The sequence below is a fragment of the Vombatus ursinus genome, unplaced genomic scaffold (genome assembly GCF_900497805.2).
Source record: "Vombatus ursinus unplaced genomic scaffold, bare-nosed wombat genome assembly UNPS02014802.1, whole genome shotgun sequence".
NCBI classification, from domain to species: Eukaryota; Metazoa; Chordata; class Mammalia; order Diprotodontia; family Vombatidae; genus Vombatus; species Vombatus ursinus.
Genome location: NW_020954580.1, coordinates 25107719 through 25222898, shown reverse-complemented (window position 1 = coordinate 25222898; position 115180 = coordinate 25107719). Strand labels below are relative to the sequence as shown.

The following is a 115180-nucleotide window of genomic DNA, read 5'->3' as shown; positions in this document are numbered from 1 at the left end:
CTCCAAGCAAAAAGATTTACCAAAATAGTATAGTAAGAACAGTACTACAAAACATTAAACGTCACTCTCCCCATAAACCTGGAGTGTCTTCTACCACAAATACCTATAGTATCCCATGCAAAATGGGCCACAGACACAGAAAAAAGTTAGTGAGAGACACATGAAGGGAAAATGTGGCCAAGACAACTCACACTTCTAGTACTGCCACTTTCTAATATCTTTTCTCTTTTTGGAGTTACCTGCACAGCTTGTATCTAGATTGCCAGGGCTAGTCCTGTGGACTTTGGAGTACGCAATGCACATATTCCTGACCTGACTGTGTCTTCATACCTCTCTGTCTCTCTCTGCCAGGCTACACTGCATAAAGGACTCACTGTGACGTTTTCTGGATTTCCTTATCAGGATTTGGTCTGGTGCATTTTCTTGATCTGTCTGGAGCAGTTTGTGAATGGCTTCCTATCATTCCACCATTTGGGCTCTGCTTTGAGAAAAACAAAAAAAGGTACACAGCACCTGTCTGCTTTGAGAAAATGAGACTAACTCATCCAAGTTTGGTCTGTAGCAGCAATGCTTTTAACTTTTGGTCTCAAGTCCTCTTTACACTCTTAAAAATTATTGAGGACCCTAAAGAACTTTTGTTTAAGTATCTATATATACTATATTAGAAATTAAAATGTCTTAATATTATTATGAAAATAGCATTGACCTCATGGATCCCCCAGAAGTATAGGTCAGACAAACTAATGGGAATGAGATAGAACTTCAGAGTTTCTTCAATTTGCATTTTTCTAATTATTAATGATTTTGAGCATTTTTTCAGATGGCGCTTGATAGCTTAATTTCTTCCTCTGAAAATTGCTTTGGCATATCCTTTGACCATTTATTAGTTGAAGAATAGCTCTTATAAATTTGAATTAGTTCTTTCTATGTCTTGGAAATGAGACTTTTATCAGATAAACTTGCGGCAAATGCCTTTTTTTAACCTGTTTACTATTCCCTGTCTAATCTTCTACATTAGTTTTCTTTGAATAAAAATATTTTAATTTTATATAATAAAAATTATCCATTTTATCTTCTGTGATACTTTCTATCCTTGTTTGGTCATCAACTATTTTCCTATCCATAGATAAGAAGGTTAATTTCTTCCTTGTTCCTCTAATTTGTCTATGACATGACCTTTTATATTGAGGTGATGCGTACGTTTGAAGCTTCTCTTGGTATACAATGTGAAGTGCTAGTCTAAATCTAATTTACGCAAGGGAACTGTCTAGCTTTCCCAGCAGTTTTTGTGAAAAGGGGACTTTGGGCAGGGCTACTAAGATAGTTGACTTCTGCATGTTGTGAATCTAATCTGTTCCATTTATTTGCCAGTTTTTTAGCTAGTATCAGATCATTCTGATGATTACTACTTATAGTATAGTTTGTGATCTACTGCTACTGATGTGGCTGACTTCTGCCCAACAAAAATGTGAGCCTTGCCTAAATCTAAATCTGCCTAGTAACAGGGGGTTCCATCTGTTGACAAGAAAACCTTATTATTTTCTGTATACTTGACTAACCCCCATGGTTTGTAACCATGTCCTTGAATGCTGCAACTTAAGTTCTCTGTTTTGTGACCACATCCCTGAGCTGTTTGGGATTTAAATCCTGATAAGGAAATCCAGAACAGACACATCTTTGACTCCTTTCCTGCCTCCCCTTACACACCTGCTTCCCCATTCCTGACGTCCTTCTTTGTGGTTAACTGCCCACATAGGAGCATATCCCCCATCAATAGTTGAGTGCCCAAAACTTGGGTAGAAAAGTAAGCCCCTGTCTTATGTTGCTAGTGCTCCTAAGGACTAGCCTACCACTTTTGTGACAATAACGCTCTCTTGACTTAGGAGAACCTCTGCCCCCTGAATTCTTTCTGGATAACCCAACTCTGAACATCTTCTGCCTTGCCACTACTATGCCTCTTTCTTTCCCCTTTTTTTATTATATTCTTATCCTTTCTTCTGAAGAAATGAAGAAATTTTCTTATTTTTCTAGCTCTAAAAAGTAATCCTTTGTTATGACATTGAGTAAGTAAGTTAATTTTGGTAGTATTTTCATTTTATTATCTAGGCCTAGCCATGAACAATTGATATTTCTTCAATTACGTAGGTCTGTCTTTATTTCCATAAAGAGTATTTTGTAGTTCTGTGCATATAGTTTCTGTGTGTATCTTTGTTGGTAGACTCCAAAGTATTTTGTATATTTGATAGTTATTTTAAATTTAATTTCTTTTTTTATCTCTTCCTATGGAGTTCTATTGGTAATATACAGAAATGCTGATGATTTATGGGATTTCAATTTATAACCTACAAATTTGCTGAAGTTATTCATTGTTTCAATTAATTTTTAATTGATAACTATGGTTTTTTTAAGTAAACCAACATATCATCTGAAGAAAGTTTATAATTTTTCTTGTCTTTTAATATAAGTAGAATGACTAGCACTTTATCAAATAGGAGTGATGATAATGGACATTCTTTATCTCTGATCTTATTGGAAAGGCCTCTCATTTATCCTGTTACATATAACTCAGTATCTTTGTCTTGGAAAGATACTTATCATGGTAAGAAAAAAAATTCATTTATTCCTGTGCTTTTTAGTGTTTTTTTTTTAAATATAAGAAATGGATGTCATATTTTCTCAAAAGCTTTTTTATACATCTAGAAAAAATCACGATTTTAAAATTGTTATTAATATGGTATCTTATTTCAATACTTCTGTTGATATAGAACCAACCCTGCATTATTGATATAAATACAACTTGGTCAAAGTGTAAAATCTTTTTGATATGTTGTATAGTCTCTTTGCCTATATTTTATTTCAATTTTTTGTGGCATTCATTAAAAATATTGGTCTTTAGTTTCCTTTCTCCATCTTGACTTTTTCTGGTTTAGGTGTTCAAAACATCTTTGTATCATAAGAATAATTTAGTAAATTCCATCTGTTCCTGTTTTTGTAAGCAGTTTATACAATATTGGAACCAATTTTCTTTGAAAGTTTGATAGGATTCACTTATAAATCCATTTGGTTCTGGGGTTTGTTTGTTTTTTTGCTTTGGGAGTTTATTTATGGATTATTCTGTTTCTTTGTCTTTGATTGGGTTATTTAAATTCTCTGTTTCTAGTTCTGTTAATATGGAAATTTATATTTTTGTCAATATTCATTTATTTCACATAAGTTGTTGATTTTGTTGGCATTTGTTGTTCAGTCATTTTTAATCGTGTTTGACTCCTCATGACTCCATTTGGGGTTTTCTTGGTAGAGATATTGGAATGGTTTTCCATTTCCTTCTCTAGCTCATTTTACAGATGAGGAAACAAAGGGAAACAGGGTGAAGTGACTTTCCCAGGGTCACATAGTTTATGTTTCAGGCCAGATTTGAATTCAGGAAGATCAATTGGGCTTTCTATCCACTGCACCACATAGCTGGCATATCATTGGGCAAAATGGTTTCTAACAATTTGTTTTATTTCTACTCTTCTTTCTTGGTGAAGTTGTCTTTTTCATTCTGGATGCTAATAATTTAGTTTTCCTCTTTTTAAAAAAATCAAATTAGATAATGGCTTATTTTATTTTAATAACTTCATTTTGTTTATTAATTCAGTGGTTTTTTTGCTTTCACTTTTATTAATATCTTTGTTTTGTGTTTAATTTAGGTGTTTTAATTTATTGGTTTTCTGGTTTATTTAGTTGCATGCTAGATTCATGGATCTGTTCTTTCTCTCTTTTGTTGATGAAAGAGTTTAGAGTTATAAATTTTCCAAATTCTTGTGTGTGTGTGTGTGTGTGTGTGTGTCTTTTCTACACTCTTTGACTCATTCACATGAAAGTGAGGTTCAGGTAATACCTGTCTCCCCCAACTTGTTTGCATATTCTTATTTGCATATTCTTCTACTTGAGCATCCAAATTATGTAAGATAGGAAATTTTTCTCCCATTTCTTCTCTAGTGTATTTCTTTTCCCCTACATTTTCTTTTTTCTTTTAAGATAATAAAAATTTAACAAAACAACTCCCTAGACATTTATCTTATTTAATTTCCATTGTAACCTTTGATGACATTTAGTTTTGAGATGACATGTTCCTTTGACCTATATAATCTATTCCAATTACTCAAGCTTATTTATCTTTTTATGTTCCTCTTGACCTATATGTTTGCACTTCAAACACAGTACACAGTATTTCTATGGCTTTTCATTAACAGTGCTTGGAAGTTTTCTATTTCTTTAAAGATCTATTTTTCCCCTTCTAAGATTATATTCAGTTTTTCTAAGTAAGTTATTTTTGGTTTTAAGCCTATTTTTTTTGTCTTTTTTTTTTCCTTTTGAAAAAATCATCCCAAGTTCTTCTCTCTTTTACTTGATAGGAACCAAATCTTGTGTGATCCCAACTGTGGATCCTCTGTATTTGAATTCTGTCTTTCTGGCTACTTTCAGCAATTTTTCCTTGGCCTGGAAGCTTTAGATTTTGGCTATGATATTCCTCAGGGTTTTCATCTGGATGTTCTTTTCAAGAGCTCTTTGACAAATTATTTCTGTTTTTATAAGATTGGAGCATTTTTTCCCCTGATTTCTCAAAATGTGGTATCCAGGCACCTCTAACACACATAAGAGATAAGATTTTTTCCTTTACCAAAAAAAAGCAGGAAGCCACCTTCAAAGATGCTGTACCATCACACCTGTCTCATTGTTATCATTTCCTTTGACAAATATTGTTTCTCCTTTTTCTTTGACTTATTCATTCTTTAAGATTATATTAGTCTCCACTTAAATTTAGATCCTTTCTTCAAATTTTCCTTATTGATTAACAATTTTATTTCATTCTAGTCATTATTGGATGTGCTTAACATTTCATTCAGGTGTGGAAAAAATTTCAATTCCAATTTGTTGATTTTTTTAGAGGCAGCTAAGTTGTACAGTGGATTAAGTGCTGGACTTGGAATCAAAAAGACCCCTTTCTAATCCATTCCGCTTACTACATTTCATGGGCAAATTTATTCCAATTGACATTCACAGTTATGATTCTTAAATTTGTTTCTACCTCATTCATATCTTATTTTAGTGGTTACTTTTTGTTTTTGCCTCCTTTCTCTTTACAAAGAAAAAGATTGTACAATAAAGGAACTGATATCAACACTAAGAGTCTGTGATTGAAAGAGATGTCACTCCTCTTCTTGCCTTCTTTTTGCCTATCCTAGTCCCAGATCACAACATTCTTCTTTACCTCTTTTAACACTTTATGTGTAATCAGTCCTGCATAGTTGATATTTGTTTTGTTGTGCCTATTCCCTCCCAACTCTGCCTCTTTTTAAATCCTGCGCACACACACACACACACACACACACATACACACACAGACTGACTCTTCTCTCTCTGGTCTTACTTTCCTACTTTATTGTTTTTCAGCATTTTTTTTGTCCATCCTTCTTTTGCCTGGCTGAGATGAATAAAGTTTTTGAGATGCTGGCTTTCCTTATACCACCTACTCCTCCATGCTTGTATATCTTCCTCTTCAGTTGTGTGCCACAATTATGAAGAACTATTAAACTTTTCATTCCTCTTTTCTATTATAATGCATTCATGCCCCATATTCCCTTTTTTCTTTTTTTCTTTTTTTAAACATTTTTATTTAAAGTTTTGAGTTCCAAGTCTATCCTTCTTTCTTTCTTTCTTTTTTTTTTAGTTTTTAGGCAATTGGGGTTAAGTGACTTGACCAGGGTCACACAGCTAATAAGTGTTAAGTGTTTGGTCTGAGGCCAGATTTGAACTCAGGTCCTCCTGACTTCAGGGCCGGTGCTCTATCCACTGCGCCACCTAGCTGCCCCCCTTTTTTCTATTAAGAACAAAACAAAATCACCCCATATTCAGACATTGAGTTTGTCTTTCTTTGCTCCTATTTTGACCCTTGAAGAAAGTTACATTCTGAAGGGACAACAGTCACTTCTCCCCAATTAGGATATAAGCACTTGATTATCATTTAGTCCTTTCAAATTGCTTGAATTTATTTTGCCTTTCTAGGGTTCTCTCATCTCCTGAATTTACATTTCAAAAATTCTACCTAGCTCTGTTTTTTTCACCATGAATGCTTTGCTGTCATCTACTCTACTGAAGATCCATTTTTCTCCCTGTAGCATTAGGTTCCTCTTTGTAAAATGTTATTCTTCACTCTAAGTCTTTTTCTCTTGCCTTTTGGTTTACTTTATTCCAAAATTTCCTTTCATTTATACTAACTGTTGCATAATCTTATGTGATCCTGACTGTTTTTCCTCGGTGTCTGATATCTTCCTGGCTTCTTACAGTATTTTTTTATATGAAAATTCTGGGGTTTGACAATCAAAATTCTGAGAGTTAAATTTAAGGTTTACCTCAAGCAGGGACCTATTGGTTCACTTTGTCCTTAAGTTCTAATAGTTTTGGGCAGTTAAAAAAAATTTAATACAAAATTTTATTGATGTCTTTTGTTTTCATACCATTTACATTTTCTACTATATCCCTCTTCTTGCCTCTTCCAGAAGGCCACACCTCATAATAAAGAATAAAAAATGGAATAAAGAAAAACAAGTCCTACAAAATGAAACAACATATCAAAAAAGTCAGATGTTATTTGTAGCGTTCCACACCCAGGGTCGCTCATCTCTACAAAGAAGCAAGGATCCTATCTCTTCTTTGAGGTCAAAGTTGGTCATTATACTTTTGTAGCATTCAATTTTAATTGTTTTGTTGTTGGTGTTACTGCTGTTATTCTATCCATTTACATTGTTGTAGTCATTGCTGATACTTTACTCTGCATCAGTTCATGTAAGTCTTTCTGTACTTCTTTATGTTAACCATGCTCATTCTTTTATGTTTTCTTGAAATATGGTGTCCAGGTTTTTTCATTTACTATTAACGGAGTCCAGTGATTCCTAAATCATCTTTCTTCATCCTATTGTCTAGGTGACATGTTTCTAACAGGAGATACCTCATATGATCTTCCAACTTTTCAGTCTTTTGATTTAATTTTAATGTTTCTTCTTGTATCATTGAATTTTCAAGTTCTGTTTCTTCTATAAGGACTATTTGGGTAAGATTTACCATTTTCTGTTCTAAGATGTTTATTCTCCTTCCAGATCTCTTTTTATTTTTTATCTCTTGTTTGAACTCATTCTTCATTTCTTCCTACCACTCTTGGAGTCTTTATGGCCAATCTATTCCTTTTTTTTTTCTTCTGGGGTTCCGTTATTGATTATTGCAAAATTATTATCTTATGTTGGGATTTTATCTTGGGATTCTCTTAAACCATAGTATTTCTTTCTTTTTCTCCTTTTCCTTTCTTTCTTTTTTCTTTTTCTTTTTCTTTTCTTTTCTTTTTTTTTTTTTTTTTTTGCTTTTTGGTGGGGCAATCAGGCTTAAGTGACTTGCCCAGAGTCACACAGATAGTAAGTGTCTGTAAGTGCAATAGTAAATGTCTGAGGCTAGATTTGAACTCAGGTCCTTCTGACTCCAAGGCCAGAACTCTGTTCACTGCACCACTTAGTTGCCCCACAGCCACAGTATTTCTTTACTTTATTAGTTTTCTTCTCTTTGCTCATGTGTTTAAACTACACATTAGGTATTTTGGTAAAAGTCTTCATCTTTGCCAAGAATCTCTTGGCTCATCAATTGAGGAAGTTATTATCATTCCAGGTACTTGGAATATGAGTGGAGGGCAGAAAGAAAATGCACTTTTCTCTCAGTCTTTTGCCTGGAGTATAGCAACTGGCAATTCTGATTAATATCTTCTTGGTCCTATTTCCTCTAGTAGTATTGGTCTGGGACATCAAAGAATAGATTGTGGTCTTAGCTAGGGTGGTTGAGTGTGGGATCACAATTTCTATGCTCTGTCCCCTCCTGTAATCTGAAAATGAACATGGAAATGACATCAGGCAAAAATGAAGATACACCTTAGATCTCACCGTCACCTCAAATTGTGTGCCACCTTCATGACCTTGAATTCTGATATTTCTCTTGTTATTTTTTAATCTCATAGATATCCTTGTCTTTCTAGCCCTTTCCCCTTTTTATTTTTCTAGGATAATTTGTTTCATTACTTGTGCTTTCCTTGGAAGCCTTATTTATTAACCTTTCTTACATTTTTGTTGTCTGGGGTGTTTGCAAAGTAAATAATCTGCTCATGTCTTTTTATTTCTTGTAAGAATGCTTCAAATGTCTTGAAATACATTTCAAATTCACATTTAGTGGAAGTTTATCTTTTTTCATTGATGATTAGCCTCATGTTTGCAGGGTATATTGCCTTAGGTTGCATTTTGAGCTCCTTTCTTGTGGGTTCAGAATAGTCTTGTGTTATTCAAATTTCCTATCCTTTTTATTTGAAGGTCTTTCTCCTGGTATTATTTGTTACTAGAATTGTTAACTTTAACCTCTATGTGTCAGAGTTTGCAGCATATAGGTTTTATTATTATTATTTTTGGTGGAGGCACTGTAAATTTTTTTGATTGTCATTTTATTTTCTGTATTCAGAAGTTTAGTGCAGTTTTATTGTATTATTTCTTGTATTATGGTGTTCAGGTTTGTTTGTTTTTTTAACTTATCCTGTTCTGGAAGAACCATGATCCTTAAGTTGTCTCTACACATCCTGTATTTGAGAGCAATATATTTTTCTTATAAAAAGAACATACATTCTTTTCTTTTTTTTTAAACTATTATTATTATTTCTTTAAGGCAACTGGGGTTAAGTGACTTACCCAGGGTCACACAGCTAGTAAGTGTCAAGTATTTTGTCTGAGGCTGGATTTGAATTCAGATCCTCCTGACTTCAGGGCCAGTGCTCTATCCACTGCGCCACCTAGCTGCCCCAGAGAACATATATTCTTAAACCATTGTTGCTTTTTGCATCTTTTCTTCTGGATTTTCTTTTACTTCTTTATATATGTATTCCAAATCAGTTTATTCTCCTTCATTTTTCTGAGAGATTCACAGCCATGGATTCAAAATTTTCTACTCTGTCAATTAAATTCTGCTTTCACAATTCTTATTACTCTCTTGAACCATTCAGGAACATCCTGTTATGGTTTCCTGCTCCCTTGGAAATCCCCAGGGTCCTCTATATCATCAAGTATTGGTTTAATTTCCTAAGTCTGACAATATCATTCAGAGATATTTCATCTCATGTAGATGTCCTAGTAGACATTTTCCCCTCCTGTTTTAATAACTTCCCTGTTGATTTTTCTGCTTGTGCTTAAGCATTTTAACTAAATTATCTTCCTCCTGAAATCTTTGGCATCTTGGTCTCTTTTCCTTATATACTCCTATTACTGATTTCTTATTCCTTCCCCTTTGATGGTGGTTTCCCCAGGGCTGGACCTTGAAGCTGTCTCAGCCTCTCACATTATGAAATTCATTTTTTGCCAGCCTCAGTGCAAGATTATGAACCTGGATAACGTGGTGAGGGTGACTGTATCCTCAATAGGAACAGTGTATTATAATGAGGAGTGGGTGGATAGAGACCACACACAGTCTTTTTTGTCATGCAACTGTCCCTTCTTCACTGCTGCTGAAAGCTATGACTCCTCCTCACCCTGGGAAGGCCAGCTAGGACCCTGATCTGAGTATGGGCAAGACAATAGAGTCTTGCTTCAGTATTAGCAAAGATACCCCTGTAATCTCCTTCTGACTAGTTGTTTAACCCCATTACTGTCTGTAGGGTGAGAGTTCAGGAAGCAGCTGCTGCCACTGCTGATTCAGTCGCCTGAGGCCTGCTCCAGCTTTGCAGGGGCCAAATCTGCAATGACCTGGCCTACACTGGATTGTGCCCCTCTCTCACCCTGGTGCAATAGACCTTTCCTGCCGACCTTCTAAGTTGTCTTGGGCTGGAAATTTGTTTCACTCCATCTTTTTGTGGGTTCTGCTGCTCTAGAATTTGTTCAGAGTCATTTTTTAAAGGGATTTGAAGGGATTTGGGGAAGAGTGCAGGTGAATGATTTGGAAGAGCCAAAGATGAATAAATCCAAGGTTATGAACTTGGATAACGTGAGGGTGACTGTATCCTCAATAGGAACAGGGAATTTTCATGAGGGGTGTGTAGATGAGGACTGTTAAGTCCTCTTTTGGAAATCTGAGATACTGACTGGCTATCCAAATAGAGACAATCAGCAGAAAATTGACATAGGACTGAATTTTCTTGAGAAAGACTAGGGCTAGTGGAGGAGCCAAGATGGCAGAGTGTTCAATTGTGTTCATTCTTCCTCTACATTTCTCACAGCCATTACCTACTCTTCATTCACACAGCTACAAGCCTAGTTCCAGACTTTATCACCTCTCACCTGGATTATAATAGTCTACTAATTTGCCTCCTTGCTTTCAATCTCTATCAGAAACCTATACATAGTACAATAGGAGCTAGCAGATAAAAAGCAAAGTTAAAAAAAAACTTTATTGAGGAGAAATACTCAAAATATGAGGGTCAGGGAGTATTGAAACATGTCAGTTTCAATCTCCATCCTTCCTCAACCCATTCTTCACACATTGCAAAAATAATCTTCGTAAAGACCAGGTCTGACCTGCTTAAAAACCTTAAAATTTTTTACTGTCTGTCGGTTAAAATCCCTCAGCCCCTTGTCTGCTTGAAGAAGTTGAATTCTACTGTGTCTGGGTCCATTCTCAGAATCCAGCTTATTTCACTTTTCTCCCCTTCATGCAGTCTATGTTCTAGACAAACTAGACTACCTTCTGTCATCCACTTCTGTGTCTCTGCACATTGTCCCTCAGGTCTGAAATTGACTGTCTTAACTTTTGTCAAAGCTCGACTTAGGTGCCACCACCTTTGGGAAGTTGTCTTAATGTGTTGTTTCAATAAGTTTTGAGATTTCAGGGTGCTATGCAAGGAGAGGGGCAGCAATTTCTCTTTACCTCTTATGTTGTCAGGATGACGAGCCCAAGGTGCATGTGGACCAGGGAAGGCCACAAGTCACAGTCCTGGTGTTGGGGAGAAGGGGGAATGGGTGCTACTGTTGGGTCATGGAACTTCTGTTCCCAGCCTGGGCATTCTACATTCCCTAAGCCATACCTTGGGAAGAAGGGGCAGCTTGCCAAGACCATTTATTCCAGTCCTGGTCATCAGCTAATGCTTTGGTAGAAAACTGGTATGGATGGTAAGTAGAGTACCAGAAACCTATACATAGTACAATAGGAGCTAGCAGATAAAAAGCAAAGTAAAAAAAAAACTTTATTGAGGAGAAATACTCAAAATATGAGGGTCAGGGATTATTGAAACATGTCAGTTCTGCTGGAGGGCTTGGAGAAAGGGGATACCAAACTAAAAGTCTGATGAGTTTTTATAGGATTCTAACTGGGTCCAGCAAGACTAACATTGTGGGGAGGGAATGGGGACCCTAGTCATGACTCGGGGGCAGTTGCTGATTCATGCCAGAGAATTGGTGGGTGGTTGATATTCAAACTTGATGTCAGCAGGAAAAGGAATTTTTGGCTGTTATCACATGACTTACTTTGGCTGAGCTGACCCAAGGGATCTGGGTTCCCCCAGCTTCTTTATTTAGAAGGATGGTGAGGCTACTGAGATCCTTACAAAAGTTTTCCCTGACTTCTGCCTTCTCTAGCAAGTTAATGCTCATTCCCTTCTCAAATAATTTTTAAAATGTATACATATATTATTTGTAACCTCACTAGATTATAAACTCCTTGGGAACAAGAATAGTTTTGTTTTTCTTTGTATCCCAAGTATTTAGCAAAGTGTCTTTCATATAGTATACTTAATAAATATTGAATCCAAAAATGCCTCAAGATAGTTCTTAAAATCTATGTCTTTGGGGCAGCTAGGTGGCACAGTGGATAGAACTCTGGCCTTGGAGTCAGAAGGACCTGAGTTCAAATCCAGTCTCAGACACATGACACTAGTTGTGTGACCCTGGGCAAGTCACTTAACCCCCATTGCCTCACACACAAAAAAAATCTTTGTTTTTGCATGTCTAAATTTGTGTTATTCCTTTTCTATCCTTCTGTACCTCTTCCTCCTCATTTAAAAATATCATTTACAAACTGGAGGCAATATAGACTAATTACACAAAGTGTATTTTAATGTTATAGTTGTTGAATGTAATTTTTTTTTATTCTTAATTTAAGAGAGATAAGTGATCAAAGAACATGGGCAGTTTTCAAAAATATAAGCCATTAGCAACCACATGAAAAAAATGCTCTAAGTCACCAATAGGCTAAATGCAATATTGATGTATTACTTCACACCCATCAAATTACAAAGAAAGAAATTTAAAATGTTTCAGAATCTGAGAAAAAATGGCACAATACCCTGTTACTATGCAGTAGATAAGCACCAGCCCTGGAATCAGGAGGACCTGAGTTCAAATCTGCCCTCAGACACTTACTAGCTGTATGACCCTGGGCAAGTCACTTAACCCTGATTGCCTAAAAAAAAAAAATTCCTTGAAAATATTAATTCAAACTCTTCTGGAAAACTATTTGGAATTATATTGGAAAAATTACTGAACATTTCATATCCTTTGATCTAGTCATCCCAATGCTGGTTATATACTCCAAGGAAGTCATTGAAAGAAAGGTCCTACATGTACTAAATAAACTGTTCACAGAACTTTTGGTAAGAAACATTACCAAACCTTACCAAACCTTACCAGAAACCTTACCAAACCTTACCAGAAACCACAGAACTCTTGTCCCTGCCCCCCCCCCAAAAAAACAACCAATCCAAACTTGGAAACAAATTCTGTGTCCATTAACTGGGTGAATTACTGAACAAAGTATAGCATACAAATACAGTGGAATATTATTGTGCTACAAGGAGTGAACATAAAGGATTCAGAGAAATATAGGAAGACTTGTTTGAGCTGATGCAAAGGGTAGAAAGTGGGAAACAGAGCCACAAGTCATCATATAATGACTACAATGAAGGTATCCTTAAAAAACATTAAAATTCAAGTTGAATACAAGGGACAATGTTGGTTCCAAAGGACTGTTATAGGAAGACATGTAAAAGTGACATAGAGGAAAGCAAAGGGAACATGTCATATACAATAACTTCAATAATGTACATTAAAACAGTACTAAGGGGCAGCTGAACTCAGATTGACTATTAGCAATCTGAGTTCTAGAGAATATATAAGACATAGCCTTCCTCACAGTTAAAAAGTAGAGGATTATCAATATGGAATGTAGCAGAGTGTTTAGACTATGGCTGCTTTGTCATTTGGTTTAGTGGTATGTGTGTGTGAGACATATTAGAAAATGAACATGCATCAATTTTTAAAATAGGGTGGTGGGAGGGAAGGGAAGGACTGATGTTACAGCATCCTTCTCCATCCTTTTTATTAATAGTGGACTAGAGCAGAATGTTAAGTGTACTTAGTTGCAATTTGCATGCTAGAGTGATTTTGCATAACTTTTTTTTAAAAGACAAAATACTATAAGAAAATTACTAAAATAAAATATAAAATATTGGAATATTATATAAAAATAAAATATATAAATAGTAAAATACCATCTAGCTTAAGAAATAGTGGGTGTAGACAATTGTTTTATACATTTCTCTCTGGGAAGAAAAAAAATCACTCATTTTTACTGTGTACCTAAGCAAAAGGTTTTCTGCCATTGATACAAAACTATGCAAAGACTATATATAGTGGGTGCAATGGACACGATTGAAGTTTAATCTCATCCCCTCTTCCATCATCTCAAATACCTTTGCCATCATCCCCCCCCCTTTTCCTTTGTTCAAGTCTCTGATAATGAAGTGGCCTTTCTAATGAAGGGAAACCCCTCCATTTTGATCCCATTCTTTCATACCTATTTCCATCAAAAGCACCACCATCTTTCCAGGCTTTGAGGCTTTGACATTATCCTGGAAGCCTCTCTGACGTGAACTGTCAAACTTTGAGCCTCAACTTCCACGACATCTCTGATATCTGACCCTTTTTCTCCACTCACAGCTGTCACTTTAGTTCAGGCTTTCATTACCTTTACTAAATTATTTCAAGTCTCCTATTTCGTCTCACGTCTCAGATCTCACCATTCTAGTCCATCCTATACAGTGCAGCCAAAGTCATTTTCCTTAAGTGTAGTTCTGTGATTCCTCTACTTAATAGGTGGCTTCCTATTGTCTCTAGCCTAGAACGTAATAAACTTGTTTCTTTTTTGAAGAGTTCACAACCTGCCTCCAACCCCCTATCTTTCCACTTTTCACTGATTACTCCTTCCCCCTCTGAAATACAGCCAAACTGGCGTTTTCTCTGTTCCTCACATGGGCTCTGCTTCCTAACTCGTCCCATTACGGAGCACTCCTCTCGATTCCTCCATCATGCCCCACAGAAACATCTTCATCCTAAATCACTTCAGCCCTGGAACCCTCTGCTCCTGAGTGGCTCCTTTCAAATGCAAAGTGAAGGGCTCCTTCTAGAATTTCCATTTAAAGAGGGTGCCCAAGCAAAGTACCTACTACCTCCCTTACTTTCCCCTTTCAGTTTCCTTTTATGTATTGTCTTCCCTATCAGAACGTAAGCCTCTAGAAGGGAGAGACTCTCATATTTTTAGCACTTAGCCCAGTGCTGGGGACATAAGCACTTAATGCTTGTTGACTGTCTCACTGTCCAGTCTCTTTCCAAACCAATCCATCTTATATTAGACTGCCATTTTTTGAAAATGTAGGTTTAATCATCTCATGACCTCACTAATTAGCTCCAGTGGCTCTTTTACCTATTTCTTTGAGGGTGAGAACTATTTTTGCTTTTCTTTGTATACCTGGTGCATGGCACAGTGCCTGACACATCCTAAGTCCTTTAATGCTTATTAACCCAGCGTAATACATTCTCCCTAAGCCTGGCCTTGCTAAGCATAGCACAGCAGAAGCACATTTTCTGCCTGGTATTTCTTGATTGCCACACCACTGGGGTCCTCCCTCCAAAAATTACCTTGTAGTTATAAATGTACACATCCTTCAATATGTTGACTCATTTTCTATTTTCAAGTGTGCCAAGTCTTGAAAAAAACCTTTGATCCTCTACTATCCCCTCAAGCTACTGCCCTATTATTTCTCCTTCCTTTCTCAGCCAAACTTCTATAAAAGGGTCTACAGGCATTGCTTCAACTTCTCTCCTTCCACTCACATTTCAACCCGTTGCCATATGGCTTCTGACCCCCATCTCTCAACTTAAACTGTTTTCAACAAAGTCGTTAAAGTGATTTTCCTTAAATGAAGGTCTGACCACTCATGCTCCTCCTACTCAGTCAACTCCAGGAACTTCCTATTGCCTCTAGGATTAAATATAAACTACTTGGTTTTTAAAACTTTACAATCTGGCTCCAACTTACCTTTCCATCCTCATCATACATCATTTCCCTTTTGGACACTACATGGTCTAGTCAAACTGGTCTTCCTCACATGCACTTCATTTTCTCTTATTACCTTTGCATTGGCCTGCATTTCCCCAGTTCTGGAATTCTCTTTTCCCACTTCACTTCACTTTTTCAACATTGTGTTGTGAGCTGTCTGAGCAAGATGTTTATTAATACGATGTGAATCCATTAAAAAAGGGATCTCTGACATGCCTCCATTTGTGTCAAAAGACTATGAGTGAGGGCAGGCAGGGCTTTTTAAACCTAGGTGTGTCTTCCTTCTGACTGGCCAGACAGTACATCATTTGGACCTCTCCTGGCACAGGCAAAGTAATCCCAATTGATAGACATTTTAATAAAGAGGTAGGTTAATAGTTGTCAGCTTCTCCCTATTACTTATGGTGGGGGGCAGGGGGCAGTTGGACAGGACTAATCCTGCAGTGAAAAGATTAGCTGATTTCACCCCTCTCTAATACTTAAGGAATGCTAGTTGCTTTGCGACCCAGCTGCCTCTAACAATCTTGACTAGAAAACTACCACAATCAGGATCTCCCTCTTATAGACCAGGTCACCCCCAACTTTGATGAAGGACAAGCAAGGACAAAGGACATGTCTCCTGTGGAGAGCTGAGCTCAAGCTGGCTTGTTTATAGGAAAAACAGAAGCAAGGGTCCCACTTGGGAAAGGCCTAGTCCAAGCTGGTTAATGAGCAGATGCCTTACACGCTGAAGGTCATCACATTACTTGTTTATGCCCTTCAGAAACTGCCTGTCCTTCAAAAGTAGGGTCTGACAAAGATAAGGATAGATCACAGAATAGTATTATTAAATAACATAGCATATTAATTTTCTTCAGTGCAAGCACTACTTTCTACACAAAGCCTTTCCTGATCTGCCCAACAGCTACAGTCCTACATTCCCTAAATTTACCTGTATTTATTCAGTATATACTCATATATGTATATCTCCCCAATAAAACAGAAGCTTCTTTGAGAACAGGGGCTGTTTCACTTTTCTCTTTATGTCACCCATCTGGTACATAACAGACATTTGTTGATTGAAGTAAAGAGGCTACAGTGGAGGGATTAAGACAAAGTTCTAGAGTATATACATAAATAACAGTGAAATTAAGAAAACTTGAAGGAGACACAGTGAAGGATCAAAATGTTGCTGTAATAAGTAAAGTCAACGACACTGAAATTTATATAATATCTGAAGAAAAGCATATTTAGAGTCCCTTTATATTTTGGAAAAGACAATCCACATACATAAATATGGTTTATTTAGAAAAAAAAGGTACACAGCTATCCAGAAACACAATATTTATTTAACATTTTTAGATATTCTTTTCTGCTTGGCAGACTGATAATGAATTTTTTTACATCTTTATTTACAATGACTTAAAATATTTTTTCATCTCTGGCAGATATTTACAAGGTCAACAGTAAATATATTTCACATTTCAACAACAGTCAATAGCATTAACCAGTATCAGTAAGACAGTTATTAAAATAATGGCTTACATGCACATGATCTTCAATGGGTGTGTCACCCTCAGCTCTAAAAGAATGAAGATTTTTACTGGTCCTAGGTTAAAGGACACCACACAGTACAGATCTCATTTTTTATATACTTATCTTGTTTAAACTTTCACCAGCAATAAATCTTAAATACTTGGGCAGCCTAGTGCAACCACCAATTTAATGCTGGTGAAAAATAAGGGTTGTTTTACATGGTCCACATCTTTTCATCTAATAAACATATTCTCAGCAAGGATTTATTTACTGCTTCCTTTTCTATTATGACAGCAAAGACTATACAATGCCAAAGTCATAAAAGTCCTTCAGAAACCTTAGCCCAGAAGAGCCAAACTAGCATGAGAAACAAGTATGAAAATAATCTTTTAACCATTAAAGATTGTATCTCTTAGCTAGTCAAACTGAATGTAAATCCAGTATAATTTCAAGGATAAGAATCAAAAAGATTCATCGTAAAGTATATGAATTTATTACAAATGTTAAAAAGACCACATTGGGGGCATACCTCTCAGTATATTTTTCTTAATAAAACTTAAAAAAAAAATACCCTCCTACTGTTTAGAAAACAAATCTATTTATAAATTTCAAAATGGTCTGGTTAAACTAACCAAAACATTAATCATTTTTCTAATCTTTTTGTTAAGGGAAAACAGTATGCAGAAGTGATTGAGTAGAGCATCTTATTTTTTTAATCACATTTCTTATTTTTAATAAAACAAGTTAAAATGGCCTATTTAGGAGTAATATTCCCAATAAACTTACATTACACATAAATACTCTAATAGTTCTTAACCCAAAATAACTGCAAAGAAAAAAAACATCCTGAGTAATTACTCATACAGATTATAGGTGAAGAAATTACCCCATTTTACCAATTACATTTCCCACATGCCGCAAGCAAATCTAGCAGAAATGTCTGAGTGTGCTAATTCAAAGAGGTCCATTTCTGTAACTTTTCTTTGTGGCATGTCACATGTTGTAAGGTGTTTTTTGGTCCAGATCTGATAGTGACGAGGCATGGAAACCTCATTGGAGGATGATGATGAACTATCATCCCTGGGGCATTGAGAAGCTAAGCTAAGTGATGCGCCTAGGGTTACACTGTTCCCCAGCTCTCAGGTCCATCTACTCTACCTCTCAGTCTGAGGATGACTTACTGATTTTTAAGTTGTTTTATTCAATACTGGCATATTGTAGGATCTTTAATCTCCTACATAAATTGGTGAAAAGACATAGAAACATGTCACACTACATGTGCTATGAGAAAGTCTTCATTAAGCAATAACATGAACTTAAATGTATTTAGTATCTTTTGTTGAAAATGGCTTTTCCTTATGATTTTCTTATGAAAAATATTTCTAATTCTTTATGTATTTAATGTACACAATTATACTTTCTGTTTTATATATTTTGTTATCTTAAAATTAATAGAAATTGCCATTAGAATAATGACAAAATTCAACTTATTTCAAGTAAAGAAAAAGAATGGAAACTAATAAGAATTCTACCCAGACTCCCAAGTGTAGTATATCTACAGATAATCTATATTGCAAAGAATCTATTCTGTTTCATTTTTTCCAGATTAAAAAAAAGGGTACAAATCCCAGATAATTTAAAAATCATATTTGGTCTGTAAATTTCTTTGGTAAAATAATGAAATCAGGGAAGACAAAGAATTTATTATTCTAGATATCACAGGCAACGTTGAACTAAAAACCTACAAACACTGCAACCCAGACTTAAATCCATTTTTTAGTAGAGAATGAAGTAGCCAATTAAGTTTCTTTTGGAAAAATGATTAAAGAGGGTCTCCTAAACTGAAACTCCTGATTAAAAAATAAACTAAATTTGAGGCAATCTCACTGCTATTATCCACACTACATTATTTCTATATATTGTTCTTTTATAAAAGTCATATTCAACATCATAGCAGTGTATCTTCAAGAATTCATTTACATCATAACTGTAAACTGTATCAATACATTTTTCAAATTCAGAAGCAAAAAAAAAAATTACATTTTCAACTACCAATGATTTCATACAGAATCAGCTTTTCAAGCTGCCACAATGTTAGTTTTGTGATTTATTTCCAAAATAACTAAGGAACAGTACTGTGGAAGCTAGGATATTTCTAAAATAAAAATGCTAAACATACCAAATATCATGTGGTCTGGTTTAAAATGAATACTCCCAAATACAGCGGGCAGTGGAAAGGTGACAACCTCTTTAATTCTAGTGGCCTGGGATGATCATTTATCTGTTACTCATTTCTTTGAACTACATGTAAATCTATCATTAATATGACAATTTTGGCAAAGGTAACTGCACCAACTTGAATAACTACTTAAGATTTCATTAGTATCATTAACTCAATTTTACTGTCCTGTAATCTGACAAATTCTAGGGACAGTTTAAGTAAGAGTACTTTCTATTTGTTCTCCAAAATAATTCTTTCTAAGGAACATATATCTTTAAAGCAAACCACAAATTAATTATTACAAATGCACTGTCAAATGAATTTTTAATACTCTGAAACAGTAAAACAATCAGCTATCTTGAAAGATGGAAAAAAAATCTGTATATAGACTGCTTAACATGACCTTAAAATAAAAAGGCTCTAAAACCTTTATGGAATTTCCTGATTCATTCATTAGCTCTGACTTACAAAATATACTTCTTCCCCTCCAACAAAATTCAGAAACAGAATACTGATCTTCAAATACACAAAGCAACATACACATTATGATATCTGGGGACAGAAATGGGATGATCCTATTTGCCACTGTCAGCAGTGGGCTACTATCCTTTTATATTAAAATTTTTTCTATTTACAAATGAACACGGAGAGAATTAGCTGAAGGAACTGGACTGTTAAACATACTCAAAGTACACATACAAACTTCACATGGTGGGGAAAGGAAAACACTACTTCAATCAATCTAATATTCATAAAAATAGTGCAAATTAAACATCTTAGAAAAATTTTCATTCTCCTTTTTCTAATGTCATCAAGCAGATGATTAATTTTAAAGCTAACAAGTAGAATTTGAGGATTCAGATTGGAAATGTTAAGCTTATGCATCTGAAACTACTGCAGCTACAAGACATTTAATAAGTTACTGACTTTTCATGTTATAATATTTACTATTGCATTAAGGAAGCAGAAGCTTTACAATAAACATAACTTTTCATTCACGTCAGGAAATTTAACCTGTATTAATAGTGTATTATTATGTATAATCTCTTAAACATAAAAAAAGGACTGGAACAGAAAGTTCAGTACTTTAGTTCTTATTTGCAATATTCAATTGGACATGTAATTAATTTGCCATTTTGGTACTTCTGTAAAATTTGAATAACAAAAATACTGATTAAGTCATTTCAGTGGGAGTTACTTTATCTTTAAATAAAGCCTCAGAAAAATTATCTAAAATGGAAGCATTTCAGTAAAATGTGGTAGAAATTATGACATGATGCCTTAAAACTACCTTATGTGTACAAAGATACCTACATTTTCAGCACTTATGTGTACGTAGTATTCAACCACATGTGGAAAAATGATTTGATCTACATTTTGCTTGCATATATCTTTTCCTTTAAATGTTGTACCACATAATAGCGTAAAGGAGCTGAAGGGATCAGGGTGCTTGATGCTGTATACCACATGTACTGTAAAAGGATGGGAAGTGCCTAGTATAGTAGGAAGAAGCGGCCTAAGAGACAGGAGACCTAGGTTTAGTCCTAGCTTACATCAGCTGTGTGACATTAGGCAAACCACTATGTCTCTGAACTTAAGCTTCCCCAACTATAAAGGGACAGAGAGGGTTGCACTTGACTAGATGATCTTCAAGGTCTTTTGAGCTCTAAAATTCCATGATTCTACAATACACATGTACAGTGGAGTAAGTTAAGTAAAAACAAAAGCTTCAAGTTAAAATCTCCCCGCCACCAACAAAGAGCTTCTTAACAAAAATTTTTATAATTTACCCCTAAAAGGCAGCTTTTTATTGTATACTTTATTTTGCTTCTCATCAAGTTCCTTTTTAGTGTCATAAAGCTGTTTTTAACATGGCCTTAGAATAAATTGCTCTAACTCTATACATATTTCATTTCCCTTCAGGCACTTTGCCAAATCTTGATCTAACATGGACAACATCAATGAAAATCTACTTTATTATAGAAAACTGGCATTTCATTCCTTAATAGCTTTACCATAGATTGGCTCAATTCAGATTTTAGTGACACATTTAAGGGTAGGTTTCTTGTAGTGATCTGTAAGACACTTTACGGAAATTGTGAATAGCTTGTCTAGAATGAATTTATTATACAATAAAAATGCATGAATAGAGATTTCCAAATGCTTATAGATCGACAATTGTATATACAAAAAGGCACTACTTCAAGAAAAAAAGTGCCAACAAATAATCCAAATGATCATCCAAAAACCTGTACTAGAAGTCATAAGGCATTTTCCTGAACAGACAATTCAACGATAATGCCACTTTATAAAAAAAAAAATTTGCTGTTAACAACTGGAATGCCTAGTTTCAATTCAATGAAATGTTTCAAAAGTAGAGTCAAATTGTAGTAAATAAAAGGACATAATGAAAACAACTGTTCTTCAAGAGTATGACTTTCCAATGGGTATAATAACTATGCATGTGTACACTTGAGTGTACATAGATAGATGTATATCCCCAAAGTATTCATAATTTTTTTCAAAACCATATATATATTACATATATATGTATATATATTATATATCTTGGATTTTGAGCAAGAAAAAAAGGGGCTTTGGAGTTTTGTACTATTTATCATTTTACACTCCTGTTTATACTTGGTAATTTTGTGCTCGAAGGTACTCAATAAATGCTTGTGGAATTACTGAATTTTACAAAAGACAAACCTTTTGCTCTCTTAAGAAACTAAATGTCTCTGCAGAAGTCACTCACCACTTCCAGTAATTTACAAGTGCTCCCCCCTCCTTTCACACATGAAATTTTAATACGATCAAAATTCTGCCTTCTCATTTATTTCGGATGTTTTTCACTTCTCTATATTTCTCTGGTATTTTTATGGACAATTTTTTTAAAAGTTATGACTAACTAAAATATGAGATATTTATTTATATCTGTACATACACATATTATATATATACATCTACGTATGTACATATACAGATGTGTATATATAAAATCTCTGTATTACCGCTGGGCTTTGGCAATGGTATAACTGTTTTTGGTTCTAACTTGCCAATCTGAATATGAACTGAAAACATTACAGAATCATTATCTTGAAATAAGAATCCAATTGTTCAAGTAACTATTTAAAAGAAAATCCTTTTCCATCAAAATTAAAGGATTCTTTTTATAAAAAAATGGAAGAACTAGGAGCCCTTCCTGGTGCTTATATTTATCAAATTCCAATATAATTTCAATTTCTAGAATTATTCTTACAGCTTTTTTAAATTTTAAGAGAAAAATCTATTTTCAACAAATTCCTCAAAACATTTTTTCCACAGTATCAATGAAAAGTGCCTAAAAAAAATTGAGCAACATTAGCTCTGATCTGTTTTATAGGAAGATAACTTATATAATTCCAAGACAGTAGTGTGTGTGTGTGTGTGTGTGTGTGTGTGTGTGTGTGTGTGTGTGTTTATTTTCTAAAGGCAGCATACTCCCTTCTATTTTAATTATCAGAGCCAAAAGACTCAGGGAGGCTATGTAATCTCTAAAATGATTCTTCAATAAAATGAGAACCGATATTCAGAATGATACATTTTTGTAGCCTCTTATACAATTTCCAAAAGTTAGTCATACATACATTTACCATCTAGCTCATTGACATGATTCCAAAATTTTCTCAAGGATGAGGAAACCACTTTCAAATCAATGTTAAAACATATTCACAAACTGCAGTAGACTGATGAAAAGGCAGTACGGTCCTTTTAGCAGAAAACATTTCATTATTTCAATATCCCCTGGTGGGAAATTGTTTTATAAAAATGTGTCACACTGAAGCTTCAGTGATTCCCCCAAGCAAATTTTCTGTTCCTGATGTACCTCCATGAAATATATAATCTGTCAGGACTGTATATTTCTTAATCCAAAATATCTGACTGAATTTAGGCACACCTGGAAAGCAGCTGAGAGGGCTTCACTAATAATCTGGTATCACTGAATATGACTTGAGAAATTCCTCTGTTTACTTGAAGATGCACTTGTTTGAAATCAGTTAACAACTTATAAATAAGAACAATTCATCATGTCTAGGAAACAGGATACCCTATCTGGATTCTTGGACTTGTTTATTGTTTCAAACTTTAACCTACTGACAGAATAACCCTATATGTCCTGGTGGGAAAGAGGGAAGACATTATGTTAAATATGGCTAGAAAGCCATTAAAAGTGCATTACCAGCTACACATAAACTTAGAGCCTTCTCTGCAATGGAGAAGACCAAAACTTGGTTTGAATGTTTCAGTGACTAAATGTTTAACTTTTCAGAGTAAAAGAGCTGGGGAAAAGAGCTACCCTCATTTTAATGAAAAAAGTGCAGCAGCCTGGCAGGAGCAGGGCTGATCTCTTTCCTCCGATCTCCTTTTCCCATACTTATTTAAAAAGAAACAAAGAAAAGAAAAACAAAGAAACAAAAGATTGCACAAACTCAGAGAAGTTCAAAGTCATAGCAGAATCTCTGAGGCACTCCTGGTTTTGAGAAAAAAAAACAAAACAAAACAAAACATATGATCCAGTAGTTTTCATAGTTCTGTACATTGAGAGAACCCGTTTCTATTTCTTAACAAAGCCAAAGAATCATTTCATAGGGATCACATACACCATTTCCTCCATTGTCTCTGCAGTCTCACAGTGTTGAAATGGGACCGATCAGCCTACGATGGATTGCACATCACCCAAGGAGAAAGAAAGGCATGAAAAAGGCATACATTTTATACTGCTTCACAAACACATTTGGGGTGGGGTGGGGGGCGAAGAGAGGAAGAATAGGAAGGGAAAGAAAATCTTATTGCTGTTTCAGTACAAAATACAGTATGATGATACCTAAACCAAATAAAATCTGATTACAATGGTCAGTAGTTTCAGACTGTGGGATGAAGTTTCTTCTTGCACAATGAAAGATAAGCAGAAAGAGAAAGAAGCGGAACTTTCAAAACTACACCTGTGATATCAGCTGCATATTGAAGCTTGGGGAGCGAGACTGCTTAGTTAGGGGGGCTCCCGGGCTGAGGAGATCTTTACCTTCCCCAGTTTGACCTAGCCGGTCTTCCTGTAGACTGATAGTTGAAAATCGATTGGCATTGCTACCTGCTAAATTAGTAACTCCTTCAATGCCAACCCCAATGCTTGTACTGGCTTGACTGCCATTCACATAGTCAAATGATTTACTTGAGGAAGCACTGGCTGTCCGGATCAAACTCAAGTTATTAGCTTTTGGCACCACCTGGCCAGCAGGTAGGCTCAGGTGTTTCTTCATCGGTGTCAACTCAATGGAATCTACACTAAGGTCAGGTGGTTGGTGTATGTACTGCTTACGAGCTACTGACTCTCGAGGGCTCTCGCTGGATTTAGTGGCAGAAGCTGTTTCTTTATCCTTGGCTGAACGCCCACTTGCTACTTTCCTTAAGCTTCCCCTCTGAGAGGAGGATGATGGTTTGGTCCCAACTGGCTGACTGCTGAGGGAGGCCCCTGATGAAAATCCTTCATCTGCATCATTCAGGTTCATAGACTCCTCTCCATTTACACCCTCAGCACCTAAAAAACAAATCAGAGAGACTGAGCACAAGCCAAGTTAAATGCAGTAGCAGTTATGATTAGCATCACAACAGACTTCATCTGTTGGGAAGTTCTAAGTTTGTTGTACACTGATAATGACCTTGTCAAACAATACTCCTGATAAATATCCTACTCCACATTGATTTCCAATAGGCTAGTATCCTGTTGTTCTGAATTACTCTAGTGCATGGATATTTCATTAATATCCTTTTGAAGATATGTCAACTGCCTCTTATTAAAAATAAAGTCAAGAACTGGATACCACAAGTCAATTTAGGCTTCATACAACTTTCTTGTAGTAGAAATTGTTGACACAATACAATTCAGCACATAAACCTTCAGTTTAAGATAACCTTGCCTTTAGCCATTACCTAATGAAAAGTCAGTAGTCTTAAGATTTTTTGCATTGTTTTGCAAAAAGCTCAAACATAATGAAAACCTTTCTGAAACTGTTGTATCTGAAATTGCTAGTATATCTGCCACCTGAAAAAGATCCAATTCTACTAAATTACAAGGAAGCTTTTTTCACTTACTGTTTCATTTTTTTTTTTTATAGTGAGGCAGTCGGGGTTAAGTGACTTGCCCAAGGTCACACAGCTAGTACGTATCAAGTGTTTGGTCTGAGGCCGGATTTGAACTCAGGCCCTCCTGACTTCAGGGCTGGTGCTCTATCCACTGCACCACCTAGCTGCCCCTTATTGTTTCAATTTTAAATGCTTCTTCTATGTAAAATGTTATACATAGTCTATAATCCAAGAGTACATAGAAGTAGCGACAGAGGTGAACCTTTAACATAAGGGCTAGCTAGCCTTTTACTTACAAACAGAAAATTTCACAATCCTCTCAATTAGTTTTACTTCTTAGGACAGCTCCTAAAACTCTCCATAGCTATATACTATTCAATTAATGAATCCAGTAGCAAGTTTCTGTGCTCTCTTACATGAGAACCTAAACATCAATACACATGAAAAAGAAAAATCTTGAACTTTAAGTCATGAAGCAAAAAGTATGTTTCATATTTTTAGAAGCGATTTTATTAACATGACTGTTCCATCAACTTTCATCCCAGAATTGACACTCAATCTACGGAATCCCTCTTTCTGGGACTGAAAAGGTAACAGAGAAAGAAGAATTTCAGACAACTCAATTCCTTTTTTAGAAGTATAATCACTATTCTTGTAAAAGTCATTACACCAAAGACAAATCCCTAAAAGGCTCTTTCTAAAAGCTAGGGTATTACTATATATGAGCCTCTTTTTTTTTTTTTTTTAAAGTGCTGAATGTTTTGCTATTTCATTAAGAAGTTATTTTTGATACATTTCCCCATACCCCAAGAAAATTTAACCTGAACCTTTGAAAAGCAAATATCTTTATATTTACAAAACAGTATTAGCCAAGATGATTTTATACAAAGGGTTATGTGAAACATATTATGATAGATGATTAAAGTCTTTTCTTTAATACATTGCCTAAAAAAAAAAAAGCTGAAAACAAAAGAAATGCCTGATTTTTCAAAGGTGCTGGGAAAAATTTAATAATCAAGCTACTCTTAAAAACAGAAACACCTTGTTTTATCTGGCAACTAACTTTTCTTTGGTCATCATGCAAAGCCTTCTATATGAGAGTGAATTTGGAAAAATAGCTGCAGCTACTTCCTCTCTCAACCTCTTTCTTCAAAAGGATAGCACATAATGTGCACTAGAATAAGAATGCCAAACTCTATAAATACACATTACATCATATTATAAATACTTAAAATCTTTTAAGAAAAAAGCAAAATGTCCATAGAAAATACTTTTAAGTGCTGAGTAAACATGTTTTAGCAATATAAAGAGTGACAAGGGAACAAAATAACATTAGAAGTATCCACTTAATCAAGAGAGGAAACTAAGACACTTGGAGCTTGCTTTGGATTATTGCTACATGCAGATTAGATGCTCAAGCAGGTCAGCAATATTAAAGCTTAAGATGGTAGAAAGGTAGTGCATGCAAAAAGGAATCAATGGATCTCAAATACCCAGAAATGTTGTTTCAGTGTAGTGAAGCAGTACTGCAGAAGACTTTCAGATTCACTCAAGGTATTAACTCTTGCTTTACTGATGATTTTAAGAATTCCTTCAAAAGTTACAGATAGTATCTTCAGATTGCCAAGTAAAATTCTTAAATTTGACCTACCTGTCACCCTCTCTCTCTCCTTTTCAACATATAATCAATACAATTCAAATATTTAAAATACAATTTCAGTGTCATGCCCAAAAAGTTTCCCCAAAGAGCACTGAATAAAGAAGCAAAGGATGTGGGTGGGTCTGTGTTTTTTCTCCCTTCCTTAAGTTATAAGATACTAACAACATAGAGCAGGGCAAAGAATCTAAAAAAAGGAATACTGATGACTGATTATATTGCATTTCCTTCTCTTACTTATGTATGCCTCTATTTTTTATTTTAAACCTACTATATATTTAAGGACTTAGCATCCTTTTCCTAGCTACATCCAAAAAAATTTAATTATTAACAATTATAGGAAATACTAAATTAGCTATGTAATACTTCTGGTCCTTTTTCAGGATGTCTTGACTTTTGCTTAATTAAAGAAAAGCTTCAATTTCCTAATCCCAAACTTTCTACATTAATACCTTTCTAATTGGCAAGGCAGTAAAACTCACTATAAAAATGGCAATTTGTAGAGAAAGCCAAATAGGCTCACCAAACCCTCCTTTTATTCAAGAGTGGTAAAAAGCAGGTTTTTGTCCCCTTTAAGCAATTAGTATATTTGATATTTATTTGTAGGCTCATTTTCTCTTGTTTATGCAAGATAAAGCTGGCTCCAGGGAATCATGTCAAATTATGTAAAACTTCTAGAATGGGAAGGCTGCATCTTTCACAACCATTTAATTTGGGTCTAGAAAAGTAGCAACAATGTCTCCAGATCTTTCAGGTCATGCACATGCAACACTGAGAAAAAAGAAGGCCAATTTGGCCAAATGGCTAGGGAGTTAAAAGTAGTTTCAGATTCTTACTGAGCATGCTCAAATTTCTGATGCACCAAGGAGCAGGAGTCCTCCTAAAATATACTGGAAATTAACTGACCTTTACAACTTAAATGACATATTCTAAAGGCAATGTGCTTTGGTACATCAATGAATCAAGGCAATTTTCAAAGTAGCAACACATTAAACTGGAAAGGAACTCTTGGGTTTATTTGCACTCTTCTTCCAGGGAACAATTCCTGGGAGACAACAATATATACAGAATAGCTAGTAAATACTTTCCTATTAGTAAGAAGTTGAGTGATCTGTAACAGTGAAAATACCACAGGAACATTCTCAGAGTGAAGGTACAACTACATTAAATAAAAGTTGCTACTAGTACAGTAACTCCCAAGAATACATTTTCACTTCACTGTTAGAAGTTACATACAAGCAATTAACAAGAGAAGCTGGAAATCCCATTTCATTGCATACATGATTGGTCAGTTCCAATATAGCTCATGATCCAAACTAACTTAGCATAACAAAATCATCTACAGACACTAAAATAAGCACTGCACTCTGCTTCAGAAGTGGAGACTGAACAGGAAGAGGAAAACTGGTAGTTAAAGTAGTTAGAAACACAGCAACTTGATCTATTCAAATGTTATAAAGTGAATCAACACCAATAAAGATCTACAATTAGGCTGAGGTAAATTTGTTCTTGGCATCATTGAAAGGAGACAAGTCAGACAAACAACTCCACCTCGGCTCTCCTTTCCAATCAAAGATGATACATTTGTATTTTATAGCAGTCTTCACAAGTTCTTTAAGTATCAATGCCTGAAGCTTTGGAACCTAAACAAGTTTAAACTGGCAAGCAGGGCTCGTGTTCATTGGATGCATTTTCCCTTAATGGTAAAGTAGACATGCTCAGTAATGAAAACATCCCAAGCCTTTGCAGGCCTCTTGAAGACAGCTGCTTGCCTTGTTATTAGCCATGCCAAGCTGTTCTTTAACCACACAGGGATGCAAACTCCAGGCCAGCACACATGATAACAAAAGGTTGTACCTGACCTGGTGCTAGGCATTAAAGGGAAGTGTGTGTGTTGCAAGGAGAAGCTAATACACCCTGGGATAGTGGAAACACACACTATGGAAAGATGTTCTGCTTGGGGATAGGGAGCCAGGATCCTTCTCCAGGAACTGCCTCACTGACTTCTGCCTCCTCATCTCTGTCCTACCCTCTGTTGTGGCTGCTGCCAAGGTGGGCTCCGGCGAGCCATGCTCAGGGGTCCTGCGCATCAGCACCTCCCCCTCTTGCACACGTTTGATCCCTAGGTCTGTGGAGCCGTGTTGGATCGGGGAGCCAGGAATACTCGAGTCAGCCTCGTTTGAGAAGTCAAAGCCATCTGGGATTCAACATATAAAATTTTAGTGCTTTTGTGCTCTTCTATAGCTTTCTGAGCATTTTGACCCAGGCAGATAAAGGAAGTTTCTGTGGATATGGCATCAAAAAAAACAAAAAATACTAACCATATGCAATTACATATGTGTGTACAATGCACATACATATGCAAGAAGGCAGATGAAAAATGTGTGAGCTGGCAAATGAACAAGACAGAGAAGTGAAAAAAGATCATTAAAATGGCAATAATATGCTCCTACAACAAGGCCGAGACAGCTTGATTATACAGGTACTATGTCCATGAGACACTGCTGCAATCAATACTTAAAAATATACAAGAAGCTCACAGTAAAATCAAAGATAACAATCTAAAACAGAATCAATCCTTCTGGGGAAATTGCTTGGGTTATATTTTTGTTTCAACCAGTTACAGAATTTTGCTTTGTGTTGTGTTGTGTTGTTTTTTAATTAAAATGCTCACACATGCACAAACTGAAATTTCTCAATGACAATAAGCATATTTAATGAAAACCTCTCCCCTACTTTGTTGTTACTGAGTATTTTAATAACCAAAGATGAAAGTTTTAATACCTTGCCTTTCTGTACACGAATTATTTTACATTTCATCTTATTTGAAATATTTTCTGAAGAACATCATTCATAAGGAAAATCTAAAGAAAACTATTAAAAGAGCAATGGACATTTTAAATCATATTTCTATCACTAAAAGTATCTATCCAAACTTTTTTTGGATTAATTGTACAATATATGTTAACACCATATAGTAGTAATATGAATTTTATTAATAATAGAGCAACAATCTATTCACAATAATGGAATTACTGACTGCCTGCTACCCTCACCTTCTCGCCTCCATCTATGACGACGAATTGAAGCAGTTGTGATTGCAGTCCGAGAAATCCTTGGCACTGTGGGTGTGACCTCTACTTTAAGTACTTTCTGACCTTCCTGTGAAGAATCAGGGGCATCAAATGGCAATGAATTCTTCATGGCATTAGCAACCTATAACAAGAGTAGAATGATAAATAAATTCAAAAGCACTGAATCTATTATTATACTAATCCTTATATGACACGTCACAATTGTCAAGAAGTAGAATGTCAAATTGTAAAACGATCAAGATCTACTATTAATACAAAGCCTGGCAAAACTGACATGACTAGGACCAATAAAGCACACATTTTCATTCCCAAATTTCAGGGATTGATCTTTTTTGTTTGTTTTCTCCTCATTCCTATAATAGAAATAAAAACAAGTGAAACTGAGAATTAAGCCTAAGTCTGACAATAAGATCTCTGAACAAGCACTGGCTACACTGCTCATGTGGGTACTCTAAAACATTTTGCCTGACAGGCTGTTGGAGGTTGAGACAACATCGGTCCTGTCACTCTCTCAAAGCTTACCTTCACAGCCAATGCTCAGGAGTAAGGGGTAAAGTTAGTTCTATTAATGAGTAGTCTTCACAATAGCTTAAAAATTCTGACTGCCATTCCAACATACTAAAAATATCCAAACATCCTAATAGAGGCTGTGGTTAAGTGAACAAGTTTCAAAAGCAGTGGAAAGATTAGGGCAAATTTTAGATTACCTCAAAACACACAGAATAGAATTTACTGGAGAAAATAATTTGCTATTTAACTAGAAAATGGACAAGTGAGTTTGGCTTCTTTGAAGTCTGTTGTTTGTTTTACACATTATTCTCTTTTATTCTCTATTATTATTATTATTATTATTATTATTATAGCTGGTTCATCTTCTTTTACCTGACTGTTCCCTTTTAGTCTCCATCTATATCATACCCCCTACTTGCTGATGTACTGTAAAGATTCTGTCTTGAGCCCTTGTCCTCTCTACATTCTCACTTGATGACCTCAGCAGTCTCCAGAGATTTATTTACCATTTCTACGCAGAGGAGTTCCAAATTCTGCCACAGGTTTTATACTCCTGAACTCTAGTCAGGCATCATCAAGCTGCCCACTGGACATTTCAAATAGGATGCCCCACTAACATCTCAAAACTCAAAACAGATTTCATTACCTTTTCCCTTAAATCTAACGAGCTATCTCACATATTTATTTCTGTTAAAGTCATGAACACCTATCACATTCTAGTCTCTTAGGTTTGCAACCTCAGTGTAATCTCAGAGTCCTTACTCTCCTTCACTCCACATACTGAGTCAGGTGCCAAACGTCGCCATTTCTACCACCACAGTATCTCACACCATACCCTTTTCACTACTGACACAACCACTACCTTTGTTCAAGTCCTCAACACCCAAATCTGGGGACTACAGCAATGGACTTCAGTTTGTCTCCTGACTTGAATCCTTCTTTCACGCAGCTACCAAAGTGATTTTCCTTAAGCAAAGCTCCAACTATGTCACACCCCTACTCAGTAAGATATTACAGTGTCCTCTTTTGTTTATAGGATCAAATATAAGCTACTCCTGGCTCTTCACAACCTGGCCCCAACCTAACATTCCACCTCAGACATTACTTTTCACACGTGACATTTCATTTCCTGTATCCATACCTTTGTACTGGTCTTTCCCCATTCCTGGAATGTTTTCCCTCCTCAAAGAATCCTTTAGTTTCTTTAAGATTCCACCTAAACATTATCTTTTATATGAAGCTTATCCTGATTTCCTGTTAGTGCCATTCCTTCCTAAATTCCTTTGTATTTATTTTGTACAAATTTATGTTTGCACAAATTTATGTCTCCTCAAACAAAATAGATGCTTCTTGAGAAAAACTATTTTTATTTTTGTCATTATATCCCTAATACCTAGCACACTTTTAGGCACTTAATAAATGCCTGCGGCTTGACTGAATCACAAAGTGACTGTAGCATAAAATGATATCGTTAAAAGAGTTCTGCAAATGCAAGGTATTAATGTTATTAATGTTTTTTCCAAATAGTTACCATTTACTATTATCCTGACATAAATTTAGAGGTGTTGAGATTAGAAAATTATGAGTAGAGCCCCTCCCTTGCTCTGATTGGAGAGGGCAGAAGATGGACATTGGAGAGCTCCTCCTAGTTTTGCTACTGTTAAAGTTGACACCACATAGTTTCCTACCTGGCTACTTTCCTGGACTTCCTCATCTCCAGAAACTCATCATTCTGAAAGATGAAATCTACTCAAAAACTGAAGAAGTTAAATTGATTCTGTATTATTTTATAATTGATTCTATTCTGTAATTGATCCTATTTATTCGGTACTGCTTTCCCATTTTGTATGATTACTCAAGCCACATTTCTTTGTTTCTCTGCCTATAAGTTCAGTTCTCTTGCTAATCACTGTTCTATTCCTGCCTCAAGGAAATCTGTTACTCTTGAAGAAGGCAGGTGGACACCAGAGTCTGATCTAGTATCTTTACACCACCAAACCACAATTCAAGGATGTCTGGTTTGTTATCCAAAGTCTGGCCTTTCTCTAACCTTGCAGGTAGACTCAAACACTGAACATCTCTCAGTCAAACAAGGGAAGAAGAGGGTCCTCGCTAGCCCTGTTCCTAATTTCCAACCAATGCTGTCCCCACCCCCATGATGCTGTCTACTCTGTAGCCAATCACATTCCCCACCTACCCAACTCTGTTCTTTGCTCTCTGGTACTTCCCAACTGGCCTTAACCTCATGGTCTCTGTTTATTGAGAGGCCAAAGACCCAATGTAACAGTTACTGCTAGCCTAACTAAAAAACTGATCATGCTGTGACTGATGTCTCTCAGTTTAATTTTCAAAGGTAATGGAAACTCACTCCTCCTTTCACCTTGAATGTATGATTTCTTCATACCTCCTCACTGCCCTCCCATCCTAATGTTTTCTGTGTTTTCTCCCCAGTTTGAATAAGAACGCCTTTAGGGCAGGAACTATCTTATGCCTTTCTTTCTATCTCCATTGCTTAGTTCAGTGCCTGGCGTAGAGTAGATGATTGCACTTATTTATATAGCCTTTTGTGGTTTACAATGAACTTTTCTCACAACCTCCCTGTGAAGCAAGCAGTGCAAGTATTATTTTTCCCAAGAACCTGAGACTCAGCTTAGCAAAGTGACTTTCTAAATGTCACAGAGCTTTTAGGTATCCTGAGTTGGATTCAAACCCGGGTCTCCTTCTCCAAGTCTAGCATGCTTTGCACTACACCATTTGATATATTCCTTGATATTTTAACCTCACCATATTTAAATTGCTTCAGCTTAAACACAAAATCAAAAGATCAGGAAAAGCAATTTTGGACAATAATCATTAGCATCAAAAATCACAGCTTAAAAACACAGGTCAACCTCATGCTGTATAAATTCTTGTTTATGCATTACTGAGTGCCATCCAGTTTCCATGTACGATAACTTGTGCCTTACCAGTAGTGGCTGAGAAAAAAGTTCTAGCTGAGCTCTGTAAATAATGTCATCCAGTACTTCTTGGCCAAGATCCCACTGTCCATTATATCTACCAAGGAAACAAAGTATCCATTTTACAATATTATATGAATACAAGTAAATTTTTTTTAATAGTTTAAGGATCTCAAATTATTTTACTCCCAAGACATTTCACTTTAGGTTATAAGTCAAGGAAAATATGAAGAGTTATATGCTAATGCTTCCTTCTATAAAGGTTTCTGGTGGAAGAGGGTATAAATTGGTACCGTGGCTGACTATTGCATGACATTCAAGGTAACCTAGGTTATAATAATCCTCAGTGCAGGTGTATACTAACAGTTTCTTATAAGGAGAAACTGCCATTCTCCAACTGTCAATCTTAATTATTAAACTGCTTTTTAGCTACTCTCAAAGCATCCCATAACTAAAAGAGTGAATTACTAAAATCAGGGAGACAAGATAATTGATGTACCATGAAACAAAGAACAATCAGGACATGTCAATACAAGAAAAGAAAAACATTAAAATTTTCCAAGGACAAGTAAGAAACCATTTAATTTCAAATCCCAGATACTTACATGGCATAATAGACACCTGTCAGAAGCTGCACCATAAATTCAGGATCCAATACTACTCGGCCACAAGGTTCTTTCCAGTGTTTTTCATTCTGCCGTGGAAACCCACTCACGCAAAGCCTAGAAGACAGTGTTTACCTTGCATGACCTCTTGAGGCATTAAAGTAGCTACTTGACTTTATTTGCCCATGAATTAAATATAACACAGTAACTATCTTAGGTACTTAAGAGCACTGCGGTAAACCTCTTTCGATAAAAAATGCTATCACCAAATTAAATGTTGAAAAGCTAAACTTGAAATGCAGGTGATGGACACAAAGGGCAAATTTTGAGAATTTCCAAATTTCCTGAAAGTGGTATTTCATGATTTTTTTTTTTTACTACTAGAACTCAGAAAACTTGTGTGAACAATTCCAAACTCCATACATGAAAATCAATCTCAGTTCATGACCCTTTTGTACAATTACCTGGAAATAAACAGTAAGCTGCAAATAAAACTGAACACTGAGAAGTTAAAATGGATTATTTATAGCAATACTTTGTTGAATGTTAGGTGGGCCATTTAAAAATGACTCATTTTTGAAAGTTGCAAAATAAAAATACAGCTTTAAAACAGGTATAGTTTTTAACAATTCCATCTGAGGTATAATCTCAAATGTTATTGTGTAGCAAAAAAGCTAGGACAATAAAGGGCTATTTTTCTTGTATGCTTCCAAATAGGTAAGACAGTCTTAAAAGTCTATTTAGGATAAGATTAGTAAACTACTTTCCCGAAATACCCTTTTCTAAGAGATATTATTATCATTATCCAGACAAAAATAAAATGTTTCTAAATTCATTCAGAACTTTAACAATATTTATTGTTTAAGTATTATTTTTCTAATTCCTACGGACTTAAGTAAAAGTACCAAATTGAAATTTGAATTTGTATGTGTAGTTGCCACTTTAGTAATCTAAACAGTCACACACTACTTCTACCAGTTTAGAACTATCAGGATCAAGCAGCAGATCCTAGTAAAATAATGATGTTACACACTCCACATTTAAATACACATTAATCAGATAAAAACAAATTGTTCACATCTATCACTTATCTCCTAAAATGCTGGTGGTAGATAAAGTTCAAATTAAGATTTCCTAGTGTCAGAAATACTGAATTGATTAACTACTTGGAGATGTGCTACAGTAGCCCTGATATTCTTCTCTTAGCCAAAAAACATTTATTAAGTGTTTATTATGTACCAGGAAAACAAAAAAATATTGCTAAGTGCTAGGGATACCAAAAAGGGCAAAAAACAGACTGTATGCTCAAGGAGCATACATTCTAACAAGGGAAATAACATGTAAATAACTAGGCACATACAAGATATATGGAGTATGTAGAAGGTAACCTGAAACGGGTAGGCATTATAGCAGCTTTGCCAACTGAAAGACTTTCTCAAAAAAGGCCAGTAGTAATAGAGTTGTGCTGGCAGATGGTGGTATGTAATTGGTCAGTCTCTTCCTAAGCTCAGTTGTTAATGACTTCATCTAAATGAAAGTATTGGTAATAAATAATCAAAGCTAAACTTGCTGAAACAATATATATTAAAAAAAACAAACAAACAACAAAAGAACCAGAAAACACTCAGTTATATTCAGTGGGCTCAAAAAAAGAAAAAAAAAAGGAATATTTAACCCTGGACAATATTTTGGTATTTAAGTACCTGTGTTTGGGAGACCATAAAACTTCAAACAGAACAACAACAACAACAAAAAAAAACCAAAAACAAAAACAAACAAAAAAAACCACCACACCAAACCCAAAAACTGTAAATGTTCTGACTACTTAGCACCTCTCATTTCTTTCCCATTCTTAACATTCCCACTCCATGCTGAGAGTAGAAATGTATTAAATTTCTGATTAATGCAGAGAACCAATCTGAAGCAGAGCTGGGTTTTCTATATCACTACTGGTTTGTATTTTCCATAGGCAGGACCTTATTTTAGTTTAAAAGTTTCTTTTTTCTTTCAGCTTCAGCTAGATCAGAATAAATACAAAGGTAGAACTTGAACTCAGGTTTTTGGGATATTTGCGCTAGCTCTTTTTCCACTAGGCCACAGTTGCCTTTCTAGCAATAAAAGGCTAAAATTACATAAAGTCAGAGGGAATCTCACTAAAAGTTTTAAAAGGATAATTTGTTTTGTATACCAACAGAGAATATCAATATGAGGAAAATTAACATCTGACTGCTAATTTATTGCTCTATTAAAGAATTTAGTAATCTAGAAAACAACAGAAAGGGTAGATATCCTTTTATAAAATGTGGTTGAAGGTGCTGGATGGATGGTTGGATTATTAGATTGTGAGATACAAGTATAGATCCAAATGTGTTCTGGGAAACAGTGGTTTTGTAATAATGGAGTGAACAGTGAATCAAAGAATCACAGACCAAGTTCTCACTTAGTAGTTTTTATTTTAGAATACATTCCAGAGAATAGTATCTTTTTTGGATTGCACTACAAGAAGGCAATGAGGAATTTGCCAAAAGACTTATGAGATGTTTTATTTTATTTTAATAATATAATGTTTTCTATATTACAATACTATGTAACCATAAAATATAACTAAAATATAAATCATAACTATAAAATTTAAGATATATTTTATTATTTATTATACCTAGAAAATCTGATTATTGGGAGATAAGTATGAATAGAATATTTGTTATTTTGTGATAGGTCCCAGACTCACATATTTTACCTAAACTTTGTAAATCTTAGAGAACCTAATACAAACCATGAACAATGAGAATGTAATAAGTTGAACAGTATCATTAGTTCAGACAAACAAGGAGAGAGTCTTATCAATAAAAATACTAAATTACAGAAGGTCAAGAAATGCAGTTGAATTACATTTAAGTACTCAGAACAAGTTAATAGCTAATAGCATTGCAAAACATAAATTCTAACAGAATTAATTTAAACAGATTGTCTATAACTAGCATAACTTTGCAAATAAGTACTCAGTACTTAAGTTTATTCTCTTAGCATCCCACCTCAACAAATACTTTTTTTTTTTCATAATGCAAAATTGAATCTCAGTCTAGGTCTTCACAATGACCAAGAATTCTGAATAAACTAGTTTAAAAACTAAGAGGAATAAACAGAAAAATGCAGTTTCTTTTTTTAAAATTTATTTATTTTTACTTTTCAACATTCACTTCCACTAGATTTTGAGTTCCAAATTTTCTCCCCATTTCTCCCTTCCCCCCATCCCATGACAGCATGCATTCTGACTACCTCTTCCCTCAACTGGCCCTCCCTTCTATCACTCTTCTCTCCTCCTCTTATTCCCTTCCCCTTCTGAAATACAATTTCTAGAGAATGGAGTGGTGGCATGCATAGATAGCCAGTCTTTAAGTCGAAGATCTGAGTTCAGGTGCAGTTTCTCACATATACTGACTACATGATCTTCACCAAATAATTTAACCCCACAGTACTACAGATAATCTTTAGACTACAAATTACAGCACAAATGTGATATTTCCTTACCAATAGTTCCCTATACCAATGAAATCAGAAGTCAGGTCACGGAATTAAAAAAAAAAAAGTGGGGAGAACACAGGTTTCAAAATAAGAAGAGGTATGAGTCTCAATATCAACACTTACCTGATATTTAGCTTTAGATAAGTCATTTAAACAGCTGTAAGGGCATAACAATATTTGTACTAACTCACAAAGCAATTTTTCATGATCAAATGAGGTGATAATGTAAAATGATCTGTAACCATGAAGGATTACATAAATGGAAGCTGCTATTATTATTATTTTTTCTTTTTTTTTGGTGAGGCAATTGGGGTTAAGTGACTTGCCTAGAGTCACATAGCTAGTGAGTGTTATGTGTCTGAGACTGGATTTGAATTCAGGTCCTCTTGACTCCAGGGCCAGTGCTCTACTCACTGAGCTACCTAGCCGCCCCCAGCTGCTATTATTATTAAGGCTTAAAAGGAAAAAATTGAGGTAGGCACACAGAAATTCCAAATCTCCTGAAACAACTTATACCCTCAATGCGGTTTATAAACTGCTATCTGTGGATTTTTGTTGTCGAGTTATTTCAGTTGTGTCCGACTCTCTGTGACCCCATTTAGGGTTTTCTTAGCAAAGATACAGGAGTGGTTTTGCCATTTCCTTCTCCAGTTCATTTTACAGATAAGGCAAATGAGGCAAATGGGGTTAAGTCACTTGCCCAGAGTCACACATCTATTAAGTGTCTGAGGCAGGATTTGAGCTCATGAAGATGAGTCTTCCTGGTTCCAAGTCCAGTGCACAATGTAGATTGTGCCACCTAGCTGCCCGGGGTAATTAGGTACATTATTAAATTACCCATTAGGAAGAATTAGATCTCTGATTTCTAATTTGTTACACAGCTTGGCAACATTTCTACTTCTGAAATAACTGAAGAGAGCATAGTGATCAAAGGAGGGAGTAAGAAATATTTCTAGTACATAAAGGTTAGTGATCAATTTTTGGCACTGCTCACCTGGAACCCATGCGGCACAGTGCCTGATAAGAGGAGGCAGGCATATAAACAATAGCTGAGTTGTAGCAGAGCATGAGAAAACTCAGGACCTCAAACCTAATGAAAACAAAAGAATATAAAGAAAGAAGAATGTTGACAATATTTTTTCCCTTTTTAAAAATTCTGAACTTAACACAAAATAAAATGAGCATTTCCTTATACAAAGTGGGAAAGAGAATTGTACATATATCCACAAATCTCTATTACGTGCATAGCCTGCTTTCTCTTTTAAGTATATAATATAATTCAACACAAAGCTTTTAGAATTGTCCAGCATGTCTGTATTTTCTTTCAACTTTTCTTCTGTGCATTAAAAAAATGTTTCAATGACCTTCTCTTCTTTCTTTTTGTTTTTGGCAACTCAATCTCTAACTCCCCTTAAAATAACATTCCTAAGAAAAAATTTTATTAAATAATTTACCCTTGTGGCTACCACCAATGATGTGGAAAATAACTTCAACACTGTCTTTTTCTTTCACCCTTATTAGGCCTCCTATATATTTTGGTATTTTAATTTCAATATACACTGAAATCAAACTAATGTCAGCCTGAGCTTATTTCTTCCCAAGTTTCATAAAGCACCCTGGAGACTAATTCTAAAGCACAGACCCTATACAAATGATGGGGCTATAGAAAGCCTCTGTATTATTATAACGGGGAAAAGTTGTGAGGGGGAAGTACCTAAGAAGCCATAGCACACTCAAGGGAGAACATCTGTCAGCAACTGCAGAGCCAAAGGAGCTCTCAAAGAGCCAGATCATAGCAACAATAATTTGGGAAGCATGAATGGAGCATCGTGAGGGCAGAGACTACATTATTTTTATATTTATATCCCTTGCAACTGGTAAGGTGCCATACACATGACAGATGTTTGTTGAATTTATTGGACTTGATCCATGCCTCTCTGCAATGCCAGCTCCTGTGTACCTGGTACTCCCAAACTTCAAAAATAGGACTTTATTTTATTAAGAATAACAAACATTTTATAGAATAAATGATGGCAGCTGTAACACAGTGATATTGTACTTTTAGACTTATAACTACATAATAATTTTTCTATATTGCCCCACTCCACAAGAGTAAGGCTGATAAAAGAACTATTTGGAAGACATATTTAATTTTTGAAGTCCCCGACATATCATATTCAATTTTAACTATTTCAGTCCAGGAAATAAAGAATTATATTAAGTAGAGATTTGGCAAGATAGCTTAAACTATTACCTGTTTTGTGCAGTAAACGTTTCCCTCTGAGGATGAAGATCACTATAGACTACCCTAATGAGGTCATGTTGACACAATGCTCCCTCTGTCAAGGCCATGGATCCAATAGTTGAGGGCTATTAAAAAAAAAAAAAGACAAATTATAATGAAAAATACATTAGAGAAAGGAGAAAAAAACAAAATATTCTACAATTCTTCTTTGAAAAGATATTTCAAAAAATAAAACACCTACGATTTAAAAAAAAAATTACGTAGCTTCAATTTTTGGAATAAGCCAGGAATGGCTCAAACTTGTTAGAAGAGTATTCTTAACCTTTTTTTCTGTCATGGAGATCTTTGGCAATGTGGCAAAACCTATAGACTTCTTCTTGAATGGCTTTTTTAAATGCACACACACATACACACAAAATACATACAATTACAAAGGAAACCAACCACAAGGAAATATAGTTACCAAAATATTTTTTAAAACAAGTTCATAGAACCCCAGTGGTTAGAACAAGACAAACTGTTGAAACTATCAAAATAAGGATGCATCAGTTATAGTTTTGATTCAAAGTAATACTTCCTGAGCTCCAAAATATAAAGAAACAACTGAAGTGCATATTACAAGATAAGCAACTTTTAAAAAGAATACTCGGCCCCCATCATATTTCTCTCCAAGTTAAACTATTTAGATAGTTGATTTCATATTTTCAGTTATTCATTTATACCTCACTTATACTTTAGTTATATTCAGTTATTATTTTATATCTCACTAACCTCCATAATTTAAATAAAATCTATATCTCAGAAATACTTGATGTTAAAAAGTCAGTCTTTACTAACAAAAGAAATAATTTACCAAGTCCTTAACTATGTGTTAAGAACCATTTATTTGAAAATTTTCTTTCTCTAAATATTTGGATACCTCCCTGATGAGTTTCTAAGATAAAAAGTATAAAATTTGAAACTATTAGAAAAAGTTTAATCTTTAAATCCTTAAATGTGAGGTCTACTTACATCCTACTATATATCAGGAACTCTGTTCAAAAAACATTTTAGTTCATTATTTAGTTTTTTCAACAATGGTAGAAAGGTGGGAAGAGTCACCAACAAAACAAAATTCTCTTACAATTTATTAGTACTCCATTACCCTTCAGTGACATTAATGACAATAAACTGCTGATCTATTATGCTTCCTTAGAAATAAAGAATACTAGCACAAGGACTAGATTACACTGAAGAGCTTTTTTTATTCTGAATTTAATAAACAATAAATAAAATGAGAATATTTACATATATCATGGAAGAGAGAGGACTATTTATGAAACTATGAATTTCTATTATGTATAATTTGATTTTTAAAAAGTACATAATTAATTCAACACATAGCTTTCAAAGCTGTCCTGCTTATCTGTGCCTTCTTTTCTGGCCTTCCTTTTATCTTCTCTCTTTTTTTTGGGGGGGGGAGTCCTAAAACAGATTCTTTTAAAATGAAAACCAGCATTTATAATCATTATCATTTTTCTAAGGAAATAAAGGGGGAAGGGGAGAAAAAGGGAAGGAAAAGGAAAGGAAAGAGGAAAGAAGGACTCTCGAGTGATGTAAAACAAAAGGTACCAATAAAAATTCATTTAGCAAAATACAGCTTCTCCCTTCCCCTCCCCAAAAAAACCCATTCTCAAAATTGAACTCTTCCCTTCAAACACAAAAATGTGAAGAACACATTTTAAAAAATAACTAACCTGAAAGGATGAACCAAAAGAATAAAAAGAAACAAAAATCTAACTGGTAAATTTATATTATTTTCAGGATATCTTTCTTGCTCCTATGCATTATAATGTCCAATTACAAGCTTTTACTTTAAGTTGTTCAATAGCAAGACACAAGTAACAATGCATTTTAACAACATGTAAGTAACAATGTTTATCTCTGGCATCAAATGAAATTTGATTTTTATTTCCACCTATATAACCTAATTATTCTTACTCTTACTCACCTCATGATATATTGAAGGCTTGGATAAAGAAGGGATAGTGAAAGATAGCACTTTATTGTTTCCATCTTTATCAGCAATTTCCTAGGGTTAAATAAAACACATACATAACATATATACATAAGAATAAAAAAAGAATATATTAAAAGGAATAACCATAATTTTCTTCATTTTGGGGACACTACTAGCAAGCCAGGAAGGGATTTTTAAAAGCTGAAATACAAACTTTCTATCTCCTAATTTCTGAAACAAAAAGATATTAATTACCCTAGTAAACCTTTTCTAATCTTAGCTTCATTGAGTGAATACAATCTTGTAATAAGATTTATAAATAGCATATTTCACAGAAGCACATTATTACCCAGAAGTCCTGCACTGAATAATCAAATATGGCATGAGGCTATGAAGAACTGGAGACAAAGAAAATGCAATTCAACAGAACTCAAATATTTATCAAGTGGCTACTTCTGGGTGCACTGTACCGTTAGGTGCTTGAGAAAGGCACAAAGATTAGATTACAGACAATTCTCTGCCCTAATGAAGTTTGAAGTCTTGTAAACGCATACCCAAATAACTGAGAACTGAGTCGAATTTCTAAGAACACAAGTCATTCCCCAATTGATAAATGGTCAAAGGATATGATGAACAGGTAGTTTTCAGAGGAAGAAATAAAAGCCAACTATAGTCATATGAAAAAATGCTCTAAATCACTATTGATTAGACAAATGCAAATTAAAACAATTCGGAGGTACCACATCACACCTATCAGATTAGCTAACATGACAAAACAGGAAAAGGAGGTGATGTAGGAAAATTGGAACACTAATGCATCATTGGTGGAGTTGTGAACTGATCCAACCATTTTGGAGAGCAATTTGGAACTATGCCCAAAGGGCTATAAAACTGTGCATGCCCTTTGACCCAGCAATAGCACTTCTAGGGCTATATCCCAAAGAGATCATAAAAATGGGAAAAGGACCCACATGTACAAAAATATTTATAGCAGTTCTTTTTGTGGTGGCAAAGAATTGGAAATTGAGGGGATGCCCATCAATGGGGGAATGGCTGAACAAGATGTGGTATATGAATGTAAAGGAATATTACTGAGCTATAAGAAATGATGATCAGGCTTCAGAAAATCTGGAAAGACTTATGTGAACTGATGCTAAGTGAAATGAGCAGAACCAGGAGAACACTGTACATAGTAATAGCCACTTTGTGGGATGACTGACTTTGATAGACTTAGCTCTTCTCAGTAATGCAAAGATCTAAAACAACTCCAAAAGATTCACAATGGAAAATGCTATCCACATCCAGAGAAAGAACTTTGGAGTCTAAATACAGATGGAAGCACACTATTTGTTTTCCTTTTCTTTTGTTCTTTTGTTTTGTTTCTTCTTTCTCATGGTTCGTTTTAATTCTTCTTTATATCATGACTAATGTGAAAATGTTTAATATGAATGTATAAGTAGAGCCTATAACAGATTGCGTGCCATCTCGGGGAGGGGAGAGGAGAGATAGAGGAAGAAAATTTAAAACTCAAAATCTTATGGAAGTGAATGCTAAAAACTAAAAATAAATAAATAAATTATATATTCATATATATAAAAGAATTCATTCCCTACCAAGAGCTGTAAAAAGAATATACTGTTTCTCTTTTAATATTTATATGGCATGACATTTAATGTACTGGTCACATTCATTTTACATTTATTATAGAATATGGTATGAGATGTGAGTCTAAGCTCAATTTTTGCCAGGTTACTTTCCAGTTCTGTTTTGATTTTTTGCTTTTTGATGAGGCAATCAGGGTTAAGTAACTTGCCCAGGGTCACACAGCTAGTAAGCGTCAAGTGCCTGAGGCCGCATTTGAACTCAGGTCCTCCTGACTTCAAGGCCAGAGCTCTATCCACTACGCCACCTAGCTGCCACTGCTTTCCAGTTTTTCTAGCAGTCTGTATTAAATTGGGAGCTTTTCCTAGGTAAATTCGTTTTGAAGATTGCAGCTTTTTAGTACTATTTCCTCTTCATTCTTTTTTTTCTTTCATTATTTCTCTCCCTATTCTAGACATTTTGTTCTTTTAAATAAACCGTCATTATTTTTTCTGGCTCTATAGAGTATTCCATTGGTAGTTTGAATGGTACAGTATTCAATCTGTAAATTAATTCTGATATATTGTCATTTCACAGAACTGAATTCAGGCTATTTAAGTTCTTTATTTTTTTAAAGAGAATTTTGTATCTGATTGTGAATATTAAATTCTAATACTAAGTCTACATAAGAGAAAAGGTGCTTACGTGTGAAAAGATTGCATTTCGGGCAGCAACATGGCAAAACCAAAATAAAAGACTTGGGTGGAAATTTGGGGATTTAGATATCATGGGGGAGAAAACAACTACAGTATACTAAACATAGTGATTCTAGACTAGGTAAAAAATTTTAATCATGACAGTTATTAAAAGCATAAATTATTTGTGTTGAGCTACACATTAACGTAATGAGCTCTCTATAAGTAAAAAAAAAAATCCTAGGCTCTACATTTTTATGAAGGTGCAACAGATTGAAGTGATTTTTAAGAACCAGCACTTCCTCTAAATTCTCCATCTATGTGCCATTCCCCTCCCCATAAAGACAGGCAACAGATAGTTACATTCTTCAGGAAGCTACATATGACAATTTTTGAATTGAAGGTATTCTTTTATATACAGTTTCCAAATCTTCACACTCATCGACATCAATAAATGTATAGTTCCTTACATAAGCCAATAATTAGATCAAGGAAAATGTTGCTGAAATCATTCTCAAGTCCTTTGAAGCTCTAAGTCTTCCGATTTACAACAGCAGAGCTTTTTAACCACTGATGTGTCATGAAACCCTTTGGCTATCTGAGCAAGTCTATGGCCCCTTCCTCAGCTGACTATGTCTGTAGGGGTAATTGTTTCCTAATAATTTTTGTTAAAGGAACATCACAAAATCTCCTCACAAAAACCATTATGAACAAATTTAATTTTAATGTTACTTTTCACACAATCTTGAGATCCTTGAGGTCCAAGTCCTATGTTTTTACTGTTTGTGAGACATAAACAATCCTAGAAAGAATGATTAACAAATGAAAGCTATAAGTAAGAAGATTTCTCTTCCCTCCAAGCGTATCCATCTTTCAAAGGGTTGAAATACTACCTTATCCATAAATCATACTCTCATTATTTCAGTTGCAAATTACCTTTCCTTGCCTCTGAAGGCTACAAAATATTTTAAAACCATTTTCATGGTATTTATCATATGTTGCTTTGTAGTGCAATTATTTCTGTACATGTTTAATTGACCAACTATGCTATAAACAAATGGAGGCTATATTCAATGTCTTTGTATGTCCGAGAGTCCTGTGCAGAGAACAGGAATTCAATAAAGATTAGATGAAATAATTAATATCTGAGGCCACAAAACACATTAACATAAAAATCATAATAACATTATTTAAATTACAAAAGTTAAGGCAAAAGAAGATGATGGAATAAACGCAGGTTATTGCCTAAGCTCTCCCAAATTCTCCTCTAAACAATATTAAAATAATGCCTCAAAACGAGTTCTGGAGTGGTAGAGCCAACAAAAAGACGGGTGAAACAATTTTCCAACTTAGAAAGTTGGCAGGAAAGGTCTGATTCACCGGAACGAGAATGGAGTGCAATCCAGGCCTGGCTGCCCCCAGCATGCAAGCTGCAAGGCCCAGCACACCAGCACAAACCAGAAGTGATGGCACAGTGGGCCCCAATGTAACTCAGCAGCAGGCCTATGGGGCAACTAAATCTACAGCAATGTCCTCAAGAGGTCTTAGCCCATAGACGGTCAGGGGGTTTGAAAATTAGTCAGAAGGAGATTACAGGAAATCCATTGCTTTTACACAGGTCCAGGGCATGGTCCCAGGGTGAGGAAGAGAACTACCAAGCAGCTGGGACCCTGGTCACAGTTGACAAAAAGAATGCTTGTGGTCATTCACAAACCAGAACACAGGACAGAAGAGCAGTGACCACACCTCTCTTTAGATCGTACCACTTTGGAGGAACTGAAAACTTAAAGACTCAAAGAACTAGTTCTGAACACAGCAGCACAAAAAAACCTAAAGTTTAAGACAGTACCCTCTCCACCCAGGCTTTACAATAAAGTTAAAAGTTTAAAAAAAAATAAGGCTGGAAAAATGAGCAGACATGAAAAAAAGAACCTGACCATAGAAAGTTACTATGGTGACAGGAAAGATCAAGAAAAAAACTCAGAAGACGACAACGATATCAAAACAGCTACATGCAAAGTCTCAAAAAAAAATGTGAATTGGTTTCAGGTCCAAAAAAGAATTCCTGGAAGAAAAGGATTTTTAAAAAAATCAAACAAGAGAGGCAGAAGAAAAAGAAATGAAAGTAATGCAAGAGAGAGACAACAGCTTGGTAAAGGAGGCACAAATTAATACTGAAGAAAATAACAAAAAAAAAAAACAGTCCAAATGGCAAAAGAGGCACAAAAATCCACTGAAGAGAAGAATTCTTTAAAAAACAAAATTGGAGGGGCAGAACCAAGATAGCAGAGTGAAAGCAATGACTTGCTTGAGCTCTCCCCAAACCTGTAAAATATCTGTAAAAAAATGGCTCTAAACAAATTCTAAAGCAGCAGAACCCACAAAAAGACAGGGAAACAAATTTCCAGCCAAAGACAGCCTGGATGATTGATCAGAAAGGCACATCATACCGGGCAGGGAGATGAGAGCAGTTCCGCATGGGTGCGCAGGCCGCTGCGAACCTGAAGTAGGCCGCAGAGGACTGAATCACAGGTAGATGTGGCGGTTTCCAGACTTCTCAACCCATGAAGGCCAAAGACAACTTAGAAGGTCAGTGGGGAAAGTCTGTTTCTGCAGTGAGAGAGAAGCTAGGTCTCAGCCGCAAGTCTCAAGCGCGGCCCCATGGTGGCGGCTGCCACCTGAGCTTCCAGCCCACAGACTGAGTGGGAATTGAGTGGTTGATCAGAAGGGGATTACAGGGATCTCTTTGCCAGTGCTGAGGCAGGAATCTCTTGCTTTACCCATGCTTGGATCTGGGTCACAGTTCTGAGGGGCGGTCCTGAAGCACAGAAGAGCGCTGCCATCATGGAGCTTGTAGTGGTGGTGGAGAAGAAACCTTCCTTACAGTTCCAAAATAGAAAAGACTGCTTGTGGTCACTCACAGACCAGAGCACAGGCCAGGAAAGGAGCAAACACCTCGCCCCTTATCATACCACCTTGGAAGAACTGAAAATTTACAGGTCCCTAGAAGTACCTCTGAAAACAGCTGTATAAACCCCCGAAGCCTGGGACAGTACATTTTCCACATTGGAAGCAGACTCTTACCTTAACAAAGAGTTTAAATCTCAAGTAATTGGCTGGGATCATGAGTAAGCAGCAAAAAAAGAGTCAGACTATATTATCTTATTTTGGGGACAAAGAAGATCAAAACATACAACCAGAAGACAACGAAGCCAAAGCTCCTACACCCAAAGCTTCCAAGAAAAATATGAATTGGTCCCAGGCCATGGAAGAGCTCAAAAAGGATTTTGAGAAGCACGTAAGAGAAGTAGAGGAATAACTGAGAGTGATGCTAAAGGAGACCCAAAAAAATACTGAAGAAAATAACACCTTAAAAAAGAGCCTAACCCAAATGGCAAAAGAGGTCCAAAAAGCCAATGAGGAGAAGAATGCCCTTAAGAGCAAAATTAGCCAAATGGAAAAGGAAGTCCAAAAGCTTACTGAAGAATATACTTCCTTAAAAATTAGAATGGAGAAATTGGAAGATAGGGACAATTTGAGAAATCAAGGTACTGTAACACTAATCAAAAGGAATGAAAAAATAGAAAAGAATGTGAAATATCTCACTGGAAAAACAACTGACCTAGAAAATGGATCCAGGAGAGAGAACTTAAAAATTATTGGACTATCTGAAAGCCATGATCAAAAAAAGAACCTAGACATCATCTTTCAAGAAATTATCAAGGAAAACTGCCCTGATATTTTAGAACCAGAGGGCAAAATAGAAATTGAAAGAATCCACTGATCACCTCCTGAAAGAGATCCCCAAAGGAAAACTCCTAGGAATGCTGTAGCCAAATTCCAGAATTCCCAGGTCAAGGAGAAGACATTACAAGCAGCCAGAAAGAAACAATTCAAGTATTGTGGAAACACAATCAGGATAACACAAAATTTGGCAGCTTCTACATTAAGGGACTGCAGGGCATGGAATATAATATTCCGGAGAGCAAAGGAGATAGGATTACAACCAAGAATCACCTACCCAGCAAAACTGAGTATAATCCTTCAGGGGAAAAAATGGTCATTCAGTGAAATAGAGGACTTTCAAGCATTCTTGATGAAAAAACCAGAGCTGAATAGAAAATCTGACTTTCCAATACAAGACTCAAGTGGAAAATGAAGAGGTAAACAGGAAAGAGAAATCATAAGAGACTTCTTAAGGTTGAACTGTTTACATTCCTGCATGGAAAGATGATATTTGTAACTCATGAGACCTCTGTCAGTATTAGGGTAGAGGGAGGGGAAAAAAAATTATATGTATGTATATACAGATAGATAGATAGATAGATAGATAGATAGATAGATAGACAGACAGATAGATAGATAGAGGGCACAGGATGAGTTGAAGATGAAGGGGTCATATCTGGAGAATAAAATTAAGGGGTGAGAGAGGATTATACTAGGAGAAGGAGAAAGGGAGAGGTGGAATGGGGTAAATTATCTCACACACAAAAAAAAAAAACCAGAAAAGAAAAGGCTCTTACAGTGGAGGGGAAACAGGGGAAGGTGAGAGGGAATGAGTGAACCTTATTCATATAGGATTTGACTTAAGGAGGGAATAACATACACACCCAATTGTGTACGGAAATCTGTCTTTCCCTACAGGAAAATACGGGGGAGAAAGGGACAAGAGAGTAGGGGGATGATAGAGAGGAGGGCAGATTGGGAAAGGGGGTAATCAGAAGCAAATACTTCTGAGGAGGGACAGGGTCAAAAGAGAGAATAGAATAAATGGGGGGCAGGATAGGATTAAGGGAAATAGAGTTAGTTTTTCACAGCACGTCTACTATGGAAGTGTTTTGCATAACTGCACAAGTATAGCCTATATTGAGTTGCTTGCCTTTTCAATGAAGGTGGGTGAGGAGGGAGGAAGGGAGAAAATTTGGAACCCAAAGTTTTAAAAACACATTTAAAAAAATGTTTTCACATGCAACTGGGAAATAAGAAATACAGGAAATGGAGTACAGAAATCTATCCTGCCCTACAGGAAAATAGAAGGGGAAGGGGATAAGAGAAGAGGGGGAGAGATAGAAGGGAAGGCAGACTAGGGGAAGGGGTATTCAGAATGCATGCCATCTTGGGGTGGGGGGAGGGGCGAGATGGGGCAAAAATTTGAAACTCAAAATCTTGTGAAAGTAAATGTTGAAAACTAAAAATAAATAAATTTATTAATTAAAAAAAAAAAAAATTGGCCAAATGCAAAGAGGTACAAAAATTCACTGAAGAAAACCATTCCTTAAAAAATAGAATTGGCCAAAAAAATAGAATTGGCTCATTGAAAAAAAAATCATTCCTTAAAAATCAGAATTGGGGGGCAATTAGGTGGTACAGTGGACAGAGCACTGGCCCTGGATTCAGGAGGACCTGAGTTCAAATCCAGCCTCAGACACATAACACTTACTAGCTGTGTGACCCTGGGCAAATCACTTAACCCCATTGCCTAGGCAAAAAAAAAAAAATCAGAATTGGCCAAGTGGAAGCTAATGACTCCAGGAAGTATCAAAAAACAATCAAACGAAATCAAAAGAATGAAAAAATAGAAGAAAATGTTAAATATATAATTGGAAAAACAACTGACCTGGCAAATAGATCCAAGAGAGATAATTTAAGAATTACTAGACTATATGAGAGCAATGATTAAAAAAATAAAAGAAAGCTAGAAAAAGAGAGAGCCTAGACATTATCTTTCAAAAAAATTATCAAGGTAAACTGCCCTGATATTCTGGAATCAGATTGAAAGAATACATCTATCACCTTCTGAAAGAATTCCAAAAATGAAAACTCCCAGGAATATTATAGCCAAATTCCAGAGCTCCCAGGTCAAGAAGAAAATATTTCAAGCAGGCAGAAAGAAACAATTCAAGTATTGTGGAGACACAGGATAACACAAGATTTAGAAGCTTCTACATTAAAGGACTTGGAATATGATATTCCAGAAGGCAATGGAACTAGGATTGCAACCAAGATTCAGCTACCCAGCAAAACGGAGTATAATCCTTCAGAGGAAAAAATACACATTCAATAAAATAGACAATTTTCAAGCATACCTGATGAAAAGATCAGAGCTGAACAGAAAATATGACATTCAAAACACCAGACTCAGGAGAAGCATAAAAAGGTAAACAGGAAAGAGAAATCATAAGGGAATTCAATAAGGTTAAACTGTTTATATTCTTGGGAATATGGGAAGATGATACTTGTAACTCCTAAGAACTTTCTCATTATTAGGGCAGTTAGAATGAGTATACATAGACAGAGGCACAGGTATAAGTTAAATATGATGGGATGATAACCAAAAAATAAAATAAAGGGGTGAGAAAGAGGGATGCACTGGGAGAAGGGGAAAGGGAGAAGTATAATGGGATAAATTATCTCACATAAAAGAAGCTTGAAAGAGCTTTTACAATGGTGGGGAAGATAGGCGGGTGTAGTGGTAAGCAACCTTGCACTCATTAGAATTGGCTTAAAGAGGGAATAACATACATATTCATGTGTGTATAGAACTCTATCTTATCCTACAGGGAAGAAGGAGGGGAGAGGGATAAGAGAAAGGACAAGGTTGATAGAAGGGAGGGCAGATCAGAGGAAGACAGGTGTCAGAAGCAAAACAATTTTGAAGAGAACACAGGGTAAAAGGAGAAAGAGAGAAAGAGACAGAGAGAAGTTAAGGAAATGAATATCAGGGCAGTTTTCTTTGAGATTTTCTTGAAAGATGACGTCTTGGCTCTTTTTATGATCATGGCTTTCAGGTAGTCCAATTAATTCTTAAATGATCTCTCCTGAATCTATTTTCCAGGTAAGTTGTTTTTTCAATGAGATACTTCACATTTTCTTCATAAAAACCTCAAAACCAAATGCAAAAAAGCAGAAATATTAAATGGACTCTTTTTAGATCATAATGCAATAAAAATTACTTTCAAAAAGGGCTATGGAAACAGATTAAAAATTAATTGGAAAGTAAATAATCTAATGCTAAGGAATGAGTGGGGCAAAGGTCAAATCACAGAAACAATCCATAATTCCATTAGAGAGAAAGACAACAAACCAAAATTTATGTGCAGCCAAAGCATAACTTAGGATAAATTTTATATCTCTAAATGCTTACATCAATAAAACAGAGAAAAAGCAGGTCAATGAACTGGCCATAAAACTTTAAAAAAAAAAACTAGAAAAAGAACAAATTAAAAATTTCCAGTTAAAGACCAAATTGGAAATCTTTTTTTTTTCTTTTTTTTGGTGAGGCAATCGGGGTTAAGTGACTTGCTCAGGGTCACACAGCTAGTAAGTATCAAGTGCCTGAAGCCGCATTTGAACTCACATCCTCCTGACTCCAAGGCTGGAGCTCTATCAACTGCGCCACCTACCTGCCCCAATTGGAAATCTTGAAAATCAAATGAGACTAATAAAAATTGAAAGCAAGAAAACTATTGAACAAATAGGAGCTGGTTTTATGGGAAAAAAAATAATAGAAAAACTACTGGTTAATTTGATTAAAAATAAGAAGAAAACCAAATTACCAGTATCAAAAATGAAAAGGGTGAATTCACCACTAATGAGGAGGAATTTAAAGCAACTCTTAGGAGCTATTTTGCCCAATTATAGGCTAATAAATCTAACAAACTAAGTAAATGGATGGATATTTACAAAAATATAAATTGCCCAGAATTAACAGAAGAGGAAAAAGAATATGTAAATAACCCTATCTCAGAAAAAGAAATTGAACAAGCCACCAATCAGCTCGATAAGAAAAAAATCCCCAGGACTAGATGGATTCACAAGTGAATTCAACCAAATATTGAAAAAATAATTAATTCCAATAGTATATAAACTATTTGGAAAAATGGGATAAAAATTAACACACAAACATATAGCAAAAACAGAGAATGTAAACTATAGATCAATTTTTCTAATGAATATTGATGCAAAAAATTTAAATAAAATATTAGCAAAGAGATTTTAGCAATAGATCATAAAGATCACTATGACCAGGTGAGATTTATACCAGGAATGCAGAGTGGGTTCAATATTAGGAAAACTATAAGCATAATTGACTATATAAATAACAAAACCAATAGAAATAATGATTATCTTAATAGTTACAGAAAAAGCTTTTGACAAAATACAACATTTAATCCTATTATAAACACTAGAATGTACAGGAATAAATGGATCTTTCTTTAAGATGATAAGTGGTACCTATCTAAAACTGTCAGCAAGCATTATCTGTAACAGGAATAAGCTAGAAATCTTACCAATAAGATCAGGGGTGAAGCAAGGATGCCCACTACAACCACTGTTATTCAATATTGTACTAAAAATGCTAGCTACAGCGATAAAAGAAATTGAAGGAATTAGAATAGGTAATGAGGAAACAAAACTATCACTCTTTGAAAATGATATGATGGTATACTTAGAGAATCAACTAAAAAATTACTCAAAATAATTAACAACATTAGCAAAGTTTCAGCATGTAAAATAACCAAATAAACAACAACAAAAAAACTATCAGCATTTCTATATATTACCAACAAAGTCCAGCAGCAAGAGATAGAAAGAGAAATTTCATTTAAAATAACTATAAATAATATAAAGTACTTGCGAATCTGCCTGCCAAGACAAACCCAGGAATTATATGACCACAACTACAAAACTTTTTACACAAATAAAGCTAGATCTCAACATTTTGAAAAATATTAATTGCTCATGGTTAAGTTGAGCCAACACAATAAAAATGAAGATTCTACCTAAATTTACTTATTCAGTGCCATACCAATCAAACTACCAAAAAATTATTTTATAGAGCTAGAAATTTCATCTGGAAGAATGAAAGGTCAAGAATATTAAGGGAATTAATGGAAAAAAAAAATGAAGGAAGGCAGCCTAGCTGCACCAGATCTCAAACTATATTACAAAACAGAAATCATCAAAATAATCTGGTACTGGGCTTAGATATAGAGTGGTGGATCAGTTGAATAGATCAGGTAAGCAATATATTGTAGCAAATGACCACAGGAACCTGTTTGATAAACCCAAAGATCCAAGCTTTTGAGACAAGAACTCACTATTTGACAAAAAACCGTTGGGAAAACTGGAAAACAGTTTGGCAGAAACCAGGTACAGAGCAGTATCTCTCACCACATACCAAGATATGGTCAAAAGTTATTTAGACATAAAGGGTAATACCATAAGCAAATTAGGAGAGCATAGAATAGTTTACCTGTCAGATCTATGGAGATAGGAAGAGTCTATGACCAGACAAGAGATAGTGGGTATTATAAGATGCAAAATGGATGATTTTGATGATATTAAATTAAACAAAACCAATGTCACCAAGATTAGAAGGAAAGCAGGAAGCTAGGAAAAATTTTTTTACAACAAGTATGTCTGATAAAGGCGTCATTTCTCAAATACACAGAGAATTAAGCCAAATTTATAAGAATACAAGTATTTTCCCAATTGATAAATGGTCAACGAATATGAACAGGCAGTTTACAGATAAAGAAATCAAAGCTATCTATGGTTAACTGAAAAAATACTCTAAATCATTATTGATTAGGTACCACCTCACACCTATCAGAGTCGCTAATATGACAGAAAAGGAAAATGATAAATGTTAGAAGGGATGTGAGAAAATTGAGACACTAATGCACTGTTGATGGAATTGTAAACTGGTATATTCTGAAGAACAGTATAGAACTATGCCCAAAGGGTTATGAAACTGTGCATACTTTTTGACCCAGGAATATCACTACTAGGTCTGCATCCCAAAAAGATCAAAAGAAAAAGGAAAAAGACTTATTTGTACAAAGATATTTATAGCAGCTCTTTTTGTGGTGGCAAAGAATTGGAAATTGAGGGGATATCCTGAATGGCTCAGAAGATGAACGGCTTAACTGGGGAACGGCTGAACAAGATGTGGTATGTGATTGTGATAGAAGACTACTGTGCTATAAGAAATGATAAGCAGGATTTCAGAAAAACCTGGAAAGACTTACATGAACTGATGCAAACTGATGTGAGGAGAATCAGAAGAACATCGTATACAGTAACAGCAATATTGCATGACTGCATGATAATCAACCATGAATGACTTAGCTACCAAAAGATTCATGATGAAAAACCCTATCCACCTCCAGAGAAAGAAATGATGCAGTCTAAATGTGGATCAAAGCATATTATTTTTCACCTTCTTTATTTTTTGTGAGCTTTTTTTTGGTTTGTGTTTTCTTTCACAACAGGACTAATATGGAAATTGTTTTACATGATTACACATGTATAATCTATAGCAAACTCTTTGCTGTCTTGGGGGGATGGGGAGGGAGAGAATTTGGAACTCAAAATTTTAACAATTGTTAAAAATGGTTTTTACATGTAATTGGGAAAAAATAAAATATTCAAAATTTAAAAAAAAAATTAAAGTGGGGGCAGCTAGGTGGCGCAGTAGATAGAACACTGGCCCTGCAGTCAGGAGGACCTGAGTTCAAATCTGCCTTCAGACACATAACACTTACCTAGTTGTGTGACTCTGGGCAAGTCACTTAACCCCAATTGCCTCACCAAAAAAAAAAAAAAAAAAAAAAAAAATTAAAGTGACAAGTATATTAAATATCTAGTACACACACAGTTTAAAGTAACTCAAAGTAACTCAAATACCAATAATTTTGGTATTTTTCCCTAAGTATATTTTTATCATTTTATCATGGATCTAAAATTATTACATTATTTTCAGAGGATTTGTTTTAAAACATATAAAACAACTTCTCAAAGTTCCTCTTACTTACCAAATTATAGATCCCTAGTAGCAGTGCTTCTATACAACCATTACTCTGTCTGTCTCGGCTAACAGTAAGTCGTAAATAAACCCATATCAATTCTGGTAAGAACTGTAGAGTGAATCTCTTGAGCCGAACTTCAGAACTACGATATAGCTCAAAAAGCTGGTGACAGACAGGCTCTAGGAGCTGAAGGAAAAATAAAACAGGATAATTACAATCACCATTTTGGGTTATGACTACATAGAAGGAAATGAAACAATTACTCATGAAGAAACAGAAAAAAACTCAGTATCTAGATTGTTCTGTATTTTTAATTCATTTCAGTCATGTGGCAACATCAACCAAATTTGCACTCCTGACTCCAATACAGGAAAAGAGACTGAATCAGACTAATACAAGAAGAACCAGGTATGTCAACTGATGCAAAAATTTTGTTACAATTTTATTTTGAAATGAAAAATTTTCATCATATCTCTATTTTCTTTGCCTTATGGCTAAAAAAAAAAAAATACACAGCACTACTGTAGCATCTTGGTCCTTCAAGGTATTCTAAAATGTAGTGTTAACTTCTTCAATAAAAAAGGTCCCCCAAGAACAGGGTTATAAAATACTGGCATACCTTTCAATTATACTTTAGTAAGGGTTATGAAGGGAGCAAATGACAACTGACCTTTACAAATACAGTACAATAATACTTTGTTTTCCTTTCCTTTATTTTTCTCTTATCTTACTTGCTAAGAAGCCCCAGTTAATTTACAAAAAAAACAAAACAAAAAACCAAAAACCAACTTATGCAAATAATTGGAAATTAAATGTTTAAGTGTCTTTGCTTTTCACCTCACATTTGAAGTTACAGGTCACTCCATCCTTGAGAACAAAAAGTTACTAATACAAAGAAATAGATGGATATGTTTAAAAGAATTAAAGCAAATTTATAGCTGTGATTTATGTTTCAAAAATTATCTTTACACAAAAACTTTTTTAAATGACAGAAATGCAGAAACACTGTTTTCACGTTTCTTGTGAATTCTAGATTCCCTACAAAATCACATAGTTTTACTTATTCTGAAGGAAATTCATTGCCTAGAAATTGAAAATTTTATCAGTAAAACATATTTTGCTGTATTTTTCCTGAAAATATATTAGAGACTGTGCCCTACCTGGACACGATATAGTCAATTCTTTGTTTTTTGCCGGGATTTAATACCAAAACTTTAAAAAAGGAAAAGTCTATGGCTTGTATGCCCCATAATTCTATTGAGATTATATCACTCTAACTATATCTGCTTGAGTATAACTATACTCATCCTCTCCCCATCTTTGCCTAAGGAGATCAAAGTGTCCCTTCCTCCTTGTTAAGGCTAAGATTCCACTTGCGTCCTAGGGCCCTATTTTTACCTGTTTCAACTTGTAGCTGACTCCAGTGATTCATTCTCTTTCTCTTATCTTCAAACTGTCCCTCTCTACTGGATCCTTTCCTAACTGCCTACAAAAATGCTCTGATCTCCTATATATTTAAAAACAAAATAAAAAAATAAAACAAAGCACTAGCCTTAATTCAAGATATTACTCTATATCTGTCTTCTCCTTCACCAGTAAACTTCTAGAAAGTGATTTATACTTTTTGCCTCTTCCTGATCACTCTTCAACCCCTTGCAATTCAGCTTTACTCAAATGCTCTCTCAGAAGAGAGATCTAAACCTAATGGCCTTTTCTCAATTTTCTACTCCCCCCTCCCCAATTAATGATTCTAGTGTTTTGTTTTGTTCAAGTAAATTTCTTGAGGGCAGGAACTATGTCATCTTTCATCTCTGAAGTCCTAGCGACTAGCACAGCGATGTGCACATAGTACACCTAAAAAGTGACTTATTAAACAAAACTGAAGATATAATCTTTATGGTTCTGCCTTTTATCAATCTCTGAAACAGGAACCACAATTTTACATCAAATTTTCTAAAACCAGAAATCACTAAATCCTACAACAATTCCACACTTCAGATTAACATAACCTAATAGTGTAACTATAATGCAACCAAAAGGAAAGACAATTAAGATGTATAAAATGTTAATTTTTGGTCAGACTCAAGTATTACTATGAAGTAAATGATTTTATATCAGGAAAGAATTTGAGAAGGATAACACATTAGCAGGCATTTTGTTGTTTTAAAAATTAGGACAATTTAGTAAAAAAACCAAAAACTTAAAGAAAAACAAAGAAATGTTAAGGGAAAGGAACATGATATAATTGACTTATTTGTTCCAAAGTATATGGTGCATAAATTCTCATTTCTTCTAATAATGTGAAATTCTCTAAGATTTTTCAAGTACTTAGCCCTCATCAATATACTAGTAGTTTTAGCTCTGAGCTTAGCTTTGAAAATACTATTTGGTTGGAATTGGAAGAGATCTTAGAAATCATCTAGTCTAACCCTTTCATTTTATAGATAAGGAAATGAAGGCTCAGACAGGTCAAGTAATTACCCAAGGGTCACAAAGACAAGAGTGACAGAACTAGGATTTGCAATGTTACTTCTGCAAGTATATTTTGTGAAAACAAACATAAATATTAAAGATTAACTTTCCACCCTTAAAGGATAAAGTCAGAACAGTCACAAGAATATGATGCAAATTCTGAAAACAATTATTTTAAAGGAGAAATACTGCTGTATTATGGGCTTCACCAATGAAACATTTCCAAAGAATCTGTCTTCACAAAGCTTTACTGGAAATAAAAAAATCAGTAGTCAGTCAACAAGCATTTATTAAATGCTTACTATGTGCCAGGCACTGTGGCAACTGCAAGACACACAAAGAATGGTAAAATCATTGTCTCTGCCCTCAAGTAGTTCACATATTTTCTAATGGGGGTGACAACATGCAAACTATGCATATGCTACATACGCCATATAAATGGAAGGTAATCTCAGAGGAGAGGAACTAGGAGTGGAGTGATCAATAAAGGCCTGTTGCAGACAGTGATATCTGAGCTGAGTCTTGAAGGAAACTCGGAGAAGAAAATGAGGAAGGAGGGCATTCTGGGCATGGGGACAACCAGTGAAAACGCACAGAGTTTGGAGGTGGAACTATGAAGTCAGGTAGAGGAGAATCAGGAAAGAGAAATATTATGAAAACTTAAGAGATGAAAGAATATCCAGAAGAAGGTGATTAACAGTGTCAAGGGCTGCAGAAAGGTCAAGAACAACAGAAATAAAAAGAGGACATTAGATTTGGGAATTAAGAGATCATTTGGAGAGAGCAGTTTCAGTTGAATGATGAGGTCAAGAAGCTAAACTACAGAGTGTTTAAAGAGTGTGAGAGGTGAGGAAGTAGAGTCACTGATTATAGGTGGCTTTTTCAAGTGGTTTAGCCCCTCAAAGCCAGGGCATCATGATATAGAAAGATAGTTAGCAGACTGAAGATGAGCAAACTAGTAGGGATAAAAGAGGAATTAACTGCTAGAGAAGACAGAACAGAATGAGTCAAGGGTTCATAAAAAGCAATTTGCCTTGTAAAAAATTTTATCTAAAAGGACTGGCATTTCCCTTTATTCTACACTTAAAACAGCTGAATAACTATCTAGAAGACCAGGTTTCAATTAACAATGGGAAAGAAATATAGGGATTTCCCCTAAAGGAAGAGGCTTTTGGGGGGGGGGGGGGGGAAGAGAGTAATAGGAAGCTTGAGAGCCCATATCTTTGTAACATCAAAATTAAAAGACTATTTAAATATGATTCTGAATCTAAATTATTTAAATGAGTGTGCCTTCCTAAAGATATTTTGTAACCCAAAAAGTTTTGTTTTTTTTTTTAATTATTCTTAGGACTGATAGAGGCAGCCTGTGTAGCAAAAGGAAAGAGCTGTTTGGGGAACCAGGGCTCAAATCCCACCTACCTTGGACACATACAGCTTATGTGACTCTGAGCAAGTCATTTAATTTCTCAGTGCTCTAAACCAGTAGCGTTAAACTCAAATGAAAAAGGATCCCTGGCAGGAGCATGTTGACTCAGACAACCACAAAAATTATATTATCTATATTGTACTATATTTTTATTTATTTTATTAATTATTTCCCAAATACATTTTCATACGGTTTGGCTGTACTGGGGAGGGGGAAGAGTTTGACATCTCTGCTCTAGAGAACTGTCAAAGACTAAATTGCAGATATGGTGTTGATCTACATTGATGGAAGAAGTTCCTCACCAAGAGGCTTCTATGCAAATGAAACCACAGGCACAGGTCTTTATTCCTTTGGGAATTTTCCAGGCTTAACTCTTGTTTTGAGTCTAAATCCAGCTTCAGACAGTAACAAAGTGTGTGACCTCAGGAAAGTCACTTACCCTCTATCTATCACTTGTAAAGTGGGGATAATAACAGCAGCAACAACAACCAGAATTGTTGTGAGTTTAAAATAACATTTGTAAAAAATGTTTTGCAAATGTCTTAAAAGTGCTATGAAATGCTACTGTTGTTATTGTTGTTTGTGTTAGCATGTAACAAAGAAAACAAACTGGTCCAGCTTTTTTCCCTTACATTTTTTCCCCTCAAATTTCCTTTCTACCAATTGAAAGGTAAGAAATTTTAAATACTGAAAAGATTCAGAGCATTTCATTTTTCTTAAGTAAGCACAAGAAAAAAATCTGAATAGTAAAAATTACCCATATTCCAACTACACTAGCCTGCCCTATTCCACCAAAAGATTCTCAATACTAGAATGGACTCTTTCAAAACGATACCATCAGAAACATCCTTGTTAGTGAAAGTCACAATCATTAGCTCCTTCCACAGGGAAGAAACATAAAGATGGAGAAATAACATTTCTACTAAAAATCGATAAAAACAAACAGGTTTTGTGTAACCAATTAATTTTTTAAGCTACCTTTAAATAATTTAAGTCCTAATGCAAACATTTAGGGGGTGATTTTTCATCCAATCAATTCATCCAGTGAATCCACCACATACATGGCATAATTGTAATTTGAGGAAACTACAAATAATAGAACAGGGCATGACTGCCCATGAAGAGTGTACATTCTAAAGAGAGGGCAAGACATAAATTAATTTTTAATAATAAGCAAACTTTAAACATTAAAACAGCACAAAACAAGGGGGGAGGGAAATAGAACTTTTCGAATCTGGGATTCTGAAAACTGTGACTTAAGCAAGTATATGTGCTCTATTAACTGTACTTGGGTAAATTTTGAAATACTAGAAATACACTGCAAAGAAAAAAAGGGGCCATCAAGTAAAAACATAATTGCTGCTACTACTTATAAGAAGCACAAGACCAATTCTAAGCCATACCAAGATTAGGTGATGGGGGTGGGAGAGAGGGAACAAGGTTGAAGGCAGCAATAAGTCAGTAAGCAAATTTTTAGTTATATATAGAAATAAAGAAGCACTTTTAAGTCAAGCTGCTTGTTAGGAGAAGATTACCTGAACTTCTTCAAACTCACTCCAGTAAACAGCAGAGGCATCGAGGAGGCTGTATCTGGGAAGATAAGAAGCTACTTTCCTGTGTGTTCCTTTCATTTTCATTTTAAAGCACACAAGAAACCAGTGGTGATCAAAGTTTTCCCGACAACTTGTGTCACATTATATAAATTTAACATCTGATATGAAAGTGATGTGTGTATATTTCCAAGAGATTATATTGGAATTTAAGAAATCTCTGCCTTTCCCTTCCTTTATACCCTACAATGCTGAGTAACTGGAAAATCTTACTCCAATTTTATGGATTTGAATGATTAAGATTGAAACATGTTTCCTCTTTTTATTTTAATATTAAATTTACCACTAGGTTGTTGCAGACATTGTTATAAGGAAACCACTAATTTAATTTTACTGATTAATTTGAATAAACTTTAGTTATTTGTTACTATAAGTCAATGAATAGTAAAGAATGCTTACATAAATTTTAATGAATATGTTGATCCAGACATTGTTAACACTTGGCTTCCTGAAAATGAAACACTTTCACTGCACCGATATCAATGGCTTACTGTGAAAATGGTCACTGAAATGAAGAGATTAAAAACGAAAATGGACCAGCCTTTTCTCTGATTTTAAGTGCAGTCCAGAAATGTTTTTTACTCGCGCAGGGAGAAAAAAGCCAAAGCAATTATCAGAACAAGAAATAACAGAAAGAAAGTTTTTCATACCCCAAAATAAAAATAGTAATAATAGTACTAGTAATAAAAAAGAAAGTAAAACCTTCACTATTTAAATATTTATGCATATATTAACACATGTACTAGCATATATCAAAATTATATTTCTTATGAATTCCCCTACCTCATTATTTGAGTCTTGAATGACTTTATAAAGAGCTGGTACCAGTGTTTTTTTCCTGTGCAGAGTTGCTGCATAGTTGGTGATCTGAGTTTCAGGTAATGCCTAAAAGAAGATCCCAAAGGAAGAAAGAAAAATCAACTGATTAATATTTGGGAAACCAAAAGTTTCTACACATTAGCTACTGCAGGAAAGATTTTGAAGAGTTAGTCTTTCAAAAGTGAAAACAGTTAACATGAATAGTATATTCAACTTAAAAAAACTGGAACTCACAAATCACATATGAACGTACACTCATGAGAAACTATAAACTGATCCAGATTCAAAGGAAATTAATAAGTGATTTTTAATTCTTTAGTTTTAATCTTTAGAAACAACACATTACTCATTCAGTACCAATAACTCAACTGTTTTCCTTAAGTACTTTTCAAACTGTAAACATTTTTATAAAATTACCTATATAAAATACAGAGCATATTTACTATTAGTCTGCCCTTTTAAAATTAGTAATTATTTTTAAGTTGTATGTTTGAATTGTTTTTAGCCTGAATATTAGTTACATATACTGTCTCATTTAAAAGCTCTCTCCAATCCCTAACCCAATTTACCTTGAATTCTGATAGCCATTCTTCCACTACACCACGTTCAGATCCCAACATCTTCTTATACCTTTGATTTCTCTTTTACCTGTGGAAAAGAAAAGTCTCAAAATTGAAATACAATACATAATATTTATAAGCTAAAAGATCCAAACAATTTAAGCCTTAAATTAAAAAAAAAAAATCCAATACATATAGTAATATATACATGAAGGTTTCCTTTTGCAGAAAAGTTCAGAAAATACTACTTTCTGAAATAAGCTATACATTTTAATGGTGCTTTCAAAATCTATCATGTCAAGTCAAGGAAAACTTTCAGATTGTTCTTAATTACTGTATGTTAGAATATCAGAGAAAGTTCACTGTAACAAGCTAAAAACAGCACCATTACCTGAATTAAATGCATAATCCATGCCCTGTGCTCTTACCAAACATAGTATGAAGAAAAGTCAATTGGAACAAATTAAAGATCATGGAACAAAATATGTGACAAGACAGAAATTATAATTCTAAATAGGTTACAAAAATTACCAATATTAAGCAATTTTTTTGCACACCCTTACACAGAGAAATAATGTGGTTCAGCCAACTAAAATGTAAGTCATTTAAAAACAGATTCTTGGTTTAAAAACTGATTGTCTTAATTTTCTCTTGAACTAAACAACATTCTTTTATGATTAATTCACAATACAAATAATGAAGTAAATACCCTATAGTGCAATTATAAATCAATAAGACTTTAACAAACATGCTAATATAGTGTTCCAAAAGTCTTCGTACAGTTTTAAGTGCTAATTACAGAAGTAAAAATACTACAAACTTACAAAAATTATTTGAAAGTTTAATTATTTAAATTTCTTTTACAATGACTTAGTTTGGTGAATTCTGAATAATCCATTTTTTAATTTTACCATGCATGACAGTTTAATCATTATGCATTACATGAAAGAAAGTTTCTGGATTTTTCTTAGATGGATTGGTAGGTAAGGTCTTCTTGTTTGGTCACCTGATTTATCTCCAGTAGATTTCTTGTGGAGTTCACATCAAAACTCATATCATATCAAAATTTTATTCTATGGATGATTCTAAAACAGGATTACAAAAATGCATCCTTTCGGTCACTGAGCAGCAGCTTGTATTTTTTTTACACTTAGAAAATTGACTAAAGTTAATGTAAAGTGAGGTTGAGTTTTAGTAAAAAACGTCAATATTAAAAATTTTTAAATAACATTTTCAAATTTTTTGGGTAAATTTACAGAATTCATACTTTTGAAATTATTAAAGCTAAAAGCTGCACTTTTGGGACACCCTGTGTAAACACCAGAATGACTGATGATTCCTTCTAGTTAGTCATCTTGGAAGGCTGCTGTATTTGCCTAATAACTTGACCCTATAATAAAAAGACAGCATACTAGATAAAACAATAGGGGACAACTAGGTACATAGAAACAATGTTATACGTAGGCAATTGGTCAAACAATATCACAATGCAGTTAAGTAGCATTATGGTATGGTTTGGTTATGAAATATTAATGTTCTAAAATTATGTTTGTCAAGGCAATAATATATTGTTGTTATATGTTCTTTTATCTTCTTAACATCTCTCATATACGCCTCCTTCTCTTCTGACAATGCCACCACCCTTGTGCAGGCAGGCCCTTATTACGTTACCCCTGGACTATGCCATTAGCCGGCTTGTTGGTTTCCCTGCAACAAGTCTCTCCCCACCCTCACCTGTCAAACTGATCTTCCTAAAATCACAGGTCTGACTATGTCATCCTGCTATTCTATTGACTCAAGTTGCTCCCTATCATTTCCAGGATCAAATATAAAATCCTGTTTGGATTTTTATGCCCTTCCATGAGCAATTTGGAATTACGTCCAAAGGCCCATAAAAATGTGCATAGCCTTTGACCCAGCAGTAGCACTTCTAGGGCTATATCCTAAAGAGATCATAAAAATAGGAAAAGGACTCACATGTACAAAAATATTTACAGCAGCTCTTTTTGTAGTGGCAAAGAATTGGAAATTGAGGGGATGCCCATCAACTGGTGAATGGCTGAGCAAGCTGTGGTTTATGAATGTAATGGAATACTACTGTGCTATAAGAAATGAGTAGGCAGACTTCAGAAAAATCTGGAAAGACTTATATGGATCGAGGCTAAGTGAAGTGAGCAGAACCAGGAGAACGTTGTACACAATAACAGTCATGCTGTGCGATGACTAACTGTGACAGACTTAGCCTTTCTCAGCAATGCAAGGACCTAAGACATCTCCAAAAGTCTCATATTGGAAAATGTTATCCACATCCAAAGAAAGAACTATGGAGTTTGAATGCAGATCGGAGCATACTATTTGCTTTTTTTTTTTTCTTCTGTTTTGTTTTGTTTCCTCTTTCTTGTGGTTCCTTCTATTGGTTCTAATTCTTCCTTACAACATGACTAATGTGAAAATATGTTTAATAGGAATATATATATATAACCTATATCAGATTGTGTGCCGTCTTGGGGAGGGAAATGTGGAGGGAAGGGAGAAAAATTTTAAATTCAGAAGTTTATGGAAGTGATTGTTGATAAATCAAAATAAATTTTAAAAAGAGAATTTCTTTATTGTGGTTATGTTGATCTTTATCCATTTAGGTAACTTTTAGTTTTTTCTTGATACTGTTCCTAGAGATTCCTATTTCCTCTCAGACATTCTGAAGTTTGTAAAAGAAAGTTTCAAAGAAGCAAGAACAAACACATCTGGGTATTTTATTTTTTTATTCCTCCATCATCATAATATGGATTTTTAAAAAATGTAAATAAAATCAAAAAATATGTCAAGCACTGGGTTTACAAAATTAAATAGCTCCTGCCCTTTAACACCTTACATTCTAATGAAGGAGATAACACACATTTAAAGATTTATATAAAACTTTTGACTGAGTTCAAGTTTTATAGAACAAATCTTTTCATTAAGGTGATTTGTTCTGTGAAGTTTGGATTCAATCAAAGGACCACACCTGAGAATATAGAAGGCCACATGAGGCCTGAAGGGTGAAGGTTCCCTACCCCTGGGCTAGACCATGGAAGGGTATAATAGAACTAGAAAGACAGACTGAGGCTAGGCTATGAAGAGCTTTAAATGCAAAACAGAGGAATTTATAGTTGATCTAAGATTAATTTATAGTTGATCTAAGATTATTGAGCATGGGAGTGACAGTCAGACCTACACTAAAATGATAGGCAGCCTGGTGGGGGGCTGGATTAGAGTGGGGAAAAGAGTTGAAGGAGGTTGACCAATGAAACCAATATCTTATTAGGAAGATTTTTCTAAATTTAAGACTATTCTCTGCCACACCAACACCATGGTGACAACAACGGATTTCCCAGTTGAAAATCACCTGCCCTATTCTAGTGAAGAGAAAGAAGAGCCTGCAGTAGTCGCTGTTCAGAAAAGTAGATCTGTTTTCTATTGTGGACACTATAGTTGCTGCTATGTTTCTTCATATTCCTCCACATTTATTTTACCTTTGCACCCACCTCAGGGGAGGGAACTATAACTGAGGTTTTTTTCTTAAGTTTTGACTTCAGGGGGAGGGGGTGGAAGGAAGGTGTGGAAAAGAAGGAATAATTAAGTTTTGGGTTTTTTTTGGAGTAGCTTTTATTAAAGTTGGTTCACTAGTTTCTGCTCCTTCACTCATCTTTCTAGAAGTCATAATTATAATGTAACTAATAAGGATCTTACCATTTTATAATTATTAACACTGCCACCCTTTGATTTTACATGTCTTTATTGTAAATAACATTGTAGAACTGTTTCAAATATCCTTGCTAGCAGATTTTTAACAAGTTTTTCTTTGTTATCACATGTAAAACAATCTTTCTTAAACATTAAACAAAAACATTTAGAAAAGACAATCTACAGAGATTTATTTTGTTACTTTGGAACAGAAGGCTAATAAATAAATTTGAGTAGACAGAACCATGCAAAAAAGATTTCATGATAAAATCAACCTTTTAATAAACAAATCTACTTTGATCAAAATGGTAAATGTTACCTGAATCTTCTAGGAATTAAAATCACCAGGTGACAGAGAGATAACTGATAAATTTAAGTACAGGCATACCTCGGAGACACTGTGGTTTTGGTTCCAGACCACCTCCATAAAGCAAATATTGCAATAAAGCAAGTCACATGAATTTTTTGGTTTCCTAGTACACATAAGTTATGTTTACACTATACTGTAGTCTATTAAGTATGCAATAGTATAATGTCTTTAAAAAAAAACGGTGGTACCTTAATTTTAAAAAATACTTTATTTCCAAAAGAAATGCTAATCATCACTTGAGCCTTCAACAAGGTATAATCTTTTTGCTAGTGGAGAGACTTGCCTCTATGCTGATGGCTGCTTACTGATGAGGGTAGTGGTTGCTGAAGGTTGGGGTTGTTACAGCAATTTCTTAAAATAAGACAACAATGAAGTTTGCCACATCAATTGACTCTTCCTTTCACAAAACATTTTTCTGTAGCATGTAATGCTGCTTGATAGCATTTTACCCACAATAGGACATCTTTCAAAACTAGTCAATCCTCTCAAACCCTGCTGCAGCTTTATCAACTAAATTTATATAATATTCTTCAATACTGCTGTGTCTGAAAGAATAGAAGATACTCACCGAAGAGAGGGAGAGAGATCGGAAAATGGTGAGTTGGTGGAAAAGTCAGACCATACATACCATTTATTGATTAAGTTCAACTGTCTTATATGGGTGGAGTTTGTGGTGCTCCCAAATAATTACAATAGTGATATCAAAGATTACTATAACACATTAAAAACAATGCAATATCTGCAAAACAACTGTTAAAGCAAAGCACAATAAAACAAGGTATGACTGTATGGCAGCACAAGGACAGTAGATTCTACCAGAATGTCTCTCAATAACTAATCTCTAGGCAAGAAACACAGTTCTTTCACAGGGACTAAAAGTATGGTAATCTAAAGCATCTTTTAAGGTACAATAAATTCATCAGTAACTTGGCATGGTCAAGGAATATGTTTGCGCTAAGCTTTATCATATATAATATATGTGGTTACTACATCAATTTTCATAGAATGCTAGTACAAATTATAAGAGTTGTAACACAACTTGGTTAATATGGAAATGTTTTGCATGATTTCATATGTATAGTCAATATTAAACTGCTTACCTTCTCAAGGAAGGGGGAGAGGAAGAAGAAAGTTTGGAACCAAAATTTTAAAAAATGAATGTTACAATTTTTTTATATATAATTGGGAAATATTTAATTAAATAAAAATATATTTTAGAAAAGGATCTTAACACAAGTCATACTGAATATTTCCTTGATTATTCAGAAGGATGAGAATAACAAAGCATTATTATATAATTACTACTGAAAATTTTCAAATTCTGTTGATAGAGACTATCATAATGTGTTGGATATAGTATATGCTCAACAAGAATTTTTTAGGTAAATTAATTTCTCAATTCAATTTAAATAATGTTCTGCTTCTGACAAATAAAGACTGTGATTCTAGGCAAGTCGCTTAATCTCTCAGTGCTCACACTGTAAACTGACGAACAGCTGACCATCTACAATGGAGGGAGTTTCCTCACCAGGAACTTCTGACACCTTTGAAATCATAGGTCCCAGTTAAATAAATCAACTCAATATTAGGTACCTTCTGCTGCTGCTATGCTTGTAACATTCAACTATACATAAAAATAAACAAGAACAGCAGCTCACATTTGTACACTGTTTTAAGGTAGACAAAATTCTTTCTTCACAACAACTGTGTGAGGTAGGGTAATGAAGTATTATTCTTAAACAGGAGCAGAAAAAAAAATTAACTGACATGCTCAGGGTTACTTATTATCAAAGTCAAAGCCTAGAAGCCCAATATCCTCATTTAAACACGAATTTAAAAATATAAAAACTATGTAGCACTTAACTGCTTTACATGTGTTACTTAACTTGAGCCTCCTGACAAATCTGTGTACTACAGGAACTATTCCCATTTTACAGATAAGGAAACTGAGGGAAGGAGATATAAAATTATAGTTAATAAATGTCTGATGTGAAATTAGAACCAAGTCATGATGTAAAGAACAACTAGAACTAATGGAACCATGAGAACGAAGCAATAAAACAAAACAACAAAGGATAAGGAGAACAAATAGTGTGCTTCCATCTGCATTCGACTCCTTACTTCTTTCTCTGGGTATGGATAGCATTTTCCATCATGAGTCTTTTGGAGTTGTCTTAGATCCTTGCATTGCTGTGAACAGCATCAAGAAGTTTATCAAAGTCAGTCATCGCACAGTGTGGCTGTTACTGTGTACAAGGTTCTTGTGGTTCTGCTCACTTCACTCAACATCAGACCATACAAGTTTTTCCAGGTTTTTCTGAAGTCAGCCTGTTCATCACTTCTTATAGCACAATAGTATTCCATTACGTTCATATACCACAACTTGTTCAGCCATTCCCCAATTGATGGGAATCCCCTCAATTTCCAATTCTTTGCCACCACAAAAACAGCTGCTATAAATATTCTTGTACATGTGGGTCCTTTTCCCATTTTTATGATCTCTTTGGGATATAGCCCTAAAAGTGCTACTGCTGGGTCAAAGGGTCAGAGTTTTGATTTTCATTTCTCTAATCAATAGTGACTTAGAGCATTTTTTCATATGACTATAGATTGCTTTAGTTTCTTCCTCTAAGAACTGCCTGTTCATATCCTTAGACCATTTATCAACTGGAGAATGACTTGTATTCTTATAAATTTGACTCAGTTCTGTATATATTTTAGAAATGAGGCCTTTATCAGAGACACTGGTTGTAAAAATTCTTTCCCAGTTTTCTGCTTCCCTCCTAATCTGAGATGCATTGGCTTTATCTGTGCAAAAACTTTTTAATTTTATGTAATCAAAATTATCTAGTTTATATTTTGCAATGCTCTCTTTATCTTCTTTGGTCCTGAATTCTTCCCTTATCCATAAATCTAACAGATAAACCATGCTCTTTTAATTTACTTATGGTATCAACCCTTTTGTTGTAAATCATGTACCCATTTTGACTTTATCTTGGCAGGTAAGTGTGAGATGCTAGGTCTATATCTAGTTTCTGCCATACTGTTTTTTAGTTTTCCTGGATATATCGTAAGGATATAAATCTAAATTGTGTCTAGGGTTGTGAGAGAGTCTCATTTTGATTATTTAAGACAAAAATTAGACAAAAGGGAAATAAGGTAGACCTCATACTTGCAAAATAAAGATTACAGCTAAGAAAAATACTAAAAACCACCTAATTTAACAACTATAATTTTGAAGATTAATGCATTGAATTCACCTATAAAAATAAAATGGATAACTAAATGAATATAAATATAAAATTGAAATTTATGTTATCACCAAGAAATACTTCCAAGAAAGACACTTATAGATCAGTATAATAGGCAAGACAACACTAAGTTAAAACCAAAGAGGAATGGGAAGGAGAGGGGAAGAGGATTACATTTGATTCTCATAGCAACTTTGTAAGGTAGGTACAATTATTATCCTGAGGCAAACAGAGTGTAGGTGACTTGAGCTAGTAAGTATCTGAGGACGAATCTGGATTCAGGTCATCCTGACCTCGAGCCCAGTATTCTACCCACTGCCACCTGGCTGCCCTCAAGTGTGCACGGTATTCTAGCATTCAATAAACCTAGAATCACAAAACACTCAGGGAAATGTTATTCACAAAAACTGGTTGAAAAACAGGATAAGAATTAGCTTTAAAAAAAAAATTTTTAAAGGGGGCGGAGGGGGAGGGGAGGCAGGAGGAAGAGGGAAAGAATGAGGGAGGGAAGACAGAAGCAGGAAGGTAGGTGAGGGAGGAAGGGAAAGAGAATGAGAAATGCAAAGACAGCAGCAGGGTGGTGGCATTGCTCCAATAGGCTCCCCTTGCTCCAGTCTTTGCTCTTGAGACTGGGAGAGATATCACACCACCCAGCCCCAGCCAAGTGGACCCTAGGCTCCCCATGGCTCTCTTGGTGACACCAAGGTGCACTGTACACACACCGAGGGAGAGGAAAACAGAATAAATCCAGAACTTCAAATATGGGAGGCAAGCTTAACAAAAAGAACGGGTACAATGTAAATGATGAGAAAGCCAAGGATAAAGGCAAGAAGGCTGAAGGAGCTGGTGCAGAGGAAGAAGAAACTCCCAAGGAGAATGACGAGACCCAGACAGTGACAGAGACCACAGATGTGAAGGAGAACGACAAAGAGAAGACTGACAAAGATTCCCAAGTTACTGCTAACAAGACTGAGGATAAGGAAGCAGAGAAGAATGCTGCAGCCGGCAAAGAAAAGGCTCCAAAACCAGAGCCTGAGAAGCTAGAGGCTGTCCCTGATGGGGGAACAGCAGCAGAAAGTTACCAAACTAGAACAGGCTCTTGCCTCTACCCCAGCAGTAGTAATGCTTCTAAGACTTTAGCACCTAGCAATGAGGCAAAGGTCTCTGAGTCTTCAGAAACCACAGCAACTAGTAAAGTAAATGACAAGATCAAAGAGGAAGGGGAAGCAAAAAAGCCTGAGGCTTCCATAGCTCCCATCACCCAAGAAACTAAAAGTGAATTGACTCCAGCTTCACACTCTAAACCTAGTACCAAGAAAGCTGTGTCTTCTTCCAAGGAGACTCCAACAGCAATGGAAACCCCTAGCTATGCACCCTAAGGCCCAGGAATCTGCAGTCCCAACAGAAGAGGTTAAACCTCCTGAGGCTCAGACCACTAATTCAGATCAAACCACAACAGTGAAAGAGAAACATGGACAGCCTGTTAAAAAAAAATTTATGATAATAATCACTTAAAAATGACTCTCTCTCTCTCTCTCTCTCTCTCTCTCTCTCTCTTCCCCCTCTCCAGCTATACTAATTTGTCTGAAATCTGAAATTTCGCTATGTATTGCACCCCAAAAAAAGGATATCCCATCAAGGGAGAGTGGGAAAATATCTAATATACCTTCAGTCAACTTTACAAATAAGTCCTGGATTTTAAAGACGGATATCTAAAAGTACAGTACATCCTTTGTACCTGAACTGTTAGATGCACTCCACTGATATACAAAATATCTTTTCTTCTGTAATAGGGTTTGATTCTCCCCACAGGGCCTGTGCCAAGGCAATCAGATCTTTATTAAAGCAGTATATTCTGGTTTGTTTGTTTTTTAATGTACAGCCTTTCTTATTCTGATATTTTTTTAATGCTGTGGATGAATGACAACTTTCAGACCGTATCCAGTTAGCTGTCCACATTTTTTCTCAATGCCAATCCTCCATTCCTTCTCTCCTTAGATTTTTGGGACTAACAAACACTCTCTTCCTACTTAGACAACCTAGATTTCTCATGATGAGTTAATGCACGTCCATGGTTGGGTGCATCTGTAGTTCTGTTTATTGGTCAGTGGAAATAAAAAAAAAAATCTGTTTTTATTGAAATTCCAGTTTCTCTTCCGATCTGTGTCTAGACACCAACACACAACTCATTGGAAAACAAAACAAAAAAGAAAAAGAAAAGAAAAAAAGTACAATGGATTCACTGAGATTATATGTAATTGTATAAATGGTGCAACAGTAATAAAATTAAATAATTTTTAAAAAATGAAAAAAGGGCAAAACAAAAACCTCATACTATATACTGCAATAAATTCCAAAGGGAACAACAGCATAAATATATTAAGTTTTATTTAAAAAAGACAATGGCTTATTTTATTTTTCCTAACTTCTTTATAAGCTATGACTCAGAGAAAAATGAGATTAAAAACAGATAAATACTATCACTGGAAAAGTAAAAAGTTTCTACCAATAAAAAGTAGTGTATCCACACACAAAAAAGAACGAAAGAAAGATACAAACTGGCAGGAACATTATTGCATCAAATGTTTCTGATAAAAGAGTGACATCTAAAAATTATAAGGGACAAATTATCAAAGTAACCATTCTACAACTAAATGGTAAAAGGATATGAGCAGACAGTACTTGAAACACAAAATATCAATCTTCATGTTAAAAAAATGTTCAAAATCTTTAATAATCAGAAAATACAAATTAAAACAAATCAGATTTCAACTGATCCACATCAAACTGGTCAAGATAATTCCAGATAACAAAATTCAGTGCTGGGGGGATAGAGGGAGGAAAAAAAAAAGTTTATAGCAGAGAACAAAAGAAAACCTTGAAGGAAGCAAAGAAAAGCTAGGTATCTTTGAAAATAATGTGTAATATTTATTACGTAGGTTTTCTTGAAACAGAAATTTATTGTTTTATATTGAATCCTCTCATGTTCTCTCTTTTTTTTTTTCCTTTTTGATGAGGCAATCGAGGTTAAGTGACTTGCCCGGGGTCACACAGATAGTGTCTGAAGTCGGATTTGAACTCAGGTCCTCTTGACTCCAAGGCCGGAGCTCTATCTACTACGCCACCTAGTTGCCCCTAAAATCCTCTCTGTGTTCTGCTGTGCACATGGAAATGTTTTTTTTTTCCCTCATTTCATAGTTAAGTTCAAAATGAATAATAAATTTATATACACACACACGCACACACAAAAAACAAAATTCAGTGCTGGCATACACACTTCTACTGCTATTGAGTTTATGAGTTGACCTAACCTTTTTGGAAAGTGATATATAATTCTACAATAAGAGATACAAATATATGCGTATCCCTCGATCAAGTGGTCTATTACTGATACTATCCTGCTAAGGTAGTTATTGACAGGGGGGAAAAAATACATGTATGAAATATTACCAGCAGCACTATTTAAAATAGAAAAAAATAGAAATAAATCATTTAATATTGGGCAAATCAATATATATAATGTAATGGATTACTCTATCATAAGAAACAATGATCATGAATAGTTCAAAGGAAAATCAGACAACTCACATCAAGTGATGTAGAATGAAGAAAGTAGAAAACAAAGATTATAATCACTATAAAACTATGTAGTTAACAGTAGCAACAAACTAATGGTATACACACAGTAAAAGATTTTTTTTTTTTAGAGTCAAGAAAACAAGGATGATAGGCTACTAAAGCTACTACTTAAAGGCAATATACACCCTTTAAGATGAAATTAAGGATCAGTAAATAAAGTTACAGAGACAATCATTTAAGATCTCTTGGGTTTTTTGTTTTATCTTACATACATATTTTTCCTCATTTCTTTATGTCCTCGTTTAATATTTTAGTATCTATTCTTGTCAAAAGAAGTCAAAATAAAATTTATACTTAAAAGACATAATAATGACATACAAGCACTCAAATCTTTTGCTGATTATGAGTTGCAAAAGCACCTGATACAGCTCACAATAGCACCAGAAGTAAAAAGTCAAATATCACTATGTTCTTTAGTCAGTAAAAATTCAACAACTGTTCGATATCTAGGATAGTGTCCTGAAACGAAAGCATAGACAAAAAGAAATTTTATAAAATGCAACTACTAAAAGGGATATTATTTTAATCATGTTGAAAAACCATTATAAAAATCCTAATTGTCCTAGATTGGAATGGTAATCTACATAAATATATATTTTAAATGTACATTTTTATTTAACGTTAACTATGTAACTTTACCTCTTGTTTAAGAAGTCAGATCTTTAAAGGAGGTGGTGGTAGAAGAAAGCAGCAGATTTCAAGTGTGGAATACATTTGTTGAACTTTAAAATAGTCTCTCAGTCTGTATAAAAATAAAAGACACAAAAAGTTGAGAAACATTCTTAGGAAAGTTATAAGAAGAAGAAAGGGATGAAAGAAAGCTCTGACAGGACAGAAAGCAATCTAATTTAACTTTTGGTAATGAACATCAAAGAAATAAATCTTTAACAAAGAACACATAATTCACCTGAGCATCTAAACCAGTAGTGAGGAGACCTGGGTTTTTTAATTCCAGATCTGATTAGCTATGCTATGTAACTTTAGGCAAATCACTTAAATATCTCTGAAACCTCTGAATTTACGTTCCTTCTAATTCATATTTTTTGAAGAAAAATGCTATATGTAGTTTTAACACCAACAATGTGAATACACAGCATAATTAGCATGACTGAAACAAAGGACTGTAAAGTTTTGAAAATTTCAGTAGTTAGTTGTCATAAAACAGAAAAAGTTATCACTTTTCAGTGCATAGGTAGGTTCTGATTTATACAAATAATGGATCTGGTGAAGTGCTCATACTATTTGAATTGCACTACAGATTTCCACAGGGCTAGAACCAATTATCATATTTTACATAATTGTGACTTTGAATAGTGTGACATACAACCACTTACAGGATTCGTTATTTGCATTAAATGCAACCTAGTTGTAATATATATAAAAACCAGGACTCAAATTTGCAGAACAAAAACAAATGTAAAATTTAAATTAGCTGTCCGATTTACATATGTGTTTAAAGTTTAGGTAAACTTCAATAGATCAAAAAACTGATGTAATCATTGTCTTAGAAATGCATCCCAATTTCATGTGTTGTCATGTAATATCTGATTTCTGACTCAAAAATTCTACTGCAGATTCTTTAACAATTTAGTTTTTTGATCTTTCCAGTAATCTGTACATAGCATATTAATACAATGTTAAAAATTTTTACAAGTATTTATTATGTAGTTCTTATGTTTCATACATGTTTATTAATCAGCATGTTTTAAACATTTACATAAACAAATTATTAACATTTAGCAAATGGTGTGCCTGATCTTGAGAGAGATAAAAGGTTTAGATAAATCAAAAGGTACTTGTTATTGCACTTCTGTAACGATATGACAACTAAATTCTTAGAGTAAAAGGTTAAGTGTATCAGGGAAAACAAGTAATCTACAATGTGAGTTTAGGGAATACAAGGATGTTTAAGTCAGTCAATGAGTAGGAAGAAAGGAAAAAGCTTTCTGGAGGAGGTGCACTGGATTTCAATCAATCAATAAACACTTAAATAGCTACTATGTGTCAAACACAGTGATAGCATCTGGGGATTAAAAAAATAAAGGGAAAAGACAGTCTCTGCCCTCAAAGAACTCAATCTAATGAGACAATATACAAATAAATATATACAAAGCAAGCTATATACAGGACAAATAAGAAGTAATTAACAGAGGGAAGGCACTGGAATTGAGAAAGCTTCTGTAGAAGATAGGATTTTATCTGGAACTTTGGAACTTAAAGGAAACCACAACAGACAGTAGCAAATAGGAATAATTTTATTTCCTCTTTACCTATCTTTATTTATACCGTTGCTTTCTCTTATTGCTATTTCAAGCATTTCTAAAACGATATCAAATAATAGTAGAGAGAGTGGGTGTCCTTGGTTTATTCCTACATAGGAAAAAGCCTTAATGTATCCTCATTACATATGATGCTTGTTTTTGGTTTTAGATAGATGCTCTTTATATTTTTAAAAATGGTCCCTTTATGCCTATACCTTGAAGTGTCTTTAGCATAAATGAGTGCTGTACTTTGTCAATGGCTTTTTCAACAGATGTGTTTTTGGATGTTTTCATCTTTAATATAACTACTTATTATTTTCCTCATTTTGAACCAGTTGCATCCCTGGTTTAAATCCAACTTGGTCATAATGAATAATTTTTTGGATAAATTGCTGTAGATTGTTTGACAGGATTTTTAAAAATCAGTATTCCTGATGTTAAGCTATAGTTCTGTGTTTCATCTTTCCCTGGTTTAGATATTAGGGCTATGTTTATCTTCTAATAGAATTCTGGTAAGATACAATTTTAAAGACTAATTTGTGAGCTCTGAGTACTAATTGTCCTTTAAAAGTTTGATAGAATTATCTGATGAACCCATCAGGACCAGAAATTCCCCTCCCCTACTTAGGTAGGTTTTTTTGTTTTGTTTTACAGATAGATTTATTTCCTTTTCTGAGACTGAGTTGTTTTCAGAGTTTTAGTCTTCTGTTAATTTGGATATTTTATGTTTTTGGAGACCCAGGGGTTAGTACATTAGGGCCTAGCTGGCTTCCCCTAAGCACATAATCTCATGGCATGTATGGCCTTAGTTAATTTATGAGGCAGTTGCCCATAGCTCCTATATGCCCTTAATTTATGAGACAGTTTACAGATAATTGCTATGCTCCCTTAATTTATGGAACAGTCTGTAAGTGACTTCTATGCTTCCCTCTGCCATCTGAATTCTTACTATTGCTACTTTATGCTAGCTCTTTATAAACTTACTACACAATTAGGGCAGGGGTGTGGGGGAGAGTAAGACAACTTCAAGTTTCCACCTTACCCCTGTCGGAAAATATTGGAAGAACTATTGATGGAACTGTCATTTGGTTTAGCTCTTTTGAAAGATTTTAGAACTCTGACTTGGGAGAAAAAAAGCTAGTAAGTATAGTTTAGACGTGTTGAATATAAGATGTCTAGTAGACATCAAAATATCCGGTAGGGAGATATGAATCTGGATATTAGTATAAATGTTAATACTGGATAAGTAGGTCTGAGAATCTTCAGCATAGACATGAAAATCGAATACATCAAGCTGATGAGATCACGAGGTAAAATAGTATATAAAGAAAAGAGGGCCCAGAACAGAGCCTTGGGAGACATCATTATTAGGGGGTGTGATCTGCATGAAGATCTAGCAAAAAAGACTGAGGAGGAGTGGTCAGACTGGTGGGAGGAGAACCCAGATGAAAACCTACAGAAAAAAATATCAAGAGAGGGATTGATGGTATTAGAGATTGCAGAGAGTTTGTGTTGAAACTGTATCTGGTTCTAGTCCCAACTGACAACATTGAAGCCCCCAGCACATAAAGCCAGTGACCATGCCCTAGGCTCCCAACACAAGAAGCTTGGGTCACTGCCTTCTGCTCCGGAGCTGAAGAGGTCAATCTCTTTAAGGGCCAGGAAATAAGCAAACACCATGAGCAAAAAGAAACATACCATAGTTTCTTATTATGGGAAGAGTGAAGATCAAGGCAGAAATTCTGAAGAGGAAACATTGTAAACAAACCCACATCTAGGTCAAAAGGGAATATGAATTGGTCTGAAGCCCAAAAAGCCTTCTTAGAAGAGCTCAAGAAGGATTTTAAAAGTCAAATGAGAGAGGTAGAAGAAAAAATGGGAAAAGAAACAAGAGGTATGCAAGAGAAAGTCAATAGCTTGGAAAAGGAAGGACAAAAATTAACTGTAGAAAACAAGTCCTTAAAAAATACAATTGGTCAACTGGAAAAAAAGTACACTGAAGAAAACAAGTTTCTAAAAAATACAATTGGCCAAATGGGGAAGGAGGTACAAAATCTAATAGAAGAAAACAATCTGTTAAAAATAGAATTGGGGGGCAGCTAGGTGGAGCAGTGGATAGAGCACCAACCCTGAAGTCAGGACCCTGAGTTCAAATCCTGCCTCAGACCAAACACTTGACACGTACTAGCTGTGTGACCTTGGGCAAGTCACTTAACCCAAATGCCTCACGAAAAAAAAAAAAGAATTGGGCAAATGGAAGCTAATGACTATGAAAGAGGAAGAATCAGTTAAAAAAAAAGAATGAAAAAATAGATGAAAATGTAAAATACCTCATTGATAAAATAACTGACTTACAAAATAGATCCAGGAGAGACAATTTAAAAATTATTGGTCTACCTGAAAATCATGATGGAAAAAAAGAGCCTGGACAGCATCTTTTAGGAAATCATCAAGGAAAACTGCCCTGAGGTCCTAGAACCAGAGGGTAAAACAGCCATAGAAAGAATCCACCGGATCACCTACGGAAAGAGATCTCAAATTGAAAACACCAAGGAATATAGTAGCCAAATCCCAAAATTACCAGGTCAAACAGAAAATACTACAAGCAGCCAGAAAGAAACAATTGAAATATCATGTAACCACAGTCGGGATTACACAGGACCTTGCAGTTTCTACATTAAAAGACCGCAGGGCACAGAATATGATATTCCACAAGGCAAAGAAGCTTGGATTACAACCAAGGATCAACTACTCAGCAAAAATGAGCATGATCTTTCAGGGGAGGAGATGGATATTCAACAAAATAGTGGACTTCCATACCTTCCTGATAAAAAGACCAGAGTTCAACAGAAAATTTGATCTTCAAATACAAGACTCAAGAGAGACAATAAAAAGGTAGACAAGACAGAAAGAAACAACATGTTATTAATAAGGGCAAACTGTTTACATCCCTACAAGGGAAGATGACACTTGTAACTCTAGAGAACTGTATTGTTATCACAGCATTTTAAAAGGGTATACATAAAGGGGGTGGGTATAAATTGACTTTGATGTAATGATGAAAAAAATCTAATCAAGTGGGTTAAATGGATCCAAATAAGTGGATTAATCTGATCTAACTAAGAAAATGTACTGAGAGAAAAGGAAAGGAGGAGGCAGACAAGGGTAAATTACATCACAGGAAAAGGCACAAAAACCTATTACAGAGAGAAAGAAGGGAGAGAGATGAGCATTGTTTGAATCTTACTCTCATCAGACTTGGCTCAAGAAGAGAATAACATAGCCAGGTACAGAAATCTAACATGCCCTATAGGCAGTAGGAGGGAAAAATGGAAAGAAAAGGGAGGGAAGAAGCAGTAAGGGTAAAGGGGAAGAAAAGGGAGGGGACTAATAGAAGGGAGGTGGGACTAAGGTGATCAAAAGGAAAACATTAGGGAAGAGGGGAAAGGAGAAAGGAGAAAGAAAAGCCTAAGGGGGGGGGGGAGGAAGCATGGAGAGAAAGACACAGTAATCATAACTGTGAATGTGATATATGAATGTAATGGAATACTATTGTGCTATAAGAAATGATAAACAGGCGGACTTCAGAAAAACCTGGAAAGACTTGTATGGTTTGATGCTGAGTGAAGTGAACAGAACCAGAAGAACACTGCACACAGTAACAGCCACATTGTGAGATGACTATTATAGACAGACTTAACCCTTCTCAGCAATATAAAGATCTAAGATATCTCCAAAAGCCTCATGTTGAAAAATCCACATCCAAAGAAAGAACTATGGAGGTTGAATGCAGATCTAAGAATACTATTTGCTATTTTTTTTCTTCTGTTGTGTTTTGTTTCCTCTTTCTGGTGGTTCTTCCTATTAGTTCTAATTCTTACTTACAATATCACTAATGTGAAAATATGTTTAATAGGAATGTATATGTATAGCTTATATCAGATTGTGCATCAACTTGTGAAGGGAGGTAGGGAGGGAGGGGGAAAATATTTAAAACTCAAAAGCTTAAGAAGTGATTTTAAATCAAAATAAATTAATAAAAAAAAGAAAAAAAGAAAATTTAAAATTTAAAAGCTTATGGAAGTGAATGTTAAAAACTAAAAATTAATTAAAAAATCAAAACAAACAAAAAAAGAACTCTAAGTCATTTTGAATATTATAAATAATCAACTACAAAGGAAGATGCTATCTACCTCCAGAAAAAGAACTATCAAGAAGAAGTATGTATAAATAGAAATACACACACACACACATACACATATTTTTTGCGTCTAATGGTAGCCATCTCTAGGGTAGGTGGGGGACAGAGGGGAAAAAATATAAAAAGTGCACAGCAGAGAATAAAAATTTAAAAGGAAGCATAGAATGCAAAGTAGTTTTGAAAATGATGTGTCGGGGCAGCTAGGTGGCACAGTAGATAGAGCACCAGACCTGGAGTCAGGAGGACCCAAGTTCAAATTCGGCCTCAGACACGTAACACTCACTAGCTGTGTGACTCTCGGCAAGTCACTTAACTCCAATTGACTCACCAAAAAAAAAAAAAAAAAAAAAAAAAAAATGATGTGTAGTACTTATTATATAATTTTTCAAAAAAGTAAACAGTGTAAAATGTTTAAAAAAAAAAGTTCATGACAAAGTTCACAAACTAAAGTGGGAAAGACAAAGAAGAAAAATGCTATCCACCTCCAGAAAAGATGAACTCTGAATGCAGACTGAAGCATACTTTCTTCATTTTCTTTATGTTTCTTGCTTTTATTTTATTTTATTTTTTGCAGCATGGCTAATATCCAAATTATGTTTTATATAACTTTGCATGCATAATTAATATCACATTGCTTGCTTTCTTGACAGGTGGGGAAGGAGCAGGAAGGAGAGAAGAGAATACGGAACTAAAAAAAATTTAATGCATTTTAAAAATAAAGAAAATAAAGAAAAATAGCTTTTTGGAAAAGACTTAAGAACTTTAATTAAAGTTAATTAAATGTTTCTAGGGGACTTATGATAAAGTATGTTACCTACCTCCTGAAAGAGAAGTATTTGACACAAGGTGAAGAGACATACATTTTTTGAAATGGCTGCAGTATGGATTCATTATACTCCTTTTTTTCTCTCAGTTAATAGGTGTGTATATGGGTAGAGGGGCAAGAACTAATAATAGTGATGCCCCTTCACCCAGAAAAGGCCACTGATTAAGTTTTTTAAATACACAGAAGAAAATCCAGAAGGAACCACAGAGAAGCAGAACAGTCTTGAAAGGAACATGCAGAATTTGTTATAAACTTATTTTTTAAAAAGCAAGTAACATGAAATGTATAGTTTCATAAAAAATCATCTTTTTATTTTCCACTGTGTATATGGAAAAGCTCTTAAGTATTTTTTTATACCAAAATTAAAAAAAAAAAACAACGCTAACTCAATCTAAGCACCCATACATAGCAGCTGCTCACACAAAATTCCCTGACTTGTTTCTCCCACCCAAATTTCCCCATACCTTATGTGCCCTGGTCAGCAATGGGTTGTGTCATGGGACAGTGTCCAGTAAGTAAGCATTATCCCCATTTTTACTTCTCAATGAGAGTAGCACAGGATGATCAGCCCAGATGGTTAACAATTCCACTGTTTACTTCTATTCCCAAAACTTCCTAACTCCCTTATATTTCCATTGAGGGCACCATTATCCTCCCAATTTCTCAGATTCTCCATCTCCTTACTGTTCTTGGACCTTCAATTCAACCAAAACCACTCCCCCTTCAACATAATCTAAGATCTCTTAATTGCCAAATCTGATGGCCCTTCCTCAATCCTCATCTTTCCTTCGACACTCTTCCTTCCTCCTGGATACTTAACTCTTAGCTCTGGATTGTCATTGACACTTCTCTCTCAGTTCTACCCCTTTTCTAGCTATTCTTCAATTTCCTTTGCTGGATCTTCATTTACATTATGACCCCTTAATGTATTCCAAGGTTCTCACCTCTTATAAGTATGCCACCTTGGTTCCTTCATCAGTTCCAATGGATTTAATTACTATCATCTCTATGTAAATGACTCCCAAATCTGTATATTTCGCTCTAATCTTCTAAGCTCTAGGACCACATCACCCTTTTGGACATTTCAAACGTAATGTCCTCAAGGCGTTTATATAAATATGAAAAAGATGAGAGAAAGGCAAAATAACATTCGATCCTAGCATGAATGAGAAGTCACTGGAACTTACTGAGTAAGGGGAATAATTCCTTTCCAAAATTCCAAAATTCCCTGCTTCAGAAGGGCACCACCATCCTTCTAGCTATCCAAATGTATAACCTTGGCATTATCCTTGACTCTTCACTTTCCTTCAACCTATATATCCAGCCTTTTGCCAAGTATTGTTTCTACTTCCATGACATCTCTTGTATTCATCTCCTCTTGTATCATCACCTCTCATCTGGACTACTGCAATAGCTTAGTAAGTGGTCTCTCTGGCTCAAGTTTTTCCCTTCTCAAATTCATCTTCCACACAGTTACCAAATTTATTTTCCAAAAGTGTAAGTCTAACAATATTATTCCCCTTACTCAGTAAGTTTCAGTGATTCCTCATTCATGCTAGGATCAAATGTTATTTTGCCTTTCTCTCATCTTTTTCATATTTATATAAATTTTACAGCATAAATATAATAGTCCACATTTACAATTTATAAATAAGTAAATATGCATTTATTAGAGGTATGTGCTCAAAGTTTTGTTTTTGTTTTTTTTTTGTTGCTGGAGTCTGTGATCAAAAAAGTTTGGAGACCATTGGATTAGACAACATTAGGGTTCCTTCCAGTTCTAAATCTATGATCTTACGTATTCCATTTAAGATTTTAAAGAAACATTTTCTCCCAACATTTTAACTAATGTAAAAAATACTTTTTAACTCTGTATTAGGCTTCTTCCTAATAGGGTTGATAGTCTGGGTTTTAGTTGAAGATCTGAATTTACTAACCTGTCACTCTAAAAACACACTACTGAGAGAGAAACTAATATACTTGTGTACTCTCAAACAGCATTTGGTGGGAGCATGGTTACCCTAAGTAAATTAATACTTAACTCCATTCAATTTTTATGGTTATTAATGCTACTGATATTTAAAGTGCTGCCCTTTGTATAGAAGAATGAGGCTACTGACTTACTGTATGATATGCACTTTAAGCTTTCTCCAACAATGGTAATGTACTGACAATAATCCATCTACATTTCCTAGCTGAGTTTCTTCTAATAACCCTAAGTTCCTCTTGTGACCAAAATCTCTTATGTGACAACTGACCAGAATTGGGATAAAGCCAGTAAGTATAATTAAATGTATAATACTACCTCAAAGCAGGCAATCTGAATATCTGATGGTTTCCTCCAAGTTAATTAGTTGAGGTTAAATTTGACCATTAAAGCTAATGAGATTTTTCTTCAATTTTACTAATCACAAAATTGGAACCACTTTAATCAATCAATTACTTATTAAGCAACTATGTACTAGGCAGTGGGGATACACAGTCTAGTTCCTACCCCTGAAGAGGTTATATTTTATTAGGGAAAGACTGTCAAGTCAACAAGTCCGCTAATGTGTTAGACACTGTGATAAGTACTGGGGATATAAAACAGTCCCTACCCTAACAATCTAATGAGGGAGACAACATGCAAATAATATCTACATTAAAAACAAACAAAACATCAACCCTACAGATCCTAAGAGGCAAAGGTGATAAAGTGGATTCCAGGAACGGAGATGGAAGAAGTGTCCTATGTCAAGAATAAATAGCAAAAAGGCCAATTCTTTGATATATTTTACCTGTTCATCCAGGTAATAGGTTTTGAAGAAATCACATAACCAGGGACCATTTTGTCGGTTGCTGGTTTGTATGATTATAATGACTCACTGTCATTTTTTTCCAAGTGCAGAGCATACTACACTGCATTCAGCTTGTATTCTAGTCCTCACAGTCTGGTTTCTTTACGTCCTGAAGGAAAATTCTGCCACTTAATTGGTTTTGAAGTTTCATCAACTTCTTAGGATTTCCCTTCTCTTCGTGGTATTGGTGTAGTATATATTTGGCAAAGTTCTATAATGTTACGTTGTTTTGGTCAATTGTAGTAACTGACAACAGGTAGCTACAGACACCTGCAAGGCAGATGAGGTTGTAATGGCTATGACAGAGGTGGTAGCACTAAGAAGGAAAAGGTGGTATGGAGGGCTGCAGCTGTGGCAATGGCAGCTGAGGCAGACAGCTGCTTCTGGAACAGTAAGAACAAAAACTATTAAGTAGACGTAGAGTTAGAGAATTGGCTAAGAGTGGCTCTGCCCAGGAACTGAGAAGCGGTTTCTTAATGATTCTTAGATTACGTCTCTTCAATCTGTTTTCCAAGTCAGTTATTTCTGATATGGTACCTTATATTTTCTTTTGTTTTTCCAGTTTTTCACTTTCTGTTAATATTTCTTGTTATCTCATGGAGTCCTTACCTTCAATTTGGTTCATTATCATTTTCAAGGAGTTTTTTTTAATTAGGTAAGATTTTGTACTTCTTGTTCCAAGTTGTTATTTCCCTTTCCAATTCTTTACTCCATCCTTCTCATTTTTTTTTCAAATTTTTTTCCTTTGCTGTTCTCATATTATTTATAAATATATTTTAAGCTCTTTTTTAACTCCTGCTTCATTTCTTCAAAGAATTTTAGTTGAATTTGTGCCCATACTGCATTTATTTTTGAGGCTTTGCTCACAGATGTTTGGGAGTCATTCTTTTCTTCTGAGTTGGTATTGTGGACATCCCTAGGGGGATTCTCTTTTTGTTTGCTGATTCTTCCAGCCTACTTCCTGACTTTGGACTTTATGAAAGAGCCTGGCTCTTTGACACTTTTGGAGTCCATTTGACAATGGAAATGCTAATGCTTTCTTGGGTATATTAAGTGTTGTGTTATTCCAGGATCTCAGACACAGCTTAAGCTGGTACCTGCAAGCTTTCCGTGCTCCCAAAGTGATGAAGGACAAAGTTTGATTGCTATCTCTCCTTACTCTGGGCTCTGCTAATTCCTGACCTGGAACTGTGACTGAGTAACAGACCTTGGGGCTTGTCCCATTTTAGCAGACTGCTGCTGGTCAGTCACTACTAGAGTTGTAGGGGACAGAGGGGGAGCTTGCTGTAATTTTTTCCTGCTACTCCCCTATTTGGCTCTGCCTCCACAGATTCTTTAAAGAAGGAAGGACTTTTAGAGACCATTATCTTAAGCCCTTCATTTTACAGATGAGACACTACGGATCACAAAAGTACTTGCTCAAGATCACACAACTAGTGAGTCCCAGGTCTCCTGACTTCTACTTCAATTCTCTTTCTACTACGCCAAAATGTCTCAAGGCATGTCCAAGAATCTGCTGCTGCTAACAAAAATGGATGTATAAAAAAGTACGATAAAAGCAAGAAAGCATTTAGTTTTAGTGATTTTTTTTTACTGCCTTAGAAAGTACTAAACTTCGCAATATTTCAAATACTTTGAATCCATCAATAAAAGAAAGCAATTTAATAAATTAACCAAATATGCCCAATTTCATTTTTTAAATTACAACCATTTTTCATGTTAGTAATGCTCTAATAAAAAATTCTGACATACAACCTTAGTCTACAAGGCTGAAGCAACCATCTCAGCAACTTCAAACCAACAACTACTACTGGCAAATTTAATTCTAATTTTTCTCAAAGGAAAGAAAGTTCAATTCAAAATCAATGTTATGCTCCATTTAAAACAACTGACCAACATTACAGTTAAACCTCCCAGGATAAATAACACTGCTGATTGAAAGTATCTGCAATAATCAATCAATAAATAAACATTTACTAAGTACATATCATGTGTCAGATACTACTAAGCACTGGGGATAGAAAAAGAGGGAAAAGACAGTCCTTGCCCTCCAAGAGCTTACAATTTAATGAGGGAGACAACATGCCAACAAATATATACAAAGCAAGCAAGGACAAATAGGAAATGATTAACGGAGGGAAGGCACTGGCATTAAGAGGGGTTGGGCAAGGCTCCTGCAGAAGGCTGAATTTTAGTTAAAACTTAAAGGAAACCAGGGAGGTCACAGTCAGAATGGAGAAGGGAAAGCATTCTAAGCATGGGAGACAGCCACAGAGAATGCCAGAGCTGAGAAATGGAGTGTCTTGTTCATGGAACAGCCAGGAGAGGCCAGTGTCACTTGTACATAGTGAGTGCATAGTAAATGTTTATGGAATACTGATTAGATTGAATCTGAATTCTTCCTTGAGCAAATAAAATCTATCTTACCCATTCAAACATTCAAATTTCTCAGTTCATTGCTCTAAATGGGTCCTATATTCTACTTACACTAATTGGCTTTATATCACCTATATAGCCCATCCTTACTCTCATACTGGTTCTTTCTGCCACTTGTAACAGCCTCTTTCCACAAAACCAAATCTTACATTTTCTTCTTTATCTACTTCTTTGATAATGGTTTATTTTCTGTAAGGCTTATATTCTATTTACACATTTTTATATACGTATCAACAGTTGCCATAGGTGTCTAATCATTTCAACTAGACTGTAAATTCGTCAAAGACAAGAATCACTTTCTCTATGCTGGCCACACAAGTGGTGCTCAATTTACAGATAAAAATTATTAAATAAAAAACCCAAAGCAAAGAAACTTCAGATATCTACATAAGAAAAAAATCAGACACTGGACTAAAAAACAGACAACCAAAAATTCCAACCACAATGTTATATTGCCCGATATGTATTATTATTATTTCCCTGACTATATTAACAAATATAACATCTAAAGACAGAATAAAAGTGAAGAAACTATGGAAATGCCTAAACAGAAAAAAAAAATTAATACAGATAACTAAGTCTGAAACTGTCCATATTAATGCTTATATTCTCCCCATTACCTAATCAACTGAACTAATTCCTGTCTCAAAAAATATTTTTTAATGGTACTATTAGCTTGCAGAGTCTGACACAGGGAAAACTATTGACAAAGGAATACATCATTACTCAACAGAACAAGAAATCAAGTATTCAAAGATGCCCAAGGTAAGGAGGAAAAGGTTCATTTTCAGGTAAATTGGTTATATTTTCTGTGTCCAGTGCATTTTAAGATAATAAATAATTTGTTTTAGAATCCATACTTTTGCTAATCAATATCAAATTGTTACTGTAGTTTGAGTGGGCCTTTAAGATACTTATATTTCAAATCTAGAAACTATAATGCTGAAAATAACAAATTCACTGCTCTCAGAACAGTATTCAACTAACTCTCAGTTGTTCCTGTCTCCCTAGGACTCCTTCCTTTCCCTCCCTCCCCCTACTTCAAGGCTATTTATTGTTCAGGTATATGTCTCCATGGCAATAAAGTACCCAAGGAAATTCTAAAACATCAAGAAAGGAAGACTAATTTTTATTATTTTTGCTGTGGTTGAATCTCTGAGATTCTTTATTACAGATAAATAATTTTGCCTCTTTACCTATGTAGTTTTAGTTACTTGCCTATGTAGTTTCATTCATTTGTTTATTTTTTTGCTTTTTCTTATTGCTATAGATCTTCTAGAACTAAACCAAACAATAGTAAAGAAAATGGGTGTTTTGTTTTACCCCTGATCTTATTGGAGAAACAGTTTCTCTGTTACAAAAGCTCTTAAGATACGCTGTTTACCTTTTTAATGAAAGATACATTTATTCCTGTGCTTTTTTTTTTTAGTATTTTAACATGAGTGCTGTATTTTGCCAAACTTTTTTTCTACATGTAAAGAAAAAGAAAGATTAATTTCCCAAGGAAAAAAATGTTTTCTGGGTCCAAGTTTTGTGACCTTTTGGATAAAGAACAAAGTTTACAACTAAGACACATCTTATGAAAAAGTGAAAGGTATAAGACCTTTGACCAAGGGGCAGCTAGGTGGCGCAATGAATAGAGCTCTGGCCTTGGAGTCAGGAGGACCTGAGTTCAAATCCAGCCTCAGACACTTAACACTTACTAGCTGTGACCCTGGGCAAGTCACTTAACCCCAATCACCTCACCAAAAAGCAAAACAAAACAAAACAAAACAAAAAAAGACCTTTGACCAAGAAAAATTTCTCCAAATCTTATCAGTGTAACTCTAGAAATTCAAGTTAAGAGGCAGCATAGACGACAATACATACTAATATATATCTGTATATCTCTGGGCAAGTCATTTAACCTCTCTGTCCCTAGGGCAAATCACCAGGTCTTATCTTCTAAGTTAGAGAGAAATAGCAAACTGCTATCATGCTATTATTGGTGGTAGGAGTTCCTTCCAACAATGAAATCGAACATCTTTCACAGTCATTAATATCAATGCAATTCTGTATAGGCCTATATCCTAAAAAGAAATTACCTAGGCCTAAAAGTAACAGTGGATAACAGAAATTAAAATTAAAATTGAAGTGGTAATATTCTTCTGGCTACTTCAGCTCACTACTAAAAGATGCATCACAGCTATGACAGTAAGTGAAAATTTGGTAAGTTTTTAGTAATTTAAATGTTAAAACTGGATGAAAATGTCTCTGAAACTGGCAAGCCTTTTCTGTATGGCCAAAATGTCACGGTTCTTGGTCTGCTATAAACACCTAGGTGTTCAACGAGATCAGACACTTCAATAATATCAGTAACTAGTATAGTGAGTAAAGCAATAGTGATTTGAGCTCAACAAATCTTTCTATACAGAAAGTAAGTTATAGGGCTCAACAAGAGCTCTACTTTTTAACCTTTTGGGTCAATCCCCTCTAGGACATATTAATCTGCACAAGATAAATAGGTAGAACAACATTCTGGAAGTACACAGAATACTAGCCAGAAGAAAAGTGGAAGAGAAAAGACTTTTTTTTAGATAGAAAAGGAAAATTAGGAAACCATAAACAAAGATTTAAAAAGTACATCTATTCTGGAAGGAAAGATATTAATTTAATGACTACATTTATTGTTAGTTACTCTCTTAACGGTTTTATGCACATATTTCATTTCAGTATTAAATTTCTTGGTATTTTTCGATTAAAAAAATACTCAAGTCAAGCAGAATGATTTTAGAACTTGTACTTCCAAATTACAAATATCAAAATTTCATATTAAAAGAGGTAAATTTTCCATAATATTAATAAGCTTATAAATTAGGAATTTAAAAACAATTTCCAGGTCCATTTTAGATCAATTTTATATTCCTAATGGCACCTCAAACTCAGCATGTCCAAAATTAACATCTTTTTTCTTCCTAAATCTCCTCTCCTACCAAACATCTCTATTCCTGTTAGATCATTCCAGGCACCAGACTCAAAATCTCAAAACTCATCTTTGATTCTTTCCCCTCTTAACTCCCCAAAAGCAGCTGCTAAATTCTGTCAATTTTGACTCTGCAGTATTTCTGGCACCTATCTCCTCTTTTACCAAGAACCAACTAGACTAGTAGTTTCCTGAGTGTGGTGTCCCTTCTGGTCTGTTCCCTCTCTAATTTAGTCTTTATATTTATTGCTGCTAGAGTAATTTTCCTAAAGATCTGATACTCCATCTTCATAATACGGTTTTAGCCTATCATTCCAATCTTCTTTTTTTTTTCAGAGTACTCCCCGCTTATACAAGTTCTCAAGCCAAACTAGACTACTCATACTTTCTAGTTCTTATACTAACTTTTCACAAAGACCCCCCAACCATATCTGGAAGAGTTTCCCCTCCCTCCCTACACTATCATCTCCACTTACAGAAATATTCTCCATGCTCCTATTCAGTTGCTGATCCTCTAATGAAGCCTCCCCTGATCTCCAGCCAGAAATAATTCCCCCATCAACCAATCTCTCTCATTTCTATTTTATTGTTCCTGTGCTTTAGGCATTTAGGCAGCTAGGTGGCACTGTGCCCAGAATCAGGACAAGTTCAAATTCAACCTCAGACACTCACTAGTGTGACCCTGAGAGACACATCACTTAAGTTCTGTTTGCCTCCATTTCCTTAACTGTAAAATGAGGAAAATAACAACACCTACCTCAAAGGGTTGCTGTGAAGTTCAAATGAGATAACATTTAGCACATTAGGTGTTATATAAATGCTTGTACCCTCCCCCATCACATATCAAACTTTAATATTAAATTATAAACTCCTTTAAGGCAAGAATTATATCATTTTCCATCTTTGTATCCTCAGACCCTAGCACAGTACACACAGCAGGCATTTCATACATGCTGCTTGAACTGAAGATAAGCAAGAAAAATACTAAAATCTTAATGACTGCTCAATATCAATAACTAACATTCTTATACATACTTTTAAGTAATCCATAACTTGGTTTACTATTCCTCAAGGTACTGGAGTTCATTTCCATATAATATTCAACCCAATTATATTCTACAATGACACCTGCTGGCCATTCAGAATTAGTCATTAGCTCTCTAAATAATCTGGTATTCTGGTTACATAACAGGAAAAAAACAACACAGGCATAAAAGCAAAAATTACTTTCAGGCATCTCAGCACACTTGTAAATAAAATTTAAGATTACAAGGATTTCACTAAAAGGAAGAATTGGAGACATGCTATGTGAAGACAGACAAGGTTTGTGAAAGGCACATAAAAATATTTAAAATAAAATCACTCTCTTTGCATAGTGCCTAGGACATAAATACCTGTTAACTGATTCTCAAAGAATCATCTTTTTCCCTTATCTGAAATTCAAAATTAGGTGTGAGATTATAATGGTGAAATTACGGTGGGGAAAAGAAGAGATAATATATTAGGAAGTAGTTCTGAAACTGGGTAAAAGAATATTATAATGCTTGAGGGTAAGTTTAAGAAAATAACATACTTGCTAACACTACTTTTGTCCTTACTTGTTTAAAAATATATGAAATTAAGAATTCATTAACATTTAAATAATCCTATCTCAAAATTCTGTTTTTCCTATGTTTTACAATTCAGGCTTTTTAATCCAGTCAGAATTTGTTCTTCCATAATGAATATTAAGGAAGTACCTGAAATTTTGTCGTTATTTATTTCATCTTATGTACCAAACTGCCATGTTTCAGGCATTTGCAGTCGATTATTATCTTTATAACAAGAGAATATAACCAATTTAAACACAGAAGATTTATACCTAGTTACAGCTACGAAAACATTTTCAAGAATGTACTCTTAACAAGTAAATAAATCTTTTCAAAAGCCACAGCAAATAGTATTTGTAGTTATGTTTGTAATTTCAGGTCATTTTCTTTGCAGTACATTCTCCAAGGTTCCTAATCTTAGGTAATAACGATGCAATACCGAGTTTCCCATTCATTACACCTCCTCCCAAAGCAAGCTCCTAATTTATACCTACCTCCTACTGTTGATACGCGAAGCTCAAGCGTCTCTTCTTTCCTGAAGGAAGAAAAACATTCAAAACGGTGCTATCAGCCTTGAGAATTAAGGCAAAAATAAATTCACAAGCCACGAAACTTTAAAATCCGCTCCATAACAAACCTCTTAACCCAGAGCCTTAAACACACATCTAGCACAAGCTCTCCGTGACTTCTCCAGTCTCACGACTGTCGCCCGACAGTCCGCCCCCTAAACTGTACCCAGAGTGGCCGGGCCAAGACAGACGCCTGACACATCAACCCCTCCATCCAGGAGAGAGACGAACCGCGCGTCTGTATTGCTGTCTGGGAGTGTGAAATAACCAAGGGTTACATAACGTGCCCCCACAAAGGGCTCCGCGGATCGGGCTGCCCGGTCTGGACCACTGGACCTTTTCTTCCTCGCATCCCACCTACCCCCCACCTCCATCCCATCACCTCAGCAAAGAGGCTCGTTGCACTCGATTCCAGCAAAGCCTCCAGCTCGGGGCGAGGAATTCCTTCCACCCCAAGCTACACCTCCTTTACTCCCGGCCCCGCAGGCCCCACCTCGAACCCCAACCCTGGGGCCCCGCGCGCCGCCCCCGCCAGGGTCTTCCTGAGCCGCCGCCGCGGCCGCCTCCGCCTCCTCACGACCCTCCAGGCGTTTACCTGGGCAGCCAGAGGCTCGGAAGCAGCTGACTGACGACCCTTCGGGCTCCCCGACCCTCTCCCTCGGTGCAGCCCCTCCAGCGCGGCGCGCTCTCTCTCACTCGGCCGAGGAGGGAACCACCCATCCGCGTCGGCCGCGTCGAGGTCCTCGACCGCTCAGCAGGCGCCTACCTGTCACCGCCGCCGTCCCCTTCCTGCTCCAGGAGCCGCCGCCGCCGCCGCCGCCGCCGCCGCCTCTCACAGCAGCCGGCCAACTGCAACACAACAACCCGCCCTCCCATTGGGCGGCTCCACGCCCTCAACAACGGGCACGCTCATTGGCCGCTGAGCTCTCTCCACATTTCCCGCCCACTACCCCGCCTTCAGCTGCGTGCATCGCCCAAAAGGTTCCGCAACCTAGATTCCCGTTCCCCTCCGCGCTCCAAGCCTCGGCTGTAGTCGCGCTTTCTTTTAAGCAGCCAGGAAGAAAATGGTTCAGCAGTGAGACAGGCAAGTTAGAATCTCCTCCCCACCCCTACTACTCTTTCATCTTCTGCGTCCTGCCTTCCCCATCTCCCCACTGCTCTTGGCACGCTTCAACAAGCCTCGGGTTCCCCCCCCACCGCCCCAAGGTAGTTCCGTCCAGTCGACTTCCGCTTCCTCTTAGCTCTGGCTTGGGGGGTGGGGGGGGGCGGTATTGAGATTCCAGTGTCCCGGGGAGGTCAAGATTCCTGTCAGGTAACTCCGGGAGTGGGGGAGGGGAGAGAGAGAAGGTGCAGGATCGCCGAGTCTGGGGACAGGAAGGTGGGTCGCGTCTGCCCCCTTGGGGGGGTCGCGTCGGGGGCTCGAAGGAGGGTACCCCTGCCCTCCGCGTTTCTACTTGGTGCCCTCGGCGCTTCGACCAGGCCCGCCCCCGCTTCGGGAGACACTTCCTCCTCTTCTCCGCCTGTGGGAATGATCGATCTCTTGGATCCAGACTCCAAGTCCAGGAGTTCGCTCCCCCACCCTTGAAGCTGTCGGGTCACTCTGACCTTCGCTATCCCCGGAGTGTCTTCTTCTAACTTGTACGGATACAACGATCTCAGCTACAATAGCTCGGGGTCCAGGGCCTATTTTATGTACGTTTTTCGATTACCCTGTATCTCGCCACCAATGACACTATCTCCACCTCCACCCCCCCCATCCCTAACACTTAGAGAGCAGATGCCCCCACCACTTGGTGCCCTGAGAAGATTGAGGCCATCTGAAGTGAGTCCATTACGAGCACCCCTCTCCTCCTCTTCTCAGTCTTCAGAGCCCCCAGTGGTTGTCTGCTGAGTCCTTACATCAGGTCACCAAAGATATGCCCCGCTCCTCACTAAAGCGAATCAGATGAGTTAATATGTTGGCTTACAGGCTCAAAAAGTGCTTGTTTCCTGCCTTCCCTAAATTCCTTTACTTTTACTCTGTAAGATTGTAAGCTCCAGGAGGGCCAGGACTGTCATTTTTCTTTCTTTTGTATTCCCAGTGCCTAGCACAGACTGACTGTATCCAAATCCCTATTGCCTCTTTTATGACCTTAATTCGGCATTCATCTCACCTTATAATATACTTCAACTTTTTTTTTTCAACAGTCTCCTTCCCATATGCCTACAAACATGCTGAGATCACTCAGTCCTTATAATAAAGAAAGAGGGGAGGGAGGAAGGAAGGAAGACCTTCTTTTGACCTTTAAACCTATACAATTACTATCTCATATCTGTTTTGCTCTTCTGTGCTAATAACTTTCTTTAAAAGGTTGTCTATAGTTGATGACTCCTGCTTTCTCACTACCTGCTCTTTTCAACCTTTTGTTCTAGATAAATTGAGGGGTGGGGGAGGTTAGGGGTGGGCTCTCGTTATTCTGTTGAAACTGCTCTCTCAAGGCAATGGTATTCTGTTTTCCAAATCTAATAGCCTTTTTTGCATTACTCATTTTCATTGAGCATTTGACCTTGCAATAGTCTTTCCTCCTCCCTTAACTTAAACTACGCTTCTGAATTGCTTCTCTGCCTTTTGCTAGTAGTTCATCCTCTTTGCAACTCCTTAAGCACAGAACTGATACTTCCAGTTCACGGATGTGTTACTCTCTCCATAATTGGGCTTTAATTTGTCATTTCAGGCTTATTTCATAGTACATAGGTATCCCATAAGGGTCTGTCCTCGGCCCTCTTCTTTCTCTACAATCCATTCCTTGTTGACATCATTCATTTCCACAGCTTCAACTACTGTCTTCCTGCAGATGACTGCCAAAACTTTAATCTCCAGTCTTGACCTGTCTTCTCAGCTCTAAACTCACATCTCTTCAATACTTATAGGACTTCAGTACCTGATATTCTCACCGGCACTTTAATCTCCTTGGATCCAAAACCAGTTTTAGTGTAGGGTTTTAGGTTTGGAAAGGACTTTAGAGATAATTTAATCCAAGGGCTTTTTATGAATTGGGATATTTTAAGTCCCAAGATACTAAATGATTTATGCAAAGTACAGTATACAGATATTCTGTGAAGATCAAATGACATAATGTATGTAGAGTGCTTTGCAAACTTTAAAGCGCTATATAGATAAAGCTGTTGTTACTTATTGTAGTAAATTGAAGGGCAAAGATACTGTGTGATATTGTGTAGTTGTCTATGTAGGCATCCCTTCTGCCTACTACACTACAAGCTGGTTGAAGGCAAAGATTGCCATATATGTCTTTGATAACTTCCCTTGTATCTAGCACATATACTCTTTAAGGAGAGGGACTGTTATTCTTCATCTTTGTGTTCCTGGCACAGCTCCTTAGACATAGTAAGCATTTATGTTTGTTGAATTTTAAAAGTAGTAATGTCAGTCGATGATGCTGGTTCAGATTATTAAAAGTCAAGTTCCTACCCCTTCTCTTAAACAATAAACTACCAAAGTGGAAAGTAACACAAACTATCAGTCACACTCACTTTTTTAGGCTGTTTTGCTTAACTTTTTTATTGAAAAGTACTGTTGGGGATGAGGTTGGGAATGTAGGAAAATAATATATCAAAATAATGTTTTGTTTTGTTTTTGAAAAATCCTCTCCCTAAAAAGCCCCCCATAAAATCAACAGCCTTCTTTTTGCAGTGTGCCATTTGGCTTATTTGTGTGCTTACCAAACTTACCAGATATTTGAAGAGGAAAAAGGTTGTTTTTTTTTTTTTTAAAGATTTATTTAGATCTTAACATTTTGAACCACCGTTTAGAACCATCACAATTTAGCTTTAAAACTGAACAATCAGCAGTCATTTATAAGCGATTACTACGTGCTAGGCAGTGTGCTAATCCATGGGGATACAGAGAAAGGTAAAAACTGTTCTTGCCCTCTAGGAGCTTATGAACATTCATATACAGAATGAAGTAAGCAGAACCAGAAAATTATTACACCAATATTACACAATATTACACAACTACAGCAGGGTAAATGGCAAGAACAACAAGAACCAAAAACACCCATGAAATAGAATGTTGTATGATCATAGTGACGAAGCTTGGCCCCAAAGAAGGAATGAGAACGTATTCTTCTTTATAGAGATGGAAAACTATGGGGGTGGGACATTGTATGTAATACTGCCTGACTCAGTTGATGTGTTGATTGCTTTTGCTAAATTGCCTTTTTTTTTTTTTTAATTTAAATAAGGAATAGCTTGCAAGTTAGGCATGAGAAGTATGATATGTTCAGAATAAAGGTGATGTAAACATAAAAGATAAGGTTTGTTTATTTTTAATTTTAGTCATATCAGCAAATATCTTGAAGGTAGAAAGAGCACTTGATTTAAAGCCAGAAGATTTGGGCTCCAGTTCTGAGCTCAGATGCTTAGTTCCTCTTTTGCAAAATGAAAAGAGTTAGACTAGAAGATCTCAAAAGTACCTCCCAGTTCTAAGTAAGTATCTAATTTTATGAACATGGAAATAAAATCAGATGAATGGCCAAAAAAAATTGGTATTCTTGCCTAGGATCATAACAAAACTCAAAGGGACCATTGTGATCATCTAGTCCAGAGGTGTCAAACATTGCCATATGCACCCCACCAGGGAACCAGAACCACATTAATATGTAATTAAGATATGTTTAACAAAACAAATAAAAATGCAATAAAACATAATAATATGTTATTTTCTAAGTCAATATGTGGCCAGCAATTAACCTTATATATGGTTTAGTGGTCCCCCTTTCTATTTGAGTTTGACGTTAGTGATCTAGTGCAGTCACCTTATTTCATAGATGACGAAACTGAGGCCCAGAGACAGTGTGTCTGTTCATGGTAATAAAGATATAAATATCAGATCTGAGAATCAAACTTAGGTCCTCTGATTTCAAATTAGATCCTCTATCATGCCATACTTCAACTGATATTTTTAAAAATTAAGTTATTTTTTAAATAGATTGACCATCTATACCCCAATTTTTTTATACTACCCTGCCTTTTGAATTGCAGTGTGTTCTGTGACAAATGCTGAGTTGCCCCTGTTAATCCTGTAATTTCTCTTTCAATAAGAGGTTTTTACCTAATCTTAAACCCTTTTTAATCATCCTTCTAGCGACATTAAAAATCTAACTTGGATATTTGCTGTGTAATCTTGGAATTGGGGTTATATGATAAAAAGCTAGCAATGTGATAAAATTGGGGCAATACCATTTGTTCTACCTACCCTGCAGAGTTGCAGTTCATTAACATTTATTAAGACTTTATTCAGGGGTAGCTAGGTGGCAAAGTGGATAAAGCACTGGCCCTGGATTGAGGAGGACCTGAGTTCAAATCCGGCCTCAGGCACATAACACTTACTACCTGTGTGTGACCCTGGGCAAGTCACTTAACTCCATTGCCTAGCCAAAAAACAAAAGGCTATTTAATGGACTATTGCTTTGAGGAAAGTAAGGTTTACAAAATCTTACAAAAGATGGAAGCTATCATTGAGAGAGAAAGTATTTATTAAACCCTTACTCTGAGCCAGGCACTATACTAAGCATTGGGGTTACAGGTAAAGCAAACAAAAAAGGCCTTACCTTCCTGTGATTAACCCTCCATGTCCAGAAATCGTAGGCTATATATTCCTTGTTTATTTTAATTTCTTTCTATAGGCATGGCACATGGACATGAGCATGGACATGGTCATGGTCATGGAAAAATTGAACTCCCTGATTACAAACAGTGGAAGATAGAAGGAACGCCACTACAGCGAGTTCAGGAGAGGCTGGCTAAGCAAGGTCTCAGGGATCCATGGGGCCGGTAAGAGGACCTCCGTAGCTTGGATGTAATCATCCTATAACATCAATTAGAATATCAGTTATTATTTCCTCTATATCCTTTCCTGAAGAAAAAAAATATTTGTTGGTGTTACATTGACTTTTTGTTGGCTGTACTCTGTTGCGTGCAGCAGGAGTCCTTCTGATGGGTGATAAAAGCTTTTCCACAGATATCACATAATACAGGGATTAGTGAGTCATGGCATATTTTCTGCTCTAGAAGAGAGGTTATCATCATCTAAATTGATCTTATACGTCTAGTCTCTAACAGTTTCAGTCAGTGATTTTAGGAAGACTTTTGAGTGGTAATCTATATTTATCCAGGGTAAATGCGTTAGTAGGAAAATTAATCATACTCATTGTTGTTCTGACATATCTAGCAGGATATTATATTTTTTAGTAATATTTTCCCCAATTATATGTAAAAACAATTTTTAACATTTTTTTTTAATTTTGAGTTCCAAATTTTCTCCCTGCCTCCCTTATCTCCCCCTCCCTAAAGATGGTAAGCAATTTGATATAGGTTATATAAGTGCAATCATGTAAAAGCATATTTCCATATTAGTCATATTGTGAAAAAAGAAACAGACCAAAAGAAAAAAATATAAAAAAAATAAAGTGAATAATAGTATGCTTCAGTCTGCATTCATATTCTAGTTCTTTCTCTGGATGTGGACAGCATTTAAAACATCATGAATCATTTGGAACTGTTTTGGATCGTTACATTGCTGAGAGTAGCTAAGTCATTCACAGTTGATCATCGCGCAATGTTGCTGTTACTGTGTACAAAGTTCTCCTGGTTCTGCTAACTTCATTTTGCATCTGTTCGTGTTAAGTCTTTGTAGTCATTTCTTATAGCACAAATAGTATTCCATACCATATACCACAACTTGTTCAACCATTCCCCAATGATGAGCATCTCCTAAATTTCCAATTCTTTGCCACCACAAAAAAAGTGAACAGGATATTCTTTCCCAAAGTGCTATCGATTCAATTCATCTTTCTATTTTAAAAGTAGCCAGAAGGAAAAATGCCAGAGCAAGAAACAGTAATTTATGCTGCTCAGTGTAGGTCCCTCCCTCTGAAAACAGCTGTAATCACCATTAAGTGATTGTAGTCTTATGCCTGGCTGGATCCATCCCAGAGACCCAGGATTTTATTAAATACTCTTATAATAGCATACTTACTACATATGGACATAGAAGAAAAATCAGGTTGAATAACTCTTACCTCAGTAAAATCTAAAATAACAAGACTACTATGAAATACATGATTGTTCATTCATAGATTATTTTACATGTTAAGTTCCGGCATAAATAGACCAATCTGTCTTATTCCATAGAAAAGTGACTAATGGATTGTTATTTGGTCCTCTGCATATGTCTACCTGAAAGTTAGAGATTAAATATGAAATTTTTACAACCAGGCTATTGTGACTAAGACTTTTTTTTCTGATTGATTTTTTTTTTTTACCCCTAGCAATGAAGCTTGGCGATACATGGGTCGTTATGGAAAACCTGCTACTTTGTGGGCTGCTTTGACAAGAGGATTCAAATGGGGTTTTGGAGCATTTTTATTAGCTGTCGGAGTAGAATATTTCCTAACTGCACCAAAGAATGAGGAAGAACATGCTTCTAAACACTGAAGTTAGGACATAAAGGAATCATAATTAGCTATTTAGAGTGAATGTTTGCTGTACTGTAGTTTGCTTGCTTGCCATGTTAAAGATTAATATTAAAATTTCACTTGGTAAAAGAACCTATATGCCTGGTTTTGTCATTATATCCAAATATATAACGTACAAATCTATATCAGTTTATACTACTATATCTATATCTATATAACTATATCTATATCTATATAACTACTAGAGTTTTTGGATTTCCTTACATGAATATATCTTATTATACACAGAAGTGCTGAGTGCTTGGTTCTCTTTTAAGCTTTTAATAAACTTCAGTAACCTAAAAAAGCACTAAGACTTTTGTGACACCCTGTATAATACCACTTTGTCCCTTCCCTTTTACCTCTTACTCCTTTTGAATAGTGTATACCCTTCAATAGCCACATTCTGATTATCACATCAAATCTTGATGTTACCTATGAGATCAAATTCGTTTTAGGACTACTAATTAACTTTGCTTTTTACATTTACTTAGAACTTATTTTTTAAAAATTTATTTTGATTTATCAACAATCACTTCCATAAGATTTTGAGTTGTAAATTTTTCTACCTCTCCTTCGCCACCTCCCTCCCCAAGATGGCATGCAATCTGCTATAGGCTCTACATGAACATTCCTATTAAACGTATTTTCACATTAGTGATGTAAGGAAGAATTAGAACCAATAGAAGGAACCACAAGAAAGAGGAAACAAAACATGTGTGCTTTGATCTACATTCAAACTCCATAGTTCTTTCTTTGGATATGGATAGCATTTTCCATCATGAGATGTCTTAGATCTTTGTGTTGCTGAGAAGGGCTAAGTCTATCAAAGTTAGTCATCCCACAAAGTGGCTGTTATTGTGTACAACATTCTCCTGGTTCTGCTTACTTCACTCAGCATCAATTCATGCAAGTCTTTCCAGGTTTTTTTGATCCACCTGCTCATTTCTTACAGCACAATATTATTCCATTATATTCATATACCATAACTTGTTCAGCCATTCCCCAATTGATGGGCAGCCCCGCAATTTCCAATTCTTTACCACCACTAAAAGAGCTGCTCTAAATATTTTTGTATATGTGGGTCTTTTTCCCATTTTTATGATCTCTTTGAGATATAGCCCTAGAAGTGCTATTGCTGGGTCAAAGGGTAAGCACATTTTTATAGCCCTTTGGGCATAGTTCAAATTACTCTCCAAAATGGTTGAATCATTTCACAACTCAATGCATTAGTGTTCCAATTTTCCTACATCTTCTATCATTTTCCTGTTTTGTCACGTCGGCCAATCTGATAGGTGTGATGTGGTACCTCAGAGTTGGTTTGATTTGCATTTCTCTAATCAATAGTTATTTAGGGCATTTTTTCATTTGACTATAGATGGCTTTCATTTCTTCATCTGAGAACTACCTGTTCATATCCTTTGACCATTTATCAATTGGGGAATGGCTTGTATTCTTAGAAATTTGACTTAATTCTCTATATATTTTAGAAATGAGGCCCTTATCAGAGACACTGGTTGTAAAAATTCTTTCCCAATTTTCTACCTTCCTTCTAATCTTAGTTGCATTGGCTTTGTTTGTGCAAAAACTTTTCAATTTAATGTAATCAAAATTATTCATTTTGTATTTCATAATGTTCTCTATCTCCTGTTTGGTTATGAATTCTTCTGTTTGCCATAAATCTGCCAGGTAAACTATTCCTTGCTCTCCCAGTTTGCTTATAATATCAGCCTTTGTATCTAAATCATGAACCCATTTTGACTTTATTTTGGTATATGGTGTGAGATTTTGGTCTATGCCTAGTTTCTGCCATACTCTTTTCCAGTTTTCCCAGCAGTTTTTTTTCGAAGAGTGGGTTCTTATACCAGAACCTGGGGTCTTTGGATTTATCAAATAATAGATTACTATAGTCACTGACTATTGTGTTTTGCATACCTAACCTATTCCACTGATCCACCACTCTATTTCTTAGCCAGTACCAAGTAGTTTTGATGATTGCTGCTTTATAATACAATTTAAGATCTGGAATGGCTAGGCCATCTCCTCCTGCACTTCTTTTCATTAATTCCCTTGTTATTCTGGACCTTTTGTTATTCCAAATGAATCTAGTTATTATTTTTTCTAGCTCTATAAAATAATTTTTGGTAGTTTGATTGGTATGGCACTGAATAAGTAAATTAGCTTAGGTAGAATTGTCATTTTTATTATATTAGCCCCACCTATCCATGAGCAACTGATATTTCTCAATTATTTAGATCTGATTTTATTTGTGTGAGAAGTCTTTCATAATTGTGTTCATATAGTTCCTGAGTTTGTTTCAGTAGGTAGACTCCTAAATACTTTATAATGTCTACAGTAACTTTAAATGGAATTTCTCTTTCTATCTCTTGCTATTGGGCTTTGTTGGTAATATATAGAAATGCCCATGATTTATGTGGGTTTATTTCGTAGCCTGCAACTTTGCTAAAGTTGGTTATTATTTCAAGTAGTTTTTTACTTGATTCTCTAGGATTCTCTAAGCATATCATCTGCAAAGAGTGATAGCTTTGTTTCTTCTTTGCCTATTCTAATACCTTCGATTTCTTTTTCTTCTCTTATTGCTAAAGCTAACGTTTCCAGTACCATATTGAACAACAGTGGTGATAATGGACATCCTTGTTTCACCCCTGATCTTATTGGAAATGCTTCATGCTTATCCCCATTACATATGATGCTTGCTGAAGGTTTTAGGTGGATGCTGCTTATTATTTTAAGGAAGACTCCATTCATTCCTATGCTCTCTAGAGTTTCTAATAGGAATGGGTGTTGTATTTTGTCGAAAGCTTTTTCTACATCTATTGAAATGATCATGTGATTTCTGTTAGTTTAGTTGTTGATATGATCAATTGTGCTGATAGTTTTCCTAATATTGAACCAGCCCAGCATTCCTGGTATAAATCCTACCTGGTCATAGTGTATTATTCATGTGATAAGTTGCTGTAATCTAATTGCTCATATTTTATTTAAAATTTTTGCATCTATATTCATTAGGAAAATTGGTCTATAGTTTTCTTTCTCTGTTTTGATTCTTCCTGGTTTAGGTATCATCACCATATTTGTATCATAAAAAGAATTTGGTAAGACTCCTTCTATTTTCCCAAATAGTCTATATAGTATTGGAATTAATTGTTCTTTAAATGTTTGATAGAATTCGCTTGTAAATCCATCTGGCCCTGGAGATTTTTTCCTAGGTAGTTCATCAATGGCTTGTTCAATTTCTTTTTCTGAGATGGGGTCATTTAAGTATTTTACTTCTTCTACTGTTAATCTGGGCAATTTATATTTTTATAAATATTCATCCATTTCACTAAGATTGTCAAATTTATTGGCATACATTTGGGCAAGTTAGTTCCTAATTATTGTTTTAATTTCCTCTTCATTGGTGGTGGATTCACCCTTTGGATTTTTGATACTGGTAATTTGGTTTTCTTTTTTTTAATTAAATTAACTAAAGATTTATCTATTTTATTGGTTTTTTCATAAAACCAGCTCTTAGTTTTATTTATTACTTCTATAGTTTCCTTAATTTCAATTTTATTAATCTCTCCTTTGGTTTTCAGTATTTCTAATTTGGTATTTAATTGGGGATTTTTAATTTGTTCTTTTTCTAGTTTTTTTAGTTGCATGCCCAATTCATTGATCTCCTCTTTATCTATTTTATTCATGTAAGCATTTAGAGATATAAAACTTCCCCTAGGAACTGCTTTGGCTGCATCCCATAAGTTTTGGTATGTTGTATCATTATTGTCATTCTCTTGAATGAAGTTATTGATTGTTCCATGATTTGTTGTTTGACCCATTCATTCTTTAGGATTAGATTATTTAGTTTCCAATTATTTTTTAGTCTATCTTTCCATGACCCTTTATTACATATAATTTTTATTGCATCATGATCTGAAAATGATGCATTTAATATTTTTGCCTTTCTGCGTTGGATTGTGAGGTTTTTATGCCCTAGTATGTGGTCACTTTTTGTGTAGGTGCCATGAACTGCCGAGAAAAAAGTACATTCCTTTCTATCCCCATTCAATTTTCTCCAGAGGTCTACCATATCTAACTTTTCTAAAATTCTATTCACTTCCTTAACTTCTTTCTTGTTTATTTTGTGATTGTATTTATCTAGTTTAGAGAGGGGGAGGTTGAGGTCCCCCACTAGTATAGTTTTGCTGTCTATTTCTTTCTGTAACTCCTGAACTTCTCTTCTAAGAATTTGGATGCTATACCACTTGGTGCATATATGTTTAGTAATGATATTACTTCATTGTCTATGGTGCCTCTTAGCAGGATGTAGTTTCCTTCTTTATCTCTTTTGATAAGATCTATTTTTGTTTTTGCTTTGTCTGAGATCAGGATTGCTACCCCTGCTTTTTTTACTTCAGTTGAAGCATAACAGATTCTGCTCCTGCCTTTTTACCTTTGCCCTGTGTGTGTCCCTCTGTTTCAAATGTGTTTCTTGTAAACAGCATATTGTAGGATTATGGTTTTTAATCCATTCTACTATCCACTTCAGTTTTATGGGAGAGTTCATCCCATTCACATTCACAGTTATGATTACTGTCTGTGTCTTTCTCTCCATCTTATTTCCCCTGTTTATGCTTTTCTTTCTCCTTTCTCCCTTTCCCTCCTCACTAGTGTTTTGCTTTTGATCACTGCCTCTCTCAGTCCTTCCTCCCTTAGTCCCACGACTTCCTTCTATTAGCCCCCTCCCTTTTCTTCCTCTTTACCTTTACTACTTCTTTGCTCCCTTCTATCCTCCCTCCCTTTCTCTTCCATTGTCCCTCCTACTGCCTGCAGGGCAAGTTAGATTTCTCTACCTAACTGATTATGTTATTCCCTCCTTGAGCCAAATCTGATGAGCATAAGGTTCAAACAATGCTCATCTCCCTCCCTTCTTTCCCCTTACTATAATAGATTTTTTTGTAACTTTTCCTATAACATAATTTACCCTTGTCTGCCTCCTGCTTTCCTTTTCTCCCAGTACAATCCCTTAGTTAGATCAGATTAATGCACTTACTTAGATCCATTTAACCCACTTAATTATATTTTTTTATCATTACATCAAAGTCAACTTATACCCACCCCCTCTATGTATACCCCTTTAAAAGGTATAATAACAATACAGTTCTCAAGAGTTACAAATGTCATCTTCCTTTGTAGATATATAAACAGTTTGCCCTTATTAATAACATGTGTTTTTTTCTGTCTTGTCTTTGGCCTGGTAATTTTGGAATTTGGCTACTATATTCCTTGGAGTTTTCAATTTGGGATCTCTTTCAGGAAGTGATCCGGTGGATTCTTTCTATGGCTATTTTACTCTCTGGTTCTAGGACCTCAGGCAGTTTTCCTTGATGATTTCCTGAAAGGTGCTGTCCAGGCTCTTTTTTTCATAGTGACTTTCAGATAGACCAATAATTTTAAATTCTCTCTCCTGGTTCCATTTTCTAAGTTAGTTGTTTTACCAGTGAGGTATTTTATGTTTGATCTATTTTTTCATTCTTTTTTTTTCATTTTTCATTTTTCATTCTTTTGTTTCTGTTTGACTGATTCTCACTCTCTCATACAGTCATTAGCTTCCACTTGCCCAATTTTTAACAAATTGTTTTCTTCCATTAGATTTTGTACCTCTTTTTCATTTGGCCCATTTTTTTTTTTTTTTTTTGGCCAGGCAGTGGAGTTAAATGACTTGCCCAGGGTCACACAGCTAGTAAGTGTTATGTGTCTGAGGCTGGATTTGAACTCAAGTTCTCCAGGGCTGATGCTCTATCCACTTTGCCACCTAGGTGCCCCCCCCATTTTATTTTTTAAGGAGTTCTTCTCAGTGAGTTTTTGTTTCTCCTTTTCCGTTTGGCCAATTCTACTTTTTAAAGAGTTGTTATCTTCAGTGTACTTTTTTCCCAGTTGGCCAATTTATTTTTCAAGGACTTGTTTTCTGCAGTTAATTTTTGTTCTTCCTTTTCCAAGCTATTGACTCTCTCTTGCATACCTCTCATTTCTTTTCCCAATTTTTCTTCTACCTCTCTTATTTGACTTTTAAAATTCTTCTTGAGCTCTTCCAAGAAGACTTTTTGGGCTTTAGACCAGTTCATATTCCCTTTTGAGGTTTCAGATGTGGGTTTGTTGACAATGTTGTCCTCTTCAGAATTTCCACCTTGATCTTCATTGTCCCCATAATAAGAATCTCTGGTACATTTCTTTTTGCTCCTGGTATTTGCTAATTTCCTGTCCTTTAAAGAGATTGAACTCTCCTGCTGGGGAACCGAGGGCACTGACTCAAGCTTCTTGCGCTGAGAGCCCAGGGCCTGGTCACTGGCTTTGTGTCCTGGGGCCTCAGGTGCTAGCAGCTGGAGACTGTAGGGTTCTGGCAGCTTACCTGGTGTTGGGCTGGAATCAGCAACACTGGAGCTCTAGGGGTAGGATTGGGTAGTGTGGTTCTTGGAGATTTCCTGCTCACTTAGGCCTTTGGCTTTCTTTGGCTTCTTACAAATGGATGTTTTGCTGCTGAAGGATGTTTCTCCCCCGGGAGCTTTCCCTCTTGGAGTTGTGCTTCCCAGGGTTTTGCTGAGGCGCTGGGAGACTTGGCTACCTGAGAACACCATGGCATGTCATGGTTTTCTGAGCCGGTTTCCACTGGTTCCCCTGTCCATACTGAAGCACTCGAGGGTCCTAGTGTTGGTGCTTGCCTGCTCCACTACCTGGGGTTCAGGATCTCCCCCTGGTATGCTGAGGTGGGGCTTTCTGCTAAGGTGCTGGGACATCAACTGTTCTGTACTGCTTCCCCTCCCTCCAGGGCAAGAGGGGCCTTTCCTGGTTAATCCCACAAACTTCCTGGGCTACAGGACTGCTGCAGCCTGTCTTTCTGCTGGGTCTGCTATTCCTGGGTTTTTCCTGGGGCAATATTTTCTGGGCTTTCAGAGGTTAATAAGGGAAGGTGAGAGTGATTTTTTACTCTGCCATCTTGGCTCTCTGAGCTTAATTGTTAATAAACACCTGGGGTCATGTTTTTTTTTTGTTGCTGATTGCTTTCTTGGACGTTTTTTCCTGTTAATTTCTGGTGTTTCTAATGAAGATTCACTCTGTGCTTTACTCTTGGTCAATATACATAGGCAGTTCCCTCCCCCCACCTCACCTTCCCCTTCGTTTTCAGGTTAAAGCCCTCTTGATTAGATTAGCCTAGATCTTGTTTCACTTCTATCAAAAGCTACAGTGGCTCCTTCTTGGAACCCTCCTTTAACTGGTATTGAAGACACTGTAAGATACAATTCAGGACACCTTACCTTTCTGATTTTATATTATTTCCCTCAAGGTACTCTTTATCCAGTAATGTGAGGCCCTCACTCTGTCCCCAAATACAAATTTCACTTTCATACCTCATGTTCTTTGTTCAGGCTATTTAATCATTTAAAGCCAAATCAGATGAAGCTATTTCATTCCAGCTAAGGAGACTAAACAATTTGGCTGGACTACAAGGTGTGGGAGGGGAAATCATGTACAGTAAAGCTGGAAAGATGGGTCCAAGTCAGGTTGTGAAGGCTTTGAAAACTAAACAGAAGAGTTTGTATTTTATACCAGAGGCAATAAGGAGGAATGAGATTTGTTTAAATAGGGGAGTGACCTGCTCAGATCTTCACTTAAGGAAAATCACATTGGCAGCAATGTGTGAGATGGACAGAAATAGGCAGAGACTTAGGGTAGAAGTCATAACCAAGAGGATGCTGCAGTAATCGGGATGGGATGCAGTAAGGGCCTGAGCAAGGGGGTATTTGTGTGAGTAGAGATGTCAGATTTGAGAGATATAGAAGCAGAAATGGCAAGACTTGGCAACCAATTATATGTGTGGAGAGTGAGGAATTGAAGCTAACACCGAGGTTAAAAACCCAAGAGACTGGAAAAATGGTGGCACTTTCAACAGAAATAAGGAAGTTTGGAAGGAGGGTGGGTTTGGGGAGAAAAGATAGTAAAGTTTCATTTAAAACATATTGGATTTGATAAGTCTTTCAGATATCCTTTTGAAGTATCCAGTAGGCAAAAATATACCCACAAAACTGAGCAGTCATTAAAACTTCTATTTATAAAAATACAGAATAGACAAAATAACAGAATGCTCAATTTTGTGTCCAGTCATTTTAGTTGTGTCTGACTCTATGATTTTGGAGTTTCAGAGTTTTCTTGGCAAAGCTACTGGAGTGGTTTGCCCTTTCCTTCTCCAGTTCATTTTACAGGTGAGGAACCTGAAGCAAACTGGATTGAGTGACTTGCCCAGCGTCACACAGCTTGTAAGTATCTGAGGCTGGATTTTAACATAGGAAGATGAGTCTACCTGACTCCAGGCCTGGCATTCTATCCACTACGCCACCTAGCTGCCCTGGAATGCCAGTTAGAGATTTTAAATAATACAGTTTTGAAAAAGGAAATGGAACTAGTCATAAAGGAACTGCCAAAAAAAAAAACATCTGTCCCAGATAGATTTACAGGAGTCCTCCGTCAAAAAAAAAAAATACACTACACATATTATTCTCAAACATTGAGAAAGAAAACACCCTGCCAAATTTATTATAGATATATAAGACCAATATCTAAACCAGGGAAAGATAAAACAAAGAAAGAATAATAGTAATAGCTAATATTTTTCTAGCGCTTTAAAGTTTCCATAATACTTTACATATGTAACCAGCAGATAGTGCTGTGGGGCAGAGTTTGAATAAGGAAATACCACCACTACCATTACCTCCTTTGGAATTTTTGAGGTTTACTGCAACACATGTTCATTCTTCTCAAACCACATTTTTCTCCTCCCACCAGCCTACCTGGGGGAAGACTTTTAAGTTTTGGTTTACTTCTCTATTTTGCCTCTAAAAAGGCCCAAACCTTCACTGAAAGCCTGGCACTCTAAACCACATGAATCTTATTTACACATGACTTCACAGCCTAAGGACAAAATGTAAAATTTATCATTTTTTGTGATTTAGGAGTAATTGATCAAACCAAAATCATAACATTCCATCTCATGTATCTCAGCCTCTCAGTGAGAGACTGAGGATAAAAAACAGACAGTCAAAGACATTTTTTTAAATCTCTTACCACAAGCCATTTCCTGGTTTCCTCCATTACCGTTCTCCCTTTATGCAATTAATATACAGGCATACATCACAGAAAAGTTATGATTTATCATTGTTTCATAGGAAATAAACTCAGATTTTCCCCTCTTCAAATCTAGTACTCTCCCACTACAGATATTAACCAATATCAATATTGATTTTAACATTTTAAATAAAATTCTGGCAAAAAGACAGTAGCAATTTATCCAAAAAGTCATTCGTTATGATTAAGTTGGATGAAATGCAAGGATGGTTCAAAATTAGGAAAACAATTCATTTAATCATATTAAAAAACATCCAAAATTACATAATTATATCAAGATAGAGGAAAAAGCCTTTGGCAAAATACAGCACTCATTTATGATAAAATCCCTACAAAGCATAGACATAGGGCCTTTTTATACAATGGAGAGCTCTAGAAACTTTCCCAATAAATACAGGAGTAAACCAAGAGTGCTCCCTTTCTCTAATGTTAGTTTATAAATAGTTCTAGAAATACTAGCAATAGCACTAAGAGAAAGAAAGAATTAAAAGCATAAAAATAGACAAAGAGAAAAATACAGTAATCTCTATTTGTTAATGACATGATGGTTTACTTAGAAAAATCCTAGGGGACAGCAAAGAAGGGAATTGAAATAATCAAGAGCTTTAGTAAAGTATCAGGATACCAAAAACTCCAAAAGAGGGCTGTGCTCTCTTAGATCAGTTTTGTGGGTATATTTTTGCCTACTGGACACTTCAAAAGGATATCTGAAAGACTTATCAAATCCAGTATGTTTTAAATGAAGCTTTACTATCTTTTCTCCCCAAACCCACCCTTCTTCCAAACTTCCTTATTTCTGTTGAAAGTGCCACCATTTTTCCAGTCTCTTAGGTTTAACCTCGGTTGTGTGTCATCTGTACTCTCCTGACATCTTCTGCATTAGTCATGTAGGATCTTCAGGGGATGCAAGGAACTAGGGAAAAAAAACTTGTGACATGAGAAGATGACCTTATTTCTGGGCCCAGGAGATGAATGGTAGATGACTGCTACACTATAATGGAGATTGTAGATTACTTTCTTCTGTGTTAATCATTGATTTCCTAATCTTCTGCATCCCTACAGGTAATCTTCTAAAGTGATGTTCTGTAGTCAGGGAGCCTCAAATCCTAACCTTTGGCAAGTCAACTAAAACCTCTTGGCATCTCATTTTCCTCATCTCTAAAATAAGGGGTTTGGATTAGTTGACCTCTAATATCCCTTCTAGCTCTAAATCTATGATCCATCTGCAACTAGAAATAATTTGCCTTACTTTTGGAATGCATAGTCCCTAATTTATTTTTCTTGTCTTATTGAGTTCCTACTACTCTATCAAATAACAATGGTGGCACAGGGTCTCTTTGCTTCACTCTACATAATATTAGTGTTTGTTCTAAGACAAACAGCTTTGATCGTATTAAGGAGATGTCTTTCCATTCCTATAGGTTTTTAGTGTTTTTAACATAAATTAGTGCCGTCTTTTGCTGAAGGCTTTTTCTGTACCTATTAACAATCATGATTTTGGAGGGAGGCGGGGTTTGTTTCAAATATGATTTATATTGTTGTTTTCCTAATATTGAATCATTTTTGTACTCCTGGTATAAATCCAACTTGGTCATAATTCATACTTTGGGGACATATTGGTATATAGTCTCTTCTAGTACTTTAATATTTTTGTACCAGTGTTCATTAGTTATAGCAGTTTGTAGTTTTGTTTCTCTGTTTTATCTCTCCCAATCTTATACATGGAGTTTGAGTACCTTTGTTCCCAGTTTTTAAAAATAGCTAGTCAGTCAATAAACATTTATTAAGTTCCCATTCTGTGCCAGGCACTATGTCACTGGATCAAAGAGTAGGTAGCAGGGAGTGAGGTATAAGACGACTGGCAAGGTAAGAGGGGGCAAAGTTATGAAGGGCTTTGAATACCAAATAGAGCATTTTGTATTTGAGCCTAGAGGTGATAGGGAGCTATTGGAGTTTATTGGGGGGGGGGGGGGGGGTGACATGGTCAGATCTGTGCTTTAAGAAAAACACTTTGGGGGTAGCTAGGTGGCTCAGTGGATAGAGCACTGGTCATGGAGTCAGTAGGACCTGAGTTCAAATCCGGTCTCAGATACTTGACAACTACCTGTGTGGCCCTGGGCAACCTCGATTGCCTAAGCAAAAAAATAAATAAATAAATAAATAAGAAAAACACTTTGGTGTCAGAATGGAGAGTGGATTAAAGTAAGGCGAGACCTGAAGCAGGCAGACCCACCAACAGGTCTATTGTAATAATCCAGGCATGAGATGATGAGGGCCTGCACTAGAGTGTTGGCAATATCAGAGAAGGGGGCATATTCAGGAAATGTTGCAAAGGTGAAATCAACAGGCCATGGCAATAGATTGGATATGAAGGATGAGAGATAGTAAGGCATCCAGGATGACTCCTGTGTTGTAAGCCTGAAGGACTGGGAGGATAGTGTTGCCCTCAATATTAATTGCAAAGGTAGGAGGAGAGGAGAGTGTAGGGGGAAAGAGAATGAGTTTGATTTTGGACATGTTGAGTTTAAGGTGTCTACTGGACATCATAGAGGCAAAAATGGCAAGATATAGCAACTGATTATATATGTGGGCTAAGGGAGAGTACCAAGTCAGAGATAAAAAACATGGGAGACAGCTAGAACTATCCCTGCTTCCTGATGACATGTTGGTTTACTTAGAAAATCCTGGGGAAACAGTAAAGATACTAATTGAGACAGTCTATAGTTCAGCAAAGTTACGGGCTATAAAATTAACCCACAAAAATCAATGTATTTCTATATAATAACAAAATTTAAGATGCAATAATAGAAAGGAAAATTTAGTTTAAAATAACTACAAAATCCATGAGATATTTGGGAGTAAATCTAACAAAGCACATAAAATACTTGCATAGATTCAGTTAAAAAGTGTTCCTTAAAGAGATAAAGAACTATGAGAGAAAAAGTCAGACAGCAAGGTGGCATCATAGTGCATGGAGCACTGGGTCTGGAGTAAGCAAGACCTGAGTTCAAAGTAGACCTCAGAATATTTATTAGCTGTGTGACCCTGGGCAAGTCACAACCTCTTTTTGCTTCAGTTTCCTCAGCTGTAAAATAGGAATAATAATACGTACATCCCAGGGCCATTGTGAGGATCGAAAGTGTTATTATTTGTAAAGCACTTAGCATAGTACCTGACACATACCAGGTGCTTAACAAATGCTTATTTCCTCCCTTCAGTGCTGGGTTGTTCCAATATAACATAAATGACAGGACTACCAAAGCTACATAGTTCTAATGCTATACCAATCAGACTTTCAAAGGGACACTTTACAGAACAGAAATAAAATTCACTTGGAGAAACAGAAGATCTAGAACATTAAGAGAAATAATGGGGAAAAAGGTACCCAATGAAGGGAGAAAAGCACTTGAAGATCTCAGATTATATTATAAAGCAGTAGTCATCAAAATCATCTGGTGTTGGTTAAAAAATAAAGTAAATCAACAGAATAGAATAGACAAGGGAAAATCAGCAAAAATAAAACTCAATACCCAAGGGTTCAATAAGCCAGAAAACATAAATAACTTATGAAAGAACTCCCTATTGGATTTAAAAAAAAAAAACTGTTATGAAAACTGGAAAGCAGTCTGGAAGAAATTATGCTTAGCCTAACACCTAACTTTATATCCTACAATAAATTCAAAGTGGTTAGATGACCTTAATATTAAAGACCATACCATAAAAAAAAAAAATTAGAAGAATAGCAGATCATATACCTCTCACAGCTATGGGTAGGAGATGTATTCTAAAGGAAACAAGAGATAGAGGCAATTACAGAAGATAAAATACATTACATGAGACTGAAAAGCTTTTGCACAAACAAAATTAGTGCACCTAAGATAAGAAAGGAAGTGAGTAAGTGGGGGGGGGGGGATCCTTGAACCAAAATTCTCAGATACGTATTTGATTGTTTGTTTTTTAGGAAATTGGGGTTAAGTGACTTGCCCAGGGTCACACAGCTAGTAAATGTCAAGTGTTTGGTCTGAGGCCACATTTGAACTCAGGTCCTCCTGACTTCAGGGCTGGTGCTCTATGCACTGTACCACCTAGCTGCCCCTGATATTTGAGATAAGTATATAACTAATCACTAAAAACCATTCCCCAATAAATAAGAGGTCAAAGGACATAAATGTTCTCAAAAAAACCTGCAAACTATAAACAACTGTATGAAAAATGTTCCTAATTACTAATAATTAGAGAAATGAAAATCAAATAACTCTATTTCATCTCACACCCAACAAACTGGCAAATGTGACAAAAGATGAAGGTACTCGATGTTGGAGGGATTGTGGAAAAATAGGTACACTAGTACATTATTGGTGTACTACCATTTTGGAAAACAATTTGGAATTATGCAAAGAAAGTGACTAAAATATCCTTACTCTTTGATCCAGATATTCTACTACTAGGTCTATGTCCCCAGGAGATCACTGATAAGGACAAAGTCTTTACATACACCAAAATCTGTATAGCAGCACTTTTTAATGGTAGCAAAGAACTGGAAACAAAGTAGATATCCACTGATTGGTTAATGGCTAAACAAATTGTTGGGTGCCTTGAATGTAAGGAACGTTACTGTCATAAGAAATGACAGAAATGGTGACAATAGAGAAGCGTAGGAAGACGAAAGTGATAAAGAGTGAAGAAAGCAGAGCCAAAAAAATAATATATACAATGACTATAATAATGGAATGAACAATAACCACACAAAAAATAAAAGACTAATGTTTCAAAATTACAAAGAACAAGTATAGCCCTAAAGAAGAGATATGAGAATACACCTTCCTTCCACTCCTTTGCAGATGGAGGTCAATGGGTGTGAGTGAGACATTACATATATTTTCAGACTTTTTCCATGAATTGATTGGTTTTACTGATTTTTTTTAAAGTTATTATAAGGTATGGCTGTCTGGTAGGAGGAATAGGAAGGAACAGTGGGAGAGGTTTTGATGATGTAAAAAAAAAGATAAATAAAAATTTATTTTTAAAAAGCATGGAGGACTAGAAGAGTGGTGATGGCTTTGACAAAAATACAGGAATTTCAAAGGGAGACATTTAGGTAGCAATATAATTACTTCTATTTTGGACATGTTGAATTTGAGATAGCTCTGACATCCAGTTTGAAATGTGCAACAGGCAATTAGATGATGTGGGATTGAAGCTCAGGGAAGAAAGAGACTGGGACTAATAAAGAGATTTGAGTCATGTACCTAGAGAATCAACTTAACCCGTGGGAGCTGATGAGATCACCAAAAAAGTGTGGAGAGAAGAGTAGGAGATATGCTAGGACAAAGCCTTGGGGGACATCCGCAATGAGGGAGCATGATCTGAATGATGAAGTAACAAAGGAGACTGAGGAGAGGTTAAATAGGTAGGAGAATTAGCATAGAGCAGTGTTACAAAACCCGAGAGAGAAGAGAGAATATCCAGGAGAAAGTTGTCAATTGTGTCAAATATGGCAGATGGGTCAAGAAGTATGAGGACTATAAAAATGACCATCAGATTTGCAATTAGATCATTTGTAACTTTGGAAAGAACAATTTCAAAAGCCATATATTAAAGGGTTGAGGATGGAAGGAAAGGAAGTGGTACCAGTAAATATAGATAGCTTCTCTTGGCGATTTGCCAGAGAAAGAGAGAAAAGGTAATAGCTTTGAGGAAATGGCAGGGACAAGTAATTTTTTTTTTTTTAAGGATTGGAGATACTTAGCCCATTGGAAGGGAGTAGGGAAGGAACCAATAGAGAGTGATTGAAGAGTAGGGAGCATCCAGAGTAGGTCAACCAGGATGGCAAAGATAAATAGTATGAAGATTGACAAAGACGTACAGATGTTTAACGTAGAGAAAGGAAGAAAAGACTTACGGGGGACGCGGTAGCTGTTTTTGGTATCTCACATGCTCTCAGGTAGAAAAGGGATTAGACATGCCCCCCTCCAGAGGGCAGAAGCCAAAGCAATGGGTATTATCTAGTCCATATCTCTCAATTTTTTATAGGAATTATATACTTTATTAAATGATTTGATAAGACCTAGGTAAATTGGATATATCATTTATAACTATAGAAACATATGGAAAACCTCACCATTGTTTAAAAAAATCTTTTCTTTTTTAACCTTCAATACAACCTCAGTACATCTTCTATGAACTGGGGATCAACTTTGAATGAGCACGTAATGGTGGGATGGAAGAGGTTGGCTAGAGCTCAGCTATTCTGAGCCTGTATAGAGGGCATCATCATGCTAACAATGCAATTCCCCACCTGGGAGACACTGAGGAACCTGTTTCTGCTAGTCACGATGACATGTAATAGAAACGCCTTTGGAAAGACTCTGGAGCATATGTAGACATTTTCTGTTTCTAGTCTGCTAACCATATGATGAATGGCAGCCTTTTTGATTGGTTGAAGTTAGCGATGGGAACTAGGAGTGTCTTTCAAAACGATTTCATCGGCTTCAGCTACTCTGTTTTGGCTGGACCTCTGGGTCTTGGTCTGACTTCTCTGACAGTCTCAGGAAACACGGTGCTGTAAAGGGAAAGACCTTGAGCTTTCTTCCTCTGACGCTGACCTTGGTTCTTTGTTTGCTTTGGTGTTTGTTCATTTGTTTTAGATGAAGAAGATAAATCTGGAGGCTCTGGCCTGGCAGCTTTCAAAAAGTCAGGAGAGCAAGTCTCTGGGAGTATAGATTCTGAAAGTCTAAGAGTCTAGGTGAGGCCATGCTGGGTTTTGCAGCTAGCTTAACATGCGTGTCTCTAGAAGAGAGAAGCAACCTTTAGAACCAGGCCATAGTCAGGCTGCTACATCCCTCCTAGGGTTCTAGGGATACCGGAAAGGGTTGGGATCTCTTGTCCATACCTACTGGCTTGAGTCTCATTTCCAGGTATGGTTCTCCCTTTACATAACTTCCCATCTTAAACCTTGTTTGATGTTAATAATCTAAGGGAATCATTGAATAATAATGGTGGACGTACAGTTCCTTAAAGTTTGCAAAGTACTCTTACATGCATTATCTCACAACAACACTATGAAATGCCTCATTTTATCGATAGATAAATCAAGTTTCAGAGAGGTTAAGTAGAGGGTCACAAAGCTAGTACTTACCTGAGGTGGGTTTCAGATTCAAGTCTTCCTTACTCTAAATCTTTACATTGTATTTGGTATGCCATGCTGCCTCATTGAACAAAGTAATATCTGTAATCATAGCTGTCATAGTCTTATATAATTCTCACATACACATGAAAGATGTTTTCCCAGGAAAATACTTAAAGCTGCATTTTTTTCCACTATATTATATGCTTTCTTAAAATGAAAATAATAAACCCAGTGGAATCTTATATATCTATTTTTTTCAATGAGCTATATAGCCCACTAAACACATCCAGTTAACTTTTTAAAATAAAATGTTTTATTTTTTTCATTTTTTTTTTTTTCGGCAATTGGGGTTAAGTGACTTGCCCAGGGTCACACAGCTAGTAAGTGTCAAGTGTGTGGTCTGAGGCCGGATTTGAACTCAGGTCCTCCTGACTTCAGGGCCAGTGCTCTATTCATTGCACCACCTAGCTGCCCCAAAATGTTTTATTTTGAACTTGTCAATCATTAACAAACATGAATATTTCCATCTACAAAGGAGGGAAAAAGAGGATTACATATGAAACCAGGAATCTACCATGTACAGCTGGTTCTTTTTTAAAATATTCTTCAACTTTAACATGACAGGACCAGTACTGATCTTCTTGTCTGCATACCCTTTTACTCTTCCTTCTGCTCTTTGTGTCATTCTAACAAGTTTCATTGACACTTTTTTCTTTCTTTTCCTTTTTGTTTTGCATCTTCTTCACACACCCATAAAAATCCCTCTTCCCCTTATTAAAGGCTTCTGTTGCCAACAAAAAAGGATAGTTGATTAAAAAAAAAAACAAATTTATGTTGTATCAGTCATGTCTGAAAGCACCTATTGTCTATCACCTCTCTGTCA

The 115180-nt window shown here is 35.7% G+C and overlaps 3 protein-coding genes across 8 annotated transcripts; 2 read left to right on the top strand and 1 right to left on the bottom strand.

Annotated features, from left to right (window-relative positions):
- Positions 1–16692: 16692 nt before the first annotated feature.
- On the bottom strand, positions 16693–91293 carry FAM126B (family with sequence similarity 126 member B). Of its 4 annotated transcripts, none has more exons than XM_027873610.1 (14): positions 91241–91293; positions 90400–90440; positions 73433–73535; positions 61820–61898; positions 61215–61316; positions 54930–55109; positions 41825–41905; positions 39844–39959; positions 38584–38679; positions 34065–34181; positions 33469–33556; positions 29954–30113; positions 28927–29094; positions 16693–24695 (listed from the first exon to the last, which is right to left on the bottom strand). In XM_027873610.1, the coding sequence occupies exons 4-14, from the start codon at positions 61868–61870 to the stop codon at positions 24097–24099; spliced, it is 1758 nt and encodes a 585-aa protein (XP_027729411.1). In that variant the 5' UTR covers positions 61871–61898; positions 73433–73535; positions 90400–90440; positions 91241–91293; the 3' UTR covers positions 16693–24096. The 4 variants fall into 4 exon arrangements, with proteins under 4 accessions (XP_027729411.1, XP_027729412.1, XP_027729414.1 ...); XM_027873611.1 differs by lacking the exon at positions 91241–91293 and adding an exon at positions 91070–91163; XM_027873613.1 differs by lacking the exon at positions 28927–29094.
- LOC114051342 (brain acid soluble protein 1 homolog) lies at positions 69909–70545 on the top strand. The gene has a single exon (XM_027873615.1). It carries the CDS (start codon positions 69916–69918, stop codon positions 70531–70533), a length of 618 nt encoding a protein of 205 aa, XP_027729416.1. The 5' UTR covers positions 69909–69915; the 3' UTR covers positions 70534–70545.
- Positions 91294–91430: 137 nt separating the features above from the next.
- Positions 91431–98084, top strand: NDUFB3 (NADH:ubiquinone oxidoreductase subunit B3). Of its 3 annotated transcripts, none has more exons than XM_027873454.1 (3): positions 91431–91558; positions 96162–96309; positions 97806–98084. In XM_027873454.1, exons 2-3 carry the CDS (start codon positions 96164–96166, stop codon positions 97969–97971), a joined length of 312 nt encoding a protein of 103 aa, XP_027729255.1. In that variant the 5' UTR covers positions 91431–91558; positions 96162–96163; the 3' UTR covers positions 97972–98084. The 3 variants fall into 3 exon arrangements, with proteins under 3 accessions (XP_027729255.1, XP_027729253.1, XP_027729254.1); XM_027873452.1 differs by lacking the exon at positions 91431–91558 and adding an exon at positions 91694–91786; XM_027873453.1 differs by lacking the exon at positions 91431–91558 and adding an exon at positions 92072–92166.
- The last annotated feature ends 17096 nt before the right edge of the window (positions 98085–115180 follow it).

Coding starts and splice junctions, on each gene's coding strand:
- NDUFB3 (XM_027873454.1), top strand. CDS start 96,164: ATGGCACATGGACATGAGCATGGACATGGTCATGGTCATGGAAAAATT. Junction 96,310..97,805: donor CTCAGGGATCCATGGGGCCG/GTAAGAGGACCT, acceptor TTTTACCCCTAG/CAATGAAGCTTGGCGATACA.
- FAM126B (XM_027873610.1), bottom strand. CDS start 61,870: ATGTTGGGATCTGAACGTGGTGTAGTGGAAGAATGGCTATCAGAATTC. Junction 39,960..41,824: donor AGCCTTCAATATATCATGAG/GTGAGTAAGAGT, acceptor TTTTTTTAATAG/CCCTCAACTATTGGATCCAT. Junction 33,557..34,064: donor ACAGGTGTCTATTATGCCAT/GTAAGTATCTGG, acceptor TTTCCTTGGTAG/ATATAATGGACAGTGGGATC.
- LOC114051342 (XM_027873615.1), top strand. CDS start 69,916: ATGGGAGGCAAGCTTAACAAAAAGAACGGGTACAATGTAAATGATGAG.